This window comes from Homo sapiens, chromosome 6 (genome assembly GCF_000001405.40).
Source record: "Homo sapiens chromosome 6, GRCh38.p14 Primary Assembly".
NCBI classification, from domain to species: Eukaryota; Metazoa; Chordata; class Mammalia; order Primates; family Hominidae; genus Homo; species Homo sapiens.
In genome coordinates, this window is record NC_000006.12 from 91,583,515 (window position 1) to 91,727,693 (window position 144,179).

A 144,179-nucleotide genomic window follows, 5' to 3' on the forward strand; every position below is an offset into this window, starting at 1 on the left:
AGGCTGATAGGGGAGTGAAGCTGAAAATTATTTACTTCAAAAACCAGAATCAATTTTTAGATAGCTATGAGGCAAACTTAAATTTAATGAAAGAAGACATGGCTTTAATAAAACAGAAGCAGAAAACTACAAGGGCTGAATAATCATAGATAAAATTCCAACATGATGAGATAGAGAAGGAGGTACATAAATGATGTAAGGATTGTAAGTAATCCAAATGTTTAATAATCAATGTAACTGTTTATTAGAATCAATAAATAGCATAAATTAAAAATAGAAATGCTAGCAATTTGGAGAATAAATTTGAGAGCTTTAGTAAAGAAAAATAAATAGTGAATAGGTCAAAATTTATTTCAAGAGAACTGGAAAGAAAAAGAGCAGAAGTAAATATGTAAGAATTTCAGTAATTCCTAAAAGAGAAAATAAAACAATTGGAATACTAATCAAAATAAAACATAATTCATCTGTAAATATATATATATATAAATATATATGTATATGTCTCTAATTTAATGAGGTTACAAAATTTAATCCTATACATATTTCAGGAAAAAGTAAGATATTTAAACATAAATATATTCTTGGACAACTCTGAAATTCAAAGGTAAATAATATTGCCATCGGCTCCCATCAGCAGGGAATAACCCAACCTATGAAGAACAAAAAGTTGAAAGGAAGGAAGAGAAGAAGGAAGAGAGGGAGGAAGGCAGGGCAAGAAAATTGAAAGGGGAAGAGAAAGAAGGAAAATTTTAAGGGGGTGGGAAGAAAAACAAGGCTGGAATTTGATGTTTCTATAACACTAAATGATCAGAGAAACTGAATAAACATGTACAAAGTCTTGATGGGAAAAACTGGGGCTCTTGAATTTTGCAGGCAGTCTGATTTATTTTTAAGTGTGAAGGCAAACTCTAAATTTTCAGAAAAGCAAGCGGTTAAGACAAATCTCCATCTATCTATCTATCTATCTATCTATCTATCTATCTATCTATCTATCTATCTATCTATCCATCCATCCATGTAGTAACATCCACTATTATTGTCTTAGTCTGACTGGGTTGCCATATCTAAATACCATCGACTGGATGGCTTAAACAACAGAAATTTATTTCCCACTGTTCTGTGGCTGAGAAGTCTAAGATACAGGTGCTGTCCGATACAGTTCCTGGTAAGGGCCTGTTTCCTGGTTTGCAGGTGGATGCCTTCTTGTCTTCTTCACATGATGGAAAAAGAGAGAGTGTTGTTCTCTCTTCCTCTTCTCCTAAGGTCACCAATCCCATCATGCGGGTCCCACCCTCTTGACCTCATCTAAATCTAATTACTTTCCAAAGGCCCCATGTCCAAACGCCATCACATTGGTTGTTAGGGTATCAACCAGTGAATTTGGGAGAAGTATAAACATTCAGTCCATAACAATTACCCACCCAAAAAATCACTTAAAAATGCATTTCAAATGAGTGAAGATGAATGATAATTAGGAAGGAAATAATAAGAATACTGTCATATTAAGAAGTATAATTTAAGTATTAAAACCAGTTAGAGATAAATGTAAGCCTCTAAAGTATAATTATAAATCTAGCTTTGATAACAAAGTAAGTAAAGTAATATGCTTGAAAGATAGTATATGATATAAAATATTTTAGTAATTAGCTTGGTCTAAGATTCCAGATTACCTTAGGGAAGGCCTATATGATTTCAGAAAGCAATGAAATTGTAATAATTATCTTGCTTACACTGAAACTTCTTAGAAGCTACAGTTTTATTACTGACTGGTTGATTTATAAAGTTTTGTTAGATAATTTTTTGAAAATTTAAATATAATTAACAATAGGCTAAAATCAAGATATACACTATTCAGATGACTGGTAATGATATATCCATCCATATAGCCCTAATTAACATAAACTATAAAAAACATGTAAACAAAACAAAACAAAATATTATATTATGACAGATATAATTGGACTTGTGGCTCACTGCAACCTCTGCCTCCTGGGTTCAAGTGATTCTCCTGCCTCAGCCTTCAGAGTAGCTAGGATTACAGGCATGTGCCACCTTGCCCAGCTAATTTTTGTACTTTTAGTAGAGATGGGGTTACACCATGTTGGCCAGGTTGGTTTCCAACTCCTGACCTCAAGAGATCTGCCCACCCTGGCCTCCCAAAGTTCTGGGATTACAGGCATGACCCACCACATCTGGCCTGGACTTACTTTCTTATTAAAAAATAAAGTTGCTCAAGTTAAAAAATGTAAGTCCAATTATATTTTTATTAGAAAAGACATGCCCCCCAAAAAGTCACAAAAGGACTTAATTAAAAAATAAACAGAATAAGCAATGATGTATCAGATGGTTGTAAACAATAAAATAATAAAATATCAGAGATGTCAATACTATTTGCAGAGGCAGAAAAATTAAATGGGTTAAAGTTTGACTATTATTTTATTTAAAGATGCATGATATATGAAGACATAATACTAATAAACTTTGCCAATCACCTTAAAATTTTATTCAGCTTAGAATATTGAAGAGAACATAAAAAAGTATCTACAAAACTTTTACCCTCTTACCTTCATTTTACCTTATACTCTACCCTATTTATAAGAATGTGGACATTTCATGAACAACGAACAATGCCTCACCCTGTGTGCTAGATCTCATGCCTTCTCATCCACCCACAGACACTGCTAGAGCAATTCTCTTGATTTCCTACATTACTACCTTTTTTCCACTCTACATAGTTCCCACTCTAGATGATATCAGCATATACAACAAAATAAATCCGTTCCAAATTTACTCTACTCCCTACCAAATAGTGCCCCCATGTCATACCTTTTATAGCAAAACTTTTGGAGGGAATTTTCTATATAGCTGTCTCTAATATCCCTCCTCCCATTTTCTCATAAACCTATTCCAAAAGATTTTCACCCACTTCAACATGTCAAAGAAAATGGTGTTACCAATGAAATTGCACATTTCTAAATTCAATGGTTATTTCTCTGTCTTCACTGAACTGCAAGAGCAGATGACATTTCATCAACCTTTTCCCCTTGCAACATCTTCTTATCTTGATTTCCAGGGCATTATACTCTTCATGTTTACCACCTACATCTCTGCTTCCATCTTCTTAGTCTGGTTTCTTTTTATAGTCATAGCCTCTAAATGTAGGAGTATCCCACAAAGTTCCCCTCTTTGTTCTCTGTACTTATAAGTGATTCCACCTAGAATATGTACTGATGACTCTCAAACTTAAAATGCTCCACTGACTAAAAGATTCATTCATATATCCAATGTCCACCTGACATCTCTACTTGAATGAAATCTAGAAACCAAAAACTTAATATATGCACAATATAATCTAGAAATTACAAACTTAATATATTCACAGCTGAGTTTCTGTTATCTTTCCCTTCACCCCCATACATAGAATTTCTGAAAATTTCCTCTCTCTACTTTTCAATTATTCAGACTAAAATAATGGGTATCATTCTTGATGACTTTTTTAATTTCTTATACCACATTAATTCTAGCAGCTAGTCCTATAAGTTTTATTTTCAATTCATATCTAAATTCTGACCAATTCTTTCCATTTGCACTGCCACCATCCTTAGATAAGCCATACTCATGTCTTACCTGGAAAACAGTAATAGTAACTTAACTGGTTTCCCAGATTCCATATTTGCCCAGCTGTAATTTATTCCCAACAGAGCAAACCTGGCAAGAAGTTAGATTTTATCACCCCCTGCTAACAACTCTCCAACAGCTTTCCATCTCACTCAGAGTGAAAGAAAATGTCTTACCATCATCTATAGTGAAAGAAAAAGTCTTACAATCATCTATGAAGTTCAACATTTTCTGGTCCCCCCCCTTTTTTTTTAACAATCTGATCTCATCTAGTACTGAATCTGTTGGCCACTCTGAGCCAGCCATTCTAGTCCTCCTCAGACACAGCAGTCATGCTGTCATATCACAGCCTTTGCACTCAGTATTTTCACTGTATGAAAAATTATTCCCCTCAACATCGATAGGACTTGCTCTCTTGCTTCCCTTGGGTCCAACTCATAAGCCATCTTTTCAGTGAGGGATTGCCTGGTCATCCTAGTAAACATTTTTGCTCACCTCTGACATATAACTTCCTTGCCTTCTTCAGTTTTTCTTTGTACCACTTAATTTTACCTAATATTACACACAGATGGGTTTCTTTTTCCTTAAAATCTGCTTTGTGCCCCCAAAATAGGTTCTTCCTAGTTGCTTCTACTTAGTGGTGTGCAAGAGATGGCATATATAGCCTCACAAGAGCAAACTGTTAAATTTTCAGAAATTTTATGAGCCAGCCCAGCCATTATGAAAAAAACAAATACTGTAAACATATTGTTAATGATTTTAAAAACAAAGGTAAAACCTAAAAACTAATCACTTTCTAAGAATTTCACTATATTTTACCATTTTCTATGATCTTGAAGTTATCTATGTCTATCTGTATGACAGAAATACTACATAAGAAAGTCTCATTATTTGCAGTAGTTAGGTTATATGAAGTTATAGTGAACAATGAATTAGTGGACACTGAACCATGCTGCTAGGGGAAGTTCAGAATTAGGTTTCTGCAAACCTGTAGTCAGGACCTTTTCTCAACTGATCAATACATAAGCTCGTTTTATATATGTTTCCATTTAGATACACCTATTTTATACATATTATTGATTCATTAACACTGAAGTCAAGGCCAGCAGCACTATAACTCATGTTTGGAAGAAGGTGATTATCTAATGCATGTATTTTCCATAAGGCATATCGCAGCCTTCTGCAATTAAGAACACTATACTGCATGTCAGCATTATGCTTGGAGACCATTTTAAACAGAAAAGCACCAAAAAAAGGCACAAAAGTGTGAAAAATATGGCACAAGGTTGCTTATGGTATGATAATTTAAATGAGAAGGTAGAGTGTTGTCTTATTCAACCTCAGCTGGGAACATGAGTATCAGGAAACTCAAGTTTTTGCCATTTTATGCATGTCTGTGAATGACCATGAAATGACCATAAACATTACTTTGGGGTAACAAATAAATTTTTAACCAGAAGTGTAATTCACACGTATAGAATACACAAATATTGAAGATTGACTGTGTAATGGTGAAAAACTGAACAATGTAAAATGCTTTCTAATTCTGCATTCAGTGACATCATATTGGTAGGTTTAAATTGGCCACGGTGGAAGTATGAACACCATAGGGCAAATACTATAAATAAAGGCCTTATTTATTGTTTGATTGGTTGTATAGACTCAATAAAATTATGAGAGAAATATTAATAAAAGTATGTTCTGCTTGCAACCATTACACTGTGAATAGCACAAACAACTAAGGCTCTCTTTTCCAGTATTTGAAAACGATTATTTAATCAGCAAGGAAGTCATTATGTTATTAAGAGCAAATGAGGGCCCAATGTATGTCTTTGCTGTTTTACTTTCATTTTGCTCATCAATGTAGACAAAAATATCAACCACCATCATTTCAGATTTATACTAATTTATCCATTGGAATGATAGGTTGGCTAGGGATTCAAGAATTCAGGAAAAATCAAGGAAAGAAAAGGTTGCTAGGGAATGCTTTGGCTATTTAAATTTACAATATAAATATTGCATATTTCATAATTATTTGTGAATTGCCTCATACATATTTTTCACATGAGTCGTAGTTTTTTTCAAAAAAGAGCTGAATATTAAACATTTATGAGAACAACATTGCTTAAAATATACTCTCAGTTTTAGATATCTAATATACTCCACTGTCTACAGAGTTGCCTCACCCTTTTCAAGAAGCCCTCTTTGAGAGGTCCTTTTTGTCATGAACCTGGGCTGGTTCCCTTCCATGTAGCACACGTATATGCCATGGGAAACACAATTTCTGCTCTGCTCCCAGTGGAAAAGCAGCTCTTTCCCAATGTATTCTTATCTTCTTATGGTCCACCTCTAGCTTGTAGACCAGCTCTTCATGCATTCACCAGGCATTAGTCTGACATTAGCCAAATATGCTCCCCAATCTCCAAGGGAAATAAATCATGCTTTCTAAGTGGCCTCCTTGAAGTCCTTCTTACATGACTTGAAATGAGGGGGAAGCACTTGCTCCCTTTTCTTATAGGAATGGGAGGGAAATATAGAACTAGGTTATACAATAATAAATATGGGGAGTACATAGCATATATAAACACTATTCACAATTCTAAGCTGATAAAATAGAAAATACTGATGGAATGAAAGAATTATTTTAATAGCACACTCAGGTCCATCACCATGTGATGCCCTGCACCACCTTGGAACCCTGAAAGAAAGTCCCACCAGCATGAAGGCTCTCATCAGAATGAAGGGTCTTACCAGATGTGGTCCCTTGAAGTTGGACTTCTCAGCCTCCATCACAACCCTATCAAGAAAGTGAAAAGGACCACAAAAATTTCATTCCAAGACGGCCAAATAGGAACAGCTCCGGCCCACAGCTCCCGGCGTGATCGACGCAGAAGACAGGTGATTTCTGCATTTCCAACTGAGGTACCTGGTTCATCTCACTTGGACTGGTTGGACAGTGGGTGCAGCCCACAGAGGGCAAGCAGAAACAGAGCAGGGCATTGCCTCACCTGGGAAGTGCAAGGGGTCAGGGGATTTCCCTTTCCTAGCCAAGGGAAGCTGTGACAGACTGTACTTGGAAAATTGGGACACTCCTGCCCAAATACCACAATTTTTCAAACGTCTTAGCAAATGGCACACCAGGAGACTATATCCAGCGCCTAGCTCAGCAGGTCCCAAGCCCACAGAGCCTTGCTTACTGCTAGAGCAGCAGTCTGAGATGGAACTGCAAGGCAGCAGCCTGCCTGGCTGGGGAGGGGTGTCCGCCATTGCTGAGCCTTGAGTAGGTAAACAGAGCAGGCAGGGAAGCTTGAACTGGGTAGAGCCCACTGCAGCTCAGCAAGGCATGTTGCCTCTGTACATTCCACCTCTGGGGGCAGGGCACAGCTGAACAAAAGGCAGCAGAAACTTCTGCAGGCTTAAATGTCCCTGTCTGACAGCTCTGAAGAGAGCAGTGGTTCTCCCAGCATGGTGTTTGAGCTCTGAGAAGAGACAGACTGCCTCCTCAAGTGGGTCCCTGACCCCCGTGTAGCCTAACTGGGAGACACCTCCCAGTAGGGGTAGACTGACACCTCATACAGGTGGATGCCCCTCTGAGACGAAACTTCCAGAGGAAGGATCAGGCAGCAATATTTGCTGTTGTGCAATATTTGCTGTTCTGCAGCCTCTGCTGGTGATACCAGGCAAACAGGGTCTGGAGTGGATGTCCAGCAAACTCCAACAGACCTGCAGCTGAGGGTCCTGACTGTTAGAAGGAAAACTGACAAACAGAAAGCAATAGCAAGAACATCAACAGAAAGGACATCCACACAAAAACCCCTTCTGTAGGTCACCAACATCAAAGACCAAAGGTAGATAAAACCACAAAGATGGGGAGAAACCAGAGCAGAAAACCTGAAAATTCTAAAAACCAGAGCACCTCTTCTCCTCCAAAGGATCACAGCTCCTCGCCAGCAACAGAACAAAGCTGGATGGAGAATGACTTTGATGAACTGACAGAAGTAGGCTTCAGAAGGTCGGTAATAACAAACTTCTCTGAGCTAAACAAGGGAGGATGTTTGAACCCATAGCAAGGAAGCTAAAAACCTTGAAAAAAGATTAGACGAATGGCTAACTAGAATAAATAATGTAAAGAAGACCTTAAATGACCTGATGGAACTGAAAACCATGGCACGAGAACAACGTGATGCATGCACAAACTTCAATAGCTGATTCAATCAAGTGGAAGAAAGGATATCAGAAATTGAAGATCAAATTAATGAAATAAAGCAAGAAAAGAAGTTTGGAGAAAAAAGAGTAAAAAGAAATGAACAAAGCCTCCAAGAAATATGGGACTATGTGAAAAGACCAAGCTACGTTTGATTGGTGTACCTGAGAGTGACAGGGAGAATGCAACCAAGTTGGAAAACACTCTTCAGGATACTATCCAGAAATTCCTCAACCTATAAAATCAGGCCAACATTTAAATTCAGGAAATACAAAGAACACCACCAACATACTCCTCGAGAAGAGCAACTTGAAGACACATAATTGTCAGATTCACCAAGGTTGAAATGAAGAAAAAAATGCTAAAGGCAGAATTATTTATTGGGTAAATAATCAAATGAAGGCAGAAATAAAGATGTTATTTGAAACCAATGAGACCAAAGACACAACATACTAGAATCTCTGGGACACATTTAAAGCAGTGTGTAGAGGGAAATTTATAGCACTAAATGCCCACAAGAGAAAGCAGGAAAGATCTAAAATTGACACCCTAACATCAGAATTTAAAGAACTAAAGACTCAAGAGCAAACAAATTCAAAAGCTAGCAGAAAGCAAGAAATAACTAATATCAGAGCAGAACTGAAGGAGATAGAGACACAAAAATCCCTTCAAAAAATCAATGAATCCAGGAGCAGGTTTTTTGAAAAGATCAACAAAATTGATAGACCACTAGCAAGACTAATAAAAAAGAAAAGAGAGAAGAATCAAATAGACACAATAAAGGAGATATCATCACGCATCCCACAGAAATACAAACTACCATCAGAGAATACTATAAACACCTCTAAGCAAATAAACTAGAAAATCTAGAAGAAATTGATAAATTCCTGGACACATACTCCCTCCCAAGACTAAACTGGGAAGAAATTAAATCTCTGAATAGACCAATAACAGGCTCTGAAATTGAGGCAATAATTAACAGCCTACCAACCAAAAAAAGTCCAGGACCAGACAGATTCATAGCTGAATTCTACCAGAGGTACAAAGAGGAGCTTCTACTGTTCCTTCTGAAACTATTCCAATCAATAGAAAAAGAGGGAATCCTCCCTAACTCATTTTATGAGGCCAGCATCATCCTGATACCAAAGCATGGCTGAGACACAATAAAAAAAAGAGAATTTTAGACAAACATCCCTGATGAACATCAATGCAAAAATCCTCAATAAAATACTGGCAAACCAAATCCAGCAGGACATCAAAAAGCTTCTCCACCATGATCAAGTCAGCTTCATCCCTGGAATTCAAGGCTGGATCAACATACGCAAATCAATAAATGTAATCCATCACTAAACAGAATCTTCGACAAAAACCACATGATTATCTCAATAGATGCAGAAAAGGATTTCAACAAAATTCAACAGTGCTTCATGCTAAAAACTCTCAATAAACTAGGTACTGATGGAATGTATCTCAAAATAATAAGAGCTATTTATGACAAACCCATAGCCAATATCATACTGAATGGGCAAAAACTGGAAGCATTCCCTTTGAAAACTGTCACAAGACAGGGATGCCCTCTCTCACCACTCCTATTCAAAATAGTGTTGGAAGTCCTGGCCAGGGCAATCAGGCAAGAGAAAGAAATAAGGGGTATTCAATTAGGAAAAGGGGAAGTCAAACTGTCCTTGTATGCAGATGACATGATTGTATATTTAGAAAACCCCATCGTCTCAGCCCCAAATCTCCTTAAGCTCATAAGCAACTTCAGCAAAGTCTCAGGACATAAAATCAATATGCCAAAATCACAAGCATTCTTACACACCAAAAACAGACAGAGAACCAAATCATGAGTGAACTCCCATTCACAATTGCTACAAAGAGAATAAAATACCTAGGAATTCAACTTACAAGAGATGTGAAGGACCTCTTCAAGGAGAACTACAAACCACTGCTCAATGAAATAAAAGAGGACACAAACAAATGGAAGAACATTCCATGCTCATGGATAGGAAGACTCAATATTGTGAAAATGGCCATACTGCCCAAGGTAATTTATAGATTCAATGCCATCCCCATCAAGCTACCAATGACATTCTTCACAGAATTGGAAAAAACTACTTTAAAGTTCATATGGAACCAAAAAAGAGCCTGCATTGCCAAGTCAATCCTAAGCAAAAAGAACAAAGCTGGAGGCATCATGCTACCTGACTTCAAACTATACTACAAGGCTACATTAACCAAAACAGCATGGTACTTGTACCAAAACAGAGAGACAGACCAATGGAACAGAACAGAGCCCTCAGAAATAATACTACAGATGTGTAATCATCTGATCTTTGACAAACCTGACAAAAAACAAGCAATGGGAAAAGGATTGCCTATTTAACAAATGGTGTTGGGAAAACTGGCCAGTTATATGTAGAAAGCTGAAACTGGATCCCTTCCTTACACCTTATACAAAAATTAATTCAAGATGGATTAAAGACTTAAATGTTAGACCTAAAACCATAAAAACCTAGATGAAAACCTAGCTAATACCATTCAGGAAATAGGCATGGACAAGGACTTCATGACTAAAATACCAAAAGCAATGGAAACAAAAGCCAAAATAGATAAATGGATCCAGTTAAACTAAAGAGCTTCTGCACAGCAAAGGAAACTACCATCAGAGTGAACAGGCAACCTACAGAATGGGATAAAATTTTTGCAATCTACTCATCCAACAAAGGGCTAATATCCAGAATCTACAAAGAACTTAAACAAATTTACAGGAAAAAAACAAACAAAAAACCCTATCAAAAAGTTGGCAAAGAATATGAACAGACACTTCTCAAAAGAAGACATGTATACAGCCAACAGACACATGAAAAAATGCTCATCATCACTGGTCATCAGAGAAATGAAAATCAAAACCATGATGAGATACCATCTTACACCAGTTAAAATGGCAATCATTAAGAAGTCCGGAAACAACAGATGCTGGAGAGGATGTGGAGAAATAGGAACGCTATTACACTGTTGGTGGGAGTATAGACTAGTTTAACCATTGTGGAAGACAGTGTGGTGATTCTTCAAGGATCTAGTGCTAGAAATAGCATTTGACCCAGTGATCCCATTACTGGGTATATACCCAAAGGATTATAAATCATGCTACTATAAAGACATGCACACATATATTTATTGCAGCACTATTCACAATAGCAAAGACTTGGAACCAACCCAAATGTCCATCAATGATAGACTGGATTAAGAAAATGTGGCACATAAACACCATGGAATACTATGTAGCCATAAAAAAGGATGAGTTCATGTCCTTTGAACGGACATGGATGAAGCTGGAAACCATCATTCTGAGCAAAGTATCACAAGGACAGAAAACCAAACACCACATGTTCTCACTCATAGGTGGGAATTGAACAGTGAGAACACTTTGTCACAGGGTGGGAGAGGTCACACACCAGGGCCTGTCATGGGGTGGGACCAGGGGGAAGGATAGCACTGGGAGAAATACCTAATGTAACTGATGGGTTGATGGGTGCAGCAGGCCAGCATGGCACATGTATACCTATGTAAGGAGCCTGCACTTTGTGCACATGTACCCTAGAACTTAAAGTATAATAATAAAAAAAAAGAAAATGAAAAAACAAAAAGGAATTATTTTAAAATATATAAACAAAGACTAGTGTAAAGGGTTATATAAAGATTCTATAGACAAATAACGAGATATGATTCATCTTTGAAGGGGGCTGCAGAACTAAATTGCTTTACTTGTGAACTACCTCAGCCCCCAATTAATAATCATGCTATAAATTCATCCAGGGGACAGAACATGATAGCAAATTAGTTACTGTTGTATGAAGTTAACAAAACTCATATTAAAACCTAGGAAAATGAAAAGAGTAAAATTATAGAATGATAGCACTCATGAACACAGATGGAGGTACTTTAAATAAAATATACCAAATAATTTCAATAATTTCTTAAAATAATTTTTATAAAGATGAAGTAATGTTTAATCCAGGACACATAATAATGACAGTGACAATTACAATGATGCTGATGATAGCTAAAATGTATTGGCCATTTACAATATGCCATATGTTATTTTAAGCATTTTATATATATCAAATCTTTTAATCTAAACAACAATCTATAGATTTTTTATTAATTTACAGATGAGAACTGAGTCCCTGAGAGGTAGAGTAACTTGTTGAAAGTCACACAGTCAATAAGTGCTGGAGTGGGTATTTGAATACAGCTTTCCAAGTCACTCTCCCATATTGAGTGAATATTAATACGTGTAAGAAAAAATGCATCATCTCAATAAGAAACATATTTGGAAATATTTTAACATTAATAAAAAAGCTTTGTAAGCCATAACCTTTAAAAACTAGACAAACGTAAATCTTCTTAATATGATTAAACATATCCCAAAGTAAAAGTTATGTCTTCCTTAATAGGGAAACACCAGGAGGAAATTCAAGACAAAGATGTTATCTAATTTCTAAAATTCCCTTATAGAAATATGGCAAAAGAGGGAAATAAAGAATTACAAATATTTGAAAGGGTACAAAATATCATTGTTTAAAAGCATATGGTTGTATACCCAGAAAATTCAAATTAACTGAGACAGATGTCTAAATATAAACATTTTGTATTTATCTACAATAACAATGATGATAATATGTCAACCACATGGAGCACATTCCAAATATTTAGAAATAACAGCCCTAACTAAAGATATATGAGGCTTATATAAAGTATGATTTTTTTTTTTGAGTTGAGAGAAAGAGAAATATATAAAGAGATTCTCAAATTCATTTTCAAAATAAACAACTACAAATAACTATTTAACAAAGAGTTACGGAAGTAACATTTTTATTCCTGCAAAGGCAACATGTTGTATAGCCACAAAGAATAAACCGACTTAAACTCAACAGAAGGTTAGTGGAATAGAATATATAACCCAGAAACATATCTCAGGATAATTGCTCTCAAGTCTCCAAGGGCGATCAATCAATGTTGCTTATAGTATCCAGATTCTGAGGTCCTACCTGAAGGTATTCTGACTAAGTCTGGCATTATTTACAAGTATTCAAGGTGATTCTGATGCATGTGGTTTATATTACTTTGATATGTAATAAAGCAAACATTATAAACCACAAAAATTTTCAATGATAGTAAGTTTTACTATTAAAGAGAAAAAATTCTCAAATTACTGAAAGTAAATAAAAGATGAAGAACTACACATAAAGAAGAAAACAAACTCATGTAAATATATATAACACCATGGTTCTTACACTTTATGCCAAGGCAACCTAGGGTACTGCTGTCAACTCAGAGGGGCACCATGAGATATTTTAGATTTTCAAGGTAAATGTAGCAGTACCCGACATCTCTTAGATACAATTCAAACTACTAACTCTAGGTACAGAGTTTCCTCATTAGATTGAGCTACATAGGTAAAATTGACATCATGTATTTTATTACAATAATTTCTGTGATAGAAGCAAACACAGAGTAAAATTCAATTTGTGTCAAGAAGTGAGAGCAGCAGTGTGCAATCTAATTCCAATGTTTGATAAATTTTGCAGTATCCAGTGGACACACATGTCCCATGAATAATTGCAGTTATGCAGAAATGAAACTAAAAAATGTTTTCAGTTTATGTGTATTTTTTCAAACAGATAATAAGTTGTTAGTAGGACATAAATAATTATTTAATTTTTTGGACCTAATTATTTAATAAACACTAGTAGTAGGCATTATTTTTTGGCTTAGGGGTACCCTAAAAGAATTACTGAAACACTAAGGGAATTGTAAACTAAAAACATTTGTATAACTTTAAGCAGAAATAAGAAATAAGTTTTTAATTAGTCTTTGTATGAGAAAGACCTAAGCAAAAGAAATAGTAATAAATTAATAACAAAACTAATATTTAGTTTTTACTATTTAAAATTCTGTTTACTATTTAAAATTCTGCACTTAAAGATTCATATAAATTATCCCATTTATTTATCACAACAATCTTTTGAAGTAGATTTATTTTAATCTCAATTGTTAAGATTTAGAGTAATTAACTTTCCCAAGTTATGGTTTGGTATAGCTAGCTGTTACACCAATCCAAGTACTGAACTATAGCACAACTCTACATGCAACAAATAAAACAAACTGTTAATCATATATAAAGTGCTCTCACTGGATGTCTAGAAAAGCACTAGAAAATACTGATAGAAAAAGAACTGAAATCTATCACTAGATAATTCACAAAAAATGCAGAAAAAGCCAGTACAGAAGAAAAAAATCCTTACTAGTAGTATAAAAATTTGAATTAAAACTGTAATGACTTCAACATGAGATTGTTACCCCCATAAAAGCAGCAACCATACACTTTTACCTCTGTTATCTATAAGGCATTGTTAGGTAATTTAAGAAAAAGAACCATCTACTTTTTTTACTTGGAAAGATTTAAAGATTTATTTTCTCCTGAAATAGTTATTGGGTGACTATAAATATCTAATGGAGTTAGTTCTTAGACACAGTGGAGAACCATACAGACATAGGCATGCCCTTGATGGAGATTAATGTCTGTGGATGCTAGCCATGTTGATTTGCACTGAGATGGGCATTGCCATGGATGGGAATGCAATTGGATTCAACCTTTCTAGGAGAAACTTTGACAATATATGATGAAAATCTTAAGATGGACTCACCCTCTCATTCCACTTTGAGGAATATTTCAGAATGACAGTGAAAAATTTGCTTTCAGGGATTTTTGTCACAGTATTATTTATTAGAGAAAAACTTTGAAAGCAACAATGGTCAATTATCAGTGAAGAATTAAGGGAATGCAATAATCTATAGAACAGAATATTAGGCAGTCAATCAACGAAAATCATATTTTTGAATAATATTTAATTGTATGTTTTAACAAAAGACCATGAGATCTACAGTGGAAGAGAAAGGAGAAAACTATTTTCAGAAAAGGAAACAATCCTGCAGATTGGAGGAATGCAATCTCTGGAGGAAACCAAAAGTACATGGTCTGAAGAATGGACAGGGAGGTTGTCATTTATGCCTTCAGTGCCTGTCTTAAAAGAAAGCTTATGAACAATTATGAGGACAGTTAAGTGAATAGGCAGTGTGTAGACATATATGTAACATACATTTTCATGTTTGAGATGAGGTCATAGCATTAAAATGGGATGGAATTTGGCTATGCCTGTCAAAAGGTATAAGCTGTCCCAAACTGCATGAGGTCTGCAGCTGTTTATCACGAAGGAGTGATCCTAAGGCAAGGCTGATCCTCTGTCCAAATGGAGTTATGGTAGAATTGCAAAGCAGGTGGGGTGATGGGATTCTCTCAGCTAGTGTCAGGCAGTCTGTTGGAGGTCAGTTGAAGAATATCCAGCTGTCTTAATTAGAGTGAAGAAAACCTTGTGATAATTATTAACACAGGAATATGTGGATGAGCTCCTCACCCTGGCTAAGGACATTTGGTTCTGTTTCAGTGTGTCTCATCTTAGCGACAGGGAGTGCATTTTGTCTGTCTGCTTGGGTATATTTTAACACATGGAAATCACACTTTGAGAAATAGCAGGGGAAAGCAGATATAGTAACTATTACCAATCAGTTTTTAAAAATCACTAAAACTCCAATAGGAAAAACAAAGGAGTGGGGGGACATGCAGTTGGAATCCAATACTAACATTAATATATGTACATATATACACACAGAAACACAGAACTAAAAAACTATTAGAATGTTCAAGATAGTTATATCTGGGGTGTTAGAGAAATTGAGACTATGGGTGATTTAAAATTTATAATTTGATACTACAGATTTTCTCCAATGTGTATGCACTGTTTTTATAATAAAGTAACTTGCATATAAACTATTGTGACCAATAACAATGAGAACTGACAAATATAAATGAGAAATCTATGGTGATTTTAAAAAGTAACACCATGGTAGTCAGTCAGTCAGTTAAGTACATGGTTTAAGGATTTCAAAGGTTACAAAATTAAGTTTGTAAAAGGCAGAATTATTTAAAATTAAAAGATAATTATTTATTTAATAGTTATGTCATTTTATTATTAATAAGGCATTGTATAAATCAGAAGCTAAGTTAATTAGACAATTTATATTATAGCTATCAACATTTTATTGAAGCATATTTAATTAGGTAGAGAGAATTCTCAGTTGGTCTCCAGTTCAGGGGACAACTAAAAGGAAAATATATACAGTTGACTCTAAAACAACATGGGAGGAACAGGTGACAAACACTGCACAGTTGAAAATCCACATATAATTTTTAACCCTTAAAACTTAAGCACAAATAGCCTATTGTTTACTCAGAAAACTTTCCAAAAACATAAACAATGAATTAACACATATTTTGTATGTTATATGTATTATATACTATATTCTTGTAACAAGGTAAGCTAGAGAAAAGAAAATGTTATTATGAAAATCATAAGAAAGAGAATATAAGCAAATAAATATATACTATTCATTAAATGAAGTGGATCATCATAACGGTTTTCCATCTAATTGTCTTTACCTTGGGTAGGCTGTGAAGGAGGAGGAAGAGGTGGAGTTGATTTTGCTTTCTCAGAGGTGGCACAGGTGAAAGAAAATTCACATATAAGTGAAACTGTGTAGCTCAAAACTACATTGTTCAAGGGTCAACTGTGTATACAGTTATGTCTCACTTAATGATGGGAATATATTCTGAGAAATGCATTCTCAGGCAATTTCATTGTTGTGTGAACCTCATAGAGTGTACTTATAGGAGCCTAGATGGTATAGCCTACTACACACCTAAGCTAATGGTGTAGCCCATTGCTCCTAGGCTATAAGCCTGTATGGCATATTACTGTACTGAATACTGTATGCAATTGTAACACAATGGTATTTGTGTATCTAAACATCAAAAAGGTACAGTAAAAATATGGAATAAAAGATAATAATGAAATAATTATATTGGGCACTGTAATATTATGAAATATGTGTTTGGTCTTCCTCCGTGTTTTCTGGTATGCAACTCCTAAAATCCTTAGAATCTCAAAAATGAGATCTTTTTGTATTCTGATGAGTTGACTGATGGCTATCAGCCCCTAGGTAGCTTCAGGAAGTAACTAGTCACAGAAAAATAATGGCATGATTAGAGGGTTGGAACTTTTTGCTCCCCTCTACCCTTTCATTCCCTGGTATTGTTTGGATTTGTGCCCCTGCCCAAATCTCATGTCAAATTGTAATCCCCAATGTTGGAGGAGGGGCCTGGTGGGAGGTACTTGGATCTTGGGGCGGACTTCCCCTTTGCTGTTTTTGTGACAGTGAGTTCTCATGCAATCTGGTTGTTTAAAAGTGTGTAGCACTACCACCTTCACTCTCTTCCTCCTGCTCTAGCCACGTAGGACATGTCTGCTTCCCCTTTTTCTTCTGTCATGATTGTAAGTTTCTTGAGGCCTCCCCAGCTATGTTTCTTGTATAGCCTGTGGAACTATGAGTCATTTAAAACTCTTATTACCCAGTCTCAAGTAGTTCTTTATAGCAATGTAAGAATGAATGAATATACCCCCAAACCCCTATCCCCATCTGTAGGGAGAGGAGTGGGAGCTGAAGGTTAATTTGATTGTGAATGGGGAAAGATTTAATCAATCATGCCCACATAATAAAGCTTCTATAAAACCCCAAAAAGACAGGGTTCTGAGGTTCTCAGAGTTTGCAGACAGGCGAAGATGTGGAGGTTCCTGGAGGGTGGCGTGCCCTTTTCAACACACATCATATTATGCATCTCTCTTCATCTGCATCCTTTATGTCCTTTAATAATAAGCCAGGAACCATAAGTAAGTGTTTACCTGAGTTCTGTGAGCCATTCTAACAAAGTAATTAAAACCAAGGAGGGAATCATGGAAACTTTGATTTATAACCAGGTGATCTGAAGCACAAGTAAACAGCCTGGGGAATGTGAATTGTCATTAGAAGTAGGGGAGCAGTCTTGTGGGACTGAGCTTTCACCCCATGGGATTTGAGGGTATCTTCAGGTAGATAGTGTCAGAATTAAACTGGAAGAGAACCAGCTGGTGTTCACTTCAGAATTGATTGCTTACTTAGTGTGTAGGGAAAAATCTCCACATATTTGTCACAGAAGTCTTCTGTGTTGATTGTTGTAGTGTAAGAACACAGGAAAAGCTGCTTGGTTTTTCTTCTTTTCAGGAACTTAACTATAAATAGAGCTTGCAAAATTGGAAGCTGCCCTGGTTGAGTGAATGAGTGAGTGGTGAGTGGATGTGAAAGCCTAAGGACATTACTGTACACTACTATAAACTTTATAAATACTGCACACTTAGACTACACTAAATTCATTTTAATTTTTTATTTCTTCAATGATAAATTAGCCCTTGTCTACTGTAACTTTTAACTTTATAAACTTTTTAAGTATTTTAACTTTTTGACTCTTTTGTAATAATACTTAGCTTAAAGTACACGTTGTATAGCCATACAAAAATATTTTCTTTTTTAATACTGTTCTTCTATAAGCTTTTGCCGTATTTAAGACTTTACTTTTTCACCTTTTAAACTTTTTTCCTGAAAACTAAGACTGCAAAATACACTTTAGCCTAGGCCTACATAAAACTGACTTTGCAAAAATTATGTCAGAGAAATCCAGTATCAACATAACTGACTCCATTTGGTTTCTAACCTCACAAGCTAACTGTCCTGGGCCTAGGCCAAGCTAACTATGGGAATAATTTAGTTCACAGTTTAACTTTAAAGCTAGATGATAATAGTCCCTTCCCAAAACTAACCCCCTCTTTATTCAGGAACCAAAATTACCTTTGTAAATCTAATGAAAGTTTGCAAGTTTGGAATTATGGGAGAGGTCTGAATTCTGCTAGGACCTATACATACTTAAGCAATAACCAGCCATTGTACCATAGTTTGCTTACTGCTCAGGAGTCATGTAGCTAGAGGTCACAAGATTTGTAACTTCTCCAATTGCTCCTATAGATAATATCACTATTCTCAATATTTAAGATTGGTCTTTGAGATTTTATCAGACTTGTGCATTCAGGCAGACCAATTGAGGCCATCCAGCCCCACCACCTGGACCCCCAAGATTCATACGAAGAACTGATTCAACCAGTCTCATGACCCCTCCCCACCCAGAAACTGACTTAGCACCCAAAAACATTTTGGACACTCCTATGATTCCATCACCAAACAATCAGCAGCACCCATTCCCTAAGCCCCTGCCCACCAAATTATTCTTAGTAACACTAGACTCTGAGCTTTTGGGAAGGCAGATTTGAGAACTATTTCTTATCCTTCCACTCAGCTGCTTTGTGATAATTAAACTGTTTGCTGCAACACCACTGTCTCAGTGTATTGGCTTTTTGGTGTAGCAGGCAAGAAGAACCCATTAGGTTGTAATTTACTGCATTAGTCTATTCTTGCATTGCTATAAAGAAATACCTGAGACTGGGTAATTGATAAATAATGGAGGTTCAATTGGCTTATGGTTCTGCAGGCTATACAGGAAACATGGTAGCATTTGCTTCTGTAGAGGCCTCATGAAGCTTACAATCATGGTGAAAGATGAAGCAAGAACTTGCACATCACATGGTGACAGCAGGAGCATGAGAGAGAAGGGGGGAGATGCCATATACTTTTAAACAACCAGATCACACAAGAGCTCACTCAGTATCACTAGAATAGGACCAAGAGGGTGGTACTAAAGCATTCATGATAAATCTACCCCCATGATTCAATTACCTCCCCCAATGCCCCACCTCCAACATTGAGGATAACAATTTAATATGAAATTGGGAAGGAACAAATACCTAAACTGTAACATTCTGGACCTGTCCCCCAGCAAATCTCATGTTCTTCTCACATTTCAAAATACAATCATGCCTTCCCAATAGTCTCCCAAAGTCTTAACTCATTTCAGTATTAATTGAAAAGTTCAAACTCCAAAATTTCATCTGAAACAAGGCAAGTACCTTCTATCTATAAGCCTGTGAAATAAAAATCAAGTTACTTACTTTCAAGATACAATGGTACTATCAGCATTGGGTAAACATTCTCATTTCAATAGAGAGAAATCATCCAAAAGAAAGGCCCCACACAGGTTCAAAATTCAGCAGGACTGTCATTAGATCTTAAAGCTCCAAAATAATCTCCTTTGACTCTATGTCCCACATCCAGGGTACACTGGTGCAAGCAGTGGGCTCCCAAGGCATTAGCAGCTCTGCCTTTGTGGCTTTGCAGGGTATAGCCCTGAGGCTGCAGTTAAGTCTCTGTGGCTTTTCTAGCTGCAAGATACAAGCTGCTGATAGATCTAACCATTCTTGGGTCTGGAGGACAGTGTCCCTCTTCCCACAGCTCTGCTAGCCAGTGCCCCAGTGAGGACTCTGTGGGGAACTTTAGCCCCACATTTGCCCTCTGCACTGCCCTAGTACAGTTCTCTGTAAGGGCTCCACTCCCACAGCAGTTCTCCACCTTGGCACCAGGCTTTTCCATATATCCTCTGAAATCTAGGTGGAGGCTCCTAAGCTTCAACTCTTGCACTCTGTGCACCCACAGGCTCAACATCACATGGAAGTCACCAAGACTTATGGCTTGCATCCTTGTGAGCTGTGGCTTAAGCTTTACCTGGGCCCCTTTGAGTGAAAGCTAGAGCCTGAGTGGCTGGGATGCAGGGAGCAGCTTCTTGATGCTGTACCAGGCAGTGGGGTCCTGGGTATGGCCCATGACCATTCTTCCCTCCTAAACATCTGGTCTTGTAATGGGAGGGCCTGCTGCAAAAGTCTCTGAAATGCTTTCAAGGTCTTTTTCTCATTGGCTTGGCTTTCAGCATTTGCTTCTTTTGTAGTTAGGCAAATTACTCTAGCAAGTGGTTGTTCAGCAGCCCATTTGAATTCTTCTCCCAAAAATGCTTTTTATTTCTCTTCCAAATGGCCAGGCTGCAAATTTTCTAAACTTTTAAGCTCTGCTTCCTTTTAAATATAAGTTTCAACTTCAAGTCATTCCTTTGCTTCCACATCTAAGCATAGGTTGTTAGAAGCATCTAGGACACATCTTCAACATTTTTCTGCTGAGAAATTTCTTCTACCAGATATCCTAGATAATCATTCTCAGTTCAAACCTCTACAGACCCCTAGGGCATGGATATAATGCAACCAGATTCTTTGCTAAGGCATAACAAAAGTGAACTTTACTCCAATTCCCAATAAGTTTATCATGTTCATCTGTGACCTCATCAGCCAGGACTTCATTGTCCATATCAATAACTATTAGCATTTCGGTCAACTATTTAACAAGTCTTGAAGAGGTCTTTTCCTCATCTTCCTATCTTATTCTGAGCCCTCCACACTCTCTCAATCTCTGCCTGTTACCCAGTTCCAAAGCTGCTTCCACATTATCAGGTGTCTTTAAAGCAATACCTCACTTCTGGTACCAATTATCTGTATTAGGCCATTCTCACATTGCTATAAAGAAATACCCCAAGACTGGGTAACTTATAAAGAAAAGAGGTTTAATCGGCATATGGTTCTGCAGGCTATACAGGGAGCATAGTGACGTTCTGCTCCTGAGAAGCCCTCAGGAAGCTTATAAGCATGGCAAAGGTGAATAGAGAGCAGTCATGTCACATGGCAAAAGCAGAAGCAAGAGGTGCCATGTAGTTTTAAAAACCCAGATCCCAGGAGATCTCACTCATTATCATGAGAACAGGACTAAGGGGACGGTGCTAAACCATTCATGAGAAATCCACCCCCATGATTCAGTCATCTCCCACCAGGCCCCACCTCCTACATTACAGATTAAAATTCAGTATGGGATTTGGGCAGGGACACATATCCAAATTATATCACATACACAAGGTCAGGATCATCAATATCATATAGGCCACATAACAATGTTTAAGTCAATGATGAACTGCATATAAAAAAGTAGTCTCATAAGATTATATTCAAGCTGGAAAATATTATTGAATATTTTCTCCAGAGATTAAGACCTTTTCAACCTTTTGCGAAAGATAAGAGCAATATCAGAATGGACATAGTAAAGTTCCTGAGTAGTTTATTCAGGATTACTCCTGAGCAAGACAAGATCACAGGCAAGGAGCTTGAGAATGAAAAGCCACCAATTTAAATTAATGCACCTGGTAGTAACACATTTACAGGGAGGGGTTGTGAAGAGAATAAATAACATCAGGAACCCTGTACAGCTTTTGTGTCCTGAGTTACAGTAGAACAATTAGAGAAAGACACATTTTAAGGATGTCCTAGGCACAGCTTTAGACAGTGGGCTAAGGAAAAAGCAGCAAGTCCACAGGGCAGAGGTAGCTCAGAATCTTTAACAATGAATGAGATGAATCACAAATAAGTCAGGCCCAACACAAACAATTTCAAACTGAAATAAAAGACATAATTTTTTGTGTTTACTATCTGGAAAAATATGGCATTCCACCTAAGTTCTTCTAGTTGAACTAGAATAAACGGCACTTATTATCATTTCTAATTATGAGGCACAACATTGAAAATACTCCATTTCCTTTATTAAAAATAAATTCCTAAATCTTCTTCTATATTAATTTTCATTTATTTATATATATATTTTACTTTATATCAAGTCTTTCTACAATACCAATACCACCACCATCGTCTCCATCCTGCCCATTCCTACCACTGCATTTTGCCATGTGAGTCTAAGCTTAAAATAAAATCTGTTAAAATATTAATCATTCTGATAGAAAAATATAACAAATATGCTAAAAGGTAGAAGATAATGCTATTCCTTGCAGAGAAAGTTCAGGGCATAGGTGATATAAAATAATCTAGGAATGGAAAACAAAGAGATAATATGTTTATTACATAGAAGTCCATCTCACACATGTATCCACAAATAGATTGGGGTTTTATTTTAAACAATAAAACGTCGTTAGTCAAGAGTGTGAAATGTGATATACAAAATGGCGGCACTCTGATTCAGAGCTGTAAATAAGAGTCAGGAAGCCATTCTAAGAAGGACTGCCCTCAGGTTAAAAAAAAAAAATTACCTTGATTACCTTGCGCCTTTGAACTGGGTTAAACTGTAACTACCACAACATCCTGGAAAACAGCTAAATTTCGCCAGTGCCACAACGCCTAAACAGCAACAACCAATGAACTATGGACTTATGTACTAAGACAGCTGCCTCCACAAATAATTTTTCCAAAACAACTTGTGTAATCATCTTCAGCTTCCTTTCGATTTACTCCTAAAAATTCCATTTCCCTCCTCTTTGTTGGAATATAATTTGGTTTCTACATGAATCTGTGACTCCTGAATTGCAATTCCTAAGTCCCCAATAAATGCCTTTTCTTACTGCACTGCATTCTGGTCTTTGGCCTCTTTTAGGATGACAGAACAAATGAGCTCTCAAAACAAGCCAACAAGATATTGAAATATAGAAGAATAGAAACAAAGAAAAGGAATAATACTCAATCTTGCTTGATAGATTATTTTTCTAGAATACTGTGCTTCTCTTAAAGGTAAAAATTGGCTTGTAAATTATGATTTCATTTTTCTGCAATACTTTTTTGTATGTTACATTGGATTGTAAGAATTTTCTTTTTTTCTTTTTGTTTTATCAGAAGTTCCTAAAAAGAATTTCTTTATTCATTCTACCTCATAGACTTGATTAAAAACACTTCTCTATAGCTGCCTCTAACACTTAGTCTCCTTTTAGAATTCATATTCTGGCTTCCTCTTCTTTTATTTTTTAGTATTTTAAGAGTTCTTTTTTTTCTACTTATCTACCTCTCTATTTCCTTTTGTGCCTGGTGCTTTATTAAACAGTCTATTTTTAAATTTATGGCCTATATCTAAAAGGTTGCCAATAATTTTTCTACACCTAAATTCCAAAGAATAACCTAGATAAAGCTTATCTTGGACATAACCCCTGTTTTAAAACAATAGCTCTCAATTGCAACAGTTTTTTGATCAATTTAGTTGTGGAAAAATACAGATTGTAACATTCTGTGTTGTTTTTTACAGTTGGTTTTAGGACTGTCTATAACCTTTTATCCAAGTGGAAATCTTCAGAGTTTACAGCTCAAACTGTTTCGGGAGGAAGTTAAAAATGAAATGGTGATTGCATGCATTTTAAATACACTGATTTATTAACAAATAGGAAAAAATTTTCAGAAGAGGAAAAATAACAAGGAAAACAATACTGAGAATTTTGTGTAGTTCTTAAGCCTTTCATGTTCATTTTCCAAAATCAATACATTTTCATTCAGTGGATTCTATATTTTTTTCCACTGGGTAAAAGATCTTCGTTGTATTCTTCAGAAATTATACAAAAATAATATATTTCCTTAGGTCTCTTGTGCTTTTAAATATAAAGAGAGGTAGAGATTGAATAAGAAATTATCCGGTGAATAGAAATTAGGTATTCAAATATCCAAATATGGTTTGAAAAATAAATTAACCTCAATTGTTTTCAGAGATGTTAACCATCATAGCTGCAAATTACAGCAAAATACTAGAAACCATTGTTATTACTGAAAAATCGATACATTCCTTTGTTAGTTCTTAATATAATAATAAAACATTTTAAAAATTATTTTCATTGTAGCAAGTTATATTACTGCTTGGTTGATTGACTATAAGACTTCTTCATTAGTCAGATAAATTATATCCCAAAAGTTAACAAATAATTTCATCAGAGGCAATGTAACATACTTAAGCAAGCCGACAAATGCATGTTTCACTCATAATGTTTTTAAAATAAAATTTTATTTCATAAAAATATACAGAAGAATATTATTACAGCACTATAGTTAAAAGAGTAAAACAGTAACACTAAAAATAAGTAACAAAAGTGGCTACAGTTATTTGAGGAGATAAATGTAAGACTCATAAAGATTCTGAAAACAACATATGGGTAAGTTTATGGGTTTGAGGAGTTGATGGCATTTATTTTCTTATTATGACTAAATTTATTTAAAATTCATGTTTTGTTTTAATTTTTATTAGCTTTTGCAAATAAATTCCACCTTCCCCCCATCTCAATGAACCATACCTTCTAGTACTCATGCCCCTGGGCAGTCCCTTCCAACCCTGATTTTGGGATGATGCTGTGTAACAAATAGAAAGCAGCAGAAGAGATACTCAATGACCTCTAAGGTCAGGTTATAAGAAGCCATGCAGATTTTGCCTTGGTCTTTTAGAATACTTGCTCTGTGGGAAGCTAGTGCTAAGTAAGAAGCCCAATCACTCTGAGGCTGACATGCTGAGAGCAAGCTCAAATCGGCCAAGCTGGACAGGCCATGTAGAAAAGGAAGGAGAGAGGCATATGGGGGAGAGGGAGGGCTGAGGGCAGGAGGGAGAGAGAGAAAACTTGCCAGCTCCCAGCTGTTTGAAACTTTTCAGCTGAAAAGTCAGTTATGTATAATAAAATGCTCACTTGGATATCCACCCCAGTTTAGCCCTCAAATAACTCCAGTTCTAGACACCATTTCACTGTTACTGATTGAGAGGCTCCAGGCAAGAACCTCCCAGCTGAGCTCAGTGAACCCACACTCCATGAAAGATAATAACAAATTGTTGTTTTAAGCCACTAAGTTTTGTTGTTATAAAATACAGAACAAGAATAGTTTTCCATTCTTAAAGGTATAGCACCAACACTAAATTGCTTTCATCAGCTAAGATTAAATGGGCATAAAGAAAGGAAAATATTTTCCTTATTGGCTATGCAAAAGGGAAAAGGAAAAGTGATTGTCAATATGTGATGACTTATTTTCTGAGTGATTTAATTACTGTCTAGACAGTCCTAAGGAACCATTTAAAGGATACAATGTTGACAAACTGGTATCTAAAACATTAAAAAGTCTCTATTTTGGAAATTAATCTTTTTGATTTATAATTAGCAATTCCAAAACTTTTTAGTAAAGACCTGTAGAGTAATAACAAAGGCATAATAATATTATATTCTATAATATTCTCTATGTCAATGACAGGTCATAGATAACCAACCAAATATATTTGTTTATGTATGCAAATACATATCTTAATGTAGTCATTTTTCAACACAAACATAATCCTGCACCCTAGAGAGATTTTAATGCAGTTCATAAAATTGGAATCAGAAGATTCAATTTAGTCCAACCTTCTTTTTGGGGGGACTGTGGCTTTATCTGAAAAAAATTGTAGTATTACATGTTGTATTTGAACATAAAATTAAATTCAGCTATCTCAGAGGACAAGTTCAGATTTAATAAAAATAAATGTGACTGCTCATTCATTCAAAGAAACACACTCATTTTCCTACAGATGCCTCAGTAAAGAGAACACTAATCTAATTATAGTATTTAAAAAAATAAATTGTCTTTGTGCTTGCTATAAAATAAACAACACAGCTGCAGGGCCTGCCGAGCTTTACTTATTAAAGAAAATACCTTTTGATGATTAACAAAGGCAGATTTGTTTGAAATATGAATATGCTCACTAGAGTCTCCTGGATGGACGGGATTTTCAAAAAGGGAGGATTTCAATGAAATGAGGAAAATGTAAACCTAGATAATTAGTTAGATACCTTTTGCTCCCTTTTGATTTACAGTATTAGCAGGGGCAAAAGTGGAGGGTAAAAAAGAACAAATAATCAAGAAAAAATATGATATTGGCTTCCTAAAAACCATCTCTAATTCTTTTTCGGCACAGAACTTTTATATTAAGACCCTTTCAGTAAAATGACTCAGTCACTGTAATAATTTACAGAAGGTATTGCCTAAGTCAGGTGCTGAAGGATTTGGCTTTTAACCTGGGGTGAGATTTATCTACAGTTCCTTGAGCAAGTAGCTTTCACCTGTGCTTACCACTCTGGGATTGTTAGCACAATAATAATGGGAAAGCTTCCTATCAACTGGGCATTTGGCACAAATTCTACTTGGATATCATCTAAACTGGAACACTTTTGAGAATGAAGAGGGACTATTAATAATTAATTAATTAATAATTATGTTGAGGCAAGGTATAAATTGTCACTGACTCACACAAACTGAGATATATGGTCACCCTACATAAAGAAAACATTGTCAGTCATTGGCAGGGTCTCCCTGTGTCTAATACTGTAGGACCAGATAAGTATACAGAAGAGGGTTCACTCCTTTGAAGTCTGACAATTCATTAGTGGCAGAATTAAACACAGGTCTCCTAGTGCTTTTCCAAAACAATGGAAAACAGAGCCAAAGACCCCCACTACCAGTCTACCTAAAAGCTTACTATTAGAGCGGTTTCATTGATTTTTGGATACACATTACAAAAGATCCTGAAAAATATAAATGTTATCACTGAGTGCTTCTATATTAGGCCAACAGCAAAAATAACTCAGCCAAGGGAAATTTATCATATTAACAACCTATTACCTTGGAAAACAAAGAGTCCCAAGGAAATGAATCAAGGACAGGCATTTTTTGGTGAGAGTATCCATGTCAAAGGAAATGTCCAGAGCACAGGAAGGCACCACAGAAGTGGCAGGGTAAACACAAGAATGGCTATAATAAAAGCCATTTCTCATCTCATACAGCCTACCAGCTACCTTAGATTAGCTCTCCTCTAAACCCAAAGAGCAACATTTCCACAGCAGTATTTTTTATTGTTGTTGTTTTACAGCTATCCACATTTGTTTTCTTGTCCTTATCTCATATTTTCTTACCAGAGTTCATAGACCATAACAAATCTCCCCTATAAATACTTGAATTTCATACAGCATATGTGCAAGTGTGAATTTTAAAAATGAAACAAATTGCAAATATACTCTACTTCTTCAACTATAATGGTGGGCTTATCATGATGCTCTCTTATGCTCCCTTAAATATCTTCAAGTGGGAGAGTCTACTCTGGGGAAATAGTGAAAACGCAGAAGGAAGTAATACACACAGCTCGGCCTAGTAGACCTGGAAAAAGGCATGCAACGACGTATAATTAGGCCTTAATTCAAGATGCCTAGCAGGTGTGTCAAATGGGTTATTTTTCCTTACCCCTACTGTGATGTTACGTAATACTCCACAAGACCATCGTTACTTTTGACACCAACTCTAAGTTTGGAGGTCCTCAAGACCGCCTTAGTTTCCATAATTCACTACAAGGACTCACAGAACTCACTGAAAGTATTCTACTGACAGTTATGTTTCATTACAGTGAAAGGATACAGATTAAAATTACCCAAGGGCAGAGACACATAAGGCAACTTCAGGAACATTCCAAACATGGAACTTCCAGTTGTACTCTCCGCGTGCAGTTATGGACAGCATTAATTCTCCCAGCAACAGAATGTAATAAAACACATGGCATATTGTCCACCAGTGAATCTCACCTGAGCCAGAGTTTTTAGTGACGTCCTATCATGTAATACTGACATGGTTGGTTGGACACGTGGCTGATCTCAGTCTCCAACCTCTCTGGAAGTCTAGCTGATACCACAGATCACATTATAAGGTTGCCTAGTATGGCCGAAGCCCCCAGGTAAACCAAGATATTTTTATGAGGCATTGTATCCATCCAAGGGATTAGAGATTACCGTGTAGGACCTGAGGGCAAAAGCCAGACCTGTCATTGGACAAGGTTAAATTATCTATTGCACTCACCTGTAAGCGATATTGCTGAAATCCTGTTTCTGGGCTCTGCATTGACACAGATATGCTATCCCTTCTCCTACCCACCACCTACACATGCATTCACTGCTTGTCCTTGTGTCTTTATTTTTTTGATGCCTCTAAACTTGGTAAGCTTGTTCATAAACTACAGCTCTAATTTCTAAAATAAATAATTAGTCTAGTTTATCATCATGTGTTGGTATGAGAATTTGCTAGTAGCCCCTTTATGGGCACAGCCCTCTCCCAATCAGCTGTGCCCAAGAGAAATAGATGACTGGTATTTAACCAATGCCACTGTCATAAGTATTGTCTTAAATGCTGGCATTTCCATAATAAAACTTATGCTTGTCATGAAATACAGGTAGAGTATTCCTACCTCTGACTCAAAATTTTTGGGACTGAAAATACTTCAAATTTTGGATTTTTTCAGGTTTTGGAATATTTGAGTTATACTTACCTGTTGAGCATATCTAATCTGAAAATTCGAAATCTGAACTGTTTCAGTGAACACTTCCCGTGAGCATCATGTTGGCGCTCAAAAAGTTTCAGAATTTGGAGAATTTTGGATTAAGATGCTCACCATAGTTGATTTGTTGGTGCCAGGTATCAAGAACCCAGTGTGAACAGCACCTAAACTTAATAATGATAATAAAGAGTAGTTTAATTTTCAAAGTTTACATGAAAACTTATATCATTTGGCTTCATAGCACACTATTGACTGCTTGGCTTTGAAACTTTTCTAAGTGATATTTACAACCTATGTTTGCCACTGAGGTTCAAAATTTTGCCAATTCAGGACCAATAATGCTTTTGTCACTCAGCAGGTATAATACATACATTTTAATTGCCTTTTACAATGAAAGGAATATAAACTGTTATGTCTTACGAAATGTCAAAAGTAACATTTGCTTTATTTTATAATGATACAAAATGGGTAACCTAGTGTTATGGACTGAATTGTTTGCCCCCACCCCACGCCCCACAATTTTTATGTTAAAATCCTGTTCCCCAATGTGGCTGTCTTGGAGTTACGGTTTATAAGGAGGCAATAAAGGTTAAGTGAGATCATATGAGTAGGGCTCTAATCTGATACAAATGGTTTCTTTATAAGAAGAGCATGAGACATCAGAGCTCTCTCTCCCTGTAATGTGAGAACACAGCAAAAAGATGGCCATATGTAAGCCAGAAATACAGTCTTTTCCAGAAACTGAATCTGCATTTCAGTCTGGGACTTGTAGCCCCCGAACTGTGAGAAAATAAACGTCTGTTGTTTAAGCCCCCCAGTCTGTTGTATTTTGTTATAGCAGCCCAAACTAATACATCTGGAGTTACGATGAAATAAATAACTGAATAATCAAACGAATGACTTTATTGAATATGAACTTAATAAATAAATGAATACATACAAAAGATATTTAGCACAAAAATAGGGATTTGAACATATTGCAAGCTCAGAAAAATCATTTTCACTCTTAAAGATAAACTCAATATTTCCCATTGAAGTATCTATGAATTTAGTAAGGCTTTTATTTGATTTAGGCCTATAAAATTTATGTAATTTTTTATCATAAACATAATAAGATATTTTGTGAAGACAATTGGAAATTTTCATTTACCATACATTCTGAATGAGACTGAAGCAATCTGAAGATCAAAAATCAGTGAAGCAGCAGAAAGCATTAGTGAGTGAGAACAATTCACCTATGACCATCTGGCCCACATTCTGAATTCAAGAGAGTCCACAAGTCTATAAAAATGTCATGCATGAACTTTCTTTAATGGTCATTTTTTTTACTACTATATATATTAATTTTCAATTGTACTTCAATAGGGCATTAGTGATAACAAGTTAAACAAATCTAAGATCCTAATGGATATATATCAGAGGCTTATTTTTCATATTTAAAGGTAACATCAAATTTATATCACATTGTTCAGGAATTCACTTATTTATTTCCCATACTTTATGGGTGCTGTGATGCCTCAAAAAATTTCATATTAGCTAGGATCTCCTGCTAGGAAAATCATACGGTGGTTATGTTAATTTGCATTTCTCTACTATAGATATTTAGCTTTGTATTTTTGTGTCACTGTATATATTTTCATCTATTTTACAAAACCTCCTCACTGACAGGAGAGAAATGGAGTGGAGAAGAAAGATCATGACCTGATATTTCAATACAATTTGCATACAGCTACAGATAATAGAAATGGCCTGGAATTATTTTAAGAGTGTCTAGATAGGTGTTCTGATACAAGAATCATACCTACAGAACACCATCATTACATTTAAAAACATCTATGTCCTACCTCTCCTCTAACCTCCTAGACCAGAACTGATCTAAGAGGGCTGAGGTCACTGTTCAGTGGTCAGGAGAGATGATGAAGCCAATTGGCTTTTTCACTTGCTTTGAAACTGGAAGATTTATGAGGGCAAAAACTTGGTCTCTTTTGTTCTCACTTTAATCCCAGAGCCTATATTTGCTCAGTGCATACCGTAATTATTCAATAAATATTTGTTAACTCATTGGCTGGAAGAAAATGAGACAAAATGCCATCCCTACTGCTGTGAGAGGGAAAAGGAAAGGAAATAAACTACATTGTTGAGACTTCCCCACATAAGTCAGCTCCCTTCTCAGTTGGAAACAAATCTTCTCAGTTAGAAAATCTCTGAGAAACAGCTCAGGAATAAGTGGGTCACATATGACGGATTACCAGTTTTTGAAGGCAGAAAACGAATAGACATCTTCTCTGTAGTTTTCTACATCCTCCTAGAAAAAAACAAGGGAGGCACTGAGGTGGAGCCCCCTTAGTAGAGGCCAGAGTCACATGGGTGTAGAAGGCACTTCCAGCATTGGACTAAAGAATGGGGCCTTGCCCTCTGCTGAGCCAGAAAACAAAACATTTTTGGGTCTTGGAACACTGTGGCTTCCTTGCCAGAGTTTTCTCCAAAGTTACCCATTGTGCCAGCAGAGATGGCAGAAGAGGGAACTCTTCACTTATCTGACATTTGGATACGATCTTTTCCAAGGGATCCAGTCATAGAGAGGAGAGACATGGAAGTAGGCAAGAAAGCTTTCGGCCTGCTCTTGAAGGCTACTGTACAGGCAGGAGGTGACCATACAGCTTCCGAGTAGATGAAAATTCTGAATGAAACGGCAAACATTACTTAGGAATACTGAGCACGCAAACAAGATGGTACCTCAAAACCAACTTTTGATGTCATTATAATTAAAATGGCTCTGATATAAAGTTTCTATATAGAAGGGGCTTTGGGCACAACAACCAGAATGCAAGAATTAAAGCCATGTTTGAATAATAATAATATTACATTAAATTCTATAGATAAAGTAATAATAATAATACTTACATTAAATTTTATACATAAAAAAGTAATCTAAAGATGCCTCCACAGGCACTTGTACAATGTTGAAGAAATGTGGATTCTCCTCTACAAAGAATGCTATTTTATTTCTTTGGCATGAATTGACCCAGTAATGATGCTGCTGCTGATTACTTATAATAAAAAATGATTGCTGTAAACAATGAGCTTTCAGATGGTAATAAAAATCATAGTTAGAAGCAAGTCCACTGAGAACCAGAAGTGACATGTGGGAACAACTTCCAATTAAAATCTCTTAGAAATCAAGATTAAGCATCACTAGTGTTATGGCAGAAGTCAAAGTAAAAGAGTGGTTTCATTGATACACTGCTTTCTCAGGACTATAGTCTTTGCATCATTGAGTATTAATGTTACAAAATGTTGAGAAAATTAAATACATGCACTGGCATAAACAAGGAACACCTTGATACATAGATATTAAGAATAAAAGTATAAGCAGCACAAAAATGCTTTGATTATAAAGTAACGTGATATATTCAATATACACTCTGCTCCATTATTTTCTTTACATAGGCAAGTAAACTGTCTTCCCTCCTGTCACCAAGACACTGAGACAGACTAACCAATGACATCATTTTTAAAGAATATACAACCTATATAACCTATCTACCTGCCAAATTTACAAAGATCTGTCTTTGGATATTTTATATATTTTATCTTGCTGGGATCTTTTTTGAGATGAACTGATTCTACATGAGCTCTTGGGATAGTTGAAGGACCCTGATGACCTCATTCTGTTAGTGTTTACTTGCTAAGGTATTTTCTCCTTTTCAGCTTCTTATCTCTTCTGTGACCCAGAAAAAATCTATTTCTGGAATTTTGAGTAGGATCAATGTTTATAGGCTATGATGGGGAAAATTTATTTTACCTGTATCCATTCAAGCTGATGGAGATGGAGGATGTGTATTTTAATCATCATTTTTTAAATCAGTTTATATTGCCCTCAAATACCAACTGCCCTGTTTACTGATTGCAGTTAATCTCAGCTGGATGTTTAAAAACTGAATTCTGGATATAGATAAAAATTTCTTAGTAAATACTAATAAATTATTAATAATGATTATTACTATTACTGTATATTGAGAGCTTAGTAAGTTCTGCCAATTGTTGAAATCAAGGACATACTGTAGGTAGCATGATCTTTCAGCAACTACTAAAAGACTTCAAGTGAAAGGAAACATTATTTGGTGTCCCATTCTGTTCCATCTTGGACTGATGATACTTTAAGATTCCGGAAGGATGAGTTAGAGTTAAAAGAAAGAAGGTATTATAATCAGAAGAGGCTGTACAAACATAAGAATGTGCTTGCATATTCAGTCAGCATTGTTACAGTCAGAATCAAACCACTGATGCAGTCAGAGTATACTGGAGAGTGAGAGGATGGCATGAGGAGACACTGAACATCTGGAAGATGCAGAGCTGAGGATCTGGGGCTTTACTCTGTGAGGAAAGGATTCATAGTGGAGTACAGTCAGATTTGAATATTACAAAAATCACTCTTAGAAACTATAGGTAGTGTATTGCTATAGAGAAGTGAATTACGTTAGTAAATATTATTGAATTATTGCATCAGTTCAGGCAACAATTAAACTCAAGTGGTAAAAGAATATAGAACAGGAAACAGATTTGAGAGCTATTTAAGGGACAGATTGACAAAGTTCCCATGTTTCTGGCTGGTAGGATCAGCAGTAATTGATGATATTTACTAAAAGTGCGAATGCAAGGAGAAGAGAAAGGCAGACATAGGGGAATGAGGGAGAAAAAGTGTTGAGTTCAAAGCCATGTTGAGTTTGGTACAAGAGGAGAACTCAGATGCAGGTGTTCAGGTAACAAGTTATTGAGGAAATCCTAAAGGGAAGTCTAGGCTAGAAATATCGGGAAACAATGTAAATGAGAAACGAGTAGAGTATGAACAAAGTCAGTAGCAGGGGGAATAGTGAAAACAGGTTGGGCTTAAGAGACATATTGAAGTTAGATTCAGCAAGACTAGTGCCACATTGATTTAACATTAGAGAAATTTATTGTTCTTATTAAGCACCAGAGCCAGTGCTATCAAAGGTATGTAAATCCACAGGTACAACTTCTAACCTGTAAAAAAACTGTAATTAAAATTTAGTCTTATAGAAATATACTATTTTTTCTATATTAGACTATCACATGTAAACTGTAAGGTCAAGGTTCATGTTATCTATTTTAGTATCCAAAGTACCTAGTACTATGTATATGACAACACATGTTTGTTGAACCAAATTGACATATCTCTGCTGCAATTATCATGGTATCAACCATTTTTTCAGCATACACTTACTGAATGTATATAGGCATCAAGCCCTGTGTGTATTGCTAAAGCTACAAATTTAAAATACATTCTTATATCCAAAAAGCTCAGTCTAAGATAAAGACAAACATATATAAGATGGTAATTGCTATGATAGCAGCAAGCACAGGACAAGATGGAAGTACAGAGCAGAGATATATCACCTAGCTAGGAGTTACAGCTTCCTGTAGGTGATGACTTCTGAGTCAAACTTGAGTTTGAGTAGTAGTTCCCCAGCTTCATTGGGGTGGGGCTAATAAATAGTGGAAGGTATTGTAGGCATCAGGATCATCTTGTATGAGTAGGGCACAGGGGTCTCGGAGATCTTAGAACTCTGTAAATAATACTAAAAAATTAGTGAGATGATGAAAGTGGAGTGGGTGGTGGGGAGACAATAATGAGCCATGAAAATTCTAGTAAGGATAATATGTCTTCTATGCCATTCTTAGAAATCTGAATAGGAGAAAAAATAGGAAGGGAAGCTAGTTTCAAAAAATAGCTCAGCATCAGACATAGTGAATTGGAGCTTTGTATTAGGGTAGGCTAACTATTGTAATAAATAACCACTTTAGTGGCTTAACACAATAAAATTTTCTATTTCATTAATATCCCAATCTAATGATGAGTATGTATGGGGGGGTCTATGTTCAATTCAGTCAGTCAAACACCAAGGCTCTTTCCAGCCTGTGTCTCTGACCCTCCTCTGTATCCTTAGAATATTTTCCACGTAGCTGGTGGATGAAGAAAGAGAGTGTAGGTGGAGATAATGTTAAGATATTTAAAGAGTCCAAGATTATATAGGTAAGAAGTTTTTATGGATCAAACCTGAATGAGGCACATATGACATCAAAACATATTCCACTGGTCAGAAATCAGGTATTCATACCTGACTTTGAGGAGACTGGGAAATTTTGTCTAGCTAGATGCCCAGTAGGAAAGAAAAAAGAATTTGGTGAGCAAATTTCCGTCTGTGATCTAGGCAAGTTGAAATAAAATGTAGATAGCTAGGTTTGAAATACATTAATAATTTATGAGTTGTAAATATACATAGTGGTTGTTTAAATCATGGAAATGAAGGAAATATCCAAGCATGATCAAGTATATTGAAAAAACTCAAGAATTTCAGCATTTTATGAATACATAAAAGAGAAGCATGAAAAATAGACTGAACATACTTGGCAGAGAAGCAGAAAGAAGACGACGAGAGAGAATGTCAAAAATACAAAGGGAGAAAGACATGTCAAGAGGCAGGCAGAGGCCAAAAGCATTATAAGCTCCAAGGTAGTTAAGATAGGAACCATTGGCCACATTCTAAAATTTTAACTACTTCAGTTTCATATAAATTCATTATGCCATTTTGATGGTTGAATGACCTACAGAAAGGGGTCCATGATTGTATCTAGAGTAATAAATTGCCTTCATTTATGTCTCAACTTGTTTTAAAATGTAATATGGTAAAGTTTTCTGCATAACTTAATTACTGAGATTTCAAATTAGCTTTAACAAAACCTTTAAATCTACAACTAGAGTTACTTTTCTCACGTAAGTTTTGCGTGTGATGACTGTCTCAAAAAGATTAAAAATATCAATAAAATACACTTTTCATTCAACTTTCATGTTTATAATCTCTCTAACCCATTTTTAGTTAGCAGCTCCCTTGTGTATTCACTATGTATGTAAAATCTGTTTGCTCATATGCTTCATATGTGTGTGTGTGTATATATATATATACATCTATGTACTTCCTCATGGAAAAATATAATTAAATTTAAATTATTGACTAATAAAACAATTTAAAAAATGCATTGCTAAACATCTCAAAATTGTGTTTTCAATTATGAAAAACATTAATGAAACTATTTGGAAATTGCGTAGCTCTAAGGAACAATGCAGGTGGAAGGTGAAATACATTGTTTGTGTTTTAATACCAATGTTTTAAATGTTTAAATGTTAATAAACATTTTAAATGTATAGGTATATATTGCTTGGCATTGAAAATAGTGTGAAGAAATGCTTTTCGAATATTCTTGTAGCTATTGGTCTTTCTTCAAAAGAGTTTTCCTCAAATTTTCAATGCATATAATAGATGCAAGAGGAGCTCTTATAATTGATGGTTTCTCCTAATGGTAACCTCCCGGGCAACTCTTAGAATTCCTAAATCAAAAGGAGCAGAGTTTGAAAACAATCCTTGTGCTCTGTGGTGGTAGGCACTGCCACAGGAAGGCAAATGTTGATAATTTTTAAAAATGTGGTGCTGAGATGCTTGAGTGATCCAAGTTGGAAAGATTGAGAGCAAGAAGTTAAAAAGCTGAATAGTGGTAGGCCATCATAAATAAACAAGTAAATAAATAAATAATAAATAAAGAGCTGATACAGGCTAGTATGTTAGTGCTGAGATGGACCAGAGGGCCAGCCCAGCCCTGGCCATGGCCTCGGAGGAAACCTTTGCCACACGCTTAGACAACAAAACAAGGCAGAGCAAAAACAAAAACACAAAAACAACAACAAACCTCCAGAGATTTAAAGGACAGTCAAATGATATTTAGCAGCAATGATTAATACCAAGCCAAATGAATGCACTTCTGTCCCTTAACTATAATAGTGCATACCATGAAATGTTCTCACCTTAAATTCAAACTCCATTCACACGTATTCATTCAAAATGTATTAAGCACCTATGAGCCGGCTCTCTGCTAGTGGTGGCAATATAAAGAAGATATCATGCATAATCTCTTCCAGCAAAAATCTTTAATCCTCACAGAAGAGTAATGAGTACATAAAAATAATGGCTGAGGGGGAATATGTCATCCTAATGGAGCACAGAAATAGGGTTTCCAGATCTGACTGATGGGCCAGAGATCATCTTCTGGCAGGAGGGATACTTGAACGAGGTTAGTGACATGCCAGGGGTGGGTACTTAGGCAGATTAGAGTTCAGCAACTGTAACACCAACAAGGACAGAAAATTAACAAAATAAAGAAAAACAAAACCACATGCATTGGTCTCTCACTATATGCCAGACACTGTACTATGGACGTCATTTGGATTCTTACTGAAGGTATACAATTAGCCTACGGATGATGACCCTATGACCTGGATACCCTTAACCATATTTTATATCTAGGAAGAAGATTAAATGTGTTAAGAATCTTGTTCAACATGATACAACTCTGCTTCGGCAGCTAAGCAATATTATAGGCTCATGAAGTCTTACTCTAGAGCTTTATTTTTTAACCACATTAGACTGTGAAGAAGTATTTTTTGAAAAAAACAAGAAAGCTGGAGAGGCCCCTTAGGGTATTTGTGAAGAAGAAAAATCCTGTTTTTGTTCCCTTTTTTTTTTTGAGTGATGTCAGCTTACTAGAGGGACCTCAGAAAACCAGCTGACAAGGTTGAATATGCTGAGTTTATTATGCAAAGCAATATCTTTTTATAATTTACAATATTGAACAATATTAAAAAGAAAATCCCCCAAACATTTGAGTTGATGTGTTTTTTTTTCTCTTGTCATTTTAAGACAGGAATAAATAAAATAGAAAGAAAAGCCCACAGGAGGTTGTGTTTCTACTATCTTAAAGTGCAAATCATAAGGACCTTTGAAAATTATTGTCATGTTATTTCATAGCCTTCTTTTCAAAGCCAGAGAGTTTCAATTTCTATAAATATTTCACACAATAAAGGTATTGCAAAAATTCCTGTCTCTCACTAACCCACCTCCATCAGACCCTTGTATCTCTCTTTATTCAACTTAGATTTTATGTCCTTCATGATGACCTCTCCCTTGCTTAGTTCTCAACACTACTCACCTTCTTGTTTTATTGTGCTTGCTTTTTTGAACTACATTCTTAGTTAACCCAATTGTCCACCAACTCTGAACCTGCACCAACCACAGCTGAATGTGGCTGGAAAAACAAAAACAAAAACAAAAACAAAAACAAACAAACAAAAAACACTCTCATGCTAACTGGCCGCACTTTAAAGGATCACGTAAGTGGGTCTATAATGTTGCCTGTAGTAATGCTGTATTTCCCATCTATTCATTCTCTCACTTTCCTAGAAGACACTATCATATCTTGTTCTTGAGTTTTCATCACTTTTACTCTCATTCTCATTCACAGATGCTGGATTTTTTTACTGTCTTTCATTTAGAAAATTCAAGCACACAGAGGAGAACTTACATGTGCATTGTGTCCTCAAAATAATTATTTTGCTGTTCATGCTCCCAGGGAAGGCTGACTCTTCCTCTAGTTCCCTAGACCCCACATACTCTTGTCTACTTAAGGAAATCTCTCTAGTATTTTCCCTATCTCTGTTACATTATCAAATTTTTCTTCTCTTCTGAGTCTTCTCACTAGCATATAAACATTGTTATTGTTTTTCCACAGTTAAAATCTGTGTCTTAACAAAGTTGTCAAAATATTGAAGAAATGCGAAACTGGGTAATGGGTGCCCGTGGATACATTATACTACTCTCTCTCTGTTTATGTACATTAAAAATAAATCTGTAATGCAAAAGTCACAGCAGAAATGAAAAACAGACCCTTCTATTCCCTTTGAGATACTACACTAATTCTCACATGCCACAAATACCTCAGAAAGTATCAACACTGCGCTCTCATTAATGTTGTTACTTTTATTTTCTCTTGAATTTATTACATTCAGGTTTTTGCCCAGCACTCCATGGAAACTACTCTTGTCAAGGTCACTAATGATGTTTCCTTTGCTAAATCCAATAATCATTTTTAGTATACATGTTACTTGATTTATCATCAGTATTCAACCTGGTTGATCACTTTCTTCTTTTATATACCATCTTTCCTTGGCTACCATGTACTACAGTATCCTGGTTGTCTTCAACATCCCTGACTCCTCCTCTATTTTTTCCTTTGTTCATTCTCTAAGCATTGGAGCATTTGTGGACTCAGTCCTTGCAATCCTTGGACATCTGTTCTCTTCTTTCTCTACTCACTCTTTCAGTGACTTTTAGTGTTATCCTGTTGACTACTATGCTAATGCTAATGATTCCCTATTTTATATTGCCAATCATAATCTCTGCCCTGATTCCTATATCATACTGCCTCCCTTATATCTTCACTGAAATCTCTAATAAGGAATTCAAATCTAGCATGTGAAAACTGAGTTCCTCATCTCCTTCTCTCCATCTTCAATAGTCATTGCCATTTCAACAAAGACCAATTCTATTTTTGAGTGATTCAGGACAAAAAACACAGAGGTATTCTCAAACTCTCCCATTTCTTTCACTCCTCAAATTTGTTCTTTTAGCAAATTCTGTCATTTCTGGTTTCTAACTGACTCCATTATCCTAAGTCACCATCATCTCTCATCTAATTTTTTTCAATAACATCTTAATCAATCTTAGTCTATCATTAAGAATGGACAGTATGATCTTTGAAATGCATAGTCAGATCATCTCTAGCCTCTGCTTCAAAGTATCTAATAGCTTTCCATTCAACAACAAAGTCCTTTCTATGCTTTACAATCTTACTATTCAAAGTATGGTCCATCACCTGTTAGCTTGTAAAATTCAGAACCTCAGGCTCCAACCAAGACCTACCGAACCAGAATATACATTTTAATAAGGTGCCCAGGATTCACCTGCACATTAAAGAGCATTGTTTGGCAAGGTCCTACAAAAGTTGCAACTCTCACATTATCACTCTGATTTCATTTCTTAGTATTCTACCCCTCATTTACTCTCTTCCAGACAGTATAACCTCTTTGCTATTCCTCAAGTATATCAGCCATTCTCCTACCTCAGGACTTTTGCTTTGCCCTTTTGCTGCTTTCTGAGGTATCCTCATGGCTGTGCCTTCACTTGGAAGTTACCATCTCAGTCATTCTCTGGCCACCCTCTGTAAAATTTACTGCCTCTCTTCCTTTATCACTTTTCCACTCCTTCCTTCTCTCTCATCCTGCCCCCATAGCATTAATCATCACCTAACACATATTTTATTCAGTTACCTTGGTTGTTGCTTTTTTTTTTTTTTTAGCTAGACCATAAGCTCTGTAAACACAAGGGGTTTTCTTTTCCTTTTTTCTGCAGTGTGGTTTCTCCAGATGTAAAAGATAATTTGGCACATGATTGATGCTAATAACTATTTGTTGAATGGATGAGTGCTTCTTCTATTTTATTTTCTCAAGGATCCCTCATGGAAAGTTTTTCAAGACTTTCATCCCATGGATTCCAACCTTTTTCTCTGTGTATCAGTGCTGTAATGGCCACACTTCCATGTCTTTCCCTGCCTTGGAATTCTCTGGCAAACCTGAAGCCTTTGATGGACCCTGCCACTGCCCCCACCAAGCAAGGCTAAACAAAAGCAGAGAGCTGTTTCCATTGTGCAAAGCGGAATCACCAACCTCAAATACTTACTCAACACCGTCTGACAATTCTTCCACTTTCTGTTGGTAAGACTACTCCATCATCTTCCAACTCCCAAGTAGCTGTTCTTTCCATATGCAGAATAGTTTCACTGATATTTTTCTCAACCTAGACTAAGAGGCTCCACTCAGAGGAGCTCATCTGCTCACCAAAAATATCACCAAATTACATTCTTCTATTTTCAATTTTCTCCCAAAAGGAATTGCGTGCTGTCTTGAAAGTAACCACTTTTCTCTCATTATACCTGGAAGAAAAACAGACATTGCAATTTAGGGTTTCATAATTTTCTTAATAATGTAAAAAATATATTTTCTCAGCTTGTACACAGTCTCAAAATGAGAATTTTGAGAATACTCAATGTGATAAAATGTATCTGTAAGATCAATATTCCTTTGACAAAAGATATGTTTAAAAAGAACACGAAACTTAGATGTTCAGGCCCTATAGACCTCATTACTTCATAATCACATTAAGAAAATTAATACTTAATTATATGTAAATATATAATTTATGTTAAAAATTATGTCACTCCTATGCTTAGCTTAAAAACCAATTTTTAGATTTAAATATTATATTTTCTCCTCTTTTCCATCAAAGTTGTTTGAGGATTTTTGTTTAAACATCTCTTTTTTCCTAATTCCCCATACTCTATTAAGCCATTAATTACTATTATTACCAATATAAATAATGTAAATGACATTTTAAAAGATAATGACATTTAATCTTCTAAAATAGATTTATCATCTCTTACAGATACTATACCAAATTAATGATAAAATAGACTTATTTTATTGATACAATTAATTTATTAGTGACAATGTAACTGACCAACTTTACAAACTAAAAATCAATGAACCATTATACGATCAAGATTACTTTTGCTGCCAGTTACATACATGTACGTTGAACTACATCTAGCAAATAAGGGTAATTTATTGGCTAACATAACCAAGGAAAGGACAGAGTTGTAACAAGGGCTCAGGGATAAGTATCCCCCTCTTTACTCTGCTTCTGTCTTTCTACTGACTTCTCCCATAACAGCTGCACACAAAGTTACTGGCAGCTTTCACACTTAAATTTCCTAATTATCTGAAAACCAAAGAGGAAGTAAAAGTTATTCCATATTTTCTCAGGTTCACAAATCCCAGAGAAAGTTTCTTATTGGTTCTGTCTGAGTCAATGCTGACTCTACTGGTAATAATCACCATGAAGAGGGTTTCTGAATCTCGAAGAAGATGGCAGCTTTCTTTGGAACCATCTAGTTAATATTGGGACAAGGAAATTGCTGGAACAAATTGGTGAAAATGTGGTGTGCATTTGGTGAATTGTTGCACTGGACAGACAAAACCACAGATGTTTTCTAACAACCCTTTGCTTTATATCTTCCTGTTTCCTAATTAGAGACCATTGTCCTAGAAGCTTAATTGTATTTATCTTTTTATTTATTTATTTTTGCAGCACAACAAAAGGGAATCCACAATTTGAGGGTGGCAAATAGAATAGCTTATTGCCAAAGTTATACAGGGAAGAAAACTCAGGTTTGTTCTGAAGAAAAATGATTCACTTGAAGCAACTTAAGGGGGTTATAAACCTTCCCAAAGACAAATAACTTTGTGATGATAAATACTTAAACTGGTATCATAGAAATTAACACAAAATTTTGACTGTCAGGAGTTTTTCATGTGCTCAAAAAACTGGAAAAAAATATAGTAGCCTAAAGCAAAACTGTCTTACAAAATAATATAAATAAGTATATCGGCTAGGCTCAAAAAATTCTTTCAATTCTTTTGAATAAACAGCATGCTTTTCTTTTCTACTTTAAATATGTCATAACTGTTTTTGACAATTAATATTTTTCTTCTGTGCCTGAATTATGTAAACTGGATGTGTAAGGTCCTCAAGGTCCAGGTAGGCATTTAGGAAGCTACAAAAATAATGAAATAAATCAACAAAGAAACCTTAAGTTTCTTTAATCTTCTTGGTTTATTTTGAAAATTACAAAAAATAAATTATTTTAGCATCAATTTTGCTATTATGTTATTCATATTTTATTTTGCTCAAAACAAGTATAAAGTTGCATGATTTGCAAATGATACATGTTTAGAAAGTATACAGTGGTGACACATTACTCTATAAGCTTTATGATGGAAGGGGTTTGGATCTGTCCTGTTTATTTCTTTATCTCTTATGCCCAGGGAAGTACCTGGCTCATATTATTTGTGCAGTGATTACTTTTAAATAAATTAGCTAATCATCATCATATTGTAAGTATAGAATATTTTCTTTTGATATATCTTAAAATCCTGCCATTAAGATTGTGGAATTCAGGTCGGGGTCAAGTTAAAAATTTAAATACTAAAGAAAAAGGAGGTGAAGGAATCAATATATCCTTTAATTATACTTTCATAACAATTTCAGAAAATCATGGGGCAAAAAAGCCAAGGTTACGTTTAATTAAATGGAAGGAGTGTACCTTTCTGTCATGAAAACACAGCTGATTATATGAATCAATTCTATGAGAAAAATTCTTAATTTTTAAGATTGCATATTTAAGAGAACTTAGAGAAATCATATATTAGAACATGACATTGATTTCATTCCAAAACAAGCAAGCCGCCTTATTGGAGAAACTTTTTTGGAGCCACTTAAGCTGTTTTGTGCCTTTGAGTTAACAAAGAAAATTGCCTTTGTTAACAAATGTCATCCATTCTAGAAGTCCTGATATGTTTTTCACTATTTTAAAGCAAGTCTTGAAAGAATTGGCAGCTGTGTCATTTGCATTCTGAATGCAAATGGACAAAAATATAGATGTCCCTTAGTGAAGCCAAATCCTGGTTTGCACATATCGTGTGCACACTGTTGCCATCTAAGAAGAATTTGTGATTTGGGAGCTAATTTTGGAAACAGGAAAAGATGTCAGTGTCTTTGAAATGGCAAAAAGTTTCTTTGCCAGGGAAAGTGTCCACTGGAAGACAAATCTTGGTGTTCTATGAACAGGTGGAGCACCTGTGATGCTTGGCAACACATCTGGTTTGGCTGCTTTCTTGAAGAAAGGCACTCCACATGTCATAATGACTCACTGCCTTTTACACCGGCATGCAATTTCATAGGAAATGGTGCCAGCAATTCTGAACGAAGCTTCGTCCATCACCATGGAAAAGCAACTTTATCAAAACCAAGGATTTAAATCACTCTTTTCAGTATGTTTTGTCAAGAGATGGAAGCAGAATATGAACTTCTTGACTACACGCTCCAAAAACAAGACTTCAAGTGCTTGATTATATTTTAAAAAACAGTTTTATCTTTTTTCCCCCTTCTTTCTTGCTCTTTCTTTTTATCTTTTGGAGGGAGATAAGTGGAAGATGAAGTGATATAGAGGAAAATTCAATTCACTCAAAACTACCTGACAAGGATGAGTTCATTTGTACTTTGGCTAAGGGAAGGATATTTTTGACAATATAAATGAGGTAATTAATTTAAAACAAAGCCTTGAATTACAAATGCTGTGAAAAACAAAACAAATATACCACCCCTACCTCAAACCGCTACCACAATAAACCGTGAACTATTGCATCCAAATTATGGGTTTTGAAACAAAGACTAAAATTAGGCAACTATTGCAAATTTATAAATGCAAAAAAAAAAAAAAAAAAAAAACAAAAAACATGTTCTTTGTGTTGAGAATGATAGAGCTTTGCCAAATTATCTGTGGGAAAAAATCTACAGACCCCAGGATAAAATAGAGTCTTTCCCAGCATTACTTCTGCTCAAACAATTTAAATATTGAAATCTGGAGTTGTGATTATTTTCTGGGATCCTCTTGTTGCTGATGAAGAGAACAACACTGTGGTAGACTTTGACCTCAATGACTTCAGAACAAAGGACTTGCCATGTCAGGATTTCAAGTCAAGGAGTTCCAGATAATTCAATTGTTACTTGACAAGGTATATGACAATGTACATGGTGTGATTGCTACTTTTAGGTGTTAAGGTGACTGTTTAAGGGATACTTAGATAGCTGTCAAATCATTATATCTGGGTGTGTCTGTGAGGGTGTCTCTATGGGATAATGGCATTGAGTCTGTAGACTGAGTTGGGGAAGATCTGCCCTCAGTGTGGGTGGGCACCATCCAATCAGCCCAAATACAACAAAAAGGCAGAGAAAAGGAGAATTCCCTTTCTCTCTCTCCCTCTGTCCTGAAAGTGGGAAACCCTTCTTCTTCTGCCCTTAGATATCAGAATGCCAAGCTCCTTTGGATGATGGAACTTGTACCAACAGCCCCCAGGTTCTCAGGCTTTCAGCCTGGGACTGAGAATTACACCATCTGTTTCCCTGGTTCTGAGGCTCTGGGACTTGGACTGAGCCATACTACCAATATCCCAGGGTTTCCAGATCTCAGATGGCCTGTCATGGGGCTTCTCAGCCTCCATGAGGGCTAATTCCCCTAATTAATTCCCTATCATATATCTTTATCTACATATATACTATCAGTTCTTTCTCTATAGAAAACCCTGAATAACACACCTGGCAAAACCATTTGTGAAAATATTGATTCCACTTACATTTCTTTGTAAGTGAGATTATTAGTACATGAAGCCACATAAACCACACAAAATCGAAATGAGATGTTAAGGATAACATGCATATGGTTTTTAAAAGCTGAATATAGCTTTTTGCTGACATTTTCTTTGGGGCAGAATTTACTTTGTCATATCTACAGAATTTTGATCTATTTTAATTTTTTTAGTAATGGGCTTTTAACTATATGTATAAATAGATTAGAGCAAGAAAGACATAAATCTTTGTAAAGATTTTTTTTCCATGTTATATCTTTACCACTTTTCAATTGAATAGTTTGGTACAACAGGTATAAAGATATGATTTATAAACTTAGCTAGGCACTCCAGAATGAACAGCAGTCTGGACCATTCACTTTTTCCAGAAAGCTTTATTTCTCATTATCCATGGAAGCTTGGAGACAATCCAAACTTCTTTGCACATTTGTATAACCCTGCCATGCCCCTCTTGATCGCAAACAGATGACTTTGATTTTGTTCCTTCACAGAGGGAAGTTTCCTTAACTTCTACCACCAAACCTGTGAACTAATATGCACCTGTAGATACACTCTTTTTTATTCTCTCTCTCCAGTTACAATTGATTGGCACAAATGACAAGAATACAAAGAAGGCAGTACTCTAGTTTTAACCAGGCTAGCGATGACACCTATGGGATTGCAGATCACCCAAACATAACTGTCCCTAAAAGCCTAAGTAGAGTTGAGCTATCCTACCAGCTGAGTCTCTTCACATTGGGACTGTTAAGGAAGAAAAAATGAAACTTCTTTGTCCTCTGAGTCAAGGTATTACAGGGTCTTTAAGTTACGGCAATTTAGCATTTATTCTCATGAATTCATGAAGGTTCTGTCACTCTTTCTGTATTGTCTTATTTACTGGTGAGGCTTCAATTATTTTCAATTGCTACTAATTTTTGTATCTCTCTCCAAGGCCCAGAGCTGCTTATCTTTTTCCCCCATTTCTTAAATACACCTTTTATTCTGGAATCATTTTAGATTTACAAAAACATTACAAAGAGTGCAGAAAGTCACCATCTGGCCTTGACCAGCATCCCATAATGCTAATATCTTACATAACCATAGTGCATTAGTCAAAACTAAGAAATTCACATTGATACAGTACCATTATCTATATATAAAGACCCTAGATTGCACCCCTTTTTTTCCCACAAATGTCCTTTCTCTGTTCCAGAATTGAATCCAGAGTCCTGCACTGCATTTGGGGTACTATTTATTTTATTTTATTTTATTTTACATTCCGGGATACATGTGCAACAGGCTTGTTACATAGGTAAATGTGTGCCATGGTGGTTTGCTGCACCTATCAACCAATCACCTAGGTATTAAGCCCAGTATACATTAGTTATTTTTTTCTGATGCTCTTCCTTCCCTCATACCCCCACTACCGCCAACAGGCTCCAGTGTGTGTTGTTCCCCTCCCTGGGTCCATGTGTTCTCATTGTTCAGCTCCCACAAACATGCAGTGTTTGGTTTTCTGTTCCTGTGTTAATTTTCCGAGGATAATGGCTTCCAGCTCCATCCATGTCCCTGCAAAGGACATGGTCTCATTACTTTTTATGGCTACATAGTATTCCATGTTGTATATGTACCACATTTTATTTATCCAATCTATTATTGATAGGCATTGGGTTGATTCCATGTCATTGCTATTGTAAATAGCAGAGCTGCATATCTTAATGTCCTACCGGATATTTGGATGGCCTATAGAAATTAACGTTCAACAAACCCAAGACTTTTAAATTTATTTCTTTTTAAACTTTTCTTTCTTCTCTGGTACGTATCTGAATGAGTGGCACCATTAGCTATCCAGTGGCGTAGCATAGGCATCTTAGAGTAACTTCCAATTTTCCTCTCTCATCCTTCTTACATTCAAATAAAAATCATATCTATTCTACCTCTTACAAAAGTCTTACAAATTCAATCACTTCTCTTTATGTTCCTTGCCAAGAATACAAGACACAGTCATCTTTTTCCGTGTTGCCACAATTGGCATATTGCTGCTTTCTCTCATTCAGTTTTGCTTCTCTAGTCCATATTCCACAGCACTCAAAGTGAGCTTTCTAGAATGCAAATCTAACTCTACTTAAAATCCTGCAAAGACTCTCCAGTGCTCTTCAATAGATTATATTTTAATGTGGCTTACAAGGTCCTGAATGAGGCCCTTGTTCTCCTTTCCAATTTCATCTATTATTCCTGTCTTCATCATATGCCATATTCTAGCTTTTCTGAGCTTTCTCCTGCAACCACATCTTCAAATGATCTATTACTTATTTTCAAATTAAACTCCTCCTTCATCAACTGGTCAATGCCTATACTTTTGCTTCAAGCCTTAACTTAGAGCCATTTTCTCTAGAAAGCCTTTCTTGATTCTTTCAAGCATGTGTTAGATGCTCCTCTTATGTGAGAGCACACTGTCCTCCCAGGAAATAGCACCAGTCATGTTGGATTATAATATCTCTTTACTGTACCATCTCTCACTTGGAGGGGACAAGATTTACCTTATTTATTATCATATGTCTCATATTGTGTCATTCCCATGTCTATTACAGTTACTAGCAAATAAAAATGAATTGTGCTTATTATTTGCTTGAATTTGTTTTAACACACTTCCTTGGGAAGAGTCTGTAGCTTTCTTTAAAGTCTCAGAAAGGTCCATGATCTCAAAATATCCAAGCACACTTTCACGCTTGCATTATGCTAACTGTCAAAACATCGTAAGTTACAGTCATTCAGATTCTGAGAGCATACCATGATAACCTCCCTTTTCCCAAGTACCTCTAGAAATGACACATTAAAATAAAAACAGATGGTTATCCCTTTCACATCAATACAATCAAATATGCAATATGACTTTTTCTTCAGCATGCACATGCATGCATGTGTACATGCCCACACACACACACACACACACACATGCACGCACACACACATACACACACCTTCTTTGGAACCACTCTTTGTATTATAGCTATGGACATGGAAATTGCCACAAAAAATCTGAGGGCTTTCAAAAATTCATGGTTCAAGAGCAAAAGAGAAAAATAACTATCAATATCAAAAATAACTTGATGAATTTGGCTTTGAGACAAAAGAGGACTGTGTTGATTTATTATTTTGTAGTTTTTATTTTCCCATAGACATGCAAGAAGTTGCAAAAATAATACAGAAATGTTTCATTTACCCGTAACCCAGCTTCCACAATGGTAACTTTTTGCATAACTGAATTATCAAAACCAGGAAATGAGTTACTTTTTATTAGTTTTCCTGATGGAAAATATTCTTTTTCATGACTGAGACTCTTACTTTCACTGCGTAAAGCTATCTAAAATTGGCCAATTCAAAAATCATTTGGATTGCATTTATTAAGCTCTTAATGTCCGTCAGAGAGTATATTTAGTATTTCATACTCTTCAAATTAATCCTGTGGGAAGATACTAATATTACCTCAATTTATAGACGATGAAGCTGAGGCATGAAGATAAGTTGAGTAACGTGCTTAGGATCACATGTGTAGGAAGTGTCAGGGCCAGGTTTATGAACGCAATTCTCTGCAGGCTACACCACCACACCTGCATAATAACTCACTTCAAAAAATACTTTCCATGTCTGGAAGAGTTAAGAATTGACTGACCAGCTCTCATTATGAATTAGATTAAATTGCTTACACGCTTGCTTGCATTCTTCTAAAACCTATCTGAAGATCATCTCCCCTGAGAAAAGAAAGGAAGTTGGGAAGGAAAAAAGAAAGAGATGATCACGTTGAGCAAGACTGGATGGAAGGTCAGAGGCACTGGCAGACAAGGCATTGGGAATAAATTGTTTCCATGGTCCCTGTGAATGACGTTCATGAAGAAAGACAGGAAAGTGGTAGAATACTAAAGACCAATATCAAGTAACTCAAAATATTGCACAAACAGGTTCTGGGCCCAGAGAGAAGAATTCAAGTCTCTTTATCATGCTTTTTCTTGCATTGCAGTTCCTCCTAAGCCTAGGATCCAGACTCAAGACATTCTATTAGCACTTTAATAATTCATTCCTGATTTTATGGGTCAATTTTAACACTGATTATTCTGGTCTTATAGGTTTTTAGACATAAAACATAAATATCCTGGAAAATCAAGCATTATGCATTATCTTGACAAAATTCTCAAATTATGTTTCAATTTTTTATATCTGATTATTTCACAGTGAGTCTGACCCATATCCCAGCCCACAACCTATATCTCTACACTTTGTCCTTTCTGCTACCATAAAGTGAGATTACTTAGATTTATTTGATATTTTCTCTAAATGTAGAAACAGATATCATATTTTTTTCTATGAAGATACATTTTGAAATACTAACAAATGCTTTCTGCATCACTTTGGGATTCAAACTGTTCAGAAGGTGGGTATTCCCTGTACTCTCTGGTTTGATTGTAAACACTTTATCCTTTAAACATCTTCTCTACAGAGTGGCTCCTGGCAAGGAAAACTCCATTGTTTCATGTTTAGGACAGGTTGTAGTGTACATCACGAGAGAAACTCCTCTTTCTTCCTGTTCTTGGCAGATGTCTTAATTAATCTTTCGTTTATATTAATGAAAGGTTAGGCTGCACCCAACTCTTTAAAAAAATCTTCACTAAAGTTAATAACCTTAGAGAGTTTGCAAAGCTGGTATGGAATTTACAGAACAAAGCTGTGAAGAGCCACAGGCCTTCTCTAATAAAGACATCTCTTGCTTCTACTGCATAGTTTTGCTTACACAGCTTTATAGACGTTCTCTGTCTTGAGGCTACTAAGCCCATTCAAATGCCCTATTTTTCTTCTAATTGCTTTTCTGCCACTGGCTTGTTATCACCATCTCTTTCTTTTCCCTTTCTCTCTCTCTCTCTCTCACTCTTTCTCTCACACACACACACACATATACGCATGCATGCACGCACACACGCACGCACACACACGCACACACACATACCTCTCCACTTTCAGTATTTACCTCCATCCCAACATGTCCATCTGCCTTAGGATATAGGAAACACTGCTCCTTAAAAAGCCAGCAGAACTGTATGTATCTGAACCTTCGTGCAACATTTATAGGCTCTGTCAGTTTCTCTTTCTCTTTTCTTTGTGTTCTGTGATATTCAGCACTTTCTGTAAAGAATGTAATGAAAAAAAAAAAGAAGATCAAAGGAGGTGCTTATCTCCACTGACATGTCCAAACAGGCACTCTGGCCCTCTCTAATATGCTCATCTAATTTGCTCCTGAGCCCAGGCCTGGAAGAAAAGCATCTTGAGAAAGTTTTCTTCCATGGGCTGAGCCATCTGCTAATGCGGGCCTGTGCCAGTAATTTACAAGTAATGGTTTACAGCTGTGAACCCTGGCTTCTGAGCTGTTTTGGTCATTTAGTAATTACAACAGTTTCATTAACATTTAAAGGGAATAGTCTGCTCAATATCAATTAGGGACTATCAGCAACTGTGTAGCTCCATTTTCATATTTGCATTTGACATTTAATATTCTGCACACATAAATTCTTGGTCTTGGAAATGCATTGCCACAGAAGGTCAAAATTAATCCAGAGCCCATTTCTACCTAGCTCTACTAAGCTTTAGGAAATATTTCTGCAGAGAGCAGGAACATAAAAGGTTATTTTGAGGCAGTTTTACACATCTGAACATTTAAGTACTTTTTCTTACCACTAAAGTTAAGGTTAAAGAGTTCTCCTCAATTCTTGTTATATCTCCTGTATTCTAGGGAAATTCCAAACTTATCTGATTCAGATTTGCATAGTATTAAGTAGAAAGATGACATCTATTACTGGCAAATCTTACATAACTGCAGTGATACTTAACTTTAATGTTTGAGGGTATGGGGGGGTGCTATGTATGGATTTCAACACTTAATAAATAGAACTAGACTATGACCAAAAAAAATTCTTCCTAAAATCATTTGCATCTGGATATAGGTCTTGATCTCTAATTAAATTGCTGAACAAAGTGGTAGTTATGCTAGGGCTTATCTCAGAAGAAACAAAAGCCCAATGATAATTTGAATTTCATGTGGCTGAGAATGGTCGTAGAATTTGATCCCTGCTGGTAAGTGATCTTGGTAAAAGACAGAGTGAGAAAGATGGAGCAAATTTTAAGTGAGTTAAAGGCCTTTTAGAGAGTTAAAAGTCAGAAGCTCCCATCAGGATGGAGAGGAGTGCTTTGAGATTATTTAGGTGCAGATTGTAGAGGATGTCAGTAAGAATGGTTTGAGTGGCAGAAGCTAAAAACAGTTTGAGCTAAAGTACTGGGGCTTCTTTTGACTCCTGGTTCGCAGGATCTGGCTGTGATAAGAGGTGAGTCACATAGCATGCACCATTCCTAAGAGTCAGAGGTAGGGAACAGGCCACTGAAAGAGGGAAGACTGAAAGAAGATTAATGAAGAGGATATTGAAAGAGACTCCCTTTCATCAGACTGGGACTTCTAATGTGTCAGAGTCTACACATTGCAATGCTTTAACAGGGTCTTATTTGCTTGAATTTTAAACCTATTCTCAATGTTGTGCTACTTAAGCAGATAGAGTGACCTTAGAAACACAGATAAAGTGAAAATCAGGGAAAAAAATCTATATGTTCTAGGGACTTGATGTTTGGAAAGAAGTCACACTCCCTGTCCTGCACACCCCCGCCCCCCGCCCCCCATCACCACTTCTACCACTACCAAGGCCTCAGCAAAGCATTTGTAAGGAGCTAGAAAGGAGTGGTGTCAGCCAGTTGAGAAATATCCTAGTCAGAACATTTAGATTATCTGGAATCATTATAATAAACAGTGCATGTAATCTACCAAAAAGGTATATTTTATAAACTACATTATTCATTGTCAGTTTTATTCAAGATATGCAAACGACATTGTTTCACATGGTCCTTGGCTTCTCCAGTACTTACTTACAATGGTGTCCCAGTGCTTATCAGACCAATCCAGAAGGCTTGTTCTATCATGTCAGACTCTCTGTGATTACCTTCATATCACTCTGCTTAGTGGGTTTATATGCATTTATAACTTTTCTTCCCAATTAGAGTATTAGCTTCCAGAAGGCAAGGTCAGAATCTTTACCTGGATATTCACCAGCTGGGACCTAGGAAATTATAACTAGATTTCAAAATGTGATCAGGTGGCAAAAGCGAGGAATTTTGATCAGGGAAACAAATAAAAATAAATAAATTGAGGCAATCTAGTGTCCAAGACTGGAGCTCAGGAGTATGCCTTTTGTTTCTAAAAAATCTAGAGTCCGGAATGCGGCAGAGTCCCAGACATAGGAGTTGGGGAACCAGGTTCCTAGGTAAACAGGAAGCTTGGGACCAGAAGGTGGGTGCCCCCATTTGCCAGTTTGTTAGACTAGCAACTTCCTCCATTGGCTCATGCTTATGGAAACGGGTACTTAGTGTCTCTGTTGGGACTACAGGCATTTGAATGTTCAGCAAGTGGCTGAAACCAGAGCCCACATGTGATACTGAGGAAAGAGATGTTTTCAAACTAGAAGAAATAAGAGGACTCAAGGACAGATGGGTAATAAATATCACAACAGAAGACTACATCTAGGTCCTTGGTAACCAGCAGGCTGGCCCCAATATCTTTAACAAAGCAAGAATAGGTAATAGATAGAAGTAGTGGGGGAGGTTATGATGAAAAGGCCCTACAGAAGCTAATAAAGATCCAATTCAGAAGTTTGAGTTGTGAAGAGTAGTTCCAAGATCCAGGAAGTGTAGTATTAAGTTATTGCAAGAGTAACAATGAGACTGTTTCTGAACCCATAGGAAGTGACCCATAAATTTTCTGTTTCTCATGCTAAGATGGGTCCACATCTTCAATAGAGCTGAATTTACAGGGTAGTGCCTTTGGCCATGGTAGCAGGAGACCCCAAATAATTTTAGTTATTGTATGTTTGATCAAATTGCAATCTTAAGCACAATTAACCAAACAAAATTTTAAAATTATGTAACATATACGAACTTGCATTTTCTCTCTGTATTAATCATGTTAACTGGGTAATATATAGGTATAAATATCTCAATAGTGTAACACAATAGCGACTGTCTTACTGATGTGTAGTCTAACCATTACTCAGTGTAGTCATATTCAGGGACCTGGCTCTTTCCAGCTTTGGCTCCACTCTTCTCTGCATTCAATGACTGGATATGAAGAGAAAAGAAAGAGTCAGTGAGTACTTAGGGTCAGGCCAGGAATCTGCCAGAACTCAGGAGCCTGGCCATAGCAAGTAGAGGCTGAGAAATGTAGTCTATCTGTGCACACAAGAGGGAGAAAGATGGGTTTAGTAAATGACTAACATACTCTTCCTTGAAATTACAGAATGTAAACTTGAGTAAAGAGTGGAAGAGAGATGGAAGAAACATGCACTGTATTTTAGAAATTTTATTTCAGGTAATACACCAGAGAATTACCTATTATAATGCTTTATTTCCAAATGGGGAGACTGAAGCTCTGAAAGTTAAATAGCTTTCTATTATACAGGTAGTAATTGTAGAGCTGAGGTTGAACCCGTGTCTTTCTGGTTTTTTTTTTTAAGAATTTATCAAAAGTCTTTGATTAGATTTATTATGACATAATAAGGAGAAAAATCAGATTCAGACAAACTTGACTCCATAGTGTGCATTTTCCACTCAGTTATTTGTGTTTCTGAATTAGTAATTTCACTGAAGCTGTGTCCTCAACTGTAAAATGCAAGTCATGATATTTGCAGATTTGTGTGATGTTTAAACAAATAATACACTGTTTCTAACATTTTCCTGAATATTTGAATTACCTGGAATGCTTAGAAGAAGTACAGATACCTCAACAGCTTCTTTCAAATTCTGATAGAATGGGTCTGGATTAAAGCCTGGGAAATTTTAATTTTAGCAAATGGGCTGAGATGGCTTTAGAAACAATGAGCTAATGTACACACAGTAGCACAGCCATTATCACCGAAGTTAGAGTTTAATGGCTGTTGTATTATTATTGAAGTTGCCAGCCTTGTTAATTATATTTCTAAATGGTATCTGCTCTGGAAGTCCCTATCTCTACTCACTCTCTATCAGTTAAGCTACACTTATTAGTTAATGTTGCCTCCTCTGGAGCAGCTTATTATCTACATTTCACTCAGACAATATTGAGTTGAGTTTTGAACTTCAGGTGAATTTTAGAACTGATTCTGAGCTCTTAGTTGCAAGCATCAGAAACCAGGTCTGGCTAAGTAAAAACTGTTTATTACTAGATAATGGGTAATTCAGAATCTCTTGGAGGGGACTAGAGAAGCAGGAATTTGTCTCATATTTCTCACCTCACAGTTCTGTGAAGGCTCTCATGTTTTTATGTTGCTGGGACCAAACACCACCCTTCACTGCTGATTCCCCCAAGACTGAATATCAGTTGCTGATGCCTTATGTTACCCATTCTTGCATCACTTGCATGTGTCTAAGCTGCAAGGAAAGCTGAAGAAATTACACTCCTGTTATCTCTACTCCTTTGCAACACATAAAGTGTGGAATTTCCCAAACAAGAAAAGGGATTCAAAAACCAGGTGATAAAAAGAGTGAGAATCATTGCCACACCACCCCCTCAGATGCCTACTGATCCTGGAGGCAGAATGAGGGGTACCCCAGAATTACAGACAGAGAAGCGCTGATGAAGATAAGCAGTAGGAAATGTGTGTTATAAATTTGAGAACTCAATGTGGGTGCCAATACCATAGATATTCAACATTTGTTTGCTGAAAAATTTGTATGAATGGATAGCTAAAGGAAGGAAGGAAGAAAAGAGGGGAAAGAGAAAAGGAAGGAAGAAAGATTTCTTCTCTAGTTCTCTTGTGACTTACATTCTACATTAAACATAATCTCAGAGGGACTGGATTCTTGCCTTACAACTAACTCTTCAGTAAATACCACTGGTTGGTATTTACTGATCCCTAATCTTCCTAGGGATCAACCAACACTAATTTCTCCCTGACAGGACTCCTGACAGTAATACTAGAGCTCCCTTATGCTGTCCCTGGCTAAAATAGGCTCTGATCCTATTTCCTCCTAACCCTAGGAACATGGCTTCTTCTTAAGCTTTTTACTCAGAAGACTGAGGCTGATCCATAGTTTCACTCATCCATACTTACCCTCTGTCCTAATGGGAGGTTTTAATCCTCCTATTGTTGCCTTAAGCTGAGGGTTCTAGAAACTATGTCATATTTTATTTAAATCTCTGGTGTCAATGTTTTGACAATAAAGTGAGACATTAAAACATATATCTTTCATCTGGGCGCGGTGGCTTATGCCTGTAATCCCAGCACTTTGGGAGGCCAAGGGGGGCAGATCACGAGGTCAGGAGGTCAAGAGCATCCTGGCTAACATGGCAAAACCCCATCTCTACTAAAAATACAAAAATTAGCTGGGTGTGTTGGTGCGTGCCTGTAATCCCAGCTACTCGGGAGGCTGAGACAGGAGAATTGCTTGAACCCAGGAGGCAGAGGTTTCTGTGAGCCGAGATTGTGCTACAGTACTCCAGCTTAGCGACAGAGTGAGAATCCGTCTCAAAACAACAACAACAAAAGCAACAAATAAAATATATGTCTTTTACCCCAAAAATGTTTTCTATATTTTGTATTTTCATGGTTTTAAGCCAAAATTTTTCTCTCCCAGATGGATTAAAAAAATATGCCTCAAGCTTACAGTGATGCCAGTGATATTGATATAGTTTAGATATGTGTCCCTGCCCAAATCTCATGTTGAAATGTAATCCCCATTGTTGAAGATGGGACCTGATGGGAGGTGTTTGGATCATGGGGACAGACCCTCATGAATGGTTTGGGCCATCCCCTTGGTGATAAGTGAGCTCTGTCTCTGAGTTCATACTAGATCTGGTCATTTAAAAGTGTATGACACTTTCCCCCACATTTTCTCTCTCTCTTGCTCCTGCTTTTGCCAAGTGACATGGCTGCACCCCCTTCACTTTCCACCATGATTTTAAGCTTTCTGGGGCCTCCCTAGAAGCTGAGCAGATGCCAGCATCATGCTTCCTGTATAGCCTGCAGAACCATGAGCTAATTAAACCTCTTTTCTTTAGAAATTACCCAGTCTCAGATATTTCTTTATAGCCATTCAAGAACAGCCTAATACAGGTATTAAACAACTATCAAAATTTTGAAATATGTTTGAAAATAAATTAAGAGTAAAATTAAAGGAAAGTGCACCTTTATTCAGATCTTCAAAAAGAACAGAGCCAGATTGCTACCCTGGAATAAAAATGATTCATTTAGGGAGTCAGGTGAGCAAATAATGATGAGAGGATTATTTGTCTAAGAACATTAGTCCACAAGAAAGACTGAGCATCCCATTATTCTTTCATTTCAATTTTTCCAACTTTTCTAATTTTACAAAGGGTGATGGCAGTTCAAAAATCCCAGACCCAAACCAATTACTTTGGGGGAAAAAATATTTAAAAATCAGATGGCATACAGTAAATCTTATAATCTAAGTTGAAAATACAGCCTAAGATGCTGGTAATTTTCATTTTCTAGTGATCCTTGCCACCATCAAATAAAACACATTCTTCAGTGTGGGTACGAATTATACAAATTATGTGAATTGGAAGGTTTATGTAGATATTGTTATTACCCGAAAGGTTGCACTTTAATTATCATTCACTTTGGAGTGAAGTTTTTTGAAAGGCCAATAAAAGGACTGTTTTACCCTTTATCACAATAGAAAGTATATTAACAGACCTAAAATATAGCCTAATTTTTCAAATATCTGGTGTGTTAACATGTCAACATTTAGTGGGAGTTTTATTTTGAGGTGGTCAACTATTAGACATTCCAGATTAATGTTTTTTTCTTTGTGTTATTTGACTTACCTTCATTCTCTCTATAGTCTTTTTATGTAATTAGTTGTACCTATTCATTTAAAAAGTAATATCAGGTTTCTGGGAAGATAGTGGAGTAGATAGTATTAGGAATCTGTCTGTACACCTAGACAAAAATTGAACTCAAAGAATCTGTCTGATGTAACTATTTTGGAACTCCAGAGTCTATTGAAGGCTTGCTACTTCAAGAGAAGTTTCAGGGGAGGACTTCAACAGTAAATAGTGGCTAATTTTGGACATTTTTAGGTATTAAAACAGTAGTACTTAACCATCTTCCACCCCTCAGACACTTGGCAAGTAGCTACTAATGTGTTCCTGAAGCAGCTTGCACACAGGTTATAGGAGCAAGGGGTGGGAAAAAGGGACACTGTCTTCATAATATCTGAAATCTGTGATCTGATCACTGACAGCTGCTTCTGATCACACAGAAGCAAATAGGTAACAGGCATCATTGTTGCACCTCCCCCTATTCTTGCCAGTCCCTCCCTGTCTGGTTGAACTGATTTCTAGGAGATTTAAAAGGCTAACATATTTTTTTTCTCCTTTATTTTTCTCTTTTTCCTTTTTCAACAGCTAGACACTGAATATTAGGAAAATCAAAGGTGACGGCATATACAGGGAGATTAGAAAACTACTGCACATGCCTGGGGAGGGGGCAGGCTCACAAAAGACTTGAGAAGACCTGTTTACATCTCGAGCTAGTGCTTGGCACAGAGAAAGCCTATGATAATCAAATAAACAGGAACAAAAAAACAAAACCAAAAACAAAAATCCAAGAAACAAAAAACAGCAAACCCTAGGAAGGGGGAAAATCTGATCTCCACAGTTAACAGATTATTGGATTCAAATGTTCAGTTTTCAATAAAAAAATTACAAAATAAAACAAGAAACAGCAAAGTATGAACCGTTTAAAGAGAAAAACAAATAATAATCCAACAGAAACTGACCCTGAAAAAACCTGATGACAGATCTACTAGACAAAGACTTTAAAACAATTGTCTTAAATATGCTAAAAGAACAAAAGAAATATGTGGAAAAAGTCAAGAATATATCAACAAAATAGCAATATCAATAAAGAAATAGAAAACCTAAAAATACTAAAGAGAAATTTTAGAACTGAAAACTTCAGATTTGAGCAGGGAGAAGAATTAGTGAACTTAAAAACAAGATAATGAAAATTATCGAGACTTAGCAAGAGAAAGAAAGGAAATTGCGGAAAACTAACCAGTCAGGGGGACTTGTAGAACACCATTAAGTGAGCCAATATATGCATACGGTACTCCCACAAGAAGAACAGAGAGGAAAAGATGAGAAGAAACTATTTTAAAAAATATTGCCCCCAAACTTCCCAAATTTTATAAAAGACATGAATAAAAACAGCCAACAAGCTTAACAAACAATAAGTAGGATAAGCTCAAAGAGTGCCACCAAGACACATTATCAACAATCTGTTGAAAGCCAAAGACAAAAAGAGCATTTTGAAAGCAGCAAGAAAGAAGTAATTTGTCACATTGCAAGAAATCCTCAATGTCATTCTCATCAGATTTCTCCTCTGAAACTTTGTAGTCCAAAAGGTAGTTGGCCAATATATTGTAAGTGCTAAAGAACAGTAAAACTGTTCTTTAAAAATGAGGGAGAATTGCAGGATAAACAAAAGCTTAAGGAGTTTGTTCCAATTACACTGCTCTACAAGAAATACTAAAGAAACTCCTACAGGTTGAAATGAAAGAACACTAGAAAGAACTTCAAGATGTATGAAGAAATAAAGATCTCTGTAAAGGTAAATAAGTGGACAATTATGAAGCTAGTAGTATTGTAACAATAGTGTATAACTCAACATTTTTTATCATGATTTAAGAAACTAATATAGTTTTTTAAAAAAACCTTTATCTGCCTAAAAGCTAGTATTGTCGCAACTTCGTTTTATAACTCCACAATTTGCTTTATACATAAATTAATAAATTAATGCATTAAAAATTTTTAATTCATGTTTTGGGGCACATAAGCTATAAAGATATAATTTTGTGATACCAACAACTAAAGGAAATGGAGATGGAGTTCTTGGAGGAGCAGAGTTTTGTATATTATTGTGGTTAAACTGGTAAAAATTCAAATTAGAGTGTAATAACTTTAGCATGTTAAGTGTAATGCCCATGGTTACTACGAGGAAAATAGGTAAAAAGTATACACAGCAAAATAAATGAGAAAAAAATTTAAATTAAATGTTTCACTGCCAAAAAATTTAACCAAACACAGAAAAAGATAGTTATGCAGGAAATGAGGAACAAAATCTAGAAGGCATATAGAAAATAAGTAGTAAATGAGAGAAACAAGTTCTTTTGTATTAGTAATCCCTTTAATAGTTAATGGATTAAATTCCCCACTCAAATGACAGAGACTGGCAAAATGGAAAAAAGTACATGATGCAACTATGTGTATCTATGAGAGATACACTTTTTGAGTCAAAATACAAATAGATGTAAAGCAAAAAGGTATAAAATGATATTGCATACAGATTGTCTCCAAAAGAGAGTGAGACAGCTCTACTAATATCAAAGTAGAGTTTAAGTAAAAAAAATTACAAAAGACAAAAAGAACATTATGTATTCACAAAAGGCTGAGTACAGCAAGAATATATAATAATTATAAAAATTTATGCAGCTAATATCAGATCTTTAGGATATATGAAGCAAAAGTAGACAAAATTTAAGGGAGAAATAGACAGCTATTTAAAAGTTGGAGATAAATTATAAGTCAGTAAATTGGCTACCCTAGAGAAAATGTACAAATTCCTAAAAGCACAAACCTTAGGAAGACTAAATTATGAAGAAATGATAAATTTGAGTAGACCTATAGCATGTAAGGAGACTGAATCACTAATAAAAAATCTCCAAACAAAGAAAAGCCCTGGACCTGATCACTTCTGGTGAATCCTATCAAGCCTTTAAAGAATTAACATCAATCCTTCTTAAACTTTTCCCAAAAAATTGTAGAGGAGGGAACACCTTCAAACTCATTTTATGATGCCAGCATTAACCTCATATCAATGTCAGATAAAAACATTACAAGAAAAGAAAATTACAGGCCAATGTCCCTCACAAACATGATGAAAAATCCTCAACAAAATAATAGCAAACCAAATTCATCAGTATATTAAGAAAATTATACACCATAGCTAGGTGAGATATATTCCTGGAATGCAAGGATATTCTCACGTACAAAAATCAATTGATGTAATACACTATATTAACAGAATGAAGAGAGGAAAAAACATATTATTTCAAATAATGCAGGAAAAAAGCATTTGATCTAACCCCATTTCGTGATTAAAAAAAAATCAACTAGAAATATAAGAAAACTATCTCAACATAATAAAAGTAATATATGAAAAACCCACAGCAAACATCATATTCAATGCTTAAAGATGAAATGGATTTTTTCTAAGATCAGGAGCAAGGCAAGGTTACCCACTTTTACCACTTCTATTCAACATAGTATATTGGAAGTTCTAGTCAGAGCAATTAGGCAATAAAAAGAAATAAAGGCATTCAAATTGGGAAGGAAAAAGTAAAATTATTTCTTTTCATAGGTGACATGATTTATAAGTAGAAAATCTTGAAAAATTCTACAAAAAATGTTTGAAATAAAAAACTTGCAAAGTAGCAAGACATAAAGTCAACATGCACAAAATCAGTTGTATTCTTCCCAATGATCAATCCAAAAAGGAAATTAAGAAAAGAACTCCATTTACAAGAGCATCAAAAAGATAGTTAGGAATTAATAGTTAGGAATTAATGTAACCAAGGGGGTAAAAGCCTTGTCTGATTAAAACTACAAAGTATTGTTAAAAGATACTAAAGAAGACATCAATAAATGAAAAGATATTCCAAGTTTATGACTTGGAGGACTTAATATCGTTAAGATGTCAATACTATCCAAAGTGATTTACAGATCTAATGCAATACCTATCAAAATCCCAACATTGTTTTTTTGCAGAAATCGAAAAACTTATTGTAAAACTCATATGGCATCTTAAGGGACCCTGAATACTCAAAACAATGCTGAGAAAGAACAGAGATGTAGGACTTATCTTTCCTGATTTCAAAACTTACAAAGCTACATTAGTCAAGAGTGTGGCACTAGCATAAAGAACAATACATGGACTAATGGAATAGAATAAATAGCCCAGAAACAAATCCTCAAATATATGGTTAAATACTTTTTGACAAGGGTGCCAAGAACATTTAATGGAACTAAGTATTTTCAAGGGATGGTGCAGCAATAACTGGGTATCTACATGTGAAATACGAAGTTTGACACTTACCTAATACCATATATAAAAATTAACTAAAAGTGGACCAAAGATATAAATGTAAGGCCTAAAGCTATAACATTCTTAGAAAAAAGTTAGGGCAAAAGCTTCACAACATTGGATTTGGCTATGATTTTTTGCATATGACGCTAAAGGACAGAAAACAGAATAAAAAATATACATATTGGACTTTATAAGAATTTTTAATGATTATGCACCAAAAGAAAATATAAACAGAGTAAAAAGGCAACCCACAGAATGAAAGAATATTTGCAAATCGTATCTGTGATAAAGGATTAATATTCATAATATACAAAAACTGCTAAAACTCAACAGAAACAAACAACATGCTTCAAAAATGGGCAAAGAACTTTAACAGACATTTCTCCAAAGAAGATATACAAATGACCAATAAGCATATGAAAAGATATTCAACATCAATAATCAACAAGGAAATGAAAATAAAATTATTATGAGATATCACCTCATACTTATTAGGATGGCTACTATCATAAAAATAGAAAATAACAAGTGGCAAGAATGTGGAACAATTGGAAACCTTGTGCACTGTTGGTGAGCATGTAAAATGGTACAGCTTCTGTGGAAAAGAGTATGATGGTTCTTCAACAAATTAAAAATAGAATTACCATAAGATCCAACAATTCCATTTCTAGGTGTGTACCCCCAAAAAGTGAAATCAGAGTCTTGAAGCAATATTTGTACACCCTAGTTCATAGCAGTATTATTCACAATGGTTTAAACATGGAAGCGACCCAAGTGGTCATCAAGAGATGAACAGATAAGCAAAATCTGATGCTAACAGATAAGCAAAATGTATGTACAAGAGAATACTCGCCTTACAAAGGAAGAAAATTTTGACACATGCTACAACATGGATGAATCTGGAAGACACTATGTTAAGTGAAATAAGCCAGTCTCAAAAATAAAAATACTGTATGATTCCACATATGAAGTACTCGGAGTAGCTTAAATCATGGAGGCAGAAATGATGGCTGCCAGGACCTGTGGGGAGGGGAAATGGAAAGTTATTTTTTAATGGATATAGAGTTTCAGTTTTGCAAGATAAAACAAGTTTTGGATATGGATGTTGATGAAGATTGCACAATAATAGGAATGTATTTAACACTACTAAAATATACATTTAACAATGGTTAAGATAGTAAATTTTAAGGTACACGTATTTTCCCACACTAAAAAGCATTGGGGCAAAAATGATAGGAAGAAATGGTTGATGCTATTGCAAAGTAGGTTAAGGTCAGGATATTTTTCTTAAAGGTGGTTATGTCAGGGTCATGGACAAGCAGATGGCAGAGTAAAATTAGGTAAACAGAAAGCTTGTAATAAAGACATGTTTTCAAAGATACCAGAAGATTAAGGGAAACAAGTAGTGACGGTGAAACCTTCTAGGGCCAATAAACTGGGGGATCCATTACCATTATTCTATATAAGTGGCAAAGGGAGGAAGCAGTGACCAGAATCCAGAGACAATAGCTGGAGCTGAAGGCAGCTGGAGCAAAAATGCTGTGACCTTTGCTAAAAAAAAAAAAAAAAAAAAAAAAGCATCCAACCCAAGGCCAGGCAGAGAAGGAACCAGTGGAATAGAAACACAGACTCAATCTCCTCCTTCTTTACTTTCCTGCCAGTGTCTCCCACTGGACAACCCCAACCAGAAGTTAGAAGGTGAAGGAATGCAGTTGACACACTCCATAGAAGTCAGCCTCCTGGAGCATACAGCTATTGGAAACTGGATCTCTAGGGACAAATAGGACATATCTAGAAAAAAAATGATGGAGGCCTCTAGGAACTGAGGTCAGCCTCTGGCCAGCAGCCTGCAAGGAGCTGAGGCCCAGAGTTCAACAGCCCTGGGGAAACTGATGTGCCAACAGCCACGTGAGTTTGTAAGCAGATCATTCCCCAGTCAAGCCTCAGATGAAACACAGTACCAGCTGACACTTGGAATCTTTATGAGACCCTGAGGCACAGGATTCAGCTAAGTTGTGCCCAGATTCCTGACACAAACTAAGCTAATAAGTGTGTGTAATTTTAGCCAAAAAAAAAAAAAAAAAAGTAAAAGGAAGGAAGGAAGGAAGAAAGGAAGGAAGGAAGGAGCTAGTATAACCAAATTATTAAAAATAGGTAAATTAGAATAATGAGAAAAATAACCCTATGTTTTTCTCCTATAATATAATTTCTCTTTAACATTTTTATATTTCCTCTTAATCCTTTTTTCTCAATATATCCTTTGAAAATTATTTAAACATAATATTGACTAATTTTATATCATTGAGTTTCTTTTTAACCATTTTCCTTTTGTCCTTTTGTTCCTTTCCTTTTGTCCCACAAACTGTTAGAAATGATGGGCTGAAAATGTATAACAGTAATTGTCCATTCTGCTGACCCTTGGCTTATTACCTTTGAGAAAAGATTAATTTTTAGCAAGGCAGTAAAAGTTTTAGCTAAATTTTGTCATTAATTCTGGTTTTCTTTCATTTCCAATCATCCATGTGGACCAAAGTTAGCCACATTTTGATATAGAGAAGGTTCTGTGAGGAACTTTTTTTTCACCTTGCAGGAGTTTATTTTTAATAGGAGAGAGAACAAACATTGATATATTATAGCTGGGCCAATCTTTCAGGATGGGTTTGATCAAGTTGTGGTAACAAACAACCCTCGCCCCAAAATCTCGGTGGCTTAACAAAATAAAAGTGTGGTTTTTCTTCACTCAAAGTCCTCTGTGAGTCCAGAGCGGCAACCCTCAAAAGTTGACGGGGGCCCCTACAGTCTTTCGTCCCCAATATCTCAATACAAGCCCTCTTCCACAATCAACATCAAAGGGGAGGAAAGAGTTAGAGATTCAACTCTGGCAATTAAATACTTCAGGTTGAAGTATTCACTTTTTTTTCTATCATTTAAATAAACAAACAAGTGCCATGACCAGCGCTGACTACTGGGGGAGGGATGCCCAGAATGGAAAGAGTCCTGGAAATACTGTTAAGCAGCTGTAACACTGACCATAGTTTCTCATAGATATTGGTGGATTTCTATTGTTATCAATACCTTAAGACAAAGATGTATTTTTAGATTCTGGTGCTTTTATTATTTTATTGAAATCTAAGACGTCTCATATAAATCCAGGGTTTTGATTTTATTTCTTTAATCATGAAGATACAGATTTTTTCCATTTGTGGAGTTAAGTGTTATCACTGCAGGAAAGGAAATGAACACTTCATCTATTTCTCATAGAATCAATGGAAATGACTAAATATTTTCTGATGATTTTGAGAGTTAACAGCCACTTTCGCCCTCATCAAGATCAATACTGATGACACTGAGAAGGCAATTTTTCATTAAGTAAAGTCAATAAGGATGATACCAATATATATAAAATAGGAAAAGAAGACCTGCTGCACATTCTTTTGAAACTTACAATACATATAAACAAGATTTATGAGAACATAGCTAATCAAAATGGCTAGATATAAAATAGAGCTTAAAAAAACTTCAAGGTTAAAAACACTTATTTTATTTCTTTCTGTTTTAGAAAGTTCTATTACTTTTTTTTTTTTTTTTTTTTCCATAGCTTCTAGAAGCAGCACTCTTATGCTACGCTTTACCCAGGTTGTGGCTCATTAAACCCAATGTGTGCCTCAATCTATTGGATAACCAAAATTGACCAGATATCTTTTGAAAACATAAATAATTTGGAGAGGCAGTGGTGGGTGTTTGAATTTGAAACTCCTGGTAAGGAATTGTAATTGGTGGTAATGTTGGACCATGTGCAAGAGGAGGAAGAAAAGAGACTGGTTAGGAGAATGAGGAGAATGAAGCAGATGTAGGGAGAAGCCAAATGAGGGGAGCTGTTGGGTGCTGAAGGATTTGTGTTAAGTAAACCCTGGGCTCTGCTGTATTGTGTTTCTCGAGCTTAGATGCCTGTGAGAATTATAATAACCTCTCTTATTTATGCTAGTTTGAGTAGGCTTCTTTTCTTCGCAAACAATAATTCTCAGTCACCATTTTTAGTAACTGTTCTAAATACATTGTTACAGAAAACACCATTATAAATCATCTTTCATTTGCACAGATTTGGTTAGCCTGAGAACATTGCATGGCTATCATGCCCCTAATCATAGTATTAGTAATAATAACCAGAGCTGTATCAAACATGTACTATGACAGTTGCATTTAAGCATGTTGCATGAATCATCTCATTTGATCCTTATTTCAACTCAAGGAAGTAGAAATTATCCTTAGCTGTTTGTTCCAATGTAACGATGAAGCACAGAGAGATTTATAAACTTGCTCAAGTTCATATAGCTAGCAAGTGGTGAAACCAAGACTTGAAAAGATGCTTATATACAGGGCATTTCATGCATTAGAACATGGAACACATACTGCTGGATTGCTAACTTTTTTACTCAGTTTCCGATTCATAAGACTCTATGATCTAGATATATATAATCATAAACATATATAGGGATGTTTATATCTCACTTTATGTATATGTATAAAAGTGTGGTTTTCATCACTCAAAGTCCTCTGTGAGTCCAGAGTGGCAACCCTCAAAAGTTGACGGGGACCCCTACAATCTTTCGTCCCCAGTATCTCAATACTAGCCCTCTTCCACAATCAACATCAAAGGGGAGAAAAGAGTTAGAGATTCAACACTGACAATTAAATATTTCAGGCTGAAATATTAACTTTTTTTCTATCATTTAAATAAACAAAGCAAGTTCCATGACCAGTCTTGACTACAAGGGGAAGGATGCCCAGAATGGAAAGAGTCCTGGAAATATTATTAAGCAGCTGTAACACTGACCGTAGTTTCTCATAGATATTGGTGAATTTCTATTGTTATCAATACCTTAAGACATAGATGTATTTTTAGATTCTGGTGCTTTTATTATTTTATTGAAATCTAAGACGTCTCATATAAATCCAGGGTTTTGATTTTATTTCTTTAATCATAAAGATTCAGAATTTTTTTTTTTTTTTGAGACAGTCTCTCTCTGTTGCCCAGGCTGGAGTGCAGTGGCATGATTTCGGCTCACTGCAGTCTCTGGCTCTCAGGCTCAGGTGATTCTCATGCCTCAGCCTCCCAAGTAGCTGAGATTGCAGGTGTGCACCACCATGCCCAGCTAATTTTTGTTTTTTAGTAGAGACAGGGTTTCGCCATGTGGCCAGACTGGTCTCGAACTCCTGGTTTTAAGTGATCCACCTGCCTCTTCCACCCAAAGTGTTGGTATTACAGGCATGAGCCACCATGCTTGGCCCTCTATGATATTTTTTAAAGGCCCTATTGTTAATTACTATTTTTATGTGAACTATATTGCTTGTCACTAAATTATAATATCTATCAAGCATCATTTTATGCTCACTTAATTTTTACTTATAAAAATGACCTTTTTAAAGGTTATCTAATGCTGATTTGTCTTTATATGATAAAATATTTTATAGAATATCATAAAATTTCGTGGGGCAAATGAGACTTATGCTTGCTTGTTGTTTTTTTTTAAAATAACAACTTTTACAATCTAGCCTATATTTTCATAGACCAGTCATAGGGTGACTGATTTTTTTCTAAATGATTACAATATTTGAACTTCTGTACTGTACAGCAGGAAAACAGAAACCAAAAGAAAATAAAACAAACTATAAGCAGAGAAGTGTTATATGCGACAGGCAATTTCCTGAAGATTTGAGCATCTTAGAAAAGTTCTTCAACTAAAACAAAGTATTACTTTCCTTATATCTTAGTTTTCTCTTGCCTCCTCTGTTATAATGCTTAAATTCTGCAAATAGTGACTCATTCTCTTGAATATTATACACTCTAGTCTTTAAGAATCTTCTTTAAAATTACAAAGTCCCATAAGGTGTGGCACTCCCTATAAACATTATCCATCTAGAATTGTAGGAATAGTAAGTTTTCTACAGTAAAAATCAGGTGGTCAGAACCAGCCTTATATGTCTGTCCTCCAGGATAATGAAAGGATAAAGAGTTATAAAGAATTATGGAAAAAGGAAGTGGGATGAAGGTGACAGCAGTTTTTAGGAAGCTTTATTTTATTTCTTTGCTTTTTGTTTATGCTAATTATACATATAGCAGACAGAGCTATGTTATTAGAGGCAGAGCTTGAAGACTGAAAGAGCCTATGTGTAGAGACAAGCTGGACTGGATTCCTGAATTGATTCTGGCTTGATCAATCACTGTGTGAGCAGGGGAAGCCATTTTAATCTATCTACACATTTTCCCTCTTGGATGAGATATCTATTGTAATGGAGTAAATTCATTACACAAGGTGTCTATTCTACCAATGAGCTGCACTGCTTCCATTGTAAGTGCTCTTTGTATACCTTTATACAGATGTACTTTTAAAAACAATTGTCAAGTGTTCAGTATGTGTTAGGACCTTTGCTCGGTGCTTTATATACATTATCAAATTTACTATGGAAAATAACCCTATAATGCAGATTCTATTTTTCTTGTATTCTATACAAGAGGAAGCCAAATACTTAAATGAAGTAAAGTTTTCTAAACTGCACAGGTAAAAATCCCAGAAACCAATTCCAGAACCTATAATCATAATCATCTTATTATATGGCAGCCCAACTGTGATATTTGTTTGTAAAATAATGTATTTTATATATGTTTATATCCTGGAAAGATTTAGTGAAAAGTGAATTGTTCATTGTGCAATGCATCCTGTCCATCTTGTATAAATGAATATGTATAAGATGGGAACAAAGAAATCTGATGGATTCCTTTTAAGCAAACTAGATAAAGATAGGTCTATGGCAAACAAAGTGACCACTCTGGGCGTTATAATCATCCCACTGCTGCTCACAGCCTAGAAAAGGATCTGAGACTTCCTGGGATTGCTCCTCATCAGCAGACCCGTTCCTAAGCTAGGCTAAGTAATTATGACCACTAGTCTTTCTGTACTATCTTAGAAACACTAGAAAACCATAATAATGCACTTCTGGGCCTACCACAAATTATTAAGTGCATCACCCTAAAATTGTAAATACGAAGGCCTTGCCTGTTATGAACATTAAATGAATGTCAAGCCCATGGCTCCGGGTTCTTAGAATATTCTACCTCTATCACTACAGTGGAAGTTAGGGAAAGAAGCCAGAACCTTTAGAATGGGTTAGGGGTGGAAGGAGCCTATCTGCTACTTACAGCAGGGGTCCTGTCAACCTGTGGTTGGATGCCTCAGGGTGCCCAAGGATGCCACACTTGAGTCTGACAGAAAAATAACAAACAGGAGGAAGATTCAATGTTCTTGGAAATAGCTTTATAAAAAAAAATTGATCGAGGACTGAGCAAGACTAAGAGACTGCAGATAATAAAAAGAGGTGCTCGTTTTTGGATTTCCTGGGTATTGCCAAAATATTTCAAATAGGGTCTCTGGAGCTCTGCTATCTGACCCTACAATCAGAGATCTCACCACTCTCATCTTTAGCAACATACACAGGTCGTTCTTTTATTATTATTATTATTATTATTATTATTATTATTATTATTATTATTATACTTTAAGTTTTAGGGTACATGTGCACAACGTGCAGGTTTGTTACATATGTATACATGTGCCATGTCGGTGTGCTGCACCCATTAACTCATCATTTAGCATTAGGTATATCTCCTAATGCTATCCCTCCCCACTTCCCCCACCCCACAACAGTCCCCTGTGTGTGATGTTCCCCTTCCTGTGTCCATGTGTTCTCATTGTTCAATTCCCACCTATGAGTGAGAACATGAGGTGTGTGGTTTTTTGTCCTTGCGATAGTTTGCTGAGAATGATGGTTTCCAGTTTCATCCATGTCCCTACAAAGGACATGAGCTCATCATTTTTTATGACTGCATAGTATTCCATGGTGTATATGTGCCACATTTTCTTAATCCAGTCTATCATTGTTGGACATTTAGGTTGGTTCCAAGTCTTTGCTATTGTGAATAGTGCCGCTCATCCTAAGTCACCTGTTCTGCAGGCTTCTTGTGATATTTAGAAATACCTTTTGTAATGGCCTAGAATTTACATACAAGTAGGTATTTAACAAATGTTTCATTCACATAGGTAACTTTCAGCAAAATGTAGGTTTGCTTTTACATTTATGTAGACCTTCAATTAAAAGTAAACTCATATCTTGTATGCTTTCACTTGCCCTCTTCAGAAGTAACTGTCATTCTTATTACATGTGGGAGAAACTGAGGTACAAGGAAACTGCTCAGTGTGACATACTGGGTCACTTTCACATGTAAACCAATTCTGCTAATTCGCTTTGCAAGGATAAGTGCTGGCATCACTTTATCTTCAACATATTAATGTATACAGCTGTCTAGCCATGTGGCAGATACTTTAGCCAAGAATAATACCCGGATTCTGCAATTTGAGCACCAATTATCAGGAGGTTAAAAGCACTGATTTATCCTGGTCCCTGGTCTCCCTCAAGCCGCGTACAGTGCTCTAATGATGAGCAATTGAGGAGCAGCGTCTTTTCTCATGTTCATTACTCTCCAACAAGATCTTAACTTGATAAGGCCATCCTGAAAAGGCTAGATCAGCTTTAGACAAGGTAGCAGGTGCATTTATCAACTGCTCATGTTTGCTGAGTCAGGGATTGCTGTGGTTTTTAACATTTTTTTTTCCTACTAAAGAAGTTACTTTTTTTGTTTTCATATTTAGGGGATTGCTATCTATTCATGACAGCATTTTCCATTATGGCACCTGAAGAAAGTGTTTAAACTTTTCTCCCAGTTTCTAAACTCAAGTCTTTTCAATAAATTGTATATATTATGCAATTCGATGCTAGATAATTGTCTTATTCCCTCACCCTCCAAAATACTAGCATATACCTAATTAATACAGGGATATTCCATAAATCATAGGTGCCAAGGAAAAACCATGTAACTGGGGAAAACTTTACACAGAATATCAATCAGATCCTGGTACTTGTCATTTAAGTAGAGCACAATTCTCTCAAGGCTTACCAGCCTCTCTCACAGCATCCGCCACAGCACTTAGAAATATTAACTCCTTGTGCTTTCAATCCTCAGAATAAATGAACTTCAGCTCACTCTTCTTTTTATTGTTCCCGTGGGCTCTTTTTGTTGGGGGAGGGAGAGAGAAAAGGCTATTTTTATAACGTTTTGCAAGTCAAATGACAAAGTTCAGAAGAGGGAAAATGCTGGAAAAAAATCAATGCAATGTCCTTATTTGGCAGCGCTTAGTTTGGCTAATTACTGGTTACAGGTAGGAAACACAGCTAATGGGGCTTAGCAACAGATGGGGAGCCAGCACAAAGCTGTAGGTTCTTCCTCTGCCTCGGCTGTGACTTCCTGCAGTGTTGAACAAGTCATTCAACCTGTTTTTGATTCACTTCCCTTTCACTAAATTATAGATAATAATGCCTACTAGCTATGTCATACATTGTTGAGAAGAATAGCTCATAGGAAGATCACAAAACACTTTCAAAGAGTTGAAATGCTCTATAGGCACAGGCTCCACTGAATCAAGCTGAACAGGAGGCAATGCCCCTTTCTGTCAAGTCCTCTGTTCCCCATTTAAAACCAAAACGAATGCAAATCTGAAAGTGACTTTGCATTTGCCATGCATCCCTTCTGCCTCTCAGGCATTCTATCACTAACTGATTGTAACTATGCAAATGATACTGTTATCTGTGGCACACACTGTCGTTTGTACTGCAGCACCAGCAGTTTAAAATGCTTGATGAATCCAAGGCTGATTGGCAGCTCCAAACTTATCCGTGACCTAATTTGTGGTCAAGAAGTACATGCAGATTTGGATAAGGGCAAAACCAATGACAACAGCCTTTCCTTGAGGTTTTAAAAGACTTGAAGTTTGGTTGCCAGGGATTTTTTAAAAAAAATAAATACAGTTCTGCATCTGGGATCTGGATTTAAAGCAAAATTCGTCAAATGCACCAAGAATTTTGAAGCTCTAGAGAGCTTCACAGAACAAAAGTAATCCTGAGATAAAGAATGGGAACGATTTCTGCTGCCGCTGAAATGATTGCAGCAGGATGATGGGTGGTGATGTGATGATTTCCTCATTGTTACAGAGAAAGGAAATCGGCTCCTGTGCCAAGAAGCAATGGATTTACCCCGCTAATTTCCAGGTGCTTTAAGTGCTGGATTCTGTTCCAAAATAAAAACATAAATAAATATGGCAAATGTTAGGTAACGTGGGGATGGGAAGGGAATCAGACAAGGAAACTACCATTGATTGCTTGCTGGGTTGGCAATATCATCACATTTCACAGACCATGCTACTGAGCTGCAGAGGTCAAGTGACTTGCCCAAGTTCGCGGAACTGGTAGGTGGTGGAACAGTGAGTAAAAACACACAGCCTCTGCTCTTTTCACTCTACTGGGTTGTCTTTAGGAGATGTTGTCTGGATCTATATACCAACTGCAGAGACAGAGAAGACCGCTTGACTTTCACAGTACCCCAGGCCAGAGTACAAGGGGAAATCCTATAGATGACTTGCCCAGCCTCCTGCTGTTTGGAGCTCAGCAAATTTGCCTCATGGGAAGCTCCGTTGTCTCCCTTCCTCTGAGTCCCCTCTTCTCTGACTGGTCCCTGCCAGCACTGCCTGTTTGCTGTTACTACTTCCCAGTGATCAACAGCTATTTTATGTTTCCTCCCATTGTGCTTCATTGCACTTTTGTGGCCCCTCTGCCCACCTACCTGCAGCTCACCTTCATGTTATTGAAGGGCGGTTGTGTTTGTGGCTTGTTATTATGTTCTTGAACAGCCCTATGATGTGGAACTTAAAGGGGCCGGGTTGTAGAGGAACATCCATTATCCATCACTTCTCTCCATATTTCTCACTTTCACTAGGTCCTTTATCATTGTCATATACTGGGAAGTTTAAATCCAAAATCTGAAGTCTGGCTTAAAAAAATTATCGGTTAATGTTATCTTTTAACATTTGTTGACATTAATTGAACATTTGTTATAAGAAAAGCAATATGCTAAATGAATTACGTAATTACCCTGTTTAAATCTCAAAATGACCCAATGAGGTGAGGTTTTTTGTTAATTTCATTTTATAAACCAAGAAACTGAAATTTATGGTGATGAGGTAGTCTGCCCAAGGTTACAGATATAGTAACCTGCAGAACCAAGATTCAACCTCAGATCTGGCTCACTGCAAAGTCCTAACTGAACCAAAGTATTAACTCTACCAAATTAACTCCACCAACTTTGTGCATCTGTATATGTTAATGTAATTGCTGGAGTCTTGGTCAGTTTCATCTTTATATTCACAGTTTTCAGCACAATCCTCACTATGAACTCTGATGAATTAGCAAATTTATATTGTGGCAGAAGGATTGAGAATCAAAATGCAAATTATACACTTACCATCACAAATCTGATGCTGATTTGTTGGATCAATTTATAAAATATGGACCAAATTTGATTTGTTTTTTGATATGCCTGTAATCAAAAATATTTCTGTAAAGATATTTCTGTAATCAAACAAACCTGGTTCTATTATCTAACAGACTGAGATCCTTGCTGTGTGGACACAATTCAGACCCGCCTAATAGTACCTTGGGTCAACAGAGGGAAGTCTGCAATGGTACTGACAAGTGTGTGTGTGTGAAGCAGAATGTGTTTTGCAGTGCAGAGCTGTCAGACTAGAAATAATGCATCAAGATGCACGTTCTGGGCAACTTTAATGATGCTCCCATGGGTATTCTTAGTGCTATGTTAAGCATGGCACTTATAAAAACCTCACATTGGCGCTTAGAGCTTCTGGAAGATAGTTCAATGTTTTGTTGTGTAGCTAGGCTTGCAGATCTTGGTTATGGCTTGAAGGTAAATAAGAGATTAAAACCTCCACTTCTAATTACTCAATTTTGACATTAAATTTCAATATTTATAGAAAAGCTAGAATTTCATAAATATCAGATTATGCCAATATCATCAATGAACTGTTTTCTTGGAATTACTTAGATCAAGCAACCAGTTCTGAAGGTTACTTTCACAATTTTAATTAGTAAAAATGCTTCTTACTTATTGAAAACTTGAAGCTCAAGCAATAATCTATCTATTGGTAATAGAGAAGCACTGCTGAATAATGTTCTGTGTCTTACAAACATATCTTATTGTTTTGAGCCATTAAATGCTGATATAGTAGTTGCCTGCAGCATGCTTAAGCAATAAGCCATGATGAGGTACTGTACCACTCCTTGATGCCTGGGGTACATCGTCCAGAAGAGTTTTCTAATCACGCAAAAAGGAGCAACTCCCAAATATATTATGCTAACTAACCGTTCCTTTCCTACATGATAATCATCTAGGTTGTTTATTATATATCTGTTTAAAGAATTACCATGTATCTTAAGTCAAGCAAAACCACATCAAATATTTGCAGCCCTAAACAATTAGAAGAAAGAACAATAATTCTGATGCACATATCCTGCTTTGGGTATTTCAAGTTTTGTTTCATTATTTCATGCCCTCAGCTCCCTCCGTCCAGGGATTTTGTCCCTCCTGTATCAAGGCTTCTTTCACCTCTGTCTGCAGTAACACTTTCTTCTTTTATTTTAGATTTTTAAAAAGCTATCTCAGGAATTTTGGTGTAGCTCCTGATTCAGCTGTATTGATGGTAATTGAGAGGGGAATACAAACTGAACTCAAGTGCAGCTCCACTTAAATTTACTTCCCCTGAGAGAAGAATTTCCAAAGCTGCCAGTCCAAGGGTTTCTATAAAATTTGTGTTTGTAAGAGCAGCACTTCATTATATTTTGTTCTTTTTGAAATCATCTAGAGTACTATGAAAATTATCACAGCTTCCAAAGGAGGTTGGTAAAGTTTGTCTGTCTTTAAGAGAAAACTAATGGGTCTTGAGAGCTTTCCCTTTTGTTTAAAAATAAACACTGATATTTCTGAATAAAATATCGTGACTGCACTGTCATTCTGTTTATAGACCTCTCCACAGGGACATTCTTCTGCACTGAGAAAATCTGTGAAGATCATTGCTTTTGGATTTAAACATGATGGGTAGCCCCTGTCCCTTTTATATCTTTATTTCTGTATCTGTAGATATAGATGTACATATTACAGAGCTAGAGATAGTGATATTCACACTGGTAGATGTAGATATAGATATGAATGAATTCAACAAAATGTCTGAGAGATGACTAGTGGCCCCTCACAAGGACATCTGACTTTTGCATGGTATGTACTCTTTTGAATGAGATATGGTCACAATGACACTTAAAACAGATATCATTTTGAGTGACAAACTGTGCCATCCTTACCATTTTCTTATTCTGCAGTAGTCCATTGGCATTAAAGCTGCCTGCAAAGTTGTAGGCTTGGTGATCTGAATGAGAAGAACTAGGGAATAGATTTCTATAAAAACCTGACTGCATAATTTAATCGGGCACACATTCAGGGTATATGAAATCAGAGCAGAGATAAGTAAGAGTGTCACTGCATTTGCATGTTCCGATTAGATCGAACAGCATAAAGAAAAAGATTTCTTATCAGAGAAGACTTCACGATGGAAGTTACATTTCAATAGTAATTTGAATGAAAGGAGAATTGATGAGTTGAAAACTGGTAGGATACCACATTATGTGATTTAAATAAAAGGCTAAATTTTAAAATGTTATCTGGAAATTTTGGAAGACTATGCTTTTTTAAAGTATTACATTTTTATTTAAAGTATTAGGATTGTACTTAATCACACTCCTGCATTCGCTGACCGTGAGTTGCATTAATGTGAAATCATGTAAACCAGATGAGAAATGGGAACAGTCTTTAGGGTGAATGTTACCCACGATTTTTGCTTAGCCCTAAGGGTGACAGAAATTACTCTATCTGTCTTGTTGATCAGTCCAGGGTCTTCTTTTCTATTCTCTCTGTCTTCCAGAAATATTCTATCAAAATAAGCTAACATTTTCTTGAACACCTTTTTTTCCCATTAGAGCTTCCTTTCTTCACTTTGGTATAATTCTAACCTCCTGGTTGTTAGCTCATTTGACCACTTTTTCTCAGCACTTAGCTATTCTCTCACTTACTAAGTGACTTAGATTTTTGACTTACTCCTGTGCTTTGTATTTTAGCTTCTCCTACTCCACAGGGGTGTTTGTTTCCCTGTTCAAATTCTCTCTCTCTCTCTCTCTCTCTCTCTCTCTCGGTCTTTTCTTTTGTTTCTATCTTCATAGTGGAGGAGGCAGAGATTATTATTTAAGAAGTACTATCTTCCTCTTCACTACTGTTTTTTCTCATACATCTCTTTGTAAGTGCTATAAGCAGTTTGGGCTGATGTTGAGCAGGAAAAGGAGACTCTACTCTTCTTTTGATGAGTGGTGTCCCTTCAGGATTCATGATATTTATAAGCAGAGGGAGAGGGAGAGGTGGAGAAATGCAGACCATTAGGCTAGCACTGGAGAAATCAAGGGAAAAACTGAGATTCAGTCAAGACCAAACCAGGGGGTACACGCAGGTAAAAGAAGGGACTTCATATTAGGAATAGTCCAAACCTGGGACTGAATCGAAGGTGATGGCTGTGATGTTCCGCCTCTGTTCCCATTCAGGACTTTGGTGCTTATTCTTCAAATTCCTGAGTTTGCTGCTAACAGTTCATAACGAAGCCTCTCTTTAGAAATTGTTCTTGGCTAGAAGAAGCTTCCTTGCCCAATACTATGCCCCCTTTATAGGAGCAGCTTATATCCAAATGACAGCTGATGCAAACCTCAGTGTCTTAGAATCGGGGAACTTGGGCTCTGGCATGTATGATCCAAGATTAAGACAAGATAATGTGTTGTCCATATACGCAACAACATGTGGTACATCATTTCCACATAGTTTATGAAATAGAATTTAGAGAATGTACACATGTAATGACTTAGCCTCCAACATATTGGGCAGGAATTCATAAAGCAGCGATGTCCCATACTTTGGGTGTGTGAAGGGGAAAGAATAATAGTGCCAACACAGAGTGCTACCATCCCATACTGTTCAAATAAAGTAAAGGGATCTCTGTTTGAAATTCTATCCCTAAGCAATAAGTGACTCTTCCATTGAAAACAGTTTAAATCCTCTCAAACAGCATGCTGATCCCATTGAGAGCTGACACAAATCATATGCTTTTTAACACAGAACACTTGGTCTAGAGTCAATGAACCATGGCTTCAGAGCCACTCAACACAGGGAAGGGCATATGGGAGGAAGGGAAGTCTTCCATGGAGACCGATGAGTAATTACTTCACAAAGACTGCAATTTGATCAAGGACACATTTTAAAAATCAAAATATTATAACACAAAATGACCTAAGAAAACTTAGTTATGCACACAACTCTTAGGGTATTTTTGGTGAGAGTGTAGCTGCTGATTCCCATACTTCCCAACCAGATAATAATAAAAGCATGGATCAAATTCTGCCACCTACACTGACATATATTAAACAGTCACTTATTAGCAAAAAGGCACAAAACATTTTAAACAATACCTACTATTTGAGATGAACAAAACCCCAGTCTCTTATCTTTGTAGGTGCTACTATTATGCTTTGCACAAAAGAGGTACTTGAAGCCCCAGACATGACAATATTCCAGAAACCAATGCTGGACACAAGACCCTTGATCAAACCTCAGTCACCATTCCTGAGGGTATGCCCTAAGGGGTTTGCTAGAGTTTCATAGGCTTCTCATGAGAGAATAGAGATTGTCTTGGAAATAATTAAGCCAGTCCACATATCTGAATAGCACTACTTTTAATTGAGAAAGCTGATTTCTAAAATATATTAACATCTGCGTCAAATCACCAATTTTACCAATGAAAGCACATTTTAAAAATATATTAACCTAAATAGCAAAGCTCTATGCTGATCAAAGTTATGAATTGCTGAAGTTATTACATTCATTTAACCATAGGAAATTGATAATATTCAACCATGTTTGATCAACAAAAATGGCATCTGGGAGTGTATTATTTTTTAATTAGATATTTGATGACTTTTGGAGTGAATTTGTAATTGGGCAACTGACTACCTCTAAAGTGGCCATCATCTACATGGCCTACAGTGAGATATATTTTAATGAATTCTAACTATAGTATGAAATGGTAATAAGGGAACTGAAAGAGCAGATATTCTTAATAGTCCATTTCTTGTGGGAGAAAAAGAAAGTGGGAGAACAGAAGAGGGTAATACTGAACCACAGCCATTTGCCTTGCTGGCCATGCCACAGGTGACTATCACCAATTTGTTAGCAAGAAGGCATGGCTCTCAGGAGAGCGTGTGGGATAAATAAATTTCAGTGAATCCTTTGATTATTCCCATAAAATTCTGGGTAAAAAGAGCCCATCTAGGTACTACTCCATGTAGATAAGTGGACCTCTGACTACTACAATCAAAACCCTCCTCTGCAGCCCTTGTATTTCAGAGAAAGCTGTCTTATTGAAGCATATTTATTTATTTAGATGTGAAATAGGTTAAACTATAGAGTAATAGGAGCAAGGAAACAGTCAAGGCCCCTATAGGTTAAGAGAATTTAAGAGTTAATACTTTTTTAAAGATCATCAAATTGTACTTTTGAACTGTAATTACAGATATAATAAAAACTCAATCAATAAAATAGACATAACAAGACTCACAAGACTACCATTCATTGATTTTGTAAGCGTTCCACTAGTACATTTGATGTGCATGGTGTCTCCAAGTATTACTGATTTAAGAATCTGTTGCAGGTTGAAGAAATGCTAAATCAATCTTGAGAATGGTGACATTTGTGCAGAGTGATTGGCCTTTGAACATCATTTATATCTCAGAGAGAAAACACATTTTAGTACTAATAGCTAAGAATCATGTACATATGTATCTCTATAAAAACAATTCTCACAAAAAGTAATCTAAGGGAACATCAGAATCCTCTTAAATTTTGGAAGGAAGTAACTTCCAAAGGAATAGCACTGCTTTCAAATATCTTTTATCTTTAGTGTTTATTTTTGGTATTTCATAGGCCCAGTAAGAAATATGAGAACATTATAATAATCAAAGTACCTGGCTTTTCAACATTTTTTTCTCAAGCTCTATGAGTAATAATCTCTGAATAAAGATCATGTGAATCATAATTATTCTTATCTTTTGTTCTATAATTGCTTTTGGGGGATATAATTTTCTCTGAAAAATGTTGAAACTAAGACTAAGAGGTGTTAAATGAGTTGGTGAAGGACACATGGTTCCTTAGTGGTTTCTTTTTTTTTTCAACATACTTCATTTAATAAGCAGGCTTCCATGGCTAAACTCTCTTTTGCTACAAGAAACTACTTAAAGAAGAAGAAAAAATAAAACAAATATTTATTGAGCACCATCTATATGTTATACACCGTTTCTTATGTTATAAACTACCTATTCTCCTTTTGTAAACATGAGATTTTGCAAATTAGTGTAATTAAATTAACCTGGCTAAGGTCACAGCATAGCTCAAAAGTCCTCATTGAAATCTAGTAGTCTGACTCCAAAGCCCATGCCTTTTCAGTTGACTAAAAGTTTCCCTTGCCAAAATGAAGACACCTGTCGTCAATCATCTAAAAATGTTAATAAGTCATTCCTGTTTTCCCTCTGCTGAGGCTGCCACCGTCACCTAGCAAAATAATTATCTGCTATGAGTGCTATGAGACATTTGACTTTGCTGCTCTGATTCTTCAATAATGAAATATTTAAAAAATGGAAGCTAGGAGTAGCTTTAGATAGATGGCAAATAGCCAGGGAGTGTTTGTAGGACTATTGCCTTGTCTAAAGTCTGGCTCTAGAACTTCAATTATGCTGCACACTCTTTTTTTTTTTTTTTTTTTTTTTTTTTTTTTTTTTTGAGACAGAGCTTTGCTCTTGTTGCCCAGGCTGGAGGGCAATGGCACAATCTTGGCTCACTGCAACCTCCGCCTCCTGGGTTCGAGCGATTTTCCTGACTCAGCCTCCTGAGTAGCTGGGATTATAGGCATGAGCCACCACAGCTGACTAATTTTGTAATTTTAGTAGAGACGGGGTTTCTCCATTTTGGTCAGGCTGGTCTCGAACACCCGACCTCACGTGATCCGCCTGCCTCGGCCTCCCAAAGTGCTGGGATTACAGGCGTGAACCACCGTGCCCGGCCTGCTGCACACTCTTTAGGTGCCCAATGACACTGGAGGTGATGGAAGCCCCATCGGCACCTATGACCAGAGCATGCAGCCTTCATTCCCACCTTGTCAGGGATGTTCTCAAGACCAGAAGCACCATGACCAGTTTTGAAACACTTTAGAGCATACGTTGGCCTTTAGCTTCAACCCTAAGGGACTTCATTTTTGTTCCTGTTGTACATAAGCTCCGTTTGGAAGCCATTCCAGGTGACTACACTGACAAGGCAGCCTAAGTTCAGGGAGGGAAGCATGACACTCATCTACTTTAAGGCATTTTCTTGCCACCTGGTGCTGTCCATCCAGGGAGAACCAAATTAGACCAAACCACTTATTGATCTCCTTTTTCTTGTTATTAACGTTTTATTTTAATGTCGGGGAGATGTGTTATTTTTCAATTTTTTTATTAATTTTTTCTATACTTCTTATAATTGTATTTATTTGCTTATTTTTTGGACATGAAAATTTTAGGGATAGATTTTTGTTTATTTAAGTGCTATAGAAACTAAGGGGAGAAATAAAAAGTGTCAAATTATTGAGTTTTGCAAACAAAACTATAACAAAAATCCAAATAAAACCTTCTTTGTTTGGGAAAAGTAATAAAAAGAAAATGGATTTTAAAATCAGGCAAGACTGAAGTTTGAATGCTGGCTTCACCACTTGAGATTCAACATCTGCTCAGACCCATAAAGTTTATCATTTTGAAAGTGGGAGAAACTATCTACATTGCAGAGTTGATAAGAGCACTAATGATGATAATGTATCTGATGTGGCTTGGCTGTGTCCTCACCCAAATTGCATCTTAAATTGTAGCTCCCATAATTCCCACTTGTTGTGGGAGGAACCTGGTGGGAGATAATAGAATCATGGGGATTGTTTCTCCCATACTGCTCTCGTGGTAGTGAATAAGTCTCATGAGATCTGATGTTTTTATAAGTGGTTTTCCCTTTTGCTTGGCTCTCATTGTCTCTTGCCTGCCGCCATGTAAGATGTGCCTTTTGCCTTTCACCGTGATTGTGAGGCCTCCCCAGCCACATGGAACTGTGAGTACTTTAAACCTCTTTTTCTTTATAAATTACCCAGTTTTGAGTATGCCTTTACTAGCAGCATGAGAACAGACTAATACAGTGTCCATCACAAATACCTAGCCTGTGGGCAGCATTTAGTTAATTGTGGCTATTATTATTTACCTGTATTACTGGTATTGTTATTTTCTTCACTGGTCCATTGAGAAAGTTACTGGATCAGAGATTCATGAAACCTCAAGCAATAAGCCATGGTACATGGCTGAGGTGGAGCAGGCTGTCATGTCTATTACACTCCAGGAGCCTCCAAGGTGCAAAGCACATTCTGCAGGGTATATCAGAACTGTTCTCCCTTGGTTCCTCTCTCTCTTTCAGGTTCAAAGTCCCCAGTGAGTCACTTGGGTAAGTGAATGCTCTTGGACTTATGTCAGTCTCCTGGCCATAAATAGTCGTGATCAGGCAGGAATAAGTAGAGAAGTACAGAGAGCAGAGAGTGGTGTTTTTACTACCTTTCCAGATCTACCACATCCTCTACATTGTGGCTACTGTGAAATATTTAGAAAGTTTTTCATGTCACTTCCTGCTTAAATCTATCTATACTTGGTATAAAATCTAAATTCTTCATCAGAGCCTGAAAGTCTTTATGTGACCTGAAACTCCCTGTGTCTCTAAGAACCTCCTATATGAGACCACTTGTTCATCCTAGTCTAGGCACCTCTTGCCTCATCTTAGATTCTTTCCTTTCTGTTTCCCCTATGTGAATCAACCTGTCCTTGGTGCTTCAAATGGCCGGCTCCTTCTCAAACTGCATATCTTGACTCAGATATCTCTCATTTGCAGAGACCTTACAAACTCCTTCTCTCTGAATGAATACTACCCAAGCCCCCTATTATGATTATTTCCTTTTGTTCTTTTTTTTGGTCTCACTCTGTCACCCAGACTGGAGTGCAGTGGCGCCATCTCTGCTCACTGCAACCTCTACCTCCCAGAGTCAAGTGATTCTCGTGCCTCAGCCTCCCAAGTAGCTGGGACTACAAGCGCCCACCACCACACCTGGCTAATTTTTGTATTTTTTTAGTAGAGACAGAGTTTCGCCATGTTGGCCAGGTTGGTCTCAAACTCATGACCTCAGATGATCTGCCCGCCTTGGCCTCCCACAGTGCTGGAATTACAGGCATGAGCCACTGCACCTGGCCCTTACTGATTATTTTGTATTATATTGCCATTTATTTTTGCTGTGTAGCTTTCTTGAAAAGTTACAATTATAATTTACTATCTTTTCTGTGCTTTCTAGAAGAAATGAATTTGAGGACAAGAACCACCATATACTCAGCCTAGTACATAATAGGCATTCAATAAAGCAGTTGTTGAATAATTTTATGTTCCTGGAATGCAGGTGTGTAAGATGAGAATGGCAAGAGGTGAGATGAGAGAGACACACCTAGGAGCTACAACATAACAGCTCTTATACTCCATACCAGGCTAAATATTTTTTTCCTTTTTATTTTCTTTTCCAAAAGGAATGGAAGTTTAAGGACTATGAACAGATAATAGCATAGTCAGGTTTATATAATATCTCAGGTATAATATAATTTATATATGGACTGAACAGTGGTAGGTAGATAAAGCAGAGGTGAAGAAACCAAGACATTTTAAAAATATAGACCTGATAGGAGTTGGTGATTTATTTGACTAAGGAAAGAAGAATATTAGAAAATAATTTTTGATCATTAATTGTTGATTATTCACAGAATCTTATTTATTCCTGTAACTGATTTTACAATTAAGGTATAGTGACTGATAATCTCTGTAAAAAGACTCATGGTTCTTCACCTATACAGACATAAACTTTTCCTATCTTATTGAATGTCAACTTTAGGGCTGATTTTAAGAATACATAGGAATTCACATATGTATTTTCAGCTGGTATAATATAATATCATTTCAACAACCCCACAAACTCAGCTTAATCCATAGTTCAGATTCATACCTTTGTATTGATTAATAGTCTATTATTTTGTTTCCACAAACTATTTTAATAAGTCATTACTAAATCCTGTGGCCAATGGTACTCTTCAGAGATCTCTATGTACAATGGAACTTACTATGACAGAAATATTTTACAAATTGTCTGCTGCCTATTGCTTACATTTCAGTTTTTTATCTGGTTATTTCCTGAAAATTATAAGAAAACACTTCAGAAAAACAACCAAACACACACAGTTATAAATGAGCTTATGAAAGAAAATTTCAGTTGGAAGAACTGCACCATCCCAATTGCCTTGATATTCTCGTTGACTCTTTTTCTTTTTCTGAATTTCCCCTCTCACAGGTTTTCTCTTAGAGGTGATTGTGGGCCAGATGAGTCTAGTAGGCAGTGTACTGTAATTCTATGGCATCGTGGAGTTCTTCTCCAGTAAAAGAGATTTTTAGACCCAGGCCCAGGGCCTTTGTTTGAGTTAACCTATCCATCAGTTACATGGATGCTCTTTGTAAAACTTGACCCTGAACAGGGACCAGTTTTATTTGAATATTGTCGAGCTTATTAGCATGACTCCTTTGAAATGCTATCTTTTATGTTACATGTTTTCTCTTCTTTTGTTTCCATTCTTTCCATAGACTTTAAAAACTTCTGTTTCGGTGAATAGAAAACTCATTTTTTTTTTTCTTAAATCAAAAGCTCTTGCTCCTAAAGAATATCGAGTGCATTCATATTTTGCGATTTAGGGCAGTGCTTGGTGTTACCTTTGTAAATCAGATAAGTTTGGCCTACCTAGAGATGAGTGACATTCAGTGTGTTACTAACTCCTGCCAGTTTCCCAGTTAACCCCTAATGATCAAGCCAATCTCGTCACCCTCATATCCTCTATAGGGGGAAAGTCTAGATAGAAAATGGCTTTCAATTTAGGGTCACAATTTCACTTAATAAGAACATTATAGTGACCTTGTTTTACAATGATTTATTTTTCTCCCTATTCTAAGTCTTACTTAAAACACATATGCACCAAGAAAATATTTTTCTTTGTATATTTTAAAATAAGATTTCTCTTATTATAATAAAGGTGATAATAGATCTTTAAACTGACATATTTAGAAAATACAGGGAACAAAGAAATCACCCTATATGTCTTTCTGGCCTAGCATCCTTCACTGATATAGCAAAACTGAACTTCTCATCAAGTCTTGTGACAGTCCTTTATGTAACCTGCTGCCTCATTGGCCCAGCTTTTGCAGTTTTCCAGGAATTGGGGCTTCTTTTCTGCTTTGAGTGCTCTTTCCTCAGAACTGCACATGCCTGGCTAACTCTCAAATTTCAAGTTTTAATTATAAAATAATTTCAACAGCAGGACGTTTCCACCTAACCCATTAGACTATCCTGAAGTTTTGTCAAATTTCTCAATCTTCCAGCAAAAGCCAGAAATTCGGATTTTTAGGTGAATATCTCCAAATTTTGAATGTTATCTAATTTAATTTAAAAACAAATACTATGCAAGTCAAACAAAACTGGCCATCTGCTAATCATATTTGGCCTGTTGATGACCAGTTTGGAACTTCTGGCTTACCGCAGTCAATGCCTAGTGTGCTGATTTGCTGTTTCTTTAAAAGTTACCTTCTATTGGAAAATAAGCTCCAGGAGAGCAGGAGCCTTATTTGTCTTCTCGGTGCTATTTCCTCAGCACCTGGCTCACAGCAGGAATTCAATTAATATTGGTTGTACAAACGAATCTCAAAACCCGAAAATAACATTTTAGAATCTATGTATTACCTTTTCCTCCAAACAAACATTAACAAGAACAACAACAATAAATAAGAAATTTTTACAGTATGCATTTTCTGGTAACTTGATCTCACAGTTTTTCAACTGCAATTCCATTATTACTGTATATTCTCCCACACTGTGGATAGTAAAATATTAGATTTTAGCTGCTCTATAGAATTGCCAGAGGACTTTGTTGATTGCTTTCTACCCTCATTATTCTACACATTCTCAGCATTTATATGCACCATGAATATTGTCATTTGGTTAGTGTTTAAATTGTAGCTCTTTTTTGAATATTTTCCATGTGCACCTGCTTTCCTATTAGGTACCGAATTCTTCAGGAGGCCAGAGACATAGTCTCAAAATATGTATTGTCCAGATAGGGTAAGTTAAAGTATAGTTTTAGTCTGGTTAGACACATTATACCATGAATTACAAAACAAAATACAACTGGGCCATTTTTGGAAGCCTGAGTTCAGGTTGTTGACCGAGAGACCTGGGTTCTTATTCCAGCTCCACTACTAATTATGCAGCCGAAGAATTTCTGTCCCAATATTTTTTCATGTGCAAAATAAAGAAGCTAAAGTTAATTGTATCTAAGTCATCTCACTCTAGAATGGCTACTACCAATAATAATAATAATAATAATAAACCCAGAAAATAACAAGTGGTGGCAAGAATGTAGAGAAATTGGAGCCCTTGTGCACTGCTGATGAAAGTGTAAAATGGTGAAGCCACTGTGGAAAACAGTTCCTCAAAATTAAAGAAAAGGATTACCATAAAACCCAGCAATTACATTTCTAGGTAAGTACCTCAAATAAGTGAAATCAGGATCTCCAAAAGGTATTTGTACACCCATGTTCATAGCAGCATTATACACATTAGACAAAATGTGGAAGCAAATCAAGAGTTCATTGACAGGTGAAGAGATAGACTATATATGATATACACATACGATGAAATATTGGTCAACCTTTATAGAAAGGAAATTCTGACATATGCTACAACATGGATGAACCTTTAGGACATTGTGCTAGGTGAAATAAGCCAGTCACAAAAAGGAAAATACCATATGATTCCACTTACGTAAGGTCATCAGATTCATAGAGACAGAAAGTAGAATGGTGGCTGCCAAGGGCTGAGGGAGGGAGATGGGGAGTTATTGTCTAACAGGTATTGAAGTTTCAGTTTTGCAAGGTTAAAAGCATCCTGAAGATGGATAGTAGATTGTCATTATTGCACAAAAATGTGAGTGGACTTATTACTGTTGCACTGTATACTTAAAAATGGATAAGATAATTAATTTTGAATTATGGGTATTTTACAAGTAAAAATAATTAAAAGTGTACCTGAGGACACTTCTTGGTAGAATGTTTTACAATTCTAGAAGTTCTCATGGAGACCATGCAAAGAGCAACTTTCAGGCTCTTCCTCAGCCTGGTACTGTATTCCCTAAAGGGGAGTCAGGCTTTTGGCAGGTCCTCAACCTCCGTCATCTGTCCCCCAGTTCTGTGTCCCAGAAGACAGAATAGACACCTGATTCTCTCCACCCTGATTACACGTTTCCATGAAAACAAGCAAGTTCTTGTAAATGATCTTTTCTTCTATGTTTAAACTGAAGGTTTATTCTTCCTTTTCTACTTTGACTAACACATTTCCTGGCCCTTAGCCTAGTCAACCTCCAAGCAGAGTCATGGCTTTTTTTCATAGGCATTTTATCCTTGCGTCTCAAAGAATCAATCCACCCTCTTCTTTCTGCTCCTCCTGCACATTCAGTTCCCCTGAGCTGTGTTCAGCTGTCAGCCTCCGCAATGAGCGGCACCGATTCCCCGAGTTATTAGGGAGCACTTGGAGCGTCTCTGCAGCACTGATACTGACAGTTGAACACACAGGAGCAGCTGGCTCAGTGGGGAAAGAGAGGGGAGGGAGTGAGAGCTATTCATTGCAGTGTATTTATAACTTGGCCCGGAAAGCAGGGATGGAGGTATTCAAATAGCAAAGGGTGAAAAGACATTTTATCCTAATTAAAAAGGTAATTAAGTAACACACCGAAGAATTTAAATCAGTGCTCTTGGTTTTTATGACAGGTCTGATGGTATAACTACCCAGAAATCTTTTTGGAACAACAAATGCTGCTTCTTAAGCTCTGCTGCTTGCTGAGTGGCCACCTATGGATGACAAATTACAGTAGGAATCCTAGGCAAGAGTGTCTGAGATAAGTAAAGATTTCTCTCAAAGGAAAACATTGTATACAGGCATGAAATCTCCAGCTCGCCCAGATTAAAGCTCTGTGCCCACGTCATCACCACTGTCTCCTCTCTCCCTACCCACACTTCCCATCCAAACTGACCTGATCAATTTAATGATTACCTAGAAGATCTTCTAGTTTTCCCATACTCACTTCTTTTTCTTCAGCCTATTCTAATTTATGGCATTTCCTGTTATGGTCTTCAGTGGGTTTTTGTTTCCAAATATTTACAAATTAAATGTAGTTTTATGTATATATATGTGTTTCTTACCATTTGATGCTGCATGTCCTACTGAGGTATTTCTTAGAGAGTGAGGAAGTAGGCCATTGATTTCAATATCAAGTTCAAATGTGTGAAAATTCCTAAACAATTGCTAGTCAGCCTTTGAAAATTTCAGGAGTTTCTTTGCAACTAACAGTCCTGAAACAAAAATTTAATTATCTCTTGCAAATATTATTTTAACCAGGTGCTCTTATACATTGCCGATTGTTTTGAAGTACCATAAATTCATTATTTTTCATCCATTCAATTTCTTACTTTGTGAGTACTAGTTTATTGTTTTCTTTGGATTACACCTGTAACAAGTTTATAATTATCTTCAAATTTATCTGAGTTTATTGTCCTACATATAAAATAGTCACATGTGTGTATTTATATATAATAGTGTTTTGTTTCTACAGATGAAAATATAAGACATAAATGTAAGGCTACACACATGTACATACAGTGTGAGATTTAATATATATAACAAATATTTTATGCTATTTAACATGAGAAATATGGACTATCTCTTAGTAGGTCAAAATGATATGACAATTACCTTTTTCTTTTCTTTTTTTTTTTCTTTTGAGACAGAGTCTCACTTTATCACCCAGACTGGAGTGCAGTGTTGTGATCAGTGCTCACTGCAGCTTCGACCTCCCAGGTTTGAGCAATCCTTCCACCCCAGCCTCCTAAGTAGCTGGGACAACAGGTATGCACCACGATGCCCGGCCAATTTTTCTATTTTTCCTAGAGATGGGGTTTTGCCCTGTTTCCCAGGCTGGTCTTGAACTCCTGGGCTCAAGTGGACAATCACATCTTAATGTGACTTACCAACACAAAATACAATAAAAAATATTTGGATGTGAGTTATCCCTATGAAATGATAGTCCTCATTAATTTGCATATACATTCTTTGGACTACTCAGGTTATTAAAGAAAAGTGGAAAAGATGTTTATAATACTGCATTTGTTTCCTATATGAAATGAACCATATCATAGCAAACAGTCTTTGGGTTACGAAGAATATTGAATTTGTGCTTTGCCAAAGTAAAGAGCAATGCCAACAGTTTTAGTCTCACCTGAAAGGATTTATCAGAAAAAAAATATATATATATATACAGCACATTCATATTATTCATCATAGTTATGTCCTGTAAAGTCTCTGCAAACACTGAATTAGTGAATACTGAACCATTGCTCCTAGAGGAAACACAGGGTTAAGTTCCTGGCAGCCTCTGGTCGCAATTTTATCAACTGTTCAATACATAACTTTCTTCTATGTGTGTTTTTTTTGTTTAAAGACACCTTATTTAATATGTATTTTTGATACATTAGCTTTGAACTCACAGCCAAAATGCTATAGCTCATAAATGAGCAAAGCTTATCTAACACATGTATTTTCTCCATAAGTCATAGCACAGTCTACTTTTCCCTAAGAACACTAGAGAGTGCTTCAGGATTATGCATGGGGACCATTTTAAATACTAAAATTATCAACAAAAGGTAAAAAAAAAAAAAGAAGCATAAGACATGGCACTAAATAGACTGAAAAAAGTATACTTGTTTCCAGTATGAAAACTGAAATAGGAAGGCAGAGAATCGTCTTGTTCAACTAGGAATGTGAGCATTGAGTGACTCAAATTTTTCACTGTTGTGTACATAAACACAAATTACCACAAAAGTAACATGAATATTAATTCTGAGGGTATGAGTGCATTTTAGAATTTGCAAATATAAAATCTGTAATGAGGACCAACTGTATCTTTAAGTTTCAGAAAACTATTAAATTATCATAAAAAAACCTATTTTGTTAATACAGTAATTTTATCCATCCATTTACATTTATTTTGATTTTCTTATAAATGCCCAAATTAAAAATGAAAGAAGATAAATAATTTTTGACAAATGAAGATTATTGATTCTAGTAAGAATCAAAGTTCTCTTGGATGTAGGTCTGCACCCTGAATTGGTTCCAACTTCTTTGTCAGTAACCACATTGTTTTTCCATTTTCATGGTAGTTAGAAATTCTTCTGGGGAATATAAACGGATTCCTATTTTTACAGCCTGCACCAAATGTCTGAATAACCTCAGTGGACACACTATTGGAATGTGTGGGTTTTGGGGGATTCAGGAGGTTGAATCTTCCTATATCCTTAAAATGAGCAACCTTACTGCATTTACATGTTTTAGGAACTTTTTATGATTTCAAAGAGAAATGTCCAATATTTTGTCAAGTGCTAGAAGAAATTAACATAAAAGAATTTAAAATGATAAAATATGGATAACTACAATGTTAAAGTTATTATTTGATAATTGGGTTTAAAATCTCTTAATTTCCGGGTAAAGACTATACAAAATATGATTATGTATCCTACATCTACAAAATGACCTATATATTCAAATATTTTTGATCTGCAATTTGCTGGAAAGCTTATTTAATTTGAAGTGCCAAAGTTGTATACAATTGAAATCAGGTTAGTTTTAGGAACTTTGCTTTAATTCAGTTCTACTGAAAATTTTTATGGGCTGTATGGTGCATGGATCATCTCTAAATGTGGGTCCATGGCTCCTGCTTTACAGACCACCATAAAGAAAGCGTCATTTTGGGGAAAATAATACTTATATTTTTACCGATTTTTCTCAATAATATTTGTTCCCTAAAAGATGTTCCTAATTCAAATCCAAGGAACTGATCAGAATTTTTTTTTTATTCCTACCTTGTTTTTTCTTTTCTCTGAACTTAACACTGATATTTTCCAAAGGCAAACTATAGGAACTTCCACACAGCATTCTTTTCTCTCTCATCTACCAATCTCCATACCAAAAAACAAAATGACAAAAAAAGACATTAGACTCTAAATTCTAACTTACAAATATTGGCAGTTTTCAGTATTTTTTTTTCTCTGTATCTCAAGCCTAATGAGGGTGAACAGTAGTGAGTTCATGAGCTTCTCCAAGTGAGCCTAGAGGGCCCAGCTTATCCCTGATGAGCTGTTCTCTGAAGCTCTGGTGTTTACCAAATGTGTCAGATGGATAATGTTCATTAATGAACCTGAATATCTTGAAGCAGAGCGATTCCTCCAAATATTATGATGCTTTAATGACACTTGTAATAAGACCACCAAGGACTACCAGCAGCTAACAAATACACATTTCCAAATGTAACATTAGTAAATGTTTGAATGCAGCAAAACCTTAAAACTGGTATATGAAAGTCTGCTTATTCTGCCTCCTGAGGGCCTCATAAATGAATAAGCGATGAGTGAGCCGGTGCCACAAGCAGAACTGGGGCTTCGGGGAAATGGGCAGCAATGGCATTTACAGCAATTTGCATTGAATATGTGGAAAAGGGAGAAAAACCAAACAGACATATAAGTGTAGAAGGGAGCAGAGACACTAAAAAGGGTTATGAAATATAGCAAACTAAATGACTTCCTGTATATTCGCACAAGAATCACTGTGAGAATGTGACTGAAGTGCCATTGTCTGGTCCAGCTTTCTGTTGACCTCCTTATACCAAAGCGTTGTCCTGGGACTGCCTGTCTGCTTGTGACATTGCTTTCTTCTTCCTACCCTACTCCAGGGTTCTGCTAAGCAACGAGTCTTAAGTCAGTCTCTTTCCAGCTTCATGGAGAGAAAACAAGTGCATTCAACTTTTCAGTGCATCTCTGTGGACTTCTATAGGCAGCTTTCACATCCTTGAGCTTGTGTTTTCATACATGAGTTGAATATGGTGGTTGCTTTTACTATTAAGTAGCCAACAGGATATTATTTGGAATCTATGTCTGTTCTTATTTTTTTTCTCCACAGCAATTCTTACTGAAAAAATACTGAAAACTAATAAATCTAATTTCTACTTCCCCACAGAAAGGTTAGTGAAATGTTTTCTGAAGGGTAAGAAAGGGCATGACTATTAATAAAGTGTCAGGTGGAGTTCACAGTCTTACACTATTTTATATATCCTCTTTGAAATAAAACCTATATTTACCTATAATTCATTCATTCAATAAATATGTATCAAGTGCCTATTTGACATAGAGTGATATGTGGATGATTAGTAAATTATTTATAGGAAATATTTATTACATGATACAAAAGGCCATAAAAGAACATGGGACATTCAAAAATTTATCTTCTTTTGGAAAATCAAATTGCTATCCACCAAACTTAGTGCAGCTTTTACATATTTGTGTGCAAATATTTTGTAAAATGTGACAAACCTTATGTTTATTAGGAATGTAATGTCTTTCTTACCTCCTTCTCTGTCTCTTTCTTTCTTCTTTCTTTGTAATCTTTAATAATATTTCTTACTTGCAGATAACAGAAAATATTTATAAAAATGTTTCTCCTTTCTCCTTATGTCATGTAGATTTGAGTTCTAATTTTTGTTCCTACATACGTGTAGGTAGTTACTGATTGAAATACAATCATTGTATTTATACTGTGTATATATTCTGTGAGTATAAATTGTATACTCACAGAATATAGTACACCCAGATTCTTCAAACTTTTCGACTCATTATTCTACTCCCACCAAACTTTATACGTATCCAGGACAGCCCCTCTGAGCCTTCTTCGTGCTATCACTAAAAGCTATAATTATACATGTAAAGTTTACAGAAACAAAGATTAATTAGTCAAATACTTTATTATACTGCTTCAGACACTTATAGTCTTAAGGGTGACTAAAAATAAGTAACACAGCTGCTTTTATTATGCCTTTAGTAAATAAAAATAAGTTTATATTTTCCTGTCATCATTTTGTCATAACTAATTAGATTCAGTAAACACTATCTTAGCAAAGAATACTAACTAAGGTTATGATTTGGGAGTAGATTTAAAGACAGAAACATTGCTTATGGGTTTATATCTTGTTTTTCCTTGTTATCTTTCTCTTTTTTCTTTGGAGGTAGAGTCTCACTCTATCCCCCAGGCTGGAGTGCAGTGGCGTGATCTCGGCTCACTGCATCCTCTGTCTCCCGGGTTCAAGCGATTCTCCTTCCTCAGCCTCCCTAGTAGCTGGGGTTACAGACGTGATCCACAACGCCCGGCTAATTTTTGTATTTTTAGTAGAGACAGGGGTTTCGTCATGTTGGCCAGGCTTGTCTTGAACTCCCGACCTCAAGTGATCAGCCTGCCTCGTCCTCCCAATGTGCTGGGATTACAGGTGAGAGCCACCGTGCCTGGCCATCTTCTTCTCTTAAGGCAATGCCATGCCTATTAGTAAGTTTCATTTTGTGAGTTCTTAGAGAAATGAGTTAAGACATGGTCTATTACATCTAACTTAAAATGTTTATCCTGCACTTACTGTTTTATTCACTACCTTCGTCAACAGAAATATGAAATGAGTCCTAAATTTCATTGTCATGGATTTTAAATTTCATTTCCAAATTCTGTTTTCAGTAATATGGCAAAAAAAAAATTGACCCTAATAAGCCTTCATTCCTCACAGCTATCTCCATTAGAGTATATTCTTTTCAACCCAAATATCCAAATGTGGGGTTGACTTTTTTCTTGCTCCCCACTGCCATATTTGTGGTAGCAGTCTCTCCTGGTGGATTCATTCTTTTATCACCATTAGGATTCTTCCATGTTTACATTTATGCCTCTCAGCATTCTGCCATTTCAAGTTTGTGGTGTTATCTCTTTCAGTGATTTCTGTCTCCACCTAGTTACTGACTGACAAAACCACATCTCATAATGACTATCAATAAAGATGACACATCTCATAATGACTATCAATAAAAATGACTTTCCAATATTTCTTCTTAAAATTACTTTTCTGTGGATGTGATGGTTAATTTTATTTGTCAACTCATACGAACTAAAGAATACCCAGATTGCTGGGAAAACATTATTTCTGGGTTCACTGTGAGGGTGTTCCCAGGAGAAATTAGTATTTGAATCGGTAAACTGAGTAAAGTATATGGTCCTCCCTGATGTGGATAGGCATAATCCACAGCTATCCACCAGCTTGAATAGCACAAAAGGAAAGGAAAGTTGAATTCACTCACTCTGCTAGAGCTGAGATGTCTATCTTCTCCTGCCTGCCCGCAGATATCAGTGTTCTGGGTTCTCAGGCTTTTGGATTCAGACTGGGATACATAACATCGGCCTCCCAATTCTCAGTCTCCTTCAGACTCAAACTGAGTTACACCATCAGCTGTCCTGGTTTTCCCTCTTTCAGACAGCAAATAGTGGGACTTCATAGCCTCCATAACCACATTGAACCAATTTCTGTAATAAATATCTTCTATATATATTAATATATGGAGAAGTCTGACTAATACAGGTTTTGGTAACAAGAGTGGGATGCTGTTAAAATAAATATCTAAAAATGTAGAAGTGACTTTGAAACTGGAGAATGAGTGGAGGGTGGAAGAGTTTAGAGGCACATGCTAAAAAAAGACTACATTGCTATGAATGAATTATTAAGGATGATTCTGGTGAGGGGCTACTTCTCAGTCATATTAATTATTTACTTGTGATCAATAGGGACCAAGTCCCTCACTGACAACACAACATTGTCATTCTGCCATTCATACCCAGACAACACAGTATTGAATATTCCCCACTGTTTACTTCCTTTTTCTCCCTAATACTCACTTCCCAAGGTGTGTAATTAAATTTTGTATTCTACTTTATTTGTCCTATTATACTCTCAGATTTCAACTCCTGGTCTACTCTTCATGGAATTTCTCTTGTCTTCTCACTTTTAAAGAACTCTTAGTTTCCTATTTCAAGGAGTCCTATTTAGAGGGTTAATTAGAGGTGATCCAGCAGAGTTTTCTAATTTTACAATATTTTAACCATAAATGGAAGCACTAACTGTCTCTTCACTAGAATTAATTTTCTTTTTTTTTTCAGGTCACAACTAGGATCTATTTCCTGCCTTTTCTTACGGTTAGTTGTATCCTTGCTATTGAGTTCTAACCAATGGAATGTGAGTGAAACTGATATGTGCTATTTCTGTTTCAAAGCTTTTAAGAAGCAGGCATGCAATATGCTCCATCCCCTTCCCCTTTTGTAAAATAGATCCAAATGATGAGGTCTTAAGGGATGGTGGATCCATAAGATGAAAAATATCTTCATCTTGCATTCAGAGATCTTTGAATCTCTAAATGCAGTATATTGACCTGCTTTGATTTCTTATGTAAATGAGAAATCATCTTCTATTATGCTTGTGTCATACTTTTCTGCCTATTCTCTGACTATTGGCAAGACCCTAAACAATACCTCATTTATTAACAAGACAATGAAAGGGGGAAAAATGATGCCTCAGATTTTTTTGAGGTTTTAATTTTGTACTTTAGTCATCTGTGACTTGTAAAATTTTCTTGTACTGGATTTTAAGTTTCTAGAGAATAAGAACATCCATTTTATCCTAAATAAATGACGATATGTGTATAGTAGTCAAGTAGAAGGAAATAATATTATGTCTATAAAACTTGTACGTAAGTTCCTTAATATAAATGTTAAACACTAGCATATAAAAACACTTGTTTTAAACATTCAATAATAAAGTGTGATAAATTATTTTAGTATAATGAAGTATTAACAAAAAGCATAAGACCAAGAAGTGTACACATAGAAAGTGCTGTATTGTGTCATTTATTATTTGCCACCCATTCTAATTATCATAGCTCTTATAGTTACCTACCATTCTTAAAAATCCTCAGAGAAAATGAATGTATAATCTGCTTTTGTTGAGTTCTTAATTATCCATAGCATCTATTCACTTCGAAATTATGAAAAACTCCAGCAGGCTGTTTCACTTCACAGAAATCCTGCAGCAAGGCACCTGGCTTTCTGGTTTATAAATAACCTTGCTCTGTACTTTATTTTTTTGGTAAATGAATTCACTTGAGCTATATATCATTAAGGATTTTGTTTATGAGAGGTTCAGAAAGAAATAGCCAACATAAAGTAGCAGTGGCAGATAATGAAGCAAGTCATGAAGCATATGACAACACAGGTTTGAGAATCAGCTTATGGATGATCTGCTGTCTGTGAACCCTCTCATCTAATATTTGTAAGCGCACAGCTGGCAAAGCTTCCAGTATTTTTCAGAGCCTTTATTGATTTATGTAGGAATAACAAATAGACCCACAGATATTCTACTAAAATGGTGTTGTTATCATAAGGGAATAAAAAGTATCTCTTGTTTTGTCTGATTTGGGGCACAATCCCCTTAGTGTGTGAAGCATTAAGTGCCTCTAAAACAAGCCTCTTATTGACCACACCAGAAACAGGAGGAAGGCTCCTGGTAACAAAATCATTCTGGAAAATTTGAGATTTAACAGCCCATTAACCTGCTATTAAAGACCACTGATGGGAGTTTCTTAGAGAAATGAACTTGCATTGTGTGGGAAGTTAGCAATGACACCACAAAGGGAACTTGGCAATGGGAGGGGGAGGGAAAGGAAGATTCTTATCAAAACCCATGCTATTAAAGAAATGAAATTGGAGCTGCACAGAGCTGAAGACACAGATTATGGGTAATGGTGCAGAACCAGGTTACATCAGCATTGAGTTTCACGCAGTTCCCATTCTATTTTACCTGCATTGGCAGAAAGTTGAGCCAGTGTCAACTTCCACTTAGAATGCAGTTGATCACAGTGCTATGGAAAGCCAAATTGACAGTTAAGAGGAAGCAAGAGGTTTAGGGTCATGTCTCAGCTGGGTTTTAATTCATTCTCGTTAGGCACACTAATACAGCAGAGCATACAGGGGGTGGTGGATCTTTTTTTTCTTCTCCTTCTTCTTCATTTTTCTTTCTTTCTTTGTTTTGTAGACCATGAATCATGAATATTAATGCAATTCCATTAAGGTTGCCACGGAGTGTCCAGGATGCTGGTGGAGGGGGCGGTAGGCTGCCACTTTATCATGTTATTGGATTTGTTTAAAGAAAGGTTCCTGACACGATTTTCCAAATGCAGCCTGGTGAGCAGTCCCTGCCATCAGGTGATGTATCTGACTTAATGGTATTCTTTCAGAGCTGGAGCAATAAACATTAAGGGACCTTAATTGTATTCTTTGCAGTGGGAGCAATAAACATTAGGGGCCCTATTGTACCCTGTTCCAAAATGTCCCCCAAGCCCAATTTGGGAAGTGTCTTGAGATATAGCTCTAATTTCAAATCCTCTCTCCCATTCCATGTATTTTGAAATTGGGAGACTGAACAAAAACAATGAAACGAAATTAATAGGCATACTGCCACATAGCAGCCCCTCATATTATTTACCTGACGCATCAGGGCCCTAATAGTGGGGGGGAAAAAAGATGCTGAGTGATCTGACTTATTTTTCTATGGTGACAACTTTTGATAAACTGCAGCTACTAGCCACAGAGTCACAGGGGTAAAATTGTTCACCTGGTACATAGAGAAGATCCATGGCACAAAGGATTAAGTTGCCTTGAAGACTGAGAAGACTGTGGGATTTTAAGTTGAATCAAACATGAGGTGATAATTCATGATCATCTCTGACTCTATTTCATCTACATATTTCTGTTTTTGCTTTTTTTTTTTTGGTGAAACTGTATGCTAAAATAACAAATTTCCCATGAAATTACAGGAGTCCCATTTTACCATTTGTAACATCAGATGTTCAACATGCTATCAAGGAAGAAAGACAGTTTTAAAATTATTTTCTTAAGATCTCCACTGGTCACATTCATTTCAGCGAGTCGTTAGACTGTATTGATTTTGCCTGAATTAATGGTACACTTGTTTTACTCATTTTGTTATTCTAATTTTGCTCTCCTCTCTTTTTCACAATTCTGTGAGTCTCAGGTATTGGCCTGTGAACTGGTGTTATGATAGTATATCATTTAAAATGATAACCCCATCATTTCTTCCATAGCATATTTTGTCATAATTCCCAATACATGAGATATTTAGCTAAGGTAAAGTGCACATGGAAAATTTAGAGAGGAATTGTCATCAGGGTGAAATGCTGTGTACTACGCAGAAGGCTTCTGGTTTGGGGTTCTGAACAATCAAAATTAAATAGACATAAATGCAATTAATGATATTACGTGAAAAGTTTGATACTATGTCCGTTTAACTTCTAGCCTTTATTCTAGCTTGGGAAGTTTTGTTTCCTTTTATTTTAACATAATTTTAACTTCCTACCACAATAGGGAATGAGCCTGTGAGTAGATTTAGCAAAGAAAGTAGAAATAAATTCCTGTTGATTATTTTATTTAACACTGTGGTTTCTCTCACAAAGACATTTAATTTCAAAGTGTTTTGACTTGGCCACAGCCATAATTGTGCATAATATCCATTATCTTTTAATTGGAATTATCTTTTATCTTTGGCTACATTTATCTGAGGATCCCTTCAGAAAGCCCACCAGAAGCTCAAATTCCAATTTGTTCTCTCAGCTTGACTAATGATGAAAAGTATCAAAAATGACTATTATGTGTTTATAAATCACCTCTTTTATTCTGATGCAGTTCTGGGATTTTATGCTGTTAAGTACCATTTCTCTGTGGAATGTAAATGCAAAAGCAACAACAACAAATTCAGCATAAACAATGGCGCAAAATGAGAAAGAACAAAAAGTCTTTAAAGGAAGCATCACAAAAGCAAAGTTTGAACAGAGAACAGCAGAAAATATCGATGAGAAAATATATTTCCCACAGATTAAAAAAAAGTATGAGTCAGAAATAGTCCCCATTTGCTTAGCATCTAACAGTTCTATTTGGAAAAGCATAGAATCTGTGGCACAAAAGCAAATATATCTTAATTGGGCTCACTTGCATCCACCTGCTACAGTTCCTTTTTAGTCACACTGAATTTGTCTAACAACACTTGTTTACATTCCCTTGCTAGCACATTAGCATTTATTTCATTTCATAAAATAAGAAATATGGCCAGTTTAAAATGTTGAAGATACAGTGGCCAAGAAACTTAAGGTCAGCTTGTGGAACACAGCAATCAACTTGGACTTCTCATTGTGAAATATTACTCTTAGATCATCACATGCTACCAAACGTCCTCGATTAATTGAAACATTCATCCAACAATTATTTATTGAACAGCTGCTGTGTGCCAGACAATCTGCTAGGAACTCAGATGAAAAGTGCACCAGGCATTGTGGCAGCTCCCTTTACCGCAGCTTTTGTCTGTTTCAGTTCCTCAACACTACCTCCCACCGCCCCATCCAGGTCTGCGCAAAACAGTTGCAAGTCCTCTTGACTGAGCTCTGAATCTACACAAGCAAAGATGATATGCCACCCCCACATGCCATCAATATTACGTCCCCCACAGCCTCTAAGGCATGAACTTAGTGGCTCATTGATGTTCGTGGAGCTTCTGCATTGTTTCCTCTATCCCTTTTATTATCAAATGGACCCAATATCTACTGCTGCCAGTAAAGTATACAGGCACTTGCGAAACTGCTGTGACTTTTAGGGCAGTAACTGGGCTGAGCCTCTGGATCTCATAGAGAGCACTTCGATGGGACTATGAGGCTTGACATAGTTTTGCCTTATTGTGAGAATAGACATAACTTCCTCTGTTGCCAAGAGATGGACTCAGGTCCAGGATTGCTGTCTTTCTTTCAGTCTCTTCACTTCCTGACAGCCAGACACCTTCTGATGTATTCAGACATGATCAAAGAAGGCCCCATTACCCCTTCCAGCCACATTTTTGAATACTGTGTCTATCATCCCCAGCACAGTATGGTACTACAAAGTCCATTTCCTAATCATAGCCCAGGTAAATGATATCTCCTCACTCATCTTGTGTATTGATCTTTATCCCTCATTCTTCAAAATGTGAGTGAACATCCCAGCATAACTGAACTTTCTCATAATATACCTATGATTTTCTGCTCATCCGTCCTATCACATTTCAAAGGAAGACATTTAACAACTTGCGTTGTCCCCAAATCAGAATTCATCCTTCTGTATTACCAAATTGACTGAGTATCTAAGCCTCACTTCCAACCCAGAGGTTTTACCTGTTTATCTAATCCCAGTGACCCCTGTATAGACTGCAAGACTGCCCGGAGCTCTGGTTGGATAATTGAGGACTTGCTTCTTGTGATCTGAGGTCTCAGATGGTAAGCATCTGCCTGCTTCCCCATGCAACTAAGTGTCACCTGCATATGAGAATATCTTAATATCTTCCTATATCTTGATACCTCATTATCTCACCTTGGCAGCCATGGTGCTTTACATGATCTCAAGTTTGGCAGACTAATGTCCTCTCTTGACACCGTGATTTTCTGCTCAGCTCTATCTCCCCATACTGATTCACTAACTGATCAGTCCACTTAGTCTTTTTTTGACCTAACATATAGGTCTTGTTTTCTTCCCAACTACTTCCTTTTTTCTACATGGTCTGCAGCAGATTACTTCACTATGTTTAAGTCCTAAGACATAAATTTTTGAGCAGCAAAATGTTTTTTGCCTCCTTCACTTAGTTAGATCAGTTAAGGTACTTTTATAGCCAGACAACAAACCTTGACTCAGATGTCTTAAATAAGAAAAAATTATTATTTCACATTAATGATTCTGGAGGTAGGGTAATTCCAAGTTTGGTTATTTCAACAGTTCAGGGATGTCAAGAAACTACATCCTTTCCATCTTCCTGTTCTGCTCTCTAAGCATGTGGACTTGCCCTCAGGGGTGTGTTCCTTATGGTTAGGAGTTGTCTGTCTCAGTTTCAGGTACCAAAATGACATCCAAGACAGAAAAATAAGAATGTTACTTTCACTGCATATATTTCCTCCATGAGGAAAACCTTTCCCAGCAGTCCCTCAGAAGATATCTGTTACAGAATCATTGATTATATTTTCTCCTTATGCCCTTGCCAAAATCAATTATTGGTAAAGGGAATGGGATTATAGTAATTGGCTTTAATTAATCATAATCCAGTCAGTAGGTCTAGGTAGGGAACTAGCTCTCCATAAAGCACATGGAGGTCCAATGCAGAACTAAACTTCTCTTATCAAGAAACAAGGAAAGTCATGCCTGTTGGTTAGTCAGCCAAGCACACCTGCCACATTAATTATCCACATACATGCTGTGGAGCAGAAACGAAAGGTCTGCCTGCCCACTTTTCAATGGCACGGGACTCTCAGTCCCTCCGGGGTTTGTTCACACAGTTGTTGGTTACACCCCATGCCACATGAAGAGTCCTTCCTTTTCAACCCTCTCTCAAAGCCTGAGGAGTAAGGCACATGCTGTAATTCTTGATAGAAGCAGCGAGGGTTACCTGTTTTCTTATCATTTTATTGTTAAATGCAGCAAAAGAAATTTTCCATTTATTTTATTTTATTTTATTTTAAGACAAACTCTTACTGTGTTTCCCAGGCTGGAGAGCAGTGGTGTGATCTCAGCTTACTGCAACCTTTTCCTCCCAGGTTCAAGTGATTCTCCTGCGTGCCCAGGCCTCCAGAGTAGCTGGGATTACAGGGGCTGAGTCACCACGCCAGGCTAATTTTTGTATTTTTAGCAGAGACATGGTTTCACCATGTTGGCTAGGCTGGTCTTGAACTCTTGACCTCAATTGATCTGCCCACTTTGGCCTCCCAAAGCTTCTGTTTCTTAAAGTATTTTATTTCCATAACAGTAATAAAGGAAGGTGGTTACTTAAAATTTGGCTGGAGAGATATGTTACTTGAGCAGGTCAATGAATAGGCTGGAAAGAGGAGTAGAGAAGGAGAAGGGTGAGACAAAAATTAATAAATAACTCAATATTTCAATTTGATATAAGGTTCTTAATACCACGCCTGAGACATAGTACATGCTCAATAAATGCTTGGAGCAGAAAGGAAGAAAGGGGGAGTGTTTCACCAGAATTCCACAATAAGTTTTCAAATATAATCAATTTCATTAGGTAATCCAGATTTGATTGGGTTGTAAGGATTAAAGTGATCCAAAAGTACAACTAGTCTTATAAATAAAGTTTGTTGATTTCCAATAGGGGCACACTCCTTCTGAGTGATGTAGACAACTGTCTTAAATTCATAGCCATTGTTTTTCCTTTGGAAAAGAACCTAGAAATAGGGGTATTTTGAAGTAAGTATGAAATCAAATCATTCTAGAAGATTATTTGCTTCTTTACACTATAGGAAATATTGATTAACCGTCCTATCAACATCTCAGAAGAAGGCAAAAGTAAGTGGATATATCTCAGCACGGAGAACAATGCCAACAGCAGAGTAAGGAGGAAAGTTAGAGACAGTGGAACTGGGATACTTAACAACATGGCTGTAGATTCAAGGCCAACACCTCACAGAATGTTATGCAGTTCCTTCATTATTTTTGCTTTGAAATAAGAATGGCATTATTTGTTTATTTAGCAATGTTTTTGAAATTAACATTCACTTACCTGTATATGTATACTTATATGTGTGTGTGTATATCTATGTATATATAATACTTGTTTCTAAACATGTTTTATAAACATCTTCAAACAAAAGCAAAGCTGACAAAATGTTATGACAAATACCTGTACATTCTCCATCTAGGTTCATCAGTAGTTAACATTTTGGAAAATATAAATGCATACTCATACACACACACACACACACACACACACATGCACACATACTCTACATAAGTATGTTAAGACTTATAATACTCCTTGTCTTAGTCTGTTTCTGTTGCTACAGCAAAATGCTTTCGACTGGGTAATGTATAAATAACACTAACTTACTTCTCACAATTTTGGAGGCTGGAAGTCCAAAATCCAAGTGCCACCAAGCTCAGTGTCTGGGGAGGGCCTGGTCTCTGCTTGCAAGGTGAGGACTTCGTGTGTTCTCCGGAGAAGATGAACGCTTTCATCTCGCCCAGCAGAAGAGCTAGAAGAACAAATAGGGCATAGCTACTTCCCTCAAGCCCTTTTTTATAAGGGTACTAATTCATTCATGAGGAGTAAAACCCTCCTGATTTAATCATTCTAAAGGCCCCATCTTTTAATACTGTAACTTGAGTCTCAAAATATGAATTTTGAGGGACACATACATTCTAGCCATGGCACTTTCGAATACTCCAGCATGCATCTCCAAAAAATACATTTTTCTAGAAAACCAAAATGCCATTATCAAATTTAGAAAAACTAACAGTGACTCCTTAATGTCCTCTATTATCCAAACCCATTTAGCCTACATATGTCACCCTAAACTTGGATAAGTTCACACACTGCATTAGATTGTCTTGTTCCTTAAATGTCTTTAAATTTCTCCTGCACAACCATCTTTTTATTTTTCTCATAATATTGTCCTTTGGACAGCCTAAAACTTTTTGTTTTGTGTAATGTACTATGTTTGGGTTTTATCTGATTACTTTCTCATCGTGCTGTTTAATTTGTTTCTTTATCCCCTATATATCTTGTTAACCAGAAGTTAAGTCTGAGTGCTTAATTAGATTCAAATTAAACATCATTGTGTATACATTATATTGCATTGCTTTATGAGCTGCATAATTTCAAGTTGTCCCACTATTAGTTATGCTAACTTTGAACTTTTGGCTAAGGTCTGATTTTCAAATTTTCCTATTGCAAAAAAAATTTTAAAAATTATTTTATACAGAATATATATTGAATAATTTTGAACAGTTATTTTTTGTTAGGCTTACTTTTTCAAAAAATTAACCCCTTTCAATTTATAATTCATTATCATGAAGATTTTTTATATTTATAGCAAGAGTACATGGTGTTCACCATGAATATGGCTATTTTTAAAATGGTTTTAAATGTGGCTTGTATTTTTATTCTCTAAAATATTTAGTGTGGTAATTTTATCTTTTGAAATAGGTCTCTTGCATTACGGAGATTGATTTTCTTGTTTGGGAGAAGACATTAGTAGTTTTAGCAGTTTCTCATTGACTCGTGGCTATTATTCTGCTAAAAAAGTGAACTGGCGAAGTGAGTGGTTGGTGTACTACCCGGTTCTTTCAGCAGGATCCTCATTTCAGCAGGAGGGCTGCATTGAGCAGTTACCACACCAATTGCTCAACCTGCCAAAATATAAATTATAAGGGGAAAAAGTAGAAAAGTGAGTCAGAATTTTAGTTGTGAAAATATATGTAATTTGAATTCTGAGGGAAAATAATTTGAATCAAGAGAAAAATATAAATCTAAATTTCTGTATAAGGAGGTTAAAACCAAGACAATTGTGGGGTTCTTCCTGTGAGATTTCTCCATAATATGAACAATGTATACACTTCCATAGGAAAATGCTAACCAAATAAATAAATGCTCAAACATTTTTACTTATATAGATATTCACAATTTAGTTTAAATAATAGGATTGTACCTTTTATTATTATTATCTTACCATTTGGCAGTGTTTAGTTTTCTTCTTTGGAAAATGTATTACAAGTAATATAATTACAAAGTTTATTCAAAAACGCAAAATTATGATGCTGATATCAAATATTCTTGATGTGCCTGGTAGACTTGATTTGAGGATGAAAATATCTTACTCAAAGATACCTGCTTCTTTTAACTTCCTGGCCTCATGATTCAGCCTTTATACTAAGTTTTTATCAGCTGTGTTTGTCATCTCTAAGGGTGAACACTGTGTAAAATATAAAGTAAGAAAGTATGGGTGGGAATTCCTCTTCACACCTTTGTCTCTACATAGCTTTTTAACTTTTACTATTTTAAAGTGGTTGTTAAATTTGCTGAAGTCAAATTCTTCCTCTAGAAGTGGTTTATGTTTTGAGAAACAGTTCTAAAAGATCATATCAAGCTATATTATGCTAAGAACACAGATATGCTTCCAAGAGAAAACCACAAATTACTGGTCATTCATATTCAGAAGATAGTGTTAAACATATTTACTATAGAGAAAGTATGTAAATAAAAGTAAGTTTATTTACATAAACTTACATAACTTTATTTTATTTATTTAAATAAACTTACATAAAAGTAAGTTTATTTGCATAAACATTATTATGAAGTTCTTAATGTAATTTATATTGTCAGATATGTGCAAAACATTATCACAAATGGATTTCAACTTCAGCAGCATAGTAGCTTAACACATCTATATGTATAAATCATGTACACCTATATGTATAAATATATAAATAACATGTATTTATACATCAATATGTATGAAACACAACTATATTTATAAATCACATCTATAAGTACTGTTAGAAACAATCCCACTCATTTTGGTCTTAAGTTTTTAACAAATCCAATACCCTCCATCTGTGTACAATAATGAGGAAGACTGGCAGAGGCCTGGATTATATTGCTATATTTGGTCCAACGTCATGATTAGATTAATGGTGTAAATTTCTTTATTGTTATAGTTCTAGTAACAGACTTCCCTCTACTTCCGATGCCAGTACTGACTGACTTACTGTATAAGTAAAGCAGTACACTTTATTATTTTCTTTGTAATGGGATTTGCAATAATACCAATTTGTATCACCTGAGTATTGTTGAGATTCATAAAATAACTATTGAAAAACGTTTTAATATACTTCATTGAAAAGAATGATAATAATTAGAATAACTGCTATGTGAATTCACATGTAATCTTTTTATATATTTTAGAAAATAAAATACGTTTATAAAAATTTTTAAATAATGTTACAAATGTTAAAAAAGATTATTTTACAAACACTAAAGTTATAAGCAATTGCAGCATTATTTTTTGGGGAGGTCACAATAATAAAGGGTAAAAAAACATGATGTGAAGCTTTAAAATTGAGATATTTCTATGTCTTAGTCTGCAAGACAGGATAGTTAGAAAAGTAGATGATGTCCTGGCAATCAAGTAAAAGCATTGTGGCATGTTTTAAGCTATAACACCATCCACCAACTTGTGCTAATTAGGGAGACTGATGGCAAATAGGCAAACTGATGTAATTATATGTTATGTGACAAGTCCAGAGAAATAGATTGGATTCAGGCAGTGTTCTGTGTGAAACCTTACTTCTTAGATCTGCTAGTATGAGTTTCAGAATTTTGACTGCAAATGCAATTTTGGTCCTCTTGGTTCACATTCATACACTTAATAGTCCCTGAAGCTTTCCTCCTTCCCTCTCTTCATACCTCCTTCCTTCCTTCCTCTCTGCCTTCCTTCCTTCCTTCCTTCCTTCCTTCCCTCCCTCCCTCCCTTCCTTCCCTCCCTCCCTCCCTCCTTCCCTCCCTCTCTTCCTTCCTTTCTTGCTTTCTTCCTTCCATCCATCATTCCTTTGCTTTCTAACTTCTTCCCTTCGCCCTCCTTGCTTTCTACTTATGACTTTATGAATGCAAAAGTATTTGTAGAAGAACTAAACATTTATTACAGGATAAATAATATGCAGCTAACTAAAATGAACCCAAACATATAATGACACATTTAAAATAATATGCAGGCCTAATGGCAAGTTATATTTAATAGAACCAACCATTATATAACATGTAAATATTATCTATATAAGATCCATCAATATCTTGGGATGAGTATTTCAGCCTATTTTAATATATATTTTTCTTTGTAAAAAAGAAAAAAATAAGTGTTTGAAATTAAAAAGCCGTCTATTAGTGTAACTGAGGACATAAATGTTGATCTACAATGAAGAAAGCCTTTTATCAATAGTTAAAAAAATATATTCAGTCTTGGAAAATTGCAGAGATTCATTTGGGAGTGGAAAGGTCAGAAGCCTATTTCTGTACACCTTGCCTAACATGGTCCCTAACAATATTTTTATGTAGGCAAATTAAGAATCAAACTGTATGTGAATATTTCAGGTTACATAGATTAGGTACCACTAAATTATATAAATCATAATTCTACTTAACATGAAAAAAATGTTTCTCTATCATTTTTCCTCTGCTCATTCTGCCACACCCATCTCGCTAATTAAGTTCCTTAACCTTGAAGATAATGATATTGCAGATTTTTTTAGGAAGAAATAAATTTGAGGATAAATTTACATCATATTAAATGAAAACTGTACTTCTGAGAATAACCTTGAAAAGGACCATAATATTTGCTACTGCAGATGAATAAGGTTATTTGAAGAAAGAGATGAGTGTAGTGGCAGGAAATAAAGTAAAAATATGATATTTGTCACTGTCCTTGGATTTTTGTCTAAGCCCCTAATTACAGATATAAAACCTGATAAAGATCATGTTTTAATGTTTTAAGGTTTTCCTGTGAGAAACAATATACAACTTTATTCTTACATACTAGAATATATCTATAATTTTGTAGAATACTGCCCTTATCTGAAGATTAAATAAGCTTTTTTGAAAACAAAACAAAGCAAACCTTATAACTTATAGAAAAGTGTGCTTTATTTCTCACATAGATAAATATTCCAACTCAAATATAGCAGTCTGCATTAAGGAGAAATTTTAAAATCTACACAAATTGTAGGACTCTGGGTTATTATTATATTAAATCAACAAAAATCATGCTGTATTTGGCTATTCTTATTACTAGATGTTCATTACTAGACATGCATGTTTTAACTTAAAATGACTTGATGTTGAGGTATAATGAGTGAATGAAATGTCACAAATACAAAATAAGTATTTCAGTATAAAAAGTTATACATTTGAAATGCATCTGTTCCCTTTAACATCTATCATTGTTTCTCCAATGTTTAATAAAATAATAATCTTTAGGTCTCTGTCTCACATTTACACAGGACTTTACAATGATCTTTATCTTCTCAGTAGTAACAGATCAACTATCAGCCCCTAATATTTACACCCCTCTGGAGACCCACCAGCAATGACAGAAGGCAGACTAATGCTATGCAGCCAGGAGCACAACATAAGCAAACAAAATAATTAGATCTGTGAAATATAAAGTTGATCCTAGGAAACGATTTTAAAAATGCCCCTTCTAGCTTGGAGAAAGGGCAACTGTGTCACTGCCTGTTATCTTCCCAGCCTGCCCACATTTCCATCTTCCACCTTTCACCAAAATCCACATTCTGGTGTTTTTGGAGATCCTGAGACTTACCAAGGCTTGATGATTTCTGCAATTAAGGATTTCTTCAAATCAGTTGCAGTCTTATCTGATTACGTGTCTTGGAGGATTATGAAGGCTTAATAATTTGGACTGGATTAACCGAGAACACTCAGCAGACACCACGGAACTTTTTCATGCCTCTTCAGATGGCAGCTTACCAGAAGTATGATGAGTGATTTCATGGCAGCTAATCAATAAAAATTCTCCCCCAAAACGTTGAGCACTTGTTTTCAAAATGGCTTTGAAGACAGTTTTAAAAATCATAGAGTACATGGACAATTCTTTAGAAACAAAAAAACCAGAAGTGTAAATATCCTATGTCTAAATAGTGACAATTTATAAATCAGAGTATTTTATCTTTCTACTTTGACAAATATATCTTCATAATGACAATATCAGAAAAATTTGATTTAGCTGTAGTATTTACATAACATTGTCAGCAAATTTTCTTGTCTTATCTCAGCAAAATAATAATCTTGATATAATAAAGGCTTTAGTAAATTAGTGTTCTATTGGTACTAATGGTCTAAGAAATTAACAAGAAAATATAATTTTATTCCAAATGCATAAATTTTGAATATATTTATCAATAATGTAAATTAAAGTAAATGTAATAAATCAAAAACTATTTTCAATAAGTTTTCTCTTAAATATTCAGAATTTATCTATGCAAAATATAAATTATAATTATTGAATACCAAATTTTTGGTGGCTCATGCCTGTAATCCCAACACTTGGGGAGGTCGAGGCGGGCAGATCACGAGGTCAGGAGTTTGAGACCAGCCTGGCCAACATGGTGAAACCCTTTCTCTACTAAAAATACAAAAAAACGTGGTGGTGGCGGGTGCTTGTAATCCCAGCTCCTAGAGAGGCTGAGGCAGGAGAATGGCTTGAACCCAGGAGGCAGAGGTTGCAGTGAGCCAAGATTGCGCCACTGCACTCCAGCTTGGGCGACAGAGCGAGACTCTGTCTCAAAAAAAAAAAAAAGAAAAGAAAAACTTTAATTTTTATTAAATTAATTAAATTGATATAATATGTTCATAAAACATAAAACTATTCACAGTTGTAGCACATTCCATTAGTTGACATTGTAAGAAAGTGGTCTCACAATGCATGCTTGTTAAATCGACACCAACATACATACAAATTCAAGACTCATAAGAATTTTTTAACATTGCAAAATGTTTCTCAGCTGCCATGTGCATGATGTGCTAATTGTTTAGTGTTCTGGAACCATGAATTGGAATGTGAACAGAAGCAAGAAAATGGACACTCAGCACCACTGGGAAACAATACCTTGTCATGATAAAATCTCTTGCATTCCTGCTATCTGAGAGAAGGATTTGACAAGTTAATTTGAATTTCCTTAGGTAAGCACATCTGCGGCTCCAATTCTCCCTGCCATTTGAAATACTGTCCATCTCTAAATTGGGCAGCAATAGAAGCCACGAGCCTTCACGACATTCCGACATCGTCACCTTTTGTTTGAAAGAAGGCAAAAGAAGTACGACAGTGTATCCTTGGATTCTGAAAGCCCTTAGTCATGAGTCACAGGTTATGCTGTTGCCAGTGCCGACTGTTTGATCCTGAGTAGTAGGGGCATCTGTAGTCTTTAATACATTTATTTCCTATAGATATGTGACACTTGAGACCCTATAAAACAGGATTTGACAAGGGCTTCCCTTGCCACTGTCTATAGTGGTCCTGCTTCAGTACAAATCTCCGTGATAATTTAAATGGCTTCCTAAGGCACGTACAGAAGAACAGTGTCATGTATATGAATATGGATCTATATGAAGCTATATGTATATACATGAACACGTATATCTGTACGTATGAAATGTATTTATACCTACTATGAAATGGGTTTTTCATTGTTTTAGGAGTAAGAGAAAATACTACTTGGAGAATCAGAAAGTGTTGAACATCTTTCCTAGGAATTAAGAGTAAGAATAAGGAAGGGGAAAGGGAATAAGAGAAGAATATGCTTCTGGTTGAGTTTTTGTTTTAGCACAAAGATACAATAATAGAGAATTTGAGTCATGAGTTTAGAGACAATATAATCCATGACACTAGAGTTATATCCATTTACCTTCTTGAGATTTGTACAGGTATAACTATCTAATTATACAATTGCTACACAAGAAGTCACTGTGATTGGAAAGATGGGAAAGACGATCAGAAGCATTTCTCTTTGAAATCTATATAATAGAAAAACAGAGGTCTCAGTCTCTAATGCTTATGGTACTTATCACACTTATACCAACTGTGTATGTGTGTGTATAGGAAATACTTGAAGAGAAAGGCTCAAAAATGTTTCAGCTCCCGACTCAGCAGGACCATGATGGTCATTTATTACTATTGCCGGTCCTGGTCACAGCAGACAGAGGGTGGCATTCTTGTGGGGGTTTTGCTGGACCGTTGTATTTTAGCAGAAAAATTAGATGCACAGGTCCTGCTGTGGAAGAAACCAAATGGCAGCAGGCTGTATAAGGGAATGTACAGATGGGGGTCATGAAAAATTGGAGAGTGTTTCTCAGAACCTGCTGCTGCAGCTTTGGTTGGGAAAAGGATGTGAAAGAAATTATGAGATGGAAGTTGAAGGTAGATGGCAGGGTAGCTGGTATAAATGAGTGAATGAATTTAAAGTAGAATGAACCTTTTAAAAAATTATCCAATCCAAGCTGCATTTTTTACCTCTAGGTTTATTAAATCTGAAAGCATCCCAAGATCTTTGGGGGATGGCATTTTTGCCAATATTTGCATGTTCATGAAACATCGCAAGTAAAAACCAATAGTTTAATATTATATTGGGGAGGCTAAGCATTCAAATAGGTGAACAGGGATTAGCTACCTTCTGATTATAAAGAGGGCTCTTACAGCTTAATCCCCAAGAGCTATTTGCTCCAGTGTTTTTAATGGCCCTTAATAGCTCAAGCCTGAATAGAACACATATGCATGTATTTATATTTGTATTGATACATATTTCATGTATCAATTTCTATTCCCTAGCTGGAATTTGTACTGTGAATTACTATAATACTCTTTTGTCTAAAATGTAATTATCTAAGTATGTGTTCTGGGAGATGGCATAGCTAGACTCATAGAGCACCAATTCACAAGCATTTAATTTTTGTTTTTAATAGGATACTATGAGAAAAAGGATCTCTCTCCCTCTGGAAGAGGGACGCAGTACTCACGCGTAAGTGGTACTTTCAGAATTGGAATATTATTGCCAGCTCCTTTGGGTACCTCATTAAGTATTTCTAGTACTACAGGGTAGTTTTGCCCTCCAATATGACCCTTAAATATATCCTATTAGTAAATCACAGGCTAAGAAGTCATGCAATTTGAACCTAAAGTGACTATGCAACGTTAAATAATGCCATCAAGACGCAGTCTTAATTTTTGCAAAGATGTTGAAAACCTCTGTGAAGTATCCTCTTTTTTTTTTTTTTTTTTGATGGAGTCTGGCTCTGTCGCCCAGGCTGGAGTGTAGTGGCGCTATCTCAGCTCACTGCAAACTCTGCCTCCTGGGTTCACGCCATTCTCCTGCCTCAACCTCCCGAGTAGCTGGGACTACAGGAGCCCGCCACCACGCCTAGCTACTTTTTTTGTATTTTTAGTAGAGGCGAAGTTTCACCGTGTTAGCCAGGATGGTCTCGATCTCCTGACCTCGTGATCCACCTGCCTCGGCCTCCCAAAGTGCTGGGATTACAGGTGTGAGCCACTACGCCTGGCCAGAAGTATCCTCTCTTTAAGATTCACTGAATTAGTAATATTATGAGCCAACCATGAGTCATTCAAATAATTCGATTGAATCAAAGGAACATGTGGAAGCTTATAGTGATTGACCAACAATCATAAAAAGAACAAAAACGGGTTAGATGGAAGCAAGTCAGCTCCCCACCCACATGCACAGGCTGTGGAAGTTTTGAACTACATAGTCATCAGTACTTAAAGAGCTAAATGTTATACACTTCCTCTGATAATGGAGGTTCAGTTAAAACTATGTTTTGGCACACTGGTAGATGAATTTAAAAAGTTGGTATATCCAGTACTAAATGTCACATTTTACTGGTTGGCACGCATTTATCACTTCATTTTCCAGTACAGTAAACAACTTGTAACGCACCAGTTAATTTGATTGACAGCAGCCTTGGGCATTTCTTAGCACTCACGTACTGTATTGCATGGAGTCAAACTTCCATGGTAATTGGCTTCAACAACAACAATAATAATAGAAATAATAATTCCAGAGTTAATTTAAAGGAGCAAAAAGAAGTAAGTCAAATATAAGAACAATAAATTATGGGAATTTCTCATTTGAGTAAGTAACAGGTTTAATAGCTTTTCCTAAGTACTGAGATCATTCAATTGAACATCTGCTTTCCAGCTGTGCATATTGATATATTACTAGGTTTTTATTCCCTTCTAGTCTAAATGTATCCATAAGTTTTTAGGAGTTTCACTACCTGACTTTTTGACAATGCCTTGATTGTGAAAGATATAAAAATGTCAAAAATTCTGTAGGCCATATTATGCCCAGGATATTATTTTTCAATAGGCTCCAAAGACAGATGTCTATGAACAATTAAACCATGCTTCAACCACACCTTGTTCCAGCTGGGATCAGAGAATTAAAAGGAAATAAGCCCTCATAATTTACTTATTGCTGAAGTTCCTATAGTTTCCTGACTGTTAATGGATTCTTATTAAATAATTCTATCAATGAAAAACATTTCATTATATTGTATGTATACTATACATTGTTTGAAATTATGAATTTGGCTCTTTGATATTAAATTGAGTATTTCTTCTCTTATATATGCTGAACAACTATATTCAGAAAAATCCCGTTTGATGGAGATTGGGTTACTTCAAGCTGGTGAAATCCCAAGTCAAGTTTTAGAGAGTTTAGTCATAAAGTACGATACTGAAACAATCTGTACTGATAAGAAAAGTGAGACCTGCTAATCAACATGGATGTAACCCAATATCTTGTCTAATAGGAAAGCGTAGAATGTACTCTCTCCTTTCAACTGAAAATGTCCCAAATAAGATGTTATCTTCTTCCAATCAGCTTTCATCATTACTGTCACCATAGCAACTAAATAGCTCTGAGATGCAACCTAAACAAGGGACCAAATAAGATGAGCTGATGAGCCACTGCATTATCAGTGTTCATAAGATAGTAATTCAAAAATGCTCATCATACCCACAAAGGAAAAGCATTTCTTCTCTCTTTTCCTAACGAAAGTATGGTTAATAAAAGTATTTCACCATATTCTAGGCTTTATGGATTAAATAGCTTAAGAAGTGGGAAGATGTAATCTGAAGGGACCATGTACTCAGCACAGTCCCAGGACTCACTTCACAGTGGCAATCTGCTGGCTTGCAAAGTAATATACAACTGAAGATGAGACTTATTGATTGATTGGTTTAATTTTATTAAATGACACTAAAGAAATGTGGGTTGCTTTTCTGTTGTTAACAACGTATGTAATTAGGAGAATACCATATATGAGAGTGTAAAGTAGGACAGATTTGGAGTACTCAGGAAAATGAGTTCTATAAATAATAAACCCTTGAGCCACTGAAGCTTTTCACATTCTTTAAAGAACACCATATTCTGTAAGATGTTTTCAAAATTTTCTAATTTATTCTTATTTAGAGAGCAATACTGTTCTGGGTATCTATATACTTTAGGTGTATATCTAAGGAGAAAGATCAGTAATAAGAACAAAATTAATAGTTAATAGGCCTTTCACACCTTATAATGTGCGACTTTACATGTACTATGACATTTAATTCATACTATAGTTATCTCCAATTTAGAGATGAGTAGGTCAATTCATGGAGACGATAAGTAACTTTCCCAGTTTAGAAAGGGGCAGAGCTAGGATTTGAACATGGGCACTCTTAACTCTGAAGCCTGCTCTCAACCAATAAGTACTATGCAAACATTTTTGTGCCAGGCTCAGAAGACCCAATAGCATGGCCAAAAATACACAATAATGTACAGTCGTCTACTGCATAAGGACATTTCAGTCAGTGACAGGCGACATATACAACTGTGATCCCCGTTAGATTGTAATGGAGCTGAAGATTTCCTATTGTCCAGTGTTGTCACAGCAGTCCTAATGTCGTAGTACAATGCATCATTCACATGATTGTGGTGATGCTCTTGTAAACAAACCTACTGCACTGCCAGTCATATAATAGTATAGCACATACAATTATATATAGTGCATACTATTTGATATTAATAATAAATGACTGTTATTAGTTTATCTGTCTACTATATTATACTTTTTAGTGTTATTTTAGAATATACTCCATCTACTTATTACAAATAAGTTAACTGTAAAACATCCTCAGGCAGATTCTTCAGGAGGTGTTCCAGAAGAGGTCATTGTTATCATAGGAGATGACAGCTCCATGCATGTTACTGCCCTTGAAAACTTTCCAGTGGGACAAGATGTGGAGACGGTAAACAGAGACATTGATGATTCTGATTCTGGTAGGCTTGGAATAATGTGTATGTTTGTGTGTTAGTTTTTAACAAAAAAGTTTAAAAAGTGAAAGGATATTTTTAAAAAATTAAATAGTAAAAAGCTTATAGAATAAGGACATAAAGAAAATACTTTTGTACAGTTGTGCAATGTATTTGTGTTTTAATTTAAATGTTATTACAAAAGAGTCAAAAAGTTTATAAAATGAAAGTTTATAAAGTGAAAAAGTTAAATTAACATAAGTTTAATATATTATTAAAGAAAGATTTTTAAAATAAATTAAGTGTAGCTTAAGTGTACGATGTTTATAAAGTCTGCAGTAGTGTACAGTAATGTCCTAGGCCTTCACATTGACTCACTACTCACTCAGTCATGCAGAGCAACTTCCAGTCCTGCAAGCTCCATTCATTGTAAGTGCTCTATACAGGTGATCCATTTTTGAATGTTTTAATTATATTTCTGCTGTACTTTTTCAAAGTTTAATGTGTTTAGATACACAAATACTTACTACTATGTTACAGTTGCCTACAGTATTTATTGCAGTCACATGCTGTACAGATTTGTAGCGTAGGAGCAATAGGCTATACTATATAGCCTAGGTGTATAGGCTATACCATCTAGGTTTAAGTACACTCTAAGGTGTTTGCACAATGACAGATTGCCTAATGACTCATTTCTCAGAATGTATCATTGTCTTTAAGCAATGCATGACTATTTCTCAATGTCCTTTCATCACTATATTGAGTGTTCTGTCTTTTCAATTATGACTGCGCCTGCTTCATGTCAAACATATACAGATATACCTCAAAGATATTGTGAATTCAGTTCCAAACTACCACAATAAAGTGAATATTGTAATAAAGTCAGTCACATTTTTTGGTTTCCCAATGTATAGAAAAGTTATGTTTACACTATCCTGTAGTCTATTCCATGTGCAATAGCATTATGTCTAAAAAATGTAAATACCTTAATTAAAAATGCTTTATTGCTAAGAAATGCTAACAATCATCTGAACCTTCAGCAAGTCATAATCTTTTTGCTGATGAAGGGTCTTACTTTGATATTGATGACTGCTGACTGATCAAGGTGGTGGTTGTTAAATGTTGGTGTGGCTGTGATAATTTCTTAAAATAAGACAACAATAGAGTTTGCTGCATTGATTGACTTCCTTTCAAGAAAGATTTCTTTGTAGCATGTAATGCTGTTTGATATAGCATTTTACCCACAGTAGAACATTTTCAAAATTGGAGTCAATACTTTGAAACCCTGCCACTGCTTTATCAAATAAATGTATGCAATATTCTAAATTGTTTCGTGTCATTTCAACAATGTTCACAATATCTCCTCCAGGAGAGTAGATTTCATCTCAAGAAACCACTTTGTCCATCCATTAGAAGCAACTCCTCATGCATTAAAGTTTGATAATATGATTATGGCAATTCAGTCACATCTTCAGGCTCCATTTTTAATTCTAGTTCTTTTGCTATTTCCACCACATATGCAGTTAATTTCTCCACTGATGTCTTGAAACCACAAAGTCATCCATGACAGTTGAAATCAACTTCTTCCAAACTTCTGTTACTGTTGATATTTTCACCTCCTTCTATGAATTATGCATGTTCTTAATGGCATCTAGAATGGTTAATTCTTTTCAGAAGTTTTCAATGTACTTTGTCCAGATCCTTTAGAGGAATCACTGTCTATGGCAGCTATGGCCTAACAAGATGTATTTCTTAAACAATAACAATTGAAAATCAAAATTACTCCTTGATCCCTGGGATACAGAATAGATATTGCGTTACCAGGCATTAAAATGATATAAATCTCTTGGTACATCTTTATCAGAGTTCTTGAATGAGCAGGTCCGTTGTCACTGGGAAATAATATTTTGAAAGACTTTTATTTTTCCTGAGCAGTAGGGCCCAACAGTGGGCTTCAAACATTTGGTAAACCATACTGTAAACATACGCTGCCATCCAGGCTTTGTCATTGCCTTTATAAAGCAAGGCAGAATAAATTTAGCATAGTTCTTAAAGACTGCAGGATTTTCTGGATGTTAATGAGCATTGGCTTCAACTTCAAGTCACCAGCTGCATTAACCCCTAGTCAGGGAATCAGCCTGTCCTTTGAAGCCTTGAAGCCAGCCATTGACTTCTCCTTTTGATTATGAAAGCCCTAAATGGCATCTTCTTTCAGTATTAGGCTATTTTGCTACCTTGAAAATTTGTTGTTTAGTCTAGCCACCTTCATCAATTACATCAGCTAGATCCACTGAGTAACTTGTTACAACTTCTCCATCAGCAGGTGCCGCATCACCTTACACTTTTATGTTATGGAGTTGACTTCTTTTCTTAAAAGTCATGAACCAAGCTCTGTTAGCTTCCAACTTTTCTTCTGCAGGTTCTTCATCTCTCTCAGCCTTAAAGTATTGAAGAGAGTTAGGACCTTGGATCAGGCTTTTGTTTAAGGAAGGGCACATCTGGTTTGATTTTTTATCTAGGCCACTCAAACTTTCTCCATATCAGTAATAAGACTGTTTCACTTTCTATCATTTCTTTCTGTTCACTGGAGGGGCACTTTTAATTTCCTTCAACAAATTTTGTTTACATTCACAACTTAGGTAACATGTGCAAGAGGCCTAGTCTTCAGCCTATCTCAGCTTTTTACATGCCTTCCTCACTAAGCTTAATCATTTCTAGCTTTTGACTTAAAGTGAGACATATGTGACTCTTCCTTTCACTTGAACCCTTAGAGGTCATTAAAGGGTTTTAAACTCACTTAATTTTAATATTATTTTGTCTCATGTACTAGGGAAGCCTGAGGAGGGTGGAGGGAATGGTCGGGTGGTGGAATGGTTAGAATGCACACAATATTTATCAACTAAGTTTATCATCTTATATAAGCACAGTTGGTGGTGTCCCGAAACAATTACAATAGTAACATCAGTGATTACTGATCACAGACCAATATAACACATATAATAATAACAATAAATATTGATATATTATTAAAAAGTACCAAAATATGACAGAGACCTGAAGTGAGCATACACTGTTGGAAAAATGTCACTGACAGAATTGCTTGAATCATCATTGCCATAAGCTTTCAATTTGTAAAAAACGCAATATCTGTGAAGTGCAATAAAGTGAAGCTCAATAAAGCGAGGTATGCCAGTATTTAATTTAAGTTCTGTGTCTTTATATCAACCCTGGAAAGATTAATTTTGGTCACTTTTTATAAACTTACATTTTTAAAGTGGTAGACTTTGAACTCCTCTAGATTATATTGTCTACACCATATATTCAATATTTAACATATGCAATCTTATATCATACCTTAGATCTTTAAAGACAGCCAAGGTTTCTCTCTCCCTCTACCTCTCAGAAAACCTACTGATGGAGCGAAGATTGCAGGCTGGATCATTTCAAAGTGCCTTGGTCAAAGGACTTGCCCAGGAGGCAACTTAAAGCCACTGAACTTTTGGTGATGAGCACCAGCCATAAATCAAAGAAGTAGATCCCCAGGGTAAGTCTTAGGATGAGTGGCAGAGAAGCAAACAGGCTGACAGCAGCTTCATGCCAGCTTTGCACACCGTGTGGCAAGAAGAAAAAACCTTCAGAGTCAGGGATCTGTCACAGGGGCATCTCCAACAGGCAGATAACAAGTCATTCGCTGTGGATGACTGGGGACAAGTGGTATCAGAAGCACTACAGACCCTATAAAAACAAGAGATTCCAAGTCTGGTGGAAAATCAGAGAAACAGAAATGGTGATTCTAGTTATATGTTGTATTTATGTTACTATGAAATTATAAAGGGAAATTATGTAGAAAGTTGAATTGCTTCTCTACAAAATTCCACAAAATTCTAAACACATTCCCTAGCACTTAACAACCAACACTTTTTTCTCTCTTTACAATCAACCAGCATGCATTTTTTTAAATAATAAATTATATGACGAAAGTTTTTGTGTTTTTTACCTGAATAGACTGACGAAATAATTATGGAGACATGCTAAGGTATTCTACTCAAGGTCATAGTAATTCTACTATTGAGTAATTCTACTCAAGGTCATAGTAATTCTACTATTGAGTAATTCTACTCAAGGTCATAGTAATTCTACTATTGAGTAATTCTACTCAAGGTCATAGTAATTCTACTATTGAGTAATTCTACTCAAGGTCATAGTAATTCTACTATTGAGTAATTCTACTCAAGGTCATAGTAATTTTTAAGACCTAAGAGGGTCATTGTAGGGAAAGAGGATCAGCCACTTCCAGGATCAACATCAGCAGCTTAGATACAGATAGATGGTGAGTATTTACAGTTTATGAGTCCTGAAGATTTTGCAACTTAAATAAGAAATGACGTAGGAACAGCCCATATAATTACAACACAGGCACAGTGTGTTAAAAATATAAGTGCAGGAAGCATAGATAATCCATGTTTTAAATAGAATGGAGGGAGGAGGTCTAAGAAGGCAGAAGGCAAAGTATATCGGTAATGGCTTCCTGGTGAATGTGACATCTCAGTCGAGCTTTGAATAATGAGGAAAAATTTGCCAGGAATGGGCTGGGTGGAAGAGATGGTATTCTGCACAAAAAGTCCAGCATGGCTTTTTCAAAGATCCTTATAGTTAAACATGGTTGGATGATAAAAGTCCAGTAGTCAGAAAAGTGAAACCTGCAGACTTTTCATAGATACCAGATTATGAGCAGATTTGGCTATGCTTTGGAGTTTGAACTTTATCCTGGAGGTATTGATGAGCCATGAAGGGGTTGTAAACAATAGAATAATAACTCTACAGGTTATTCAGAGGTTTTACTTAAAAAATATATTTTTTTAAGATGAGGTCTTGCTCTGTTGTCCAGGCTAGAGTGCGGTAGAACTATCATGTCTCACTGCAACCTTGAGCTTCTGGGATCAAGCAATCCTACCACCTTAGCCTCCTGCATAGCTAGGACTACAGGTATGTGCCACCATACCTGGCTAATTATTTCTTTTTTTGTAGAGATAGGGTCTTGCTAGGTTGGTCATGAACTGGCCTCAAGCAATCCCCTCATCTCAGCCTCCTGAAGTGTTAGGATTAGAGGCATGAACCACTGTGCCCTGCCTTGAAATTTCTTTCATCTTTCAGCAAGTAAAATATAGAAAGAATCAGAGGCCAAGCCAGGCAAAGACCTAGAAGATCAGTCACAACAATTCAGATGAGAAATGATGCAGCTGACGGAAGAGAGAGGCTGTGGGAGCCAACAGGCAGGTATGAAGATGAGCATGATAAAAAGTCAAAATTGATGGGACTTGGTCACCACTGAGTCAGGAGAGAGGAAATAAAAGCAGCGGCGTGAGGGATAGCAGCAGTGCGAGTCCCATTCATCCTGGGACACAATGTGTTTCCAGATCCTCAAGTCCTGAACTGTTAACCTATTGTACAAAGTGTCTAGAAGTGGAAAAATCTAGCTGTGGCCAAATTAAGGCACTGGTGCTAGCAATGGCTGGTGTATTCTAAGGAATTCTATGTTGGTAGGCCAGGAGGAGTAGCAGTTCCTTGCAAAAAAAAAAAAAAAGAAGAGAAAGATGGCATTTCTTGACATCCTTTCACCTTTTGAGTCAGAAAGAAGAAATAGAAAAGGCTGAGCTAACAGTCAGTTTTCAAATAGAAGCTTATACCCTGCATTAGTCCTGGCCTTGTGGCTTTCCAAAAATACATATTATAATTTTAAACATCTTTTCTTCTCAGCTTGATTTTTCAAGGTTTGAATTGTGACATATACCATAATAGTTCTAGAAGTGAGTAAAAAATTATGTTGTGAGGTTAATTTACAGATAATCTTCTCTAAAGCTTGTGCACTCAGCATACAGTAATGTTAATGCAGCATTTCTAAGTTGTCATTATTCACAGAACAGGATTTATTGAAAATCTACAATGTGCTCACTGTTCAAGGGGCTGATGATATAGGAATGAACAAAATAGATACAAACCTCCGCCCTCATGGAGCTTACATTTCAGGGAAAGGACAGGTAATAGATAAGATAAATGAGTAAAATGTATAGAATGTTAGATCATGGTAACTAAGTGCTGAAGGAAGAAAAAATAAAGGAGGGAAAGGGAATAGGGAGTTTCCAGAGGTGGACACAATTTTAGAGAAAGTAGTCAAACCTGGTCACACTAAAAAGGTGATTGTTTGAATAAAGATACAAAAGAAGCTAAGGAGCAAGGCATAAAGATACCCAGAGAGAAAAAGTGAAAGTTTCCAAGCAGAGAGAGAAAAGATGCAAAGGCCAAGAGATTTAAGGGACAGTGGGGACAGAAGAAGACTAGACAGAGAGAATTAGAGGAGGAAAAGTTGGATATGAGATCAGAGAGATAATGAGTGATCACGTCTGGTAGATATAAGCCCTGCTAAAGTAAGGGCTGGCTGCTATTCTCAGTGGGATTGGAGCCATTGGTGGCTCCTTAGCTGTGAAAGTGTCTTAGTATATTTTGTTCTGCTATAAAAGAATGGGTATTCTGTTAATACCTATTAACACACTGGGTAATTTCTAACAAATAGAAATTTATTGGCTCACAGTCCTGGAGGCTGGAAGTCTAAGATCAAGGCATCTACATCAGATGAGGATCTCCTTGCTGCTTCATTCATCATATGGTGGAAGGTAAGACAGCATGAGAGAGAAAGAGGGAGTTGAACTCACCTTTTTGACACAAATCTCACCATGAAGTTGGAGCCTTCATGGCCTAATCACCTTGTAAAGGTCCCACCTCTTAATGCAGTTACAACAGCAATGAAATTCCAACATAAGTTTTGGATGATACAAAAATTCAAACCATAGCAGGAATGACATTATCTGACTCATGTTTTTATAGGATCATTCTGGCTACTGTGTTTAGAATAGACTGTAGTGAGGGGTGAAATTGGACAAAGCAAGAAAGAATTAGGAATATTGTGCAATTATACGTGAAAGAAATGATGACACCCCCAAAACTGCACCAAGATAGACCAATGTAGAAGATTAGAAGTGATCAGTTTCTAAATATGCCATATACCATTAAACTTCCCATATTAAGGGATAGAAAGCCAATTGAGAGAACAGCATGTGGTGACTGGGTTTGAAACTGCTTTAGTCACCTAAATCAGGAGTATTAGCCAATATATATATGGAACCAAAAATGATCCCAAATAGCCAAAGCAATCCTAAGCAAAAAGAACATAGCCAGAGGCATCACACCACCTGACTTCACTACATTATAAGGCTACAGTAACCAAAACATCATGGTACTGGTACAAAAACAGACACATAGGCCAATGGAACAGAACACAGAACAGATAAATAAAGCCACAAATCTACGACCATCTGATCTTCCACAAGGCTGACAAAAATAAGCAATGGGAAAAGAACTCCCTCTTCAATAAGTAGTGCTGTGATAGCTGGCTAGCCGTATACAGAAGAATGAAACTGGACCTCTAACTTTCACTATATACAAAAACTAACTCAAGATGGATTAAAGATTAAATGTAATAATTCAAACTATAAAAATCCTAAAAGAAAACTTAGCAAACACCATTCTGGACATTGGCCTTGGCAAATAATTTATAACTGAGTCCTCAAATTGCAACAACAACAACAACAACAAAAAATCGACAAGTGGGACCTAATTAAAGTAAGGAGTTTCTGCACAGCAAAAAAAAAAAAATCAACAGAGTAAACAGATAACCTACATACTAGGAGAAAATATTTGCAAACTATGCATCCGTCACAGTTCTAATATCCAGAACTATAAGGAAGTTAAACAATTAATCTAGCAAAAAACAAATAAACCCATTAAATATTGGGCAAATGACATAAACAGACTTTTTTCAAAAGAAGGCATACAAGTGTCCAACAAACATAGAAGAAATACTCAACATCACTAGTCATCAGGGAAATGCAAATCAAAACCACAATGACATACCATCTGATACCAGTCAGATGGCTGTTTTTAAAAAGTCAAAAAAACAATAAATGCTGGCGAAGCTGAAGAAAAAAGCAAATGTTTTAACACTTTTGATGGGAATGTAAATTAGTTCAGCTATTGTGGAAAGTAGTTTGGAGATTTCTCAAAGAACTTAAAACAGAACTATCATTTAACCCAGCAATCCCATTACTGAGTATACATCAAAAAGGAAATATATTCTTTTACCAAAATGACACATGCACTCTTACGTTCATTGTAGCACTATTCACCATAACGAAGACATGAAGTCAACCTAACTACCCATCAGTGGCAGACTGGATAATGAAAATGTTGTATGTATACACCACAGAATAATACACAGCCATATACAAGAATGAAAGTATGTACTTTCAGCAACATGGATGCAGTTGGAGGCCATTATCCTAAGCAAGTTAATGCAGGAAGCAAAAACCAAATATCATATGTTCTCGCTTATAAATTGGAGCTACACACTGGGTACTCATGGACATAAAGATAGCACCATTAGGCACTGGGGATTACTAGAGGTGGGAGGGAGAAAAGCAAGTGTTGAAAAACTATTGCACACTATGCTCATTACCTGGGTTATGGAATCAATCATAGCCTAAACCTCAGCATCACCCTAAATACCCATGTAACAAACCTGCACATGTACCTCCTGAACCTAAAATAAAAGTTGAAATTATAATAAATTAACTAAAGCCAGGAGGCTTAAGACTTAAGGACAGTCAGTGTTCGAGTCTGAGTCCAAAGGCCAAAAAAGACCAATATCCCAGCAATTGGGGAGGAGGAGTTCCCTCTTCCTCAGTCTTTTTGTTCTATTCAAGTTGTAATTGATCATGAGATCCACTCACAGTAGAGAGGGTAACCTGCTTTACTTAGTCTACAGATTCACATGTTAGTCTCAACCAGAGACACACTCGTAGACACACACAAAACAATATTTGGCCGAATGTCTGGACATCAAATTGTCAGATGAAATTAGCCATCATACCAGGCTTTTTTCTAGCCTAGCCTCAAGAACAGATGTGCTTCTAAATCAAGCCTGTCTCACCAGTGCTAATATTTAGTAGTGGTCAAGTTTGTTGGAGAGCTCATCTGTAACTTGAGCCAACCATTTATTACCTTAAGGCCATAGTATGGACTAGATTAATAAACTAGAGAGAGGATCTCGACATTTGGTATATCCTGTTCTGTAACCACAACCCCAGGTGGGACAGGATGAAGGAAGTAGGAGATCAAGAAGATGCTGTAAGCTTGCGCTATGGAAGGCAATAGTAATGAACTGTTTAATATATTACCTAGTAGAGAAAACTAATTTCTTTCTAGATTTGATACTGAGTCCAAATGCAAAGTTCAGCTAAAAAAAAAACCCTTGATTTTATCACAGGAAGTATGTCTAAGTGTGACCCCTCATAATGGTTCTTGAGGTTCTTGAAAATATGGTACCACAACCTTTGAGATGCTGACCTTGATGTTACATTGACTGCCTTATTGGCACCAACCTCTGTTTGATAATCTACCAACAGATGGTCAGGGTATCTTGATATGCTTTCTAGTCCCTTCCCTATTCGTGCATCATTTGACAGGATACTTCTGAGACAGCAAAATTTAGCTGAAGATGTTCTGGTTCATTGTTTCCAGCAATGGTTTTGGCTTTATCTAGAATTCCTTGATTAAAATTTATATGTGACTCCAATCTTATTCAACCTTACTGTGACATAACAAAGATGTGACAGTTCTGTAGAGTTTCATGATCTATTGTCGTCTTCTGTAGTGTGCATTTCCAGGGTGCTGTCTTGCTGTCACTTGTAAACAGAAATATGTTGAGAGTCGATTTTAAAATGTTTTAAAGTTTAGCTACATTTTGAATTGAACGTATACAATTAAATAGTTCTTTAATAGTAGAACAATGAATTTCTGGCTGATATAAAGTTATTACCAAGTTCACCACTATTTATTTATAGATAAATGTTGGCATATGGATTTTTATTACACTTTTAATGGTAGTAAATTATTCTCCTCATACTTGGAGTAGTTCCACAGTAACATGTAAGAATTAATGGAGAGTTCAAAGCCAAAAACCATTTGGGGTTAACATTTATAATGAATCATTTGGCAGAATTCTGTATGTACATGATTTCAGAGCCCTTGTAAAAATATCAAAAAAATAATTTGACAATACAGATTATAAAGGATGGAATTTCACATCATTTGTTCTGAGAATTCTATTATTTTTTACCTTGATGAAATATCAGAAATTTGAACTCAATTATTTGTACAGAGATGATTGCCACAAAAGTATATCTAAAGACAGAAGTGGAAAGTATTTTGATTATGGAGCATTCAAATAAACGATGACATAATAACATGATGAATATTATGTCAGATATATAATGTTCCTAAAATATTAATAAATGAAATAGTATGTATAAATTCAAGTATGTATATGCGATTGTATGTGTGGGAAAATATAACAAATTATCAACAATGTGTCTTTGATTAGAGAGTACAGGTGACTTTTTGTTGTTGTTATTGTTGTTGGATTTTTGCCAGTTTTCTACAGTGACGTATAAAATGTAATGAGAAAAAAAAATCCATGGGGTTTTAGAAAATAAAGCATAAAAATATTTTAGTTGGCTATTCTGCACCATTAATAGTGTGGCAAATACAAGATTTTGAGTCTAAATGATAGTTAGATTGATGTACCTAGAAAAATCTTGAGTTTTACTTGCTTATCGACAAGCTTTATTATGATATTCTGAAAACCCAGAAAGACATCTTCACTTATGTGATATTTAGGAATTTAAAAATTGAAAGAGTAAATATTTCTCGTTTTTGAAGATCCCATAAGAATTAGGCAATACTCCCAGTGATTGAATCAACCTATTATCTCTATATCTTCTGAATTTGAAAGGCACCTGTGCCAGAATAACAAAAACGAAATTAAACAAACATACAACATTGACTAAATCAATAAAAGCCACACAGAGGAAATTACTATTTCCCATTAAGTATTAGATATGATAACAACAGCAGGCATGATAGCAACTTATATAAAGATTTACATTTTGTAAAACATCTACAAACAGAAGACAGTTGAATGACAAATTTATTCTAATCACATTTGCTTCAAAGAGGATTTTGCTCCATGTAAGATACTGATGCATGCTGAGAAATGTTTATTAACATTATATTTCTTTATTTTACAGGTCAGGCAATCATTTCATTTCTATATTTTTGTATAAGGTATGGAAGTACTTCATTTTTATTATTTAATTGTTTACTAAGGTCTATTGTGTCCATGTCTTGTTTTAACCTCTTTATTGCTTTGTCCGATTTTCACTTCAGCGAATTCCTCAGTGAAACCCAAAAGCTTAAGTAACACTAGGGAAGAATAATTTATAACTCTGATGGCGGATAAGTCTTAAGTCTTTGTTCCTTATGAAATTATTTTTAAAAACTAAGAAAAAAATAAGCCAAAGTTTCAACGTCATTTCTGTTTTTAGGTATTTTCAATACTAAACCTTAGTATTTAAGTTGTTAAAGAAAAAAAATCCTAGAAGTTTTTAAAAGTAAAATAAATAAATTGTGTTGCACTTGAAAGTTTGACCTAAAATGATTTTTCTAATTAAAAACTAATTTTGTAACTGAACACTATTTGCAGTTTATACTTTGGGGGCCTGGCATGGCGGCTCACCACCTGTAATTCCAAAGCTTTGGGAGGCTGTGGTGGGAGGATCACTTGAAGCCAGAAGTCTAAGACCAGCCTGGGTAACATAGCAAGACCACATCTCTACAAAACAAAAACAAAACCAAAAACACAAAAAAATTAGCCAGGCATGGTAGTATATCTGTAGTTCCAGCTACTCTGGAGGATCTCTTGAGGCCAGGTGCTGAAGGCTACAGTGAGTCATGATCATGCCACTGTACTCCAGCCTGGGTGACAGAGCAAGATACCATCTCATAAATAAACAAAAACAAAAAACAAGAACAAAACACTGTACTGTGTCACAATAATTTAGGGTTTATTCTGATTCATTAGTCAATAGAATTTCAATGTCATTGACACCATCAAAGAGGCTTATGACACAATAATGATTCACGCAAAAATCCAATAACAGAAACACTTTTTCTCTGATGAAGTATTTTTTTCTATTATAGATTTCTGAAGTTATTTCTTTCTAAGTTATACAATTGTAGCAATTTATAGCCTAAACCAATTAAATTTAATAAAAATAAAGCCAACAAGTTAATTAAAAGATTTTTATCAGTGGAAGTGATACAGTGGTAAAAGCATTCATATATTGAAGCCCTAACCTCCTATGACTGTGTTTGGAAGTGGAAGGTCTGTGAGGAGGTGATAAAGGTTAAATGAGATTATGAGGATGGGGCCTAATTTAGTAGGTCTGGGACACTTATAAAAGAGGAAGAGACACCCCCCTCTCTATGTCATGTGTGGACGCAGCAAGAAAGTGACCATCTGTAAGCCAGGAAGACAGTCCACGTTAGAAATTGCATAAGCAAGAACCTTGATCTTGGACTTACAGAGTTCAGAATTGTGAGAAAATAAATGTCTGTTGTTTAAGCCACCCCGTCAATGGTGTTTTGCTATGGTAGTTTGTGTAAACTAAAACCTCCATTTTCCAAATCTATACATGTGGTGAATAGAATATGGTAGTTTTGATCTAAGTGGGGGAAATGATACATGCTTTATGTTTTTTTAATTTTTCTTATGTGAGGAATTTACAGGCTACTCCAGAATTGTCTTACTCTCACTGTCACTGTCTAGTTCATTGTAGTGGATTTATCACTTGCTGTCTTTTCTCAATTTGCCTATTTTTAAAAATGTTTTTAGGACCACCTTTAGCTTAATTACCTTTTAAATCCAACTTTATGTTTCAAATATTTATCCCAGCTCACAAACTTTTGTCTAATTCAGATTTTTACCTCTGTGATGAGACACAAAATTGTCTAATCTAAGCTGCTGAAACCGTAAGAATTCACATTAAATTGTATTTCATGAATACTACATTGTAGATTGGAAACCTACAGAGAGTTCCTGACTTCCAAGTGTCATCCAAGTGTCTGTTTTCACTAACAGGAACCTCTCCAGTAACTACTAATTAATTATACAAACACGTATTAAGTAACTTTATGTGTTAGATCCTCTCACAGGTAAGAGCATCATAGAGGATACCTTCCACACCCCTCACCCCTACTCCACCATGAACTAGTGGTCTAAGTGGAGGATATCAACAAATAGACTATTACAGTTCAGTGGGATAAATAAATGATAGAGTTATAAAATTTTTGCTATTTTAAGTGAAATGCATCTGGGTAGCAATAAATCTCTTTGGGGCAGAGTCTGCAAAGTGTGACACTGGCTTTATTTTCTCATACTGGACACCAGAATCTTGATATTAAGTAGTCTGAGAGAGTGAACCCTGATTGTAGAGGTTAGGGGGTTTTTGTTTGTTTATGTGAACATTTGTCTTTTTCCTTAGGGCTTTGTAAAGATGGCAAAATGATTTGTTGGCAATAAGTGAGCACACACTATGTAATGACAACTATTTTACAGTCTCCTATATGTGTAAAGTATATATCCACAGACAACAAACTGTGAAGGATATACAGTGGGTTCTGATATCAGTGTCTTCTCTCTCACTAAGGAACAGACAATGACTCTCAACCAATGCAGCTACAAAGACAAAAGATGCCCTTCAATGCATCCCACATGGCCCCTCCCCATGCCATCTGCCTTGTCATGTGCATACCCGTGCTGAGATAAGACCTCTATAGGCCTAAGGCACAGATAAATTGTTGACACCCACCCCCTTGTCTATTCAAACACTACGTAATTCAAAATCCAAATAATGATAATTTCTAAAAGCAGAGTTAAGGAAATTTCAACATGACCTCATTTTTTTTTCTCCTGATCACTACAGCAATGTGTTTTTTAACAGCATTATTTAGGTAAGATGAACATACCGTAAAATATATCCATTGGGATTGTACGATTCAGTGGTTTTTAGTAAATTCATGCAGCTATGAAGCCATCACTACAATCCAGTTGCAGAAAATACCATCTTCTCTGAAAGCTCCCTCAGGCCCGTTTGCATCAATCCCTTCTACCATTCCACCAATCCCATCCCTGGTCAATTACTGATCAGTTTTCTGTCTCTAAAGATTTACCTTTTTCAGAATTTTATATAAATAGAATCATGAAGTGTATGGCTATTAGTGTCTGTTAATGTAGTTTTTGCCTTTGTGTTTTGAAATAATTACAGATTCACAGAAAGTTGCACAAGCGTAACAATGAGGTCTCATTTATACTTCACCCTATCTCTCCTAATGGCGACATCTTATGTAACTATAGTAACAATATCAAAATCAGGTATTTGCATTGGTACAATGTGTGTATATAGTTCTATGTCATTTTATTACATGTGTTGGATAACATGCATAGATTTGTATTACATGTGTAGACTTTGTCATTTTGAGAATGTTATGTGAATGAAATCATGCAATAAATGACTTTTTAAATTTAATTATTTGCAGTTTGTTGTACATCAATTATACCTCAAAATATATTAAAATAGTGGTAGGCAGTGCACTTATTGACTCAAATCAAAGGAACCTTTCTCTACACCTTTGAGGCAAGAGTGATCATCTAGACATAAAATCTCTTTCATCCCAGCTCTTTTTAAAACAAAGTTGACACATTCTGCTAATGTCAATACAATCCATAAGCAAATCAAGGAAAGAAAATAACTTTTTATAAAAATTGTGATGATAACCCTGTAAGTCAGCTTGAGAGTGAATGCATTCCTATTTGCTGGAATGCAACATTTCAGCTCCTCGTGGGGGCTGCCCAGTTCATTGGAAAACTGTCAGGTGAACAAAGCTGATGGCACACAAAATTTCATTCCCACTTTTCCCTCTTGTCAATGGGTAAAAGGGCAGTTATAATAATGACACAATAGCAGATCATTCCATTACCTTTTCCAGCAGAGCTAGTTGTTTTGATTTCTCTAAAGTGTTTATGGAAGTGTGTGTCTTTGTATAGACATTTAGTGATTGCTCTAGATATTACATTAGAGATACACGACTTATCACGGTTAACTAGTGTCATCATTTTACCAGTTTAAATAAAGTGTAAAAACCATGCATTCCTTTCAATCCCTTTACTCCTCTTCATTTAGAAAATAGTTCTCTTACATATTAGCTCTAAACACACTGAGAAAAACATCAAACAATGACATAATTTTCAGGATTGTTAGCCTCTTCAGTACCCAGTCAGGGATATAAGAAACAACTAAAACCCTCAGAACTTACTGCTTGGTACTTCTTTGGGTCCTGAAGTCTCTAGCCAGTCTTCCTTCTTCCTAAAGCCTTTCAAAGTGTCTCTCTCTCTGTCTCTTTCTCTCTCTCTATATATATAATAATATATATCTATAACTATAGCTATATCTGTTATAATAATATATATTACATACTATATAGTATATATAATTCTTTATATAGGTATATATAAAATTTTATGTATAAAATTATATATTATATATAATTCTTTATATAGGTATATATAAAATTTTATGTATAAAATTATATATTATATATAATTCTTTATATACATATATACAATTTATATGTATGTCTATATAAAATATATATGTATATATATAATTTTATATATGTGTGTGTATATATGCCTATTCATCTTGTCCCCTCATTCCTTTTTAATTGTTTTATGTGTTTTTATTTTCTCTTTATCACTAGATTGCTACAGAATCATGGGATTTGCAGGCAGGGGGGTAAAATTCTGCCAATGCCTTTTAAAAATACCGCAGAATCTTTAAAAATATAGTTGTTTGTTGGTATCCAAGAAGGTGTTCAGTCTATTGTTTAACTTTACACTGGGCTTCCCCGTGTATATGGCTCTCGCTTATGACTATAGGGCTTAGTGTTTGTTCATGTGTTCTTTGTTCATTTGCTTAACATACAGCCTTTACATACTGAGACTACAGTGCCTTATTACTGTGGAAATCTTTACTCCTTTGGAATAGACTCTTCAAAATGTTGTGAGTCATTGTGTGAAGCTACACCTTTATGACTTTCTAATCTTCTTCCTCTCTCTTTGTGTGTTCACTTTGGCACTTTGGATACTTCCCCAGGAAAAGTGTTATCTTGTACTGTATCTGCATAAATACACCTTATTTTTTTCTCCCTCAGCTGCTGCCCTTGGAGGTTCATCACACACATAGCCAACTCCACCTGCCAGTCCCTCAACCTTTCATCTTTTTCCCCTAGAATCAACTCCTTTCCAACATCTGCCATTTGCCAAGAACACCACTGGACCAGCTCCAATTTGGAATTCATTCCGTCCTCATGCCCCCTGCCTTCCACGTGATGACTTTCCACTGAAACCTCTCCCAGTCCTCCCCTCTCCTTTTCCTACCTCATATTCTTTATGCCAGTAAAGAGAAAATTGTTAGGAAGTTTTTCATCCTTGAGGAAGTTAAACTTTCCTGATGCTGCATTTTGTATATGCCTTTTCCCACAGAAGAACTCATCAGAAGCAATGATCTTGTTATTCCAACCCAAATTCCTAAGTGGATTTTATAGGGACATTGATAAATACCCAGCTTATGATATATAATACTCTTCATATTATATCTGGAACAACTGTTTCTTCCTTTTTTCTTTTTTCATCAGGCTTATGTGAACTAGTTTCAAATTTAATGGCTATTGATGTCAATTGTATTAAAATACACTCTGAATTTTGAAAAACTGACTTTAAAAGAACTACCAGAGCCTAACTAATTTGTAAGTTTTAGACAATTTAATTAATAATATGGTTGATTATTTGGTTATTAAATTGAAATGTTGAGGTTAGTAAAGCACAACTTTTCTAAAAATAATGACATACAATTTAGAGATGAGCAAATGCAATTGCATATTCTAAAAAGAGGATTTCAAGGCACCAGCTGCTTACCCGCACCACTCCAATAGGAATACACTAATATTTGACTATCTTAAGTGGGCTAGTGATCAGCTTATTGAAAAATTCTAATTAATTCTAAGTTTTCATTTCTTATTCATACAATCATAGCAAATAAACTCTAACTGCAGTTATTAACATAGATTATGAAAAAGCATTTAAAAGAATATATCTAAATCTCATAAAACACATGGCTTATTATTACATGCAATCAATTATATTTAAAATAAATACTTGTCTCCTACAAGCAACTATTTAAACAAAACCTGCTATGACTAAGTTGGCCAACAGGGTAGTTATTCATCCTGCCTTGCAACATCCATGTTACAAAAAGTCTCCACTGTGGTTTTATTTAAAGATCACCTTTCAAAAGCCTATCACAAAATAAAATAGTTTAAGGTAACTTTGGCTTCAGTTTTTGTTTTATATTTGTGTTTTGTATATAATGCTCATGTTCTTCAGTGATAGAATTGTAATTTTCTTATTTGACATGCACTATCTCACCTGCTGCTTCAGGTAATTACATAGTAGAACTCCTGAAATCCCTTGACCCCTTATTAGGATGTACATTCTCTTCCACCCATCAGTCACCAAGTGTTTGCTACCTGTGGAGTCTTGATGACATAGCTCAGTTCTGCATGTCAAATAGTCACTTTAGTCCAATTAAATTCTCATTGCATGGCATTTTGGATTGCTGATGAAAGCTAGAAGAAGTGATGCTTCTACTCTGGGGTTTAATAGTGTGGCTTTTTGACACAAAGTAAAGATAAGTATTCCAAAGTTGTGCTGCATGGCTATTTTCTCTCTTAAAAAATAATCATCTGACAGTGCAATATTTTCCTGTCTCAAACACCGTAATAAATAGGAATTTGACCACCGTGGTTAATATAGTGGCTCCATGGACTGAGATACTGATGTTTTATTATTGACTTCTCACCAGGAATTAGACCTGCCAGGCTATTTCACTGATTAAAATCTTGATTAATCACCTGTTAACGTTGTCAGATTTTACTCACTATGACAAGGGGCACTATCCATGAAGAATAGGTGAACAAAATGCTAAAGAAAATGCCATTTATAGCCAATCAGATTTTTATCTACCTCCCATTCCAAGTATTAAATTATTTTTCATCCAATTTTTTTGGGAAAATAATTCCATAGGCACTATGAAAGAAAAAAATGACCTTTTGTATTTAAATTCAATGGATTTACCCAATCAGTTGGTAATTTTACGTTGTGATATCAAGTAATGAAATGGCATATATTATGGTGGAGAGCAGTGTCTTTTTTTTTTTTTTTTTTTTTTTTTGAGACAGAGTCTTTACCGTGTCACCCCAGCTAGAGTGCAGTGGCCTGATCTCGGCTCACTGCAACCTCCGCCTCCTGGGTTCAAGCAATTCTCCTGGCTCAGCCTCCTGAGTAGCTGGAATTACAGGCACATACCACCATGCCTGGCTAATTTTTGTATTTTTAGTAGAGACGGGGCTTCACCATATTGGCCAGGCTGCTCTCAGACTCCCGACCTCAGGTGATCCATCCGCCTCGGCTTCCCAAAGTGCTGGGACTACGGGCATGAGCCACCACGCCAGGCCGGAGCAGTGTCTTGATATACAAAATAGACTTAACCAATAAATTATTTCAAGTAAAGATAGTCAAGATACAGTTAATGATTAAACAGCAGCTACAAATGGTGGGAAAACAGCTATATCTTATTGGTTATCGTTATTAGAGTGGCAGTACTGTTTGCTTGTAAATGAGCAAGTTAGGGAGAGTCGTTGGGTGATTCAGCACTGTGCTGTGAGGCTCAGGAGTGACCTACAGAGAGGGAAGGTTTCACAACCTTAAATTCACACCTTATTTCCAAATCAAGCCTCAGCTCTTTTATTCTCAGCTTTGTGCCTCCCTCAAACCCCAACCTGACATTGTTTCTAAGAGACATTCACACAATCATATCAAGCACTATCACTTTGTCCTTCGTCTTCAAGGAACTCATCTTTTTTCCTGCTAAGTAGCTTCCTGTTGGGCATACTCTTCCCCCCGTACAATATCTGCTTTACAGATGTCACATCTATCACTAGTAACAGTGGCCCTTTATGAATCTAAATGTCATTCTGGATTGTCTAGATCCTTATCTATTTGAGTTATGTTATTGTAGAAATCATACAAATCTACACAAATCAGTCAAAATATGTAATATTTATGGATAATTTATATACAGATATTTACAAAATCACTTGCAATATTGTATATCACAGTCAATTTTAAGAAAATACAATATTTTTTCCAATATTGTTTTCTGTGTATTATATTGGCAGTCATGGCCAAAGGCTGTTATTAAGGTTACAATTTCAGCTCTGTCTCTGGATTCTTAACTCTTGGTTGTGTGAACGAATATACACTTGAACTTATTTTATATTGTCTTTTATAATCCCTTCTCCCAAAAGGGGTGGAAATTAGGGTGGAATGGAGACTTCCCAGGTGGAAGTTGTGCCTGTCACATAGTCAACCAGAAGGGAGTCACTTCAGAGTGATAAAGAGGAGAAGATATGTACTTGGCTCAACAGGAACCTAGGGACAGGGGAGGAACAGGTCTTTCTTTAGCAGTTCCGAAAAGGAGTAGCAGCAGAGTTCTCTCTGCCTCAGAGAAAGGACTCACCATTTCCTCTTATGACGCTGGTCAGTTGTCACTAGATTTACCTGGTTGTTTCACTCTTTACTCCATACCAACCACTGGAATTCAAACCAAGGATTAGATCATCAAAGCAACATTATTTATATTCCTTAGGCACTCAGGCTTCACTAATTTGTTCAAGGGATCTTATAAAGGAATCTCATTAAACAGTTCAAAATATGCTGCATTAAACGCCCACCAATCAAGAAAGATTTTCCTAGTATTTCATGCCCATTCTTTTGGACCATCAAAGACCATTAATATATAAAGAATATTAAGAAAATCAGTCCATGCTCTAGTTACTTCTCTATGGCAAAGGATTCATATTGTAATGGTTTTACTGAAAAGAGTAGGTCTTCAAGTTTTTCCGAATATTAAGGGAAAGGGAACTTGTAGTAACAGGGAAATCATATTCCATCCAGGCAACTTCAGCCTTCTATTGATACCCAAAATGTGGTTCACAGATAGTCCCAGGTGCTGCTCTGTTATCACAACAAGGGAGGAAAGAAAGGACAGAACCATGCAAGCAGAGGAAAAGTAAGGAAATGAGAATGAAAACCTCTACTGTAGCTAGGCTTGGTGGTACATGCCTATAGTCCCAGCTACTTGGGAGGCTGAGGTGGGAGGATAGCTTGAGTCCTGGAGGTTGAGGCTGCAGTGAGCTGATAGGGCTACTACACTCCAGCCTGTGTGATGGGGTGAGACTATATCTTAGAAAAGAAAGGGGAAGGAAGGAAGAAAAGAAGGAAGAAAAGAAGGAAGGAAGGAAGGGAAAGAAGGAAAGAAAGAGAAAGAAAGAAAGAAGGAAAGAAAGAAAGAAAGAAGAAAAGAAAGAAAGAGAAAGAAAGGAGAAAAAGGAAGGAAAGGAAAGGAAAGGAAAAGAAGCAGAAGAAGCAGAAGAAGAGGAAGAAGAAGAAGAACAAGAACAAGAAGAAGAACAAGAAGTAGAGGAAGAGGAAGAGGAAGAAAATGATGGAGGGAAGGAAGGAAGGAAGGTAGGAAAAATAAGCAAAGCTCAGCTCTACTGGCTATATGTTTTGTGACCATCATATGTTTATTCTTCTTTTATTTACCTGGCTGATAAGCCAGCACAAAAAGAGATTTCAAATTAGGAGTTATTTCGGTTTTGAGGCTGTGGGCATCACAGAAGTTATTATATATTGTAATATGAATTATTTTGAAGAAGAATACTCATTTAGATGCATTAGTTATACTGTGCTTGATAAGAAAATTCGTTTCATTGTGTTGTAATAACAAATAGTACATCATTAAAATTAACTTAAAAACAAAAACACATACACAAAATCAGTAAGAGTTTCAATACACTCTATTCAATCAATAGTTTTAACAGAGATGAAAAAACTTAACTTTTAGAAATGCAAGATGAGCACATTCAATAAACAATACCAAGTAGAAAGCACATATTTGGCAAAGTGAAAGATTTCAAGAATGTTGCACTCAGCACAGGGTCCTGGGGTTATGGCATAGCAGCATGCACTCTGGTTTAGAAGGACAGGTCTAGGACAGATTCCTATTCTGCTTAGATATATAATACCTAATTCTCTTTTCTGAATCTAACTACCCTGTCACCCCTTTAGAAATATTAATGTGATCCATATTTCAGCTTACAGCACATACAAAACTTACCCTTCATGTTAATAACATACGGGGAAAAAAGAGAATATTAAAGACAGGTCATGCACTAGAAAGGTGTGTGAAACAGTCAAGCTGCTTATTCAGTAATTGAAAACTTGAAAACTGTAACAATAGGGAATTTTTTGGCCTTTAACATCATTGAAAATGTCACAATAAGTCCTCATGATGCAATTTAAAAATAGAAGTTCATGTGTGTTTTCAGTCTCTGTCTGATGGACTCCAACCATTCTATAGAACAAGACAACCCATTGGGGAAAATCCATTCGGTGCCTTTCATGTAATATATAGAAGTGTGGGTCCAAAAATACCTTGTCTTAACCACTTCCTGTTGCTGACACAATGGTTTCTAGCGGAGAGGCAAGGTGATCCTAGATTCTGTCATAAAACTTAAATAAAACAATTCATAAATTGTTACTTTCAGCACCCCAAACTGAATGTGCTATGCAATTTCAGTTGGTTAACCAGACACTCTATACATACTGTATGTAAAAGTAGATGCAAAGGGTGCTGTCCTATCGGTGCTAATATTTACAATCAATTGAGAGGACGTAGTACCTTAGTAAATGAGAGTTTAGGAATAAAAACTATTGTCAATTTGATTTTCCTTTGATTGAGTACATGGATAGGCTAGTTGGATGGCCAGGGTCTAAAATGAATGCCATTTTTTAATATCTTTACTAAAAATTTACTTTGGAAAGTGTATGTTTATGTACTTAGTTATTTAAAACGCTATTGTGTAGAAAAGGGAAGTTCTAGTTCAATCCTGCTCCTACTTCAAAATTTACAGCAAAAAAAATTAACTTATAAAGTGTTAGATCCGGGAATAACTAAAGATGCAACTTCCTCACAAATCAAACTATTAATATTAACAATAGGAATGTGAATTCATATTAATGTTTGTAATTTATATTATCAAGCATTTTCCAGTAGAAAAATTATTGCATACTTAGGAGTCAGAGAACCCTGTGTTCTAATTCTAGTTCTCCTACTTATCATCTGAACTTCTTAACTCTTAAAATGGGGATAATGATTATTTTTACCTTGAAGTGTTTTGTAAAAAAGTGTATGAGCTATCCGTAAAGCATTTAACATTCTGCCTGGGTCTCAGTGCTTGCTACCGCCACACGAACATAGCACTTATACTATATTATCATCTACTTGGGAGACATAGCTGATACTAATAACATCAAAGATTTTAGTTTAAATAAAATAGGGATTAGGACTGGCCATAAAAATGGAGCGATACCATCAAGGGATTTCCTGATTAACTTCTATTAAGATAGATAGGGATTCCAATATGGCATGGTGTAAAATATGCTAAAGCAATGGCTAACCAGTGAAGAGAAGGTATACCTCTCTACTTTCCCATCAGAATGGAAACAAAAAATTGGTACTATTTTTCTCTATGTCTCTATGTCTGTCTTATTAACATCAAAGAGTGCAATGAAACTGAAACATTATTGTGACATCACCCTGGGTGGACAATTAACTCCACTGGCAACTTGAAAAGGAAAACATTACCAAATATATCATGGTTTCAGTGTCATGGTCTTGCCTCCAGAATTGAAGAAATCATTTAGTACAAATACCTCGTTTGAGAGATGAGGAACCTAAGGTCCTTAGAGAGCATGTAACTGGCCCAGAATAATACAGCTGGCTCATGGCAGACCTGGTGCCCAAGCCAATGCTTTGTCTTACAACCGAACACCCCGGTGTTTCTCAAATGTGCTGCTTTAATGATTTTTTACTAAATGTGTTCCCTTTCTTTTGATAAAACTTCATTGTTTTATGTTTATGTCTACATTACCATATAGTTTTTCCCAGAAAAAGGTAAGTAAAAGTTTCTCTTCCAAATACATTAGCTCTTCCCTAAAACTTGGAAAATGAAAATTATTTTCTGTTATTTCACTGTGAGAACTAGTCTAAAAATTCAGTGTCTGAGAAAAACTAATGAGGAGAAAAACCTTTCCCAAAGAATAAAACAACATTCTCTCATCCTAGAGCTGATTTGGCTAAAAGAAAAAAAAAAGCCATATCTTCCTTTTTGTTATCTCAGGATTCAAATTAAGGCAGAAAATAATATTGGTCACAATATGCTGGTTTTGATATGATACTTCTGTGGGATTATTTTAAAGACAATTCTGGGGATATCAGGCATGACAGAAAAAAGGAAAGAGAAATTAATGAAGCATAAACATAGTCAACAATATTTTTATATTTTAGAACCAGAGAAAGGGCTGAGTAATATTTTATGGGGCTCACTATCAGCCCTAAGATAAAGGCAGAAGGAATGGAAAGGGAGAGTAGCATACAAGGAAACAGAAGCAGTATAATATAATAGAGTGGGAGGGAGAGAAAGTGGAGCAGAGAGAAAAGAATTGCGTATGGAGGGGAGGGGAAGACTGACATAGAAAATGACTTCAGCTGTCACTCAGGGTTACCACTGCCATAACTGCCTACATTGATCTAGCTTAATCCCCTGCAGTATCACTCCCTTTTCTTTTGCTGTCAGGGGCAAAAATATAAGGGGAGGATATTTTTTACTAGATAGATTCCATTCTTACAGAATAGTTAATCTTTAACTGGATTCAAATGGGGTGTTTAATGTCTCAGATAACATGTATTCTAAAGCCAATCCAAATTTTAGAGTGCAGAATTTGCAGTTAAAATACTTCATTGAAACCCCTTTTGACTTATTTTCTTTCTATTGATTTTAAAACTTCAACTAAAGAAAAGATTTTAAAATGCCATCTGCAATATATTTTAAATCTTGCTACAAAAAGCATTGAATCTGTTCATTTCCTAATTGCACAGTCATAATTTCATAGAATTTACTTATCCTTTCTGTTAGGCTTTGTTTATGAATATGTGCAGCATCGATTTATTCAACTTACGGTTTTTAACTGATGAGATCACTAATATGGTTCAACTGGTAAAACATATCGGCAGCCTGCCTGGTATCATGGGTTTGTAATAAAGGTAGGTCTAGATTTCTAGAAGGTGACTCTCAGTCCTCAGTCTTTATGAATTGGGGGGACGAATGATCCAGGCGTTTTTTTTTTTCGCAATAAAAAGAATAAGGTACAAGAATAAGTAAGGAGTCTCCATTCATTGTGAAAATATACATAAAACAAACAATTTTTATTCATACAACACTGAGAACTGAAATGGAAATCCAGTGTAGTGGATCCTTCTATTTTGTTTTTAAACTAGATACACCTAACTCTCTTGCTTCCAGTTATATCCAGACATTCTCGGGGAATCTCCCTTGTTTCTGTAAATAATTAGAACTGTCCCTTTTGCTAGTAAACAACATTAATTTCATTGCATTTTTATAATATAGTCCTTAAGAAAAAGGTGTGTCTAATAGCTTCTGGTATAGACATGAGCTAAGGCCGATATTTTTACTCAGCTCAGTCAAAGAAGAGGTCTTTCTCTCTATTATCTTAGAGACCACATACTACTACTTATTTCATTCTTTTAAAACATCAGATAAGAAATTGGAATTTCATGCTACCCTTCTGCTCTCCTTGAACGTATAGCCAAGCTGCAATGTCCATTGAGCAATTTGGCATGATTTGGACTTTCTCCTCAAACAGGATAAGACTGGAGTAATAAGGAGGGAGCAGGTCAAGATGAAGGAGGATTTGCAGTGCTGTGCTTAGATACATGAACACTGGCCTGCATTATACCTGGCTCTAGTGGAGAGTGTTATTAATCCTCCACTTTAATGAGCACCAAGCTTTCGCACAAGACTTAAAATAAATCTCCTACCAGTGTCCCTTCACAGTGTTACTGCAATTTCATGTGCTTCCATTAGACCTTGCAACTGGTAAAGAAAATGAGACATTTCAAGGCTATTGAACACAGTGAATCAGGGCAAGTTAGTTAATATGGATTTTGTCCATAATTTTGTCAGAAAAGAAAATCGTTTGTGTGTGTGTTTTATATTCTCACTGGTTCTGTGGATCTACCTAATATTAATATCATCTAGTTGCTTATTTTGTTTATGAGAATATTATTATAATAAATTTTCTCTCATGTTACCCAATCTAGATTAGATTCTCAACACTCTGCTCTTGGCCTTTATAGAAATTAATAAATGTTTGATGGACAAATTAATATATTTCAGGTCTTTATCCAGACTTTTGGGAAAAAATAAACATACATTTTAAGAGAAAAAAATTAAGTGTTTTTCTATGGATACAAATATGAAGCAAATATGAGCTTAAGGGGAATCAGAAAAAATATCCCTCACTTAATAAAATTGTGGTAAAATCAAAATAGGTGAATAAAATAAAATGGTTACATTTCAAATGAATGACAGATGATTGAAATTTTATCATCTATTAAATTGGTAATAGCCACTGACTCAGAAATAGGCAACGCATTCCCTCAACAAGGTGACCTGATCTTAAACCTCATGCAGTAGAGGCCTGAAGTTATGGACTGGAAAGAACTTGTGAAGCCTGGGTAGACACTGAGTTTTTAGGAATTACAGAGCCTACATTCATGCTACAAAATTGACTCATTCTCTGGCAATTGGTCTTCTTGCAAAAGCCGAAAACAAATTTTAAAGCTGTAAATTAAGCAATAGAAAAAGTCAGAAGAAATATGTAGCCATGTATTCTAACTTCTAGCCAATTAAGACCAAACATTACAGGTGCCTTTCCTTCATTATGTTAGATTTTCATGTGTTCATTAATTCATTAGTTCATTTCACTGACCTCTTGCTCTTCACTAAAGATCTATGGGGGCCAGGCACAGTCCCAGCACTTTGGGAGGCCAAGGTAGGAGGATTGCTGGAGCCCAGAAGTTTGAGACCAGCCTGGGTAACATAATGAGACCCTGTCTCTATAAAACATAAAAAATTAGCAGGCATAGTGGCTCCTGCCTGTAGTTCCAGCTACTCTGAAGCTTGAGGTAGGAGGATTGCTTGAGCCCAGGAGAGGTAGGTTACAGTGAGCCATGATCTTGCCACTGCACTCCAGCCTGGGTGACAGAGTGAGACCTGTCTCAAAAAAATAAAATCTTCTCCCATGGAGTTTACACTAAATAAGAGGAGAAACAATGCATGTTTGGCTAAGGGAACTTGCTTTTCAGCTGAGAGGAAAGGAGACAGTATTCAGGAAATTGAAATTTATTCAAAAAGTGAAAAATGTAATCCATAGTTAAAACAATATCAAACATCTATTTTCTTTGGATTTTCAGGGAACTACCTTAACTTAGTATCATTTTGGGGAAAACTGAGGGCCAAAAAGAAGATGAGAAGAAGAATAGGAAAAGGTAGCTACTGTAAAAGACTTAGCTGCACGCTTAGGGAGGAAGGTGTTGGTAAATAAACTCCCTCAATTAATGGGTTGAATTGAGAGTCCATGGACACAATTTCTGTTCATTGGGAAAGGAATGGTTTCAGTGACCAAAATTGTAGACTAAAATTATGTTTGATTATGATTCATGCTGTTTAGAAATAAAAATGTCTATAAAGTTATTTAAATGAGTCAAAGCCAAATAACCCTGCCTGCCATGTTTTTGAATAATGAAATAGCAAGCAGTCTTCTTTCCCGATGATTGATATAACTGTACATGTTGTCTTTCATAAGTACCATGACAACCACTAGCTAATCTTTCATATCAGCTTTCAATATAAATTCCAACACAAATATACTAGCTTACCAACAAGTCTTTTGAGAGTTTTAATAGCACAATTTGAAAGGACAGAAACAAATTTTTGCTTTACTGCATTTTTTAGTTTATTTTTTTAAAAATTAGAGATAATATAAAATCAAAATTTAAAAAATCAAAAAATAAAAGAATGCAAAAACAAACAAATGGAAGTTATCTGTCTTTCTATAATATTCTTTTTTAAATTATACTTTAAGTTCTGGGGTACATGTACACAACGTGCAGGTTTATTACATAGGTATACATGTGCCATGTTGGTTTACTGCACCCATCAACTCATCATTTACATTAGTATTTCTCCTAATGCTATCCCTCCCCCATCCCCCCAGCCCCCAACAGGCCCCAGTATATGATGTTCCCCTCCCTGTGTCCATGTGTTCTCATTGTTCAACTCCCACTTATTAGTGAGAACACGCAGTGCCTGGTTTTCTCTTCTTGTGTGACTTTGCTGAGAATGATGGTTTCTAGTTTCATCCATGTCCCTGCAAAGGACAAGAACTCATTCCTTTTATGGCTGCATAGTATTTCATGGTGTATATGTGTCACATTTTCTTTATCTAGTCTGTCATTGATGGGCATTTGGGTTGGCTCCAAGACTTTGCTATTGTGAACATTACTGTGATAAACATACATGTGCATGTGTCTTTATAGTAGAATGATTTATAATCCTTTGGGCATATACCCAGTAATGGGATTGCTGAGTCAAATGATATTTCTGGTGCTAGATCCTTGAGGAATCGCCACACTGTCTTCCACAATGGCTGAACTAGTTTACACTCCCACCAACAATGTAGAAGAATTTCCATTTCTCCGCATTCTCTCCAACATCTGTTGTTTACTGTCTTTTTAATGATTGCCATTCTAACTGGCGTGAGATGATATCTCATTGTGATTTGGATTTTCATTTCTCTAATGACCAGTGATGAGCATTTTTTCATAAGTTTGTTGGCTGCATAAATGTCTTCTTTTGAGAAGTGTCTGTTCATATCATTTGCCCTTTTTTTGATGGGGTTGTGTGTTTATTTCTTGTAAATTAATCTAAGTTATTTGTAGATTCTGGATATTAGCCCTTTGTCAGATGGATAGAATGCAAAAATTTTCTCCCTTTCTGTAAGTTGCCTGTTCACTCTGCTGATAGTTTCTTTTGCTGTGCAGAAACTCTTTAGTTTAATTAGATGCCATTTGTCTATTCTGGGTTTTGTTGTCACTGCTTTTGGTGTTTTAGACGTGAAGTCTTTGCCCATGCCTATGTTCTCAATAGTATTGCCTAGGTTTTCTTCTGGAGTTTTTATGGTTTTAGGTCTTATATTTAAGTGTTTAATCCATCTTGAGTTAATTTTTGTATCAGGTGTAAGGAAGGGATCCAGTTTCAGCTTTCTGTATATGGCTAGCCAGTTTTCCCAACACCATTTATTAAATAGGGAATCCTTTCCCCATTGCTTGTTTTTGTCAGATTTGCCAAAGATCAGATAGTTGTAGATGTGTGTTGTTATTTCTGAGGCCTCTGTTCTGCTCCATTGGTCTATATATCTGTTTTGGTAACAGTACCATGCTGTTTTGGTTACTGTAGCCTTGTAGTATAGTTTGAAGTCAGGTAGTGTGATGCTTCCAGCTTTGTTTTTTGCTAAGGATTGTCTTGGCTATGTGGGCTTTTTTGGTTCCATATGAAATTTAAAGTAATTTTTTCCAATTCTGTGAAGAAAGTCAGTGGTAGCTTGATGGGGATAGCATTGAATCTATAAATTACTTTGGGCAGTATGGCCATTTTCACAGTATTGATTCTTCCTAACAATGAGCATGGAATGTTGTTCCATTTGTTTGTGTCCTCTCTTATTTCCTTGAGCAGTGGTTTGTACTTCTCCTTGAAGAGGTCCTTCACATCCCTTGTAAGTTGGATTCTTAGGTATTTTATTCTCTTTGTAGCAATTGTGAATAGAAGTTCACTCATGATTTGGCTCTCTGTTTGTCTATTATTGGTGTATAGGAATGCCTGTGATTTTTGCACATTGATTTTGTATCCTAAGGCTTTGCTGAAGTTGCATATCAGCTTAAGGAGATTTGGGGCTGAGACGATGGGTTTTTCTAAATATACATTCATGTCCTCTGCAAACAGAGACAATTTGACTTCCTCTTTTCCTAATTGAATACCCTTTATTTCTTTCTCTTGCCTGATTGCTCTTGCCGGAACATCCAATACTATGTTGAATAGGAGCGGTGAGAGAGGGCATCCTTGTCTTGTGCTGGTTTTCAAAGGGATTGCTTCCAGTTTTTGTCCATTCATTATGATATTGGCTGTGGGTTTGTCATAAATAGCTCTTATTATTTTGAGATACGTTCCATCAATACCTAGTTTATTGAGAGTTTTTAGCATGAAGGGCTGTTGAATTTTGTCAAAGGCCTTTTCTGCATCTATTGAGATATTCACGTGGTTTTTGTCGTTGGTTCTGTTTATGTGATGGATTATGTTTATTGATTTACATATCTTGAACCAGGCTTGCATCCCAGGGATGAAGCTGACTTGATCATTGTGGATAAGCTTTTGATGTGCTGCTGGATTCAGTTTGCCAGTATTTTATTGAGGATTTTTGCATCGATGTTCATCAGGGATATTGGTCTAAAATTCTCTTTTTTTGTTTTTGTGTCTCTGCCAGGCTTTGGTATCAGGATGATGCTGGCCTCATAAAATGAGTTAGGGTGGATTCCCTCCTTTTCTATTGATTGGAATAGTTTCAGAAGAAATGATACCAGGTCCTCTTTGTACCTCTGGTAGAATTCGGCTGTGAATTCGTCTGGTCCTGGACTTTTTTTAGTTGGTAGGCTATTAATTATTGCCTCAACTTCAGAACCTGTTATTGATCTATTCAGAGATTTGACTTCTTCCTGTTTAGTCTTGGGAGGGCCAACTAAAAATACTAAACACACACTATCACCTACCTGCCTCACCAAAATTTATTAACATGAAAAATCACAATAAACCCTGAGAGCCAAAATGAACGAAAATTTATTCACTTCATTCATTACCCCCACAATTCTAGGCCTACCTGCTGCAGTACCAATCATCCTATTTCCCCCCTTACTGGTTCCAATTTCCAAATACCTCATCAACAACTGACTAATCACTACCCAACAATGACTAATCCAACTCATCTTAAAACAAATAATAATGATACATAACATTAAGGGACGAACCTGGTCCCTTATACTAATCTCCCTAATTATTTTTATTGCCGCAACTAATTGTGTTCAGTTGATGCAAAGTAGGGTTTTGCAGTCCTTAGTTGTTGCAGAAATTAAGTATTATTAACTTACTAAGGGCTTTGAAGGTTCTCGGTCTATGTTTAACCCTCATTTACATAAACATTACACTAGCATTTACTATCTCACTTTTGGGAATACTAATCTACTGCTCACACCTAATATCCTCCCTGCTATGCCTAGAAGGGATAATGCTATCACTATTCATCATAACTACCCTCACAACTCTTAACACCAATTGACATCATGGCTCAGACTATGCCCATGTATCCGAACGGTTCTTTTTTTCCAGAGTAATATGTTACGATGTGGGAAATTATTCTGAAGCCTGGTAGGATTAGGATATAGACTTCGGGGTGACCAAAGAATCAAAATAGGTGTTGGTACAGGATAGGGTCTCCCCCTCCAGCTGGGTCAAAGAAGGTGCTATTAAGGTTACGGTCTGTTAATAATATGGTAATGTCCAGGAATTTATCCATTTCTTCTAGATTTTCTAGTTTATTTGCATAGAGGTGCTTATAGTATTCTCTGATGGTAGTTTGTATTTCTGTGGGACGGGTGGTGATATCCCCTTTATCATATTTTATTGTGTCTATTTCATTCTTCTCTCTTTTCTTC

The 144,179-nt window shown here is 36.0% G+C and overlaps 2 long non-coding RNA genes and 3 pseudogenes across 2 annotated transcripts in view, besides 1 other annotated feature; 3 read left to right on the plus strand and 2 right to left on the minus strand.

Moving 5' to 3' along the window:
- Window positions 1-45,525: 45,525 nt before the first annotated feature.
- On the minus strand, window positions 45,526-106,914 carry CASC6 (cancer susceptibility 6). The gene is made up of 4 exons (NR_104154.1): window positions 106,797-106,914; window positions 101,534-101,678; window positions 50,167-50,321; window positions 45,526-46,715 (listed from the first exon to the last, which is right to left on the minus strand). It is a non-coding gene; the product is annotated as a cancer susceptibility 6 (long non-coding RNA).
- Window positions 70,735-71,244: an enhancer, noted in NCBI's record as "NANOG hESC enhancer chr6:92363967-92364476 (GRCh37/hg19 assembly coordinates)". NCBI's record gives its function as "activates a minimal SCP1, AML or CMV promoter by ChIP-STARR-seq in naive H9 embryonic stem cells {active_cell/tissue: H9 hESC(naive)}" and the evidence as "EXISTENCE:reporter gene assay evidence [ECO:0000049][PMID:30033119]".
- A 29,246-nt stretch (window positions 106,915-136,160) lies between the features above and the next one.
- Window positions 136,161-144,179, plus strand: part of LOC105377894 (uncharacterized) — a 10,348-nt gene continuing 2,329 nt past the window's right edge. The window contains exons 1-2 of the long non-coding RNA XR_942783.3: window positions 136,161-136,451; window positions 137,473-137,600. This is a non-coding gene — a long non-coding RNA (uncharacterized LOC105377894). The remainder of the gene's footprint in view (window positions 136,452-137,472; window positions 137,601-144,179) is intronic.
- On the plus strand, window positions 143,296-143,556 carry MTATP6P25 (MT-ATP6 pseudogene 25; annotated as a pseudogene).
- On the plus strand, window positions 143,645-143,810 carry MTND4LP19 (MT-ND4L pseudogene 19; annotated as a pseudogene).
- MTCO1P56 (MT-CO1 pseudogene 56) lies at window positions 143,768-143,991 on the minus strand (annotated as a pseudogene).